Consider the following 144,179-nt stretch of genomic DNA (forward strand, 5'->3'; position numbering starts at 1 on the left):
AGGATGATGCACTTCGTCTTACATAGGATGTACATATGTAAATATATTAAAAAAATACCAAATTTGCCTATAAAACGGCTGTCAGTTGAAAATTAACCAAATAACAACAACAAAAATAAAATAAAACTACGCGAAATATAAAATAATTATGTATTTTAAATCTTGTAGGTATGTATATGCTATAAAGTTTTCGAAATTTCGGCCGAAAATACAAACGGCAACACTATACAACATAAGTGTTGCTACTTCAACACAAATGGCCCCACGGATTTTGACGTTAGTCATCGCCGCAAAAAAAGTAAAGAAATTCCTATTGCCCATGAATTTGTGGCTGACAATATTAATTATATTTTTCGGCTATTAATTGTGAAGTAGAAAGTGAAAAAGTATATAGAAAATTCAATACAGGAGCGGTGTAATCTGCAAGCGAAGGAATTGAAAGCAGTGATCGTCGGTGGTCGAGTCAACATTACCAACAGTGGAAATGGATAGCAAGGGACGCAATGTTATCGTATGCGATAATGGAACCGGTGTATGTATTAAGCTTTACTGGTCTGACCACACCTACACGGCGCCTTGATTTTGCCAAATGTATGCCTACAAATAAGAATTAAAAAAGATCTGCATTGCTGGAGCTAAACAAAGTGAAATTGATCTGTTGTGTTGGGTGTGTGTGCCCACCTGTGCTGACCCTGTGTGCTTGCAAACAAAGCATTTTGAAGATGATAGATCTGCAATATTTATTATTTGCAACCTATTCAATTTTACTAAATTAACTGGGAATAAAAAACATTGGTTGGGATTTAATTTTTAAATCACCAATGCAGTGCTTCAAATCATAGTTACAATATTTGTTGCATTAGTCATACGAAATACTTCTGTAAAGCAGCCTAAAAATGGTGTTTTCTTTATCTGCTTTTTATTATCTAACTCTTTCGCTTTGCTTACCATTAAAAGGTGCGCGTAACTAACTAGCCAACCTGCAGTGGTACTAGTACTTGAATTTTGAAAAATGAAGCCTCATAAGCTGAATGTGTTTAAGAGATATTTTACCCAATCTGAAGACAGTTTTGTACAACTGTGAACTTGAAGCACTTCATTGCTACTAATAATTCCCTCACAACAAAAATTAAATCATATTTGACAGCATTTTAATTTAAAAAAATCGGAATTGATCTAATAACGAAAACTTGTAAAGCCAAATATGCTGTTTTGGCAAAGGTGCATACATTTATACAAAATATGCGCATACACATATACATATGTATATGTTTTATTTATCACTTACATGTATTTGGATTAGCTACATGCAATGAAACTTTATTTATCTTTCAGTTCGTGAAATGTGGTTATGCTGGCAGTAATTTCCCTGCACACATATTCCCCTCCATGGTTGGCAGACCGATAATTCGTGCTGTTAATAAAATCGGTGACATAGAAGTGAAGGTGAGATTAAAATGGTTTACTAAATTTATATGCAATAGCTAAAGTTTTTATAAATTGTAGAAATGATATTTTTATCAACAATTTGTTAAGCACTTTAAAGCACATAAATATACGAGTATCTTAAACAAGCTGTTGATGAAAATTTAGTAACCAATTGAAGATATGTCTAGTTAAAGTGCTTTAGCTTGTTACTTTACATAAATGAAGAACTAAGTTAATAAAAGTTAAGAAACTATTACATTTTTATTAAAAGCATATTCTTACGTATTTTTCTGTTCTTTTCATTACCTTTTTAAAAATATTTTTGCAGGATTTACATGTCGATGTAAGTCTCTATTTTTAGACACCATTAACTTTAAAATGTGAACAAATTAGAATTCTTAGAATAATTTAGATATGCCTATAGAAAATGTAATTCCAGAATGCCTTGAAAAGCTACTAAAAAATAAGCAAAACCACATACCGTAAAAGAGCAAACGCTTCGCAAGCAGCTAAATATAATATACATAGATATGTATGTGTATATGTTTGACAAATTACAATATTATGCGCCTGAGGCACCATAGCGCGCATACCTACTAACTGACTTGAATACCTTGCATTTGAAACCTTTTTCGCTAAGCATCACTTTTTGTTTTCTGAATGTTAAACAATACATGCATAGTTATTATTTCAATTTGTATTCTCTTTTTTTTTTAATTTTATTTCACGTGTAATTTTAGAGATTCGATCTCTATTTGATGGTGTACAAAGAAGTTTGAGTTCTCTTACTAACAATTTTTTTCGAATACTAACAATATTTGCGCATGTTAATGTATCATTTCAATTGTTGTTGTTTGAATATGAAAAATATGTAAATTTGATACGTAGGTTGAAGGAGGAAGCTTTTCGTCCTCATGAGAATTGATCACTTTTTTCGGAAACTTTAAATATATTCACGAGCATCAAAACTGTTACGGCGTCTAAGTATCTACCCTTTTACTTTCCAGAGCTTTGAATACAATGGGCTTTTAGCCTAAGTGATTTAAGTGTTACCATTCTCTCGGTGCCTCTTGGCTAAAAACAAATGTCAATTGCCTTTGCAAATCTATTGTGTACGGCCAAGAATCAATTTGCATAGGAGATCAACGTATTAAAGGTGATGCAAAATTAATCATCCAATTTTGTTTTTGTATAACGTTTTTACTAAATAAAAAAAAATAGGTTTTGAGTGATGAAAATCTGTATTTTAACCTTTACGCGCTCCATTACTTGTATGTTTGTGCACTTCAGCTGTCTAGTTCAGAAGTGTCAAATATGACTAATGCACGACGCCACTTGCAAATATTAGTTAGATTAATATAGAAATAGAAGTTCGCTCTGAAAGAGAAAAAATATGAAAAAAAGTGCATGAACGCAGTAACAATTTGCAAGTTTTACAAGCAGCTGATTAAATTGTTGGCGGGATAAATCACAAAAATTAGAAAAAATTTCAGTTGAGCTGCTTCATATTAAATTAAAAACAAAAAAACAAATAGGCATAGCGGAGCTACGTTGACTAGGTCATGTCGTCCGAATGGATACAAACGCTCCGGCTCTGAAAGTATTCGTTGTGGTACCAGCTGGTGGTAACAGAAGAAGATGAAGGCCTCCTCTGCTTTGGAAAGATCAGGTGTAGAAGGACTTGGCATCACTTGGTGTGTCCAACTGGCACCGGTTAGCACAAGAAAGGAACGACTGGCGCACTATGTTAAACTCGGTCAAAATCGCGTTAGCGGTTATCGCGCCAATTAGTTGCCTTTCCAATATCAGGTTAAAGAAGTCACACGATAGCGAGTCACCCCGTCTGAAACCTCGTTTCGGGTCAAACGGCTCGGAGAGTTCTTTCCCATTTCTGATGGCGCTGCTGGTATTGAGCAACTTCATCTTGCATAGTCGTATTAGTTTTGCGGGGATACCAAATTCAGATTCATCGCGGCATAACTGCTTATCGTACTGTCGAATGCAGCTTTGAAGTCGACGAAAAGATGGTGTGTGTCGATTCTCCTTTCGTGAGTTTTTCCAAGATTTGTCCTATTAAGAATATCTGGTCGATGGTGGACTTTCCAGGTCTAAGCTTAGCATCACATGATTTCATTTTATCCACAATATTTTGTTCCATTTCATCATCGCTATCAAATGAAGAACATTCCCTTGGCGATTGTGTTGTTGTGGCAAACGCAGCTTTCTTCCAAATTAGATAATAACCAAGAAGTACAAGCATGAAACACAAAATAAACCTTCAATGCTTTCGATTTGTACTTAGAAAATTACAGCAACGCTGACTGGAGGCGGTGGTTCAGAAGGGCATATCTCTTTATCATTGGCCGATTCCTATTTAATATATGACTTCAAATAAACTTAATGAATTTTATCTAAAATATATTTATTTACATTTTCCTTTTTAATCACCATTTTTATTTAAGTTTAGAACTTTGACTGTTCGCAAATTTTAATTTGTTTGTTTTTTACTTTGCGATCAACTGTTTTCCCCACTTGCAAATTCTTACAAGTAAAAATGTACACAGTAAAAACTTGCAACTTCCCCTCAAAATGAAATGTCATTTTGCTCTCTCACTTTCCCCTACTTTGCAAGTCTTTTGGATATATGAACACCAAAATATGATAATAATTGTTACAAATTATTTGCTTCACGAACATACCTCTTATGAATCTTCCGATAGGGTGACTAATTTTGCGCCACTTTATTTATAAGACATATGGAAACAATTTTCGATTTGCTAAGTTTAGGTTTGAAGGTTTTGGTTTTCGTAGTTTTTGTAATTCTACAACGCTTTTCTTTTGCGTTATTATTTTACATTATTAAACATCTTTAATTTATTAAAAAAATGTTCCTAAACATCTCAGAAATGAGGTTCTACATATAGGGTGTTTTTTTTAGAGGTTAGGTTTTCAAGATGAAATAAAACGTATATAATTTAATGTTATGGCCAAGAATTTAGCTTTATTATAAAGATAAGGGTTTGCCATTATGTTTTAAAAATGATTTCGGGCAAGTGGCCGCCGCGGCTGGCTCGAATAAATTCCAGCCGAGAAGCCCAATTTTCGACCACTTTTTGCAGCAATTGGGGCCGTATGTCAGCAATAACGCGCCGAATATTCTCTTCCAAGACGTCAATCGTCTCAGGCTTATCTGCGTAGACAAGCGACTTCACATAGCCCCACAAGAAATAGTCCAGCGGTGTTATGTCGCACGATCTTGGAGACCACGCCACAGGTCCACGGCGCGAGATAATGCGCTCACCAAAAGTTTCCTTCAATAAATCTATTGTTGCGTTGGCTGTATGGCATGTAGCGCCGTCTTGTTGGAACCAAAGGTCGTCCACATCAACATCGCCCAATTCAGGCACGAAATAGTCATTAATCATGGCTCTATAGCGCTCTCCATTGACTGTAACATTATGGCCGGCTTCATTTTTAAAGAAATATGGACCAATGATTCCCTCTGCCCATAGAGCACACCAAACAGTGACTTTTTGAGGATGTAACGGCGCCTCAGCAATGGCTTGTGGATTATGTTTACTCCAAATGCGACAATTTTGCTTATTGACATACCCATTCAACCAAAAGTGAGCTTCATCGCTGAACAAAATTTTCTTGTGAAAATCGGGATCGGTGGCCATCTCGTTTTGGGCCCATTCACCGAACGTGCGACGCGCTTGTTCAGGTGTAAGTCTATTCATTATGAAATGGCAAACCAAACTGAGCATAAATCAAGTGACAGCTGTCAAAAAGACCATCTACGAAAAAAGTAGTGCCAACTTGAAAACCTAACCTCTAAAAAAAACACCCTTTATGCAAATTTATCCAATAGGTATGTGTACTATGTACATACATACATACAAAGTCATATGTGACGCTCTCATCCAATCGCTGCTAGTTGAAATTGGAAAATCTTTAAAAACTCTTATTGCTGTTGTTGCAATGGCATAAAACATGACTCATATATTTTTAAAGGGGGCTGCTGAAGTAAAAGTATTTGGCGGAGTATAAAGTCAGGTCGTTCCGGTAGCAGCGAAACGACATTCAGCGGAAGGCGAAACTTTTTTGAAACATATTGCTGTAGTATTAAATCCATTTGCTTCCAGCTGTCATATGGGAGCGGTAGAAAAATTCAACAACTCTTTGGCCGAGAGCCTCTCCCAAGTCATTTAACAAAAATCAATGGTCAGAGTCGACTTGGCTAACTGGGTTGTTGTTTTTGTAGTATCATAAATATTCCCCACACGGGGAATACTGCTGAAGTGATCCAACTGTCGTAGGGACGCTGCTAATTGGCTAAAACAGCTTTGTGTTCCGCATTTAAGCAATAAAAAATAGTTAACATATCACCCGCCGCCGCTTATCTGTTATTTATCTATTGCGAAGTGTACCCGAATGTTATTGTAGTTGCATATAGATGAAGCTAAAATTGCGCTTTATAATGGATTAGTAAAATTCTATTGACTGTACAGTGTTTCAGCATTTTCCTCTTGACTCTTGACTTGTTATGCCGTTAATAAATTGTAATTCGTATGGCATGCTTCGTTTACTAAATGCTTTTATCATTGGTGTCGCACAACAAAACTTTTACAGGATCTAATGGTGGGCGATGAAGCCTCACAACTACGCTCGCTCTTAGAGGTGTCCTATCCAATGGAGAATGGTGTGGTGCGCAATTGGGAGGACATGTGTCACGTGTGGGATTATACGTTTGGTCCGAAAAAAATGAATATTGATCCAAAGAATACAAAAATACTTTTGACAGAACCGCCCATGAATCCACTAAAGAATAGAGAAAAGATGATTGAGGTAAGTTGCAAAAATTCGTTAAAATATTATTATGCGGTCTATTTCTATTTTCTATTTTCACATGATTTTTGGTATATTCTAATGCTTTGAATTCTCCAATAACTACTTCACAGGTGATGTTCGAAAAGTATGGCTTCGATTCGGCGTATATTGCAATTCAGGCAGTGCTAACACTTTACGCGCAAGGCTTAATTTCGGGCGTGGTGATCGATTCGGGTGATGGTGTGACGCATATTTGCCCGGTGTACGAGGAATTTGCACTGCCACATTTAACCAGACGCCTGGATATTGCCGGCCGTGATATCACACGATATCTGATTAAGGTTAGTGACTCTGAAATCTGTGTCACTGCAAATGTTCATAATGAAATAATAAATATAAATGTATATTTTGCTTATAGTTACTGCTTTTGCGCGGTTACGCGTTCAATCATTCCGCTGATTTTGAGACTGTGCGCATGATGAAGGAGAAACTCTGTTATATCGGTTACGATATTGAGATGGAACAGCGATTGGCATTGGAAACTACTGTTCTTGTTGAGTCATATACAGTACGTAAATAACCGATGTAGTTCGTTAAATATTAGTTTTGGGCAAAAAGAAATCCATTATTTTCTCGGTAGATGGTTGTGGTGATCGATGGATCGTAAAGTATCGATCAAACAATTTAGAGTTTATGCTCGTTTTCAAGTTGACATTTCACACTAAAAAAACTCCGTTTGCTATTTTTTGTTTGTTCCATTCAGTTGTGAGTTACAGTGTGTTAACAGTGGAAATTAACAAAGAAAAATCTACGTTACCAAGGGTTGCCGCCCCAGTAAACTAGCATTTCCTAGTGCACCGTACCCTATCACTCGGTACATTTTACAGTGTTTCTTTGATAACGACGAAAATGCAAGCCAGATCGCTGAAGTTGTGAATGGTGTTTATGGTGCCGATGCTACAGGAAGGGCTATGTAAAATTTGCTTTTTGAATAGGTTATAAAAAAAACAACTAATCAATATTTTTTCAAATTTTTTTTTTTATTTTGAAGATTGTACATTGTCATTTATGAATAAAAAATAATATCGTTCAAATGACTGCCACGACTGGCTTTACAGTAGGCCATTCGATCAACCCAATTTTTAAGCACATTTTCGATTGTTTGGGCTCCAATTTCATGAATGGCAACTTCGATTTCGTGTTTTAAAGCATTAATCGGCTCTGGATGGTTCGCATAGCATTTGTGCTTAACGGCTCCCCACAAAAAATAGTCCAACGGGCTTAAATCACAGCTCCGAGGCGGCCAGTTGATATCGGAATTCAAAAACGGTAGCCAAAAGTTACAGTGTAACGCTCGCCATTTACTGTAACCGCGGCTCCTCGCTCATTTTCGAAAAAATGGCCCAATGATGCCGCCATACCAAAAACCGCACCAAACAGTGACTCGTTGTGGATGCACTTGCTTCTCTACAGTAACGTGTGGATTCTCTGAGCCCCAAATCCGACAATTTGGCTTATTGACGTAGCCACCGATGTGAAAATCAGAAAAGAAGAAGAAGACTCACCACTTTGGAAATAGGTTTTCAATATTTCCCAATTTTGTTCAAGCGTATAGCGTCCCATTTCGTAAATGTCAAACCTTTAAGTAAATTATGAACACATTTGGCATGCCATTTGTGTTAACATTCTCAAAAAAATAGGTGGTTCAAAAAGTAAACGCTATATGGCCCACCCTGTACAACAGCTAATTACGTGCAGTTTTGGTTTCGTCGATTCAGTTCAGGAATTTTTGAACTTAAAGAAAACATCAATAAAATAACAGAAATAATCGAAGTTGACCGGCATGTTAGTAGTCGTAGCATCGCTCAGGAGTTAAAGATTGACCATACAACAATTTTAATCCCTTGCCGTGCTTTAAAGAGCCAGGCTCGTGAATAGATCGTCTGACCAAACGTAAATATCACGAGCTGAGGTCGTATACAGATAGTCGGATCAAATATAAACATCAGGAGCCTGTGTCGTGATTGAATTTTAATTTTTATCTGTACGCCACTTGATAATCTGTTTAGCACGCGTTGACGCGTAGCACTTGGGCCCGAGTTTCGTCGAGCTAAATGGCACGGCAAGGGGTTAAACCAATTACGCAAAGATAATGGATCTCTTTTTCCCCATCCTAATACATATAAGTGTACATGTACATATATATATATATTTATTTGTTTCTCTTATTTTCTACAGTTACCCGATGGTCGTGTGATAAAGGTGGGCGGTGAACGTTTTGAAGCGCCAGAGGCGCTCTTCCAGCCCCATCTAATAAACGTTGAGGGCCAAGGCATAGCTGAGTTAGTGTTCAACACCATACAAGCGGCCGATATCGATATGCGCCCGGAATTGTACAAGCATATCGTTCTATCTGGTGGTTCAACCATGTATCCAGGTCTTCCTAGTCGTTTGGAACGCGAAATAAAGCAATTGTATTTGGAACGTGTGCTCAAGAATGATATCGATAAATTAGCGGTATGCGGTGCAAAGTGCAAAATAATGAACAAATATTTATGAAAAAAAAAAACACACATCACTCTTTGCAGAAATTCAAAATTCGTATTGAGGATCCACCACGGCGAAAAGATATGGTTTTCATTGGTGGCGCTGTTTTAGCTGAAGTAACAAAGGATCGCGATGGTTTTTGGATGTCGAAGCAAGAGTATCAGGAACAAGGACTTAAAGTATTACAGAAACTTACGAAGAGCACTCAGTAGTAGTAGCAAGGGCCAAAAAATACTAAAAATACTGTTAGCATTCAAGTTCTGCCTACAGCTATGTTTTGTATTGTGTTTTCATAATTAGCAATACAGCAGATTAGTATATGTAAATTTAAGTTAAAAAATGACAAGACAGTACTGTTATCTATATTAATTTTCCAAACAGTCTACATATATTAACTTGCTCTATTTATAAAATTAATTATTCCTTTCGCTTTTAACTTAAGAGTTTCGGATATTTCTTTTCTATTTCAAAACAAAAATGGACACAAACGACTTTGATGACTTGCTCACTCACCACTTTACCGTAAGATACAAATAGTTACATACATACGTACATATACGCTTTGTGTAGAAAATTAAATTATAGATATGCATTTAATTTTTATGTGCGTAAGCTATGAAAAGCCATTTTAAATGTTCTGTACACTGTAAAAATTTTATTACTCCTACTCCCCATTGTATGCAAATTCTACTTATGTAGCTCGATAATTTTCCACTGTTGCTATGATTTAAAGATGAAAAATGAAATATTTTTATTTAACCTAATATAAAATTCGTATTTCTCTTTCTTTGGTTAATGACGGGAAGACAATGTGTTCGAATTAAGTTTTTGTAAAGAAGGCGGTTAATTAAAAAATTAACCCTTAACGGCCGAGAGCTTTTTTTTTGTAGTACTCGCCCATAAGATGACGGAAAATTAGGTGAAATTCCGAAACGTTTATAAGGATGAAAACTTAAACTAAACATTTAAACTGATTTATTTAGATATTTGAATTCATATACGATATTTACTTGATTTATATTTTTATATGATCAATAAACCAGGGATATACGAAGTTGCAATATTTGTTAAAGAAAACTACAGCGATGATAAATAAATGAAATGAAAACTGAATTCTTTTCATGTCCCCGCATTGGGGATTCTCTTTTTGTATCGTTTAAGTACTGTGTCCCCCTACGTAGCGGGGCCTTTCGGCCGTTAAGAGTTAAAAAAAACCTATAACTGGAATTTATGTATATTGACCCTTATTTGCTATTTATTAGTCCCAAATATTCAATACCAAAAGTTACTTTATTTTTCGCGATTTTGACAAGTCTGACGCCAGCTCCCTTTCCAATACAAAACAAACTAAAGGACCAAAAATTTCATGTTCGTGCAAATTCAGTGAACGGCTTGGTAATACTTTGATTTGTGAAATTTAAACTACACAAACTAACGAAAACGAAGTGCCGTGTGTTAAATTGTGAAAGCACAAATAAATATAAAGCCTCGCCGACGAGATCCAGGACAAAACAAACAGAGACCTACTGGACCGGACAGTGTTTAGACAGGCATTAACCGACATTCGCCGGGAGACTGTTACCACCTTCATAAGCTCCCGTCCATTGAATGCCGTCATCGGAATCCAACCACCGCCCATTGCAGATGAAGAGCTCCAGCTTCCCCGTGGGACCCGCATAACACTGGCACAATTACGTTCTGGATATTGTAGCAGGTCAAACTCCTACTTATCCAGAATTGACTCCGACTTACCTAATTTTTGTCCGGCATGTTCAGGCACCCCGCACGACACTAACCACCTTTCCCCATGCCCCATCAAACCCACTCATCTAACACCCCTCTCGCTCTGGACCCAATCTGTCGAAACAGCATGTTTTCTGGGCCTACCTTTAGATGAGCCTGAGGAAGACGACCAATGATATACTCTACACTTACTGCTACAACAACAATAACATAAAGCCTCCAGGTGTAGTTTGTTTGCGTTTTTATGGGAAAGACGTCGAGGCAAGAAAGTGTGTGTGTGTGTGGGCGTATAATTTCTTGTGTTTAGTGGGGTATGGTAACCTAGGCAGGGCTAGTTTACTGAGGCGGCAGCCCTTGGTTAAGAAAAACCTGACTTATTCCGGTAACGTAGAAGCGGCTGCCATGAGAATGCGTGTGTTTAGTTGTTTCCATTGCTTCCGCCTACTCTCCTCTTCACAAACAAGTCATTTCGCTTCCTTTTGTTTGTTTATTCATAGCGAATTCGGAATATGCAGCCTTCTATTCTATCATTCTTGGGTGCCTCACCATAACCCCATATCCATAACCGTATGTATCTATTGAACTTTGTAAAATACCTTATATTTGTGAAAAAAAAATTGAATATTAGTAATGAACGACGAAAAATTAATTGACTTAGTGGAAATTTATCCGTGTTTTTATGACAAAATGCAAATGTTGTCATTAATTTTACTTCAATGTCAGCTGTTTATGGTGACGGCATGACTAATCGGCAAATGTTGTAATTTTGCGGCTGTGGCTTTATGGCTAAGGCACCACTAATTGCAGCTTTAAATACCATTTTTCCTATATACCTATATTTTTCTCAAATGCGTGTTGGCTCTTTTGAAAAAACTTGCATAATTGTTTTCTATGAGTGTGCGCATATGTGTGAGACATATTGTTGCTACAGAAATGCAATAGGTCTGTTCATGTAAAAATTATCCAATAACTTAATTTCCAAGAATTCTCTCCCAAAGGGAAAAATATCAACAAAAAAGTGTGTGTAGCATAGTATACATAACATAAGTGGAACTTTCAAGGAAGACAAAGAAAAAGGGGGAAACGCGAGAGAGAATGAGAGAGAGAGAGAGAAAGAATATATATATAAATACATTCACTACATTTGCAGAGAATCAGAGCCGTAGAGAGCATATCCGGGCCCCGGGGGAAAATTGCAAATGCGGTCCCTTTCCAATGATGCCTAAATCATATAAATACGTATAATCTCGAGTCCGGGCCCCTCTGAAAACTGCGGACCCGGGGGAAAAATTACCCGATCCCCCCCTCTCGTCGGGCCTGCAGAGAATACAAATAGACAAAATTTACAAAAAACGGAGAAGGATCGAGCGGTGTAGGTAAACGCCAGACACAAACCGTGGCACAACGCGCACTACTCCGAGCGCTTATAGCCTGCATAAACGCAGCGATTCCAGAACCGCAGCAACGGCAAAAATCATAGCAAGGCAGTACCAATAAATCCAAAAAAGCCAAAAAATTGGGACCAAAAAACGCCTCAAACAGTAGGCACCAAGGATATATAACGCCAAAAAGTACCAAAAATATGTTTCCTACAAGTTTGCATCAACAAACAAGCGCCAAAAAGTAGGCAGAAATTAGCAACTGCAAGGAACAACTCAGGAAAAATAGCCTAAAGTGTATCTCAGATATATATAAGGTATAGCTCTCTCTCTCCCTTTCCTCTACGTTATATCTGTTTTCTCTCTCGCGGAACGAAAATGCCCAAAATGTTGCATGGCCCTGAAATCTTACTCTCCATTCTTGCTCGTCCATCGACGCCTAAGAAGTTTCACTTCAAAAAAGTACATGAACGCATAACCAGTAACACCTTGCAACTTGCAAATTTACGAATAGCTGATTAAATTGTTGTCACAAAAATTGAAAAAATTTTCACTTGAGATACCTCGTATTGCAGTTAAAAAAAAATCAAACAAAAAAGGGAAGTAAAGCTTATAAGTAAAAATGTATCCAGTAAAAACTTTGTCATTTTGCTCTCTTACTTTCACCTACTTTGAAAGTTTTTTGACTACATGAACACCAAAATGTGATAATTTGTAACAATTATTACAAACTATTTGCTTCATGAACAGATCTAATGAATTCTCTATTCTCTTGCATTCTCTGCGCCCGGTAAACCAGCGATTTCCTACAAATGAGCTCCTCCTCCCTCGTACACAGAGAAAAAAATGTCTCTGCCAATAAATTTTTAGCGGAAAATTCTCCAAAATTGCTTCAAAAGCATTTTAGAAAATGGATTCTTTATTTCTTTAAAGGCAGTATACGAAATACGCAACTTTTAGCTGCAGGTGCTTGTTAGACTTTGAATAAGTACAAAAATTTAAATTTAACAAAATGCAATAAACGATCTGCTTAAACGTGTATACAAAAAAAAAGGAGAAAATGCAAATGTTTAGATATTTATATAATTCACCGTCGAAGTTTAACTTTTAATTACGGTCTTCAGAGGGTCCTCGTCCTTTTCAGAAATTATGATTTCACAATCGCCCTTTAGTATATCGTGAAGCTTGATCTGAAATTTCTGTAGAAATCCACGCTCGGAGTTGCTATGATTACACAGAATTACTGAAATATTTCGATGATTTGCGTCCAACACATCGTGATGCGGCATTTCTCCTGTTATAAAAAGATCTGCCTCGTAACCTTTCAGCACAGATGCACCAGAACCAGCGCAAACAGCCACTACGGTAATGGGCGTGTCCATGCTATGATTGACACCCATAGCTAAATGCACGTTGAGCCCGATATGTCTCTGAACGCTGGCTACGGCTTGGCCCAACGTGACAGATGTGGTAAAAGTACGTCCAGCACCACCAAACGCAGCACCCAAGGGGTTAGGCTGTAAAAAATTAAGAATTTCGGTTTTTATTTTTTTATACGCATTTCAGTTTCAAAGAACTAAATTTAAGTTTTTAAAACCAGTTGTGTATTTTGGTATGCAGACTGCATTTTTCCATACGTATACGTATGCATATCCAGAATACCGCAAATAAGACTAGTCGAAATATTATCCAATTACATGCCAGCTATTATACTCCCCCCCTCTAGCTATTTTCGAACAAAAACGCTCAAATAGTTTTCAAAATTAATTCTCTTTAAATATATTTAGGTAAATTAGACTTTATTGGAAATACATACATTCATATGTATACAATTAATAACCTCCACGACCCGGTGGTGGAGCACGCATCATACCGGGTGGTGGTCCACGTAGTGGCGGCCCACCGCGCCCCATACCACCAGGCATAGGTGGCATTACACCGGGCACCATACCCGGTAATGGTGCACCAATCATTGGATTTCGCGGCACACCTCTACCCATTGGTGTCATATGCTGCTGTGCTGGTCCACCTACACCTCTCACTGGACCCTGCAAACCAGCTGGAGCCGATGCAATATTCACCGGCACTCCCCGACCAGCAGCACGTCCCAAACCAGGACCCGCTACAGCTCCGGGCATCGGTACACGAGGTAGTCCCTCCTCTGGTGGTGGTGGTCCTTCAACAGTCAGCGAGACTATATTATCACCTCGCAACAAAACAAATCCTAAAACTCGCTTTTCTTCACGTTCTGGTACTTTGGAATTTTTCGATCGAATTTTGCGAAATTCTTCACAGTCGCCAAGTATTAAATTCATGTGTTTGTCGAATGCTTTAAAAGTGCCGATAAAAGTGCGGGAGTCTTGCAGCATGATCCGCACCCTATAGTTAAGGTGCTGGATCATTTTGTTGTTCTTTCCAATCGTCTGCAAGTTATAAGTGTTATTAGTTTTAGAAGCAGCACTAATTATTTATAATAAAACTTACCATGGCTGCTAAATTATTAAAATAACAGCAGCGAAAATTAAACGATTAATATATGACAATTTTTTCCCGTTTGGCGGAGCTGTTAAACACACCGCTTTTTAGAATCAGAGCTGCCACACTTAAGAATGCATTGTTTTCTTAAATCAATTTTCAGGGTTGCAATTACTGACGAGCTGCCAGAGATTTACATATGAACGTTTGGTTGGGCAGTATGCGCTTGATATTCGATAAGTGGCATTCAAATAATCGTTCGCTCGTGTTCGATGATTCGTTTAATTGCATTGTGCAAATTTACTTATGTTCATTTTATTAAAATACTTTTATTATTATTATATTTCACAATTAACGCGACGATTGAAGGTTCGAAATGTTACAAGTATTCGAATAATCAATGAAACTATTTGAATAGTAATATTCGTTTTAAAACCGATTCCCAATCAATCGTTTGAATAATTTTAAGAGCCTTATCGTAAAGGCTTGTAAAATCACTAAAAATAAGTTTTAAAATAAATTTTATGTTTTTATCCTAAAAGTACGTTCACATATGCCATAATTACCAATAAATCCACAAAATTAATCCATCCGTTCACATTTGGCAAATTATCTATAAAATCGACTATCAGTTGTCAATACTGTTGTGAAAGTTTTTTTTTTCATATAAATTATTTTGGTGGAATATTTCGGTGTATTTGGTTTCTTTAATTATTATTAATGATATGAAGAAAATACAAGGAGAAGGAATAGTTAAGGGGTTACATGGGTTTCGTTAGTTCAAAAAATCGATTTTTTTGGCTTATTAATTTCTACAGCATCTCAAGAATATTATCCTAAATTTTCAAGTCGATCCGAATAATAAATTCGGAGATACAGCCTTTGGAAGGCGTGCGCTCCAAGCCACTTTTATTGTTAATCAAAACTTTAAACGCGTTTTTCTCGGAACCGTGTTTTCAAAGTCGGCTGTCAAATGTGCTCGAAAACTACTGAACCGATCTAGATGAAATTTTACACAGGTGTTCGAAATAAAATTTACTCGTGCTTGAACGAAGGATTTTTTTTTTTCAATTACAACTATTTAAAAAAAAAAAAAAAAAATGTCAAGCAAATTTGGCCGAAATTTTCATTTTTTTGGAAAAATGTCTGCCGAAATTCCAATTTTTACTTTTTTTTTCTTTCCTTCTTGAAGCACGAGTTTATGGTCTTAACTAAACACTTATTTTTGTTTTTTTATTTTTGATGATCCTGTCAGGAATTATGCTGACAACGCGGACGCACCTTTTTTTCGAGGGGTCACCGGAAATGACGTCACAATGGAGGAGTTTTAATGTTTTTTTTTTTTTGAAAATTTCAGAAATTATTCTTTAAATATATATCTATAAGACAAGAAAAAGTTTGAATTAAATAAATAATTTTTTGCATAGAAAAATTATTGAAAATAGGCCTTTTTTTAACCGACGAAACCCATGTAACCCCTTAATTTAATTACGCATTTGGCTGCCATCAACTGTTGGAGGAAATCCGTAAACGACGTATACTAAGGTTTCAAAAAATTATGGCAGCCATACGCATTCGAAATTCGATATTACATTTTATAATAAGTAATAAGAGGAAAAAACGTTTATGACCACACGCTTTTTTCCGTTATATGAATGCATAATTAATAATATGTATTTAACAAAAATTTTATTAGAATTATGTTTAAAGACCTGTTTTCTTTGCCGGCGTCCAGTTTATTTAGTTTTTACTTTGACATTTTTCGTTACACGCGTAAAAATAACGATCTATTACACAGAAAACACAGGGTGTGTCAAAAAGTATGGTTATTAGTAGGATTATTATATAATCTCAGATTTTAGGAGAGAAATTTTGTGTGGGAAATCTCGCTTTTTAAGGTAAGCATGAAAAAGTAGATCATCTATTTATATGTGAACTTATTATTACATTAACATTTCATATACAATGACCCCACGGTACTCCGTTCATGAAGACGTAATTTTTAGGCGAGTACATTATTTAATCTATTGCAATTAACTAAATAATTCGGATAAAAATATATTTACTTACTTCTGCTTATGGTAACTCGATCGTTCTAATATATTTGAATATTTCTAAATTAATAGCTAATCTCAAGTGCGTCCATACAAGGTGATGCCAGTAGAACAACTTTTGTTTTTTCCTTGCGATGTGATAGTTTGAATGTCAAAGTGATCTGCTTTTTGAAGTGAAATTTCTTAGGCGTCGATGGACGAGCGAGAATGGAGAGTAAAATTTCAAGGCCATGCGATGTTTTGGGCATTTTCTTTCCGCGAGGGAGAAAAAAGATATAACGTAGAGGAAAAGGAGAGAGAGAGCTATATCTTATATATAGGGTTGGCCATATTAAACTGACCCATTGAGTAACCCTATAACTTTTTACTGTAATTTCAGATCAGCTAATGACATACCGCGTTGGAAGCGTCAGTCGAAGGAGATTTATACCATGAAACAGTACACCCCAATAGAACGCGCTGAAATTGTTCAGCTGTACATTCAAAATTCCTTCTCGATCGTAAAAACGCAACGTGCGTGGAGAAAAAAAAATAAAGTGAAAAGTGCGCCGTCAAAGAACGCAATCAAGCAAATGCACAAAAGATTTTTGTCTTCCGGCACTGTGGCTAATACCCGACGTCCAAATAAAAAGCGGCCAAGACGATCTAACGAAAATATCGCGGCCGTACGAGCCAGTATCGAGTCATCGCCGCGAACGTCAGGTAATCGTCGTTCTGCTCAGTTGGACATCCCTCGGACCACTCTACGACGTATCATTGGTTTGGATTTGGGGATATTCCCGTACAAAATACAACTAAATCAACAACTGTTGCCGGCCGACAAGCCTCGTCGCTTGGAATATGCCAATTTTGTCGTCCGAATGGCCCAAACTGATGAGGATTTTTGGCATCAAATCATTATGAGTGATGAGGCCCATTTCTCCTTGAACGGAACCGTAAATAAGCAAAATTGCCGTTTCTACGCCACTGAAAACCCTTAAATTATTGAAGAGGTACCTCTCCACGACCAAAAAGTTACAGTCTGGTGTGGCATTTGCGCTGATATGGTCATTGGGCCGTTCTTCTTTGAAAATGGTCAACACCAACCATTGACCGTCAATCAAGAGCGTTATCGGGCCATGATAACCGATTTTGTGATGCCGATTGTTCGTGAAAATGGTATGGAGCATTTCTGGTTTCAGCAAGATGGCGCACCACCACACACAGCACGAGCCACCGTCAACTTATTGAAGACTTTGTTCCCTGGCCGTTTGATATCAAAAAGCGGCGATTTTGACTGGCCGCCACGATCACCGGATTTGACGCCACCGGACTTTTTTCTTTGGGGCTATTTGAAATCTAAGGTTTACGTCAACAAGCCAAAGACACTAGGCGCACTTAAGGCCAATATCCGACGGGAAATAGCCGCCATATCGGCCGAGACGCTGGCCAAAACTATGGAAAATGCCGAAAAACGGGCACATTACGCTATACGAGCTAAGGGCGACCACTTGCGCGATATCATATTCAAAAAGTGATGTAAACGAATCTCCTTGAACTAAATTAAATGTTTTTCACAATGAAACACAAAAAAATGTTTCTTTTTCCATATTTTTTTAATAATCACATGGGTCAGTTTAATATGGCCAACCCTGTATATCTTAGATAAACTTAAGGCTATTTTTCCTGAGTTTTTCCTTGTGGTTGCTAATTTCTAGTGAGAAACAACACTGCCTACTTTTTGGCGCTTGTCTGTTGGTGCAAACTTGTAGGAAATATATTTTTGGTGCCTACTTTTTGGCGTTATATTTCCTTGGTGCCTACTCTTTGGGGCGTTTTTTAGTCCCAATTTTTTGGCGTTTTTTATTTTGGTATCTACATTTTCGCGCTTATTTCCGTTTCCTGGCTAGTGCTTGTGCGTACTATAAAGTGCTATCCATTCCGGCGTCGGATTTTTTGGATTGCCTTGCGGTAATTTGTGCCGTTGCTGCGGTCCTGGAATCGCTGCGTTTGTGCGGGTGATAAACGCTCGGAGTAGTGTGGGTTGTTGCCACGGTTTGTGTCCGGCATTTACCTACACCGGTCGACCCTTCTCCGTTTTCTGTAAATTTTGTCTATTTGTATTCTCTGCAAATGTTGTGATTTTATTTAGTTATATATTCTTTCTCTCTCTCTCATTCTCTCTCGGGTCTCTCCCTCTTTCTTTGTCTGCCTTGAAAGTTTCACTCCTGTTATGAGCACTACGCTACACGCACTTTTTTATTTATCTGTTTACATTTTGATTGAGATTTTAATATTCAGACCAGCAAATTGCAAAAGAAAATATGTTCATGTATACTTTGTTTTTGCCCCTTTGCTATCACCCTGTCTGGATTTGCTTTGGCTAAACTGTTACACTTTTTTAAAGCAGATTAGTGCGATAAATTCAAGAATGTAGATAATAAATGGTTGTGCAATCGCGTGATTCGTTTGATTTATTTAAAAAAATGTTGATTCGTTTCTAAAAATATTGTACTATAAAAAAACATTCAATATTTTTCAATGGCTTCTTATTTTGCTTGAATGAGTAAGCTTTCCTTAATTGTGGAATATACCGTAGCTTCATTCAAATGACTATTGCGGGTGGCTCTGTAGTAGCCCACCCTGTAAACGTAATTTTTCAAGATTTTCTTGAGCGTTTTTGGTTCTATCTCATGAATGATTAGGACGTTATTTGATTAGATTAGTTTAGATTATCCGCATAACACCATCCGTACACGAGAACAAAAACAAAAAAAAAATACTACTGGGGTCTAATCGCTATGACCTCCCTAAGGCGGCGATAGAACGATCACCGGCTATAGTGCCCAAAAGATTGATTGCTTGATGAGCTGTGTGGCACGGTGCATTGTTCTGCTAAAACTTGTCCAAAATCATTTTGTAAATTTTAGGTCATAAAAAGTCGGTAATTATGGCATCTTAACCGGAAGGGTGTTTGAAAAAATTAGGTATAAAAAAAAGAAAAACTAATAAAGTCACTATTCCAAATCGGCGTCAACCTGTTATAGCAAACTTACAGCACGCGAAATAAGGGATAAAACGCTAAGGCTATGGCAAGACCACTGGATTAACGAAACACGCGGCAGATGGACGGCTAGGCCTTTAAAAAACATCGCCATATGGAGCAGCGGAGTCAATTTTCGGCGAAGTCAATTTGTACACAACCATAAAGCATAATGGACACGGAGATCCACAGAAATATCCGTTCAAAATAGGGAAAAGCGAACAGCCCACGTGCGTATGCGGAGAGGCCACCGAAGAGGACGCTGAACACACATTCTTCCAATACTTGCGTTGGGAACAAGAACGCCGAACGCTGGAGAATGCAGTCGGTCACATAACCACTGAAAATGTAATCGACAAGATGCTAAGTAGCGAGGAAACGTGGGAGATCATCAGTGGTTTCGCGGAAAAAATTCTCCGTATAACAAAAACGGGACCTGGACGCAGGCACATATGTATAGACGTTTGTAATGAGGAAGATGAAACGCCACTCTGAAGTAATGCGAAATGGGCGATGGTTACAAACGAGGAAGAGTTTTTTAGTCCCCGAGCAAACCATTTAGGCGACAGCAGCTTTGATAGTAAACGTTTTTCCAAAACAGGTGTTATTTTAAATTGGATTGCGCTATCGATAGATGATTAACGATATTTTATGGCCGGAATTGGATGGTATTGATCTGGACAACGTTACTTTCAACAAGACGGCGCTGCGTGCCACACAAGCAACGAAACCATTGATCTTTTACGGGAAAAATTTCCGGACCGTGTTATCTCTCGAAGAGGCCACCGAGATCTTGTGATTTAACACCTTGTGACTTTTTTCTTTGGCGCCACGTGAAAGAGAAGGTCTACGCCAACACCCAGGGTCGATTCAAGACCTCAAAGATGGAAATCGTGAGGATATCGAGGACATAGGGCAGCCACTTTGCAATTCGGTTATGGAAAATTTTATGAAAAGGATATTGTTCTGTAAGCGTGGTCGTCGTGGTCATTTGCCTGATGTTATTTTCCACTATTAACGTCATACCTTCCTCTTTATAATGAAATAAACATCCGATTATTTATATTAAAAAATAGCATTTTTCTTTGAATATCAAAATAACACCTCTTATTGGAAAACCCTTTATATTAGGCATTTTAAACCCACTCATCCGCAAACAAACCTGTTGTAGCCTAGACAGATGGTGGTGTTAGCCGGGATCAACGACTTAACGGGGTCTTCTGGTCTCGAGGCCCTGAAATGAAGGGTTTTTTTGGGGATTGATTGTGACAAATCCTGTGAATATTTAAAAAAAAAATTTTTTTTATTTTAAAGGTACATGTCTTGGCTTTTAAAAAATGGTTTTGACTTTGAAAAAAATTAACACCCGCGACCTTGAAATGGCGCTGAAGACGTCCACCTCCAAACGAAACAGGTCTCCATTTTGGTCACGGTTTTTCCACCTGGGTAATCAGAAAGCAAAAATTAGATATGCGTTGTCTTCAGAGTTGCCCTGGTTAAGTTTTCCCGTGACAGATTTTTTTTTTTTAATTTTTTTCAAAAGTTATGCAACAATTTGCAAAAAAAATTTTTTTTGCTCATTTTTTGAACTTTAAAAGGTTATAAAAATGGAATGAAAAAAAATTTCAAAAATCGTACACGGGGAAACTTAGCGGTAAGTTTTCCGAACCTTTTAAGACCAAAACCATTGAAATCGGAGTATAACTACTATGAAAAGTGTGACCAAAATGCTTAAAAAACACGATTTTCGGGGAAACGCGTTTAAAGATAAAATTTATGATAAAACGGCCGGAGGAGGGTACACTTCGGTGCCCAGAAAAATGTGAAAAAATGCGATTTTCAAAAAATCCTTTCTGTGGCGTATTCTCGCATACACATACAACAAAATTATGCAAAAAAAAAAAAATCGATTTTTTTTTCGCTGGAGACCAGAAGACCCCCTTAATTCGGAATTATCTCAGGAAATTAAGTGCAACTAATTTGGATTAACATCTTGACTTAATTCTCATAATTTAAACGGATTAGGCGAAGTTTGGATAACAATATTGCCGAAAAATGATAGTTAATACCTTTTATAAATGGAAAATAATGAAACTTTTAAGGAGACGAACAGGAAAGGCTGGATGAAATGCTAGTTTACACTAAAATGTTACAATTACATTAATTGTTTTGACATTTTGCAGCAGAAATTGCAGTTTACAATTTTTTTAAGTAATAAAAATAATTATTTCTTAGTATAAAGGCACGCTTAGGAGCTGGACTGAGAGTAGGGGACCCGCTATAAATCCCGCAAAAACTGAAATAATTCTCTTCACCAGGAAACATAGGCTTTCTATAATCTCCCCGCTGGTTTTCAAGGGTGTGGAGATTCCTTTAGAGAATGTCAAGTGATTAGGATTCATATTAGATAGGAGCCTCACATGGAAACCTAATATTGAGAAAAGAGTAAAAAAGGCCAACGTTGCATTATATACTTGCAAAAGAGCGGTCGGTATTAAATGGGGGTTAACACCTCGCGGCACTCATTGGCTATATACCTCGGTAGTTAGACTAATTTTAATATATACTCTAAAGGCGAGTTACGCTAAAATCATGAGTAAGGTCCTAAGAACAGCTCTTTTATGCATCTCTGGTGCTTTAAGGACTACCCCAAACAAAGCGCTGGAAGTGCTTATCAATTTGTCTGCACTAAATCTCGTAGGGAAAAACGTGGCCACCGCCTCGGCGCTTAGACTCAAAAGTATGGCTCTATGGAAAGAACGACGGTTTAGCGACGCGTGTATTTTGCACACTCTGAACAGTCACAAACAAGAAATAGACTATTCGACTCCTAGACTTACCTTCGACAAGCTCTTCAAGACAAGTATACCGTCAAGAAGGGAGTGGCAGACACCAAGGCCATGGAGAAGGGGGGAATTAAATTTGTATACAGATGGTTCCAAGCTACACGATAAAGTTGGCTATGGAGTATTTTCGAAAGAATTAGGACTGGAATTATCCGTTCGACTACCAGACTACTGCAGCGTCTATCAGGCAGAGGTTCTAGCCATACAAGAAGTGGTTACATATCTAAATATGCATGCCGTAACAAAAACGACTATAAATATATTCTCGGATAGCCAAGCGGTCATTAAATCAATGAATTCGGCTATACTAAGATCAAAGGTTGCACAGGAATGCCGAGCAGCCCTAAATGATACTAGCGTCGTATTCAAGGTCAGCTTTATTTAGGTTCCGGGACACAGAGATATTGAGGAAAACTGTAGAGCTGATGAGCTAGCCAGAGAACGTACTGCTCTTCAACTGTTCCGTGATAAAAGTACCATTGGAATACCTTTAGCCACGAGTAAATTAATAATAAAAAACAGCATTACCCAAGAGGCCAATAGGTCATGGGAAGAAGAAGATATATGCGTAACAGCCAGGCTACTATGGCCGCAAATAAACAAGAAAAGGACAAAGGAATTGCTTAGCCTCCCAAGAGAAGATATCTCAAAGGTCGAGGCTTGTGTCACCGTCCACTGGCTATTTGGCAGGCATTCCTTGAGACTAGGAGTATTCTCCCATGAATATTGTAGAAGCTGTACAGATGAGGAGGAGGAAGAAGCAGTAGAGCACTTCCTTTGCAATTGTCCAGCCTTAGCTAAAATCAGAGCAGGTTGTCTAGGTAAACACTTTTTTAACTCTCTTACAGAACTGTCGGGCGTGGGGTTGGCATCAATACTACGCTTCATAAGAGCAACGAAATGGTTCCACGAAGGAAGATAAACGAGGTTCCCGTGTAGCACAGTGGTATCACAACGGACCTGTGAGGTCTAAGTGAGTTGGTCATACGGACCGATTACCACTATAACCTAACCTAACCGAGTATCAAGGCAACTAATACCCGTATTTGTTGTCTGCAATGTCTAATCACGATAAACGCCGACGTCTGTCTAGTTTATTGCTCTCCCATATGCACATATATTTCTCCTCTACATGCCCTATGATCAGAAAGTACCGGGAATGCTTAATTTAAACGAACCGCGCACGTGGGAACCGGTCCATATTTTTTATCTTATGTTGGTAGGACTGTAAAACACACATCTGACATTTTTTAGCGCCATCGGATCATTTGAGAGATGCTGTACGTCACAAACGGCCGGAAATGTGGATTTTGCATGACGATAGTGCGCCATCGCACCAAGCCCAAATTGTGTTGGATTATTTGAGCAAACACCAAGTAAATACCATCGTGCAAGCACCTTATTCAATCAAGATCAAAGAGAATGCGACGAAGAAACTGCAGGCCTTCGTCGGCCAACCAGGGGTGCATGGAGGACTGGGTTAAACGTGGGCACATGTGTGTTGCTTGAAGGAGATAAAACAAATTGGCCTGAAATTTAACTCTGTTTTGTTTTATTTAAACATTCCCGGTACTTTCTGATCATAGGGTATATGTATTGCTATCTTTAGCTGTTTGTCGTCGTCAAATACCACTTTTACTTTTTATTCTTAATGTAGGTCAAGATGTGTCAACATATGTCTCGCTAAAATTTACTTCCGAAAAAGTTTGGGCAACACCGCACTCGCTTTGGTAGTAAGTTTTCAAACGGTGTTCAGGTGTAAAGTAATCCATTTCGCAATTTGGAGGTATAACACTGAGCAAATGCTACTTTTTTAAACACGAAACACTTAGCTGTCAGTGTCAAAACGACATGTACTCCTTTAAGACACATTAATCTCCATCACAGCAGTGAGAATTCTCAAACATCGTTTCAAGGAGCAACGCAATACGAGCGTTTAAGCATTTCGAGTTGATGGCTCATGCCATATTTTTACTTCTACAAAATAAAGAGAGATTAACTTTTTATATCAACAATGAGTCAATACCTAAAAGTTGCACGTTTTGCAGGTACAAACTTCAATCGAAGAGGAAAAATTTCTACGAAAAATGACTGAAACGCATACAAATGCGCATTACTCTTTATCTAAGATATACTTCAAAACACAATATATCAATATGAGAAGCCATTCTAAAAATCACCAAGTAGATCTAAATATGTGGTAGACCTCGTAACATGAATAAAATTAATCACAGTAAACAGAAATCTGTACGCAGTCATTTAGACAATTTTTACTGAAAAAATACTGCAATAAATTATTTGAAAATTAATCTCTTAATTTATCGCACGTATGAGTTTTTATATTTCAATTGAAAATAAATAGTAAGTTTGTCATGGATTAATTTAATTTTCATTTTAAATACACATATAGATACCAGTGTATACAGTATGTACGCATGCATATCAGCACAGGGTGTTTCTTTACGAACACCAAAAGCACTGTAATTAATTTTATATCGGTCACTATTTCTGTTTAATCTTGGGCTGACACTAGATAATGCTCTGAAGGCAATTGAAAATACGTATTAGATTAAAAAAAGCGAACAATTGTTTGTGCAAGCTGAGGGTCCAGGTAATTATAAAGACAATTCACTTTTAAGTAACCATCGTATACATCGTTACACATTGAAAATCGGGTATAGCCTTCTACTCCTCAAATCTATGTTCGGTAAAAAATGGGGATGTACAACGCAGTAGTTTTGCCAATTTTAACGTATGGATGCATAGTTTGGTGGGAAGCTCTTCGGAAGCGCTATAATAACACTAAACTGGAAAGGATTGCATGCATTGGCATCACCGGAGCGTGTAAAACTTGCCCCAGTGCTGCCCTGAATGTCCTTTTGCCCTTACCTCCTATTGACTCTCCCTGTCATTTCTATTGCAGTTCAAAGTACAATTAGGTTAAAGGAGATTGGTCTCTGGAGGCAATGTCTCAAGGGACATGGTAGCATTTTCGGGCAGTTAACACCGTATTTCTCCGAACTTCGAACAGATATCTCTATCCGCAAACTAGAGTTTGAGGTTCGTGCTAGGGCAATCTTTCCAAACAGGCAGGATTGGATCGAGGGGGAAATCTGCACCGAAGCTTGCACCTCTGTCTTCCCTCGGTTCCAAGATGGAATCGGGAGTCGGAGCAGGGGCTTTCTCTAAATCAGCCAATTTATCTATCTTCTTTAAACTGCTGAACACTGCTAGTGTTTTTCAAGCAGAAGTCTTTGCGATCCTGCAGCCATGCAAAATTCTTAGGCAACATGGGAGCGCGGGAGATATTAACATTTTCTCCAATAGTCAAGCCGCGATTAAGGCTCTGACGACGCCATGGTGCAGAACGAAATTAGTAAACTCATGTAAGGAGGAGATCAAATCTCTTGGGTGTGCAGGTAACATTTCTCTGATCTCGGTTCCAGGACATAGGATCATAGAAATGAAATGAAATTGCTGATGAGCTTGCCAGGAAGGCGACCTCCTACCCGGTCATCGGCATCCCCCTGACAGTTGTTAAAGGGAAACTGCACAAATTATGTCTCAGGAAAAGCGCAGAAAAGATGGACCTCCATTTCTTCATGTGCTAATTCGAAAACCCTTTGGCCCCAATACGATATACGAAGGACTCAGAAAGTCCTTTGGACTCCTCCATTCAATTTCCAAACTCGTAGCTGTGTTTACCGGTCACTGAGCGATCGGCACACATGCGGAAAAGCTAGGGTTACATTTAACCCCGATTGCAGAAGCTGTGGGGACCTTTTAGAGAAAGAGACTGTAGACCACTTTCTCTGCAACTTTATATTTTATAAAAAAAATCTAAGACTTGAATATGTTTTTTAAAACAAAAAAATGTGATTATCCGGAGTATCTAACTCTGACAAGTTTCTTGCAAGCGTTCAACAAAAATCTCCCAATATACGAGTTCTCCTCTTACTCGGGTATGGTTTTCCATGCTGGAAATATCCTGATGGAACCTTTCTTCATGTCGTGAGCTTTGTTGGCATATTACAATAAAAGGCTTGTCTTCGAACGTATGTAGTTCTTCTAACAGATCTTTGTACTTACTCGCTTTGTGGTTGCCCATGGGTTTCCGATAACCATGCCACCTTGATCAAAAAGTTCTCAGAACAACCGCCAAGCGTTCAACTGATTTCAGTTCTGTTGTTTATCTGTGATTAACATTCCCACTAAAATTGTCTCGCCAATGCTCGACATTTGTAAAAGTTATGCCTTGTTTAGTAAATCTACCTCAGCACGTGTTTTCGATTTTAAAAATGGATTTTGCAACAACGAGTTCGTACTAAATTTATCGTTAAAAATGGATTCAATGGTGCGTAAACTTTGAAATGTTGGGAAACTGTTTCGGTAATGATTCTCTAAAGAAAATAGTCCTTTACAAGTGGCAGAAGAGATCGTGAGCCCATCGAGGATAACGAACGCAGTGACAACATGGAAAACTGATAAAATATCAGTAAAGTGAAAGAAAATTTTATCAATAACCCTAAATTAACCATCAGAAAGCTGGCAGAGGACTTAAACATTGCATTGGATCCGTTCAGGGCATTATGGTATTTGATTCGGGTTTGCGCCGTGTTACCGGAAAGTTGGTCCCAAAGAATTTGAATTTCTTGAAAAAAAGGCTCCGCATTGATATCGTCGAAGACATGATTTCCAAAGCTAAAAACGATCCAAAATTCAGCAAACGCATCATTACTGAAGACGAGACCTGGGTTTATGAGTACGACACCCAATCGCAAGCATGAAAACGTTCATTAATTTTTGACTAAGAACGAAACGAATACCATTCAACAATCATAGAATTCACCTGACGTGGCTCCCTGCGATTTTCTTCTGTTTGATCGAGTCAAAAAATCACTACGGGGAACGAATTTTAACAACTGAAAGGCAGTAATGGAAAAATCGAAGGCGCATTGCAGTTGATGGGACTACTTTGAAGACGATAATATCACTTTTGAGAGATTTTATTTTAGTATAGCTTTCAGTAGACACTTTATTTTTGCGACTGAAATCAATGGAACCAAGCAATGTATGATCGATCTTTGCTATATTTTCGAGCACAGAAATTATAAACATGAAAGAAATCGAAAGGTGAATTTAATTTCAATATAATTTCGGAAGCAATTAGATGACGCATTTAACATAATACAACAAAAAGTGACTTTTTCGATGAAATAATGTTAAATTAAGAGAATGACTACCATAAATATTACGGCTTTCTTCTACAGAAACTAGATTATATTTCTTTAAAAAAGACACCCTATATAATTAAGTCTTGCATGCTTGTGTCGATACATACCTACATACATACATTTGATGAAATTTACAGCTGTAGTACTTAGAGAAGTACAGGTGGATGCAATCAGTTGGTCAGAGCCTCAGACGTTTACCCACATGTCTGCACATAGACGTCCGCCAATGGGCGATAAGAATGTGGGAATGGGTTATGGAGTAATAGCAAGAATTGAAACAATTTGATTTTATACTCGGGCGTCCTATTCACTAGGGTGTTATCGCTCATTTTCAGGTAAATAAACGTACAAATCTGCAAAAACTTGATTTTATTCTATGATCATCTAAAAATTGACAGAATTAGATTGAACTTTCATTTTACGCAATATTTGAAACTAAGGCGAATCTATTAAAGGTGGTGTTGGTAAATCAGCTGATTTGTTTTTTTTTCTTTCGGTGTGTCCATGTGGCTGTCAGCACAGAATGAAACAAGGCGAATTCATTTTTTGTTTTCTACTTCGCCAATATTTTGCCGAGACAATCAAACGTACAAAACATTGTTGTTGGTCTAGTGCCACCACCTTGATTTGAAACAATCTGAAGATTATAAATATGATCCTGATATGAATATGACATTTCAGAATTTCCTGAATTGGATATAATTTTTGGGGAAAGTGCTTAAACAACAAAACAAACAAAGTAACAACAACAGCAGTAGCAGAAACCGCAACAATAATAATATTCTAGTAATAATAATAATATCCTCGGAAATCTATTCTTAAAATATGTTGAGGTCTGGATTTTCCTACGCTTTTATGCCGTTTCTGAATGGCAGATCTTTTTTAGAGGGATTTTTTCATTTCAAATATGCTCGTATGCTGCTATTGTCTACAAATAACATTTTGATTTTTTGTGTCCGGGGTATGGAGCAAAATTATAAGTGAGACACTCTTTTTCTTTTTTTTGACATTCACAAAACAATGAGTTTGACAGGCTCTTACGGGCGATGGCGTGAGTGCTTGGTCTATTTACTTGGTGGGGTTGCTATGCCAAATCATAATTTTTATAGTAACTTTAAAATCAATGGCATATCGACTAAAAAAAAATAAAATCTTTATAGTAAACAAATTGACAAATAACAAATAGTTTTAAAATATTAATAATGCTAAATTTTTACGACACTTTTCAGACTTTTTGAAACGATTTTCTATAAAATTTAATCATATTTTATGCAACCATGTTACAGAAAAGAGCGTTTTGGAATCAGGTGATTTCAGCTGTGGGCATTATTTGACGACCAGCTGAGATTGTTTTAACTTATGGATCTGTACAATGACCGCATGATGGGAAGAATAATGAGATGTCGCCTATCGTGGCACCGTTACTCCGTTGCTCTCAACAAATTTGACAATGAGTGACATCGCATTACCACCAGTATGGCCAGATTACCATTTTCGTAACTTGATTTAGAATTTTTTTTGTTATTTAGTCTCGAAGTTTTAGTTCTTTCTTCATGATATTTTTCTAGCCTGTCAAATCTCTCTCTCGCTACTGCAGTGTTGCCTAGCTTTGGATTAAAAACGCACTAAAATGCCCATTTAAAGAAAATAAAATACCAAATTTTTATTGAAATACTTAAAGAACTTTGTATGCGTGATAAATTGTCTTCAAAATGTGCGATTTTTTAAATAAATGTGTTATGGCTATGTATAATTTAATTTATGAGTTTTTTGTTAAGAGAACAACTTTTTCTATATTTGAGGTTATGTAACAAGATAGGTACTCTTTTTGTAAAAATGTCGTTATGATTTCTTTAGTATTTTCTGGTATTTTGTTGCTTATTTTTACTATGAATATATCTCTTGATGCCCTATGTCCCCGGATTGAGGACCGGAAGAAACGATTACACACCACTATAGTTTTAATTCGCATTCAGTAAATTTAAAATGTGTAAAAGGTTTCCAATGTTAAGAAGAGTTGAGAGAAGAACATTTAATATTCTAAAATAACCTTAAAAGAAACAAAAAAATAAATTTACACTTTCAAAATATCCAATTTTATAAGAACCAATAAATTTTCATTAACAAGAAAATCTTCTCAGAGTAACCTTTTTTAACATTCTTTTGTTTAATAATAATTTTTTTTTAACTTACAATTTTGGTAGCTTTAAATTAAAAAAAGAAACGAGCACCAAACTTAAAAATTTTTGCATTTCGGGTATAAAAAAGCACTAAAATTTTGGGAATAGCAAATGGTTGGCAACACTGCACAATTAAGCTAATGTGACGTCACGCACTCTCTGATGAGCGCAATCTTGTTACTATCATGCTCGCAATGACCGTGGGTTAATTGCATTATCCGCGAATTCCACAGCCATCGTGGGGTACTAATACCCGTAGAAACTCCCCTTGCCGAAACACATACGCCTATAGACATAAAGGAACATATAAGTATGTATGTACTATATGCAAGCATATTCATAAAAAAGTTCAATGGGATTTGATATTTCATAGACTGATAAGGGTAAACTACGATTCGTCTACGATGATTGAAATGAGAAGTCATTAATAAGTGAAAACAGCATGAATCAAGTCGCTACTGTAAACCGTCCGTGGAAGATATTTATTTTACTTCTTTGTTTGGCAAAATCGTTCGAAACAGTTCAAGGACAATATGGGCAAGTCGCTGGCGCATGGAATATTAGTTATGAAGGCGGTGCCACCGAACAACAGTTAACCATTTCAGATGAGATGCAGTATGTCAACATAACAATTTCCAATGTGGATTTGAGTGCGGGAATCGAATTTCACTTCGAAATCCATGCGGATAATCCAAAATTGGTGTTGGTGGAAAAACGTGTGGAATTGAATGAATTACAGGGTAGTCCGGCATCATGGCAGGGTGCAGTGCCCGTGCAGACACGCCGTTTTGGTTTCACATATCTCTATGTGACACTACACCCAAACACTACCGGTGCCATTGTGGAACGTTCACCAACGGATCTGACGCTTAGTGTTGCGCGCAAAGAGCGTTTGGATGAGAAAATTTTCAGTTATACGGCAGCGTCGCTGTTGCTGTTGATGTTCCTCAACTTGGGTGGCGTTCTTGATTTGCAACGTTTGAAGGAGATTTTCTTGCGACCAGTAGCCGTATTAATCGGTTTTTGCACCAGTTATCTTTTAATGCCTGCCCTCGCATTGGCTCTCGGTTTTTGTTTTCTGCCCACACAGCCAGATCTACACTTGGCACTTTTCTTCACAGCACTCTCGCCCAGCGGTGGTTTGGCCAATATTTGTTGCCTTTTTCTCAAAGGAAATGTGAATCTTTCCATTGCCACGACTACCATCAACAGTCTAATGTCATTGGTTATGTTCCCGTTATGGATACTTATTTTGACACAGTGCATATTCATAAACACTGAATTGGATGTGCCATTTGCGGATCTCGCTATCAGTGCTGCGGCGCTTATCTCCGCAATCGCATTGGGAATTGTACTGCGACTTTTATTACCGAAAACTACAAACTTGATTTTTCGATTTCTAAAACCATTCTGTGCATGCCTCAGTTTGGCTCTTATCGGTATGACAATTGGCATAAATGCGTTTGCATTCAAAGAGCTGACTATTTGGGTGAGTAATCCATCCTTTTCTTGTTTACTTGTAAGCTATTTTTTTAGTAAATAACTTGTTTTCATATTTTTATAGATTTTTTTGGCCGCAGTCTTCCTGCCTATCATTGGCTACTTGCTTGCGTTCGGAATATCAAAACTACTACGCTGTTCAGCAACGGACTCACTGACGATTTCTATTGAAACAAGTGTTTTGAATATGACAGTGCCAATCGTATTGTTGCAACACAGTTTCGACGAAGTGCGGTCTGACCTGACGCTTATAGTGCCAATCACGGCGGCGCTCCTCTCGCTGGTCATGATGCTAGCGATTTATGGAATTCGCCGCATTTTCGGTTTAAATAAGGCGGTGGAAGAGGATACTTTGAATTCCAAGGTAGAATTAATAGAATACTTGGAAGTTGAGGACAATAACGGTCGAGTAACAACTCTCAAATTCTGAAACTTCATGAAAGACTACCAAAATTTATGCTACAGATTTTATTAGAGCTGTGGATTTTGTTATAAAATAATTTTATAAGCCGACCAATAGATTACAGACCGAAAATCGATTTTTAGCTCGCTTGTATAAAAAGGGGGAAATACCAAAGATAATGTGAAAAGGATTTGGTTTGCGTTATTGTGCAGTTTTATAAATATGGAATCAATGCGCATTCATTAGAGATGGCGTCACTAGACCAACAACAATGTTCTGCACGTTTGATTGGCAAAGCAAAGTATTGCGAAACTAGAAAATAAATAATGAATTCGTCTTGTTCCATGCTGAACTGACAGCCACATGGACACGGCGAAAGATAAAAACAAATCAGCTGATTTACAAACACCACCTTTAACAGATTCGCTTTGTATGGAATATAAGAACTGATTTGTCAAATTGGTCACAGCTAAAATCACCTGAATTTCATAAATTTTACAGTCGCGCTGTCATAAATCTATCAAAATGAGGCGCGATAACAGTCAGAGAAAAGTTGAAGAGTGCAGAATTATTATAAATCGCTTTTAAAGCAATTGCTAAAAACCTGGAGATATTGGCGTAAAAAGCGAAAAATGGTTTAATATTAAAAAAAATTTTTTTTTAAGTCTGTGAGTTAAAATTTCGGTTTGGTCTTCAATTTATTGGATATTCCTATTAGATTAATCCATAGAATTATTTTATATGCCATGCAAATTAACTCCCTTTGATTTATGTCAGCCAGTAGTAAAAATATAAATCTTCTAAAATAGACTAGACTACTAAAATAGACAACTCAGACGTTTGTGACTGTTTGAAATGACCACAAAATATGGCAGATTTGACTCAGCTATATGGGGCTAGCGGCTTTCTAGGCTTATGCTATTTTTATTGTACAAGTACACAGGTACTGATACAGTTATTTTGACGGGTCTGGCGTATGTTAGTTCGTATGGCACTTTTCACTGTAAAATATATCGCCATAAAAATAGGCTGGGTTGTCTCAAAACGGGTTGATCGAAATTCTATTGTATATTTTAATAAGAATTCATTTGTAATATTTATAAAACTTTTATATGCATTTAAATAGTTGTAAGACGACACGACATAAAACGATTTTTAAAGTAATGACAGTCAACAAAAAGACTTCTATGTGCACTATTAAGAATGATGTACAAATGCTTAGAATAAAAAATCAAATAAAACTTATGCACTGTAACACATTTTTGGTTCCAACAAAAAACAGATAATTTATTAAATACAAAAGATTATACAAGTTTTGAAAAAAAAAAAAAATTTTAACAGGTGTAACAGGTGTCCAATCGAATTATGCTATTGGGCATTTATTTAATTCACTGAGTACACTGAAATTCTCAACCGAATAGTGAAATTATTACTTGAAAACGCATTCAATTCAACCCCCTGGCCCCCGAAAGCTTCAAGATTGCTAAAGTTTACATTTTAACCCTTTGCATTCGAGGCCTTTTCGGCGCGGATTAACCACCAACGTAAAACGTTTATATTTTAATATTTAAGGTATCGTTACGAAGATATTTTCTTAAACATTAGTCCTTGGAATTTTTATTTGTTTGATATTTCACATGCCGAGATGCATGCCCATTAGGCCGGGTCGATTTGTGGGGAGGCAAAAAAATCGCCCATTGCTCTGTTCAAATCATATTCTAGGGATCAAAATAAGAAACTTTGCCGAAGGAACCATACCTCTAAAACGAATTCTATTGTCCCCCCATTTGGGTCGAACTTTTTAGTTTCCTTTCTCATGTAAAAGCCAAAAATGGTGATATTTTGCAATGATTGTATGGGGAACGCCCCAGGGGAGTTCCAGGGGGTGTGCCACTGGCATGGGTGGATCGGCCATCCAAAGTTAGTGGGGGTCGGTCATACATTTGGACTCGATTGGAGCACTCTAAATGGGTCAAAGTGGGATTTTTCGTTCGACCCAAATTGGGGACATCAGAATTCGTTTTAGAGGTATGGTTCCTTCGGCAAAGTTTCTTATTTTGAACCCTAGAATACGATTTTCACAGAGCAATGAGCAATTTTTAAATCGACCCGCCCTAATGCCCATTGAATTTCCGCACCAAACAAAGTGGTGAATGAGAGTCACCTCTGTATTGCATTGGCATCACTGGAGCTTGTAGAACTGGCCCCTGTGCTGCCTTGACTCGACTTTTACGTTGTTGTTGTTGTAGCAGCAAAAACATTCCCCATACATGTACGGGTAATGCTGCTGGAGTGACAGTCCTCGGCCGGATATATAGTACATCCGGGTCGAATGTCGTGAGAACGAACTTTTTACGACTTCAGTCGCTGCTCAAAGTGCAATCACCTTAAAGGAGGCTGGCCTCTGAAGGCAATCCCTCAAGGGGCATGGTAGCATTTTTGGGCAGTTAATATCGTATTTGTCTGATCTTCGGACAGATTTTTCTATCCGCAAACTGGAGTTTGAGGTTCATACCAGGATAATCTTTCCAAGTAGACAGGATTGGAACGAGGGCAATATCTGCACCGAACCTAGTACGTCATTGACCGGTCCAAAATGAAATCGGGAATCGGAGCAGGGATTTTCTCTAAATCAGCCAATTTATCAATTTCCTTAAAACTGAAGGCAGAAGTCTTTGCGATCCTGCAGGCATGTAAAATGCTTAGGAAAGAGGGGAACATATTAACATTTTTTCCTATAGTCAAGTTGCGATCAAGGCTCTGATGACGGCCGGGTGCAGATCCAAACTAGTCAACTCCTACAAGGAGGAGATCAAATGCCTTGGGAGTGTATGAGACATCTTTCTGATCTGGGTTCCCCGACATATGAACATAGAGGGATGTGAAATTGCTGATGAGCTTGCCAGGAAGGGAACTGAATTGGTCTCAGAGACCTTCCTCCCGGTTATCGGCATCCCCCTGACTGTTGTTAAAGGGGAATCGCACGACTTATATCTCAGGAAAGCGCAGAAAAGACGGAGCTCCACTTCTTCATGTGCTATTTCGAAAGCCCGTTGGTGCCAAAACAATAGGCGTAGAACTCAGAAATTCCTGGGGTTCCAGGTCATTCCATTTCCAAACTCGTAGCTGTGGTTTACCATTTAACTTCTATTGTAAAAGCTGTGATGAGCTTTCAGAGAAGGATACTCTTGACCACGTTCTCTGTAAATGTCCGGGTTTCGCAGCTAGACGATTAAGGTCACTGGGTACTCCTTTTTTCGATAACTTGGGGCAGTGCGCCAACCTTAATCCCATCAATATTCTCCATTACATCAACAGTTTTGGCTGGCGAATATGGGTTGGTTTAATCAGCCTTCCAGGCGGAACCGGCAGCACCCCAGTCATCCATGTGAGATATATAATATTTTGAGTGCCGGCACTCAATAAATAAAACAAGCATTAATCTGGCAATCTTTTTATTAATTTTACAATTGGCCGTTTCAAAAATTGGCCCCCATTCCCCCAAAGCTAAACAAAATTAGAGCTACTTAATGGGAAGTGTTTAATAGTTTGCATTAATTAAGAGATAACAGCTAGTAATTGACGTACACTTGAGATATGGAGGAAATTGTACTTCTTCGCGGAGGCGAAGTGCGAAGAGCAATAATTCCGAGTGAGTAGGACGCAAGAACCATCAAAATATGAATGAGATTGTGCAAATAAGTACATATACAACGGCCTAAGGCTACACTAAAAACTATGGTGTATTCTTTTCTGACAATAATCTTGCATTTATTTTGCCCTGCGCCGGAGCTCTTAAGTTTTCATTTTTCATTCCTAAACTGTTGCACTCTGACTAGGCGAATGTGTGGCCTTCTCTACCCTCTATAAAAGTGAGGGTAATCGGTGTTTAGCCTGTCCATAAGTTTGTCAAAATGGTAGGTATCATATCAGGCAAATTATGAAAAATCAACACGAATTTTGAGCCACTTTAAACTGGCACTAGGTTAGGTTGATGTGGTTGGCTGAAAGCCATCACATAGACCTATTGGTCCTTAGTGATACCAGATGGAACTTGACCTTTATGTTTCCTTGTTATAGACTTCTTGTAATAATCCTGCGTCTTTTGCGAATCTACGTAAGCTCTGAAGCTCTAACCCCGAGAGACATTCTAACCTCTCATATTGTAGAGATCCTAAACATTTCATACGGGTTCTAGCTAATGCAGGGCAAGAACATAGGTGTTCAAGAGTTTCCCTCTCTTCTAGTTCATTGCAAAATCTGCAGCTATCACTGTTAGCAATTCCCATCTTGTATGCGTGTGCCGCTAACAAATTGTGCCCTGTTAGTATACCTCCGATAGTTCTGCTGTCGTTTCTAGACAGGGCTAGTACGAATCTGGCGTATTTGTCTGCACTCTGTGTACACATGATTTTCGCGGTTTTACAAGTGGCTAGACTATTCCATCTCCTGTCTATCCGTGTTTTCATGACCGCAGCGATGCCAATGAATACCTTATTTAAAGGTTTCAGTATGTCGTTTTCTTGATGAAATTGTACAATATGTAAACAGCGCTTTTGGCAATCTCATCTACAATTTCGTTTCCTGCAATGCCCTTATGTCCGGGTACCCAATAGATGTGTAACCGTCTGTCTGCGGCTAGTCTCTCTATGGCTTCCCTGGTCCTAAGGACGTTTTTATATGAAATTTCATATGAGTTTATTGCCTTTATTGCCGCTTGACTGTCAACGTACATATATATTTATGTTTGAGTGGTCCTTTATTATACCAAAATTCTATAGTTTAACTAAAAGATGTTTGCTCCTTCAGATCTTTCTAAGCTCTCGGCAATAGCATTTTTTGATTTGCTTCGTTTAAAAGAATTCCAAGCTTGAGTATTGAATTTGACAAATTTGACTTAGTAAGCCACTGGATAAATAAAATTGCTACATTTGGAATGAGGACAAACCGTTTTACTCTTGATACCCCATTGCATCCCAAAAAATGCATTCTAGAGTTAAGTTTGTAGGTTGGAGGCTGCAGGAGCCCATACTTTTTAAAATATGGAGCCAACGTTACCGTGAATAATAACAATAATCACAAAGCTTACCCTCCTCACGGCAAACCGATACGAGGGGCTTAGTCCGCGTTATGAATGGATCTTTTTTCTTGGCGTTGTGTTATAAAAGACAATGAGACAACTGGGCAATAATTTATTTGATGGAAAAGAATGGAGACATAATATACTTTGGCAATCGTCAATCATCTATTGAAAGATTATATTATGCTTCACCTTTTTCGGGGGAGCTTTTTCCAGAAATGCGCCTGGCAACGGCCGTCTCTCTCACATGCCCTAAACTTATTGCCTTTTGGACTACTTTTTGTTGGCGTAAGTCTACTGCTGTATTCCGGTAAGCGAGCTACGATTGACAATGCGGTTGAAGTCAAGGTATCCATATGATTGAAATTATTTATAATAGATGCGTGACTACTATTCGGAAGGGCATAGGTTCGAAGCCACGGGCACGAAACCCCAATTGATAGAAAACATTTTTTCTAATGGAGGTCGCTCCTCGGCAGTTAATGGCAAACCTCCGCTTGTATTTCTGCCATGAAAAAGCTCCGCATACTCGTAAAAACCATCTGCCGTTCGGTGAATGACTAAAACTGGAGGCCCCTCCAAACAATAAAGACTTATGCCACAACTATGAGGAGAAGCTCGACCAAACACCCAAAAAAAGGGTGAAAGTGAATGAAGGGCAATATTGGTCGTGTTATTGATGTTTTTAACTGTAAAACACAAACACCGTTTTCATGTGAGAAAACATGGAATAGCTCGATGGGATTTGTTACGCTATTTTTATGTAACGAAGCTAGGGTACAAGTATACTACAGTGAAACAAATAACATTTTTAATATAAAATAAGTTAATTTTGGAAATTTATAAACGAGGCCCGGACACAATGCAAGTTTGCTAAAATATAGTTGCATTGGCGCAAAGTGCATTTTCATGTGAAAATAATTGAGTACCCGCATGTTAACTATGAAAGATAAGTCGGCATTTGCTTAAAAATTACTGCTGCCCGAATCTCCAGCCTATCCCAAAAGTGTTCATATGGACAACTAGAAATGCCAATCTGAGCCGTAATTGTAGATACCGGGATTTCGGAAAACTGTAATGCAATCCCGAAGCGACGGTATTGAGAAGAATTTTAATGAAAGCAAAGTTTTTTATGAAGTTAGAAGGTTTTTTAGCATATTTATTGTAAATAATAAAAATGGGGTTCGAACATTATTTTGTTGAAAATGAATGATAAATAAATTTATTTAGTTCAAAACAACACAAACAAACAATTAAGCTAGAACTACACGTTTTTAGAAAAATGCAAATATATCAAATATTCCAAATTTATTTGAGAAAAACTCAAATTTATTTCAGAAAAACGCAAATATATTTGAAATTTCCAACTGTTTTTCAGAAAAATCCAAATTTACGAGGCGTGTTTTTAAATTACGCCGCAGCAGCGCTGCGGTCGCCGTTTAGCGCATGCGCGTCGCGTAGCTACATCTGTTGGGAAGCCACAGACGCCATTAGGGAACCCTCCGATCGAGTCTACATCTGTTTGCGTGATTTTAAAATGCCTCCACCTATTGAGAATCCCGCCGACTGTGAAGTGCGTGCTGTAATACGGGTAATGGTGAAAACATCAAGAGTGATGGAATGGTGCGGAAATGGGTTAGGATCTTTAAATATGGTTGTACAAACATTCATGATGAAGAACGAAGATGTTTTTGAAAAAAAAAATTTTTTTTCCTTGTTTACTACTCTTGGGAGCATAGGGCCTCGGCAAGACTTGTCTTGCGTTGGCTTCGTTTATCTGTTTGATTTCTGACAGGGTGTGTGATTAGCCTGCCGCTATCAGTCCTAACTAGTGGGGATGCCTACCTCTCGTTGCTTAGGAACAACGCTTTCTTACTGCTTGGAGCGCCATCTGTGTGTCACAATTTTCTGGCAGAAGGATCCCACAAGATGGTTGAGGACTTCGCGTGGTGTGTCTGCGCTATTACCGCGGCTGCCCGCTTCCTCTTGCTGGCGCCACTGATGCAATGTGTAACCGTGTGTTTTTCTTTGTTTTTTACTTGTTTAGCAGCCACAATACAAAAAATGTGCTGACTAAAGTGCGGGAGTAAGGGTGGAAAGGATTAGTTTTTGGGTTTGAGGAATGAGATTTTTTTTTTGTTTTGAAAATTTCGGCATCCCGAGATCCCGGGATACACACCCCTAATGCTCTGCTATTACTCGTATTAGTTGCAATAGTCGCGTGGATAATGTTTTGAATGAATATTTTAAAAGTGGGCGCGATAATGATCGTTTTACAACAAACCACACAACACAAAGTGTCATACAATTGTTCGATTGTTCGATTCAAAGTGTCATTTAATTGTTGCTAATGACAATGGCATAAATGTATTTCCTTGAATTTAGAGTATTCAAATGAGAATAACTAAAGGAAAGCAAACGAATTAAAATATTAAACTATTTTTCTGCGAAGCAATCAATTTTACATTTATACATACACACATATACAGGGTGGTCCATATTGTGGGTTTTTAATCCAGTGTTATTTCGACAGTGAAATCTTGGCAGAAAGTCAGTGTCATACCTCAGCGGAAGGAAATGTAGGTAAATATTTCAAATTTATTTCCAAAGACAAGGTTATTTGGAGCGGTGGCATTATTGGCACATTTTTTTTTCTAAATGCTGCTGCTGGAAGCCATTTCGGTAAACAGTGAGTACTACAGAGGTATAATAAGCAGTTTATTGTGGGCAGAAATGGAAAACGATCTTTGGCGCGCCACATAGTCGATGTACTATCGATCTTTTGTGCGCCAAGTACGCTTATCGTGTTATCAGCCGTTTAGGTGAAGTCAAGCCTTGTAATTTGATGCAGTTAGACTTTACCGATATTATGTGAAAAATACATTAACGATTCAGATTTTAAAGGTGAATATCGAACAAGCCATTTGTGAGATAAGGCCAGAAACGCTCACCAACCTCTTGGAAAACTTGCTTAATAGGATGCGCTACTGCGAAGTAAGTAGAGGCAGCCGCATGAATGAAGTCGGGTTTCATAAATAATGGGAATGTTTATTATTCCGAATGAAACTATAGAAAAGAAAAAAATTTGTTGTTATAATTTTTTTGAATTATTAAAAAGAAACTACTATACTGACCACCCTGTATACGTAAGCACAAAAAAGTCACTAGCGTTTGTTTACATCTCACAATTTATCGGGTATTAAAAGTTAGTAAAGCTTTTCAATATACTTTTATTTACATACATACGAGGGGAATGATTAAAGTTCGAATGCTCAATAGGAAAAATTGGAATTCCCAATTTCGAATTGCCCAACGGAATGTGCTTTATAAAAACTACCCAGCTTAAATTTAAGATCGATTTCTCAATGTGCAGATAAGTGCTATGCGAGACCAAGAAAGAATATAGAATGTTATGGGTCATTATTTTGATGAAATTGCCAAGTTGTCCTATTAAGGCCCAGTTTTTCGACACTTGGACTTAAATTTTCTTTAAGAATGTCGCGATAAGCATGTGTTTATCTATTGTCTCATCTATGAGTATGATCTTTCCGACACCAGATGTCGCGAAACACCCCCAAACCATCACATTTCCTAGACCGTGTTTAACTGTTTTGAGCAGGTTGTTCTCTTGAAGCTCTTCATTTGGCTTTCGCCAAATCTTTTGTGCTCCATCTGACCCAAATAAATTGAATTTTGATTCATCACTAAATATGGGGGTGTTCCAAAAAGCGTCGGGCCTATTATTTAAATGCTGTTTCGCTAATTCTAGCCTCTTTTTCTTATTTTCCTTCGAAATGAAGGGTTTGCGTCGAGGAACTCGGCCATGATACCCAGTCTTATATAGGGTATTCTGAACAGTTTGTGGATTGAAACGGATTTTAAATGAATTTTGCAGGGTCTCGCACGAATTGACAGGCGGCCAGATCTGCTCTCTGGAGCTATTTTGCCAGTATGCCATAAGCTAACATAAAAAATGTGCCAATACCTTTTTGATGTGAATTTGTGCCTTATTTTACCTTTCAACGTTGAGCTTGTAAACCTTTGTTCAAATACGCAATAAATAAATACATTTAGAAAATACCGTTTTCTATTTTTTATACTTCTATTAGAAGAAAAGCTATAGCACTGAGAACTTTCATTTCTTTGTCATTTCGTTTGTTTAAAGTATCCTTTAGAAGTTTAGTTTTCGTTTGTCGTCAAGTGATCTAGTTTTTTGCTATCTTTTTCTTAACATTCTCTTTTCGATCATTTTTTTCTTAATAGAAATGTCAGTTGCTGCTGTATTTGGTCTATTTGCTTGCTTTGGTGCCGAACTGGCCCCTGCTTTTAGGACTACGTCGTTGAAGTGGATAATGGCACGTTCCGTTGCTAACTAAAATTAACATTTTGTATTACAAATTTTTAGGATTTTTAAAGCAACTTTCATCAGTCTCCCTTTGGCATAGTAGTATTTTGCACAAACGCATTGATATTTAAATTTCAAATATTCCGAGAATAAACTGAATTTTAATTTAGCTATTCTACGCTGTACTGACAACACTTTTTTCTGCTTACTACATAAGTATAAGTACATACATACCAATAAAGTCGAACGAGCTTTTCATTCATTATCGTAGGTGCAGGCACTTTTTAGAAAAGAAAAAAATACTAATCGTTGCCTTGCTTATCTGGAGACCAACTATGTACAATTGTGTACACATAATTAAGTCACTTTATCTTTTTAAAATATTTTTCATGCTAAATTTGTTTCGTTAATTTTTTATAAAAATATATCTTACTGTACAACAAAAATCTTGGAAGTCAAATAGAAAATTCACAAAAATTTATGAAAGACTTCCGAGCCTGCCCTTTATATGGAAAAAAAGCTTAAGATAGTATGCAAAAAAAATTGTAAAGTGACTTCAAACTTTCATTTTACTATACAAGGTGGCGCAAAGTTAATCATCCAATTTGGAATAACTCTTTTACTAAAGTCAAAAATTATGAGTGTTTGAAATCTTTATTTTAACATTCAAATTTTTTTCTGTTAAGTGGAAAAGATGATATCCGTCAAGTGGCTGCCGCCAGTGCTGATACACAGTTGTGGACGTTTTATCGCATTTTCCACGACTTTGCACTAAAAATTCCGGTTCTGTTCGCATTCCAGTCGAATATTTTCCTTAAGCGCTGCGATTATCTGGGGCTTGTTGGCATAAGCCCGCGACTTCAAGCAGCTCCCAAGAAAGAAGTCTGGGATGATTAAATCGGGCTATTTTGCTGGCCATGTAAATCGCCAAACGGGAGATTACGCGACCTTTACAATCCATTGTGGCTCGTGCTGTGTATGCGCTTGCACCGTATTGTTGAAACCTCATGCTCACCAAGCCACTACCTTCAAAGTCATCCAATTCCGGCAGTAAGAAGTCGTTTATCATGGCCCTGTAGCGTTCACCAGTAACACCGATGACGTCTTCCAAAAAATACGGCCCAATTACTACTCCCGCGTGAAAGCATCAATCGCGGGTTTTCAGTCACCCAAAAATGAAGATTTTGCTTATTGACGTAGCGGCTTAAGCGGAAATGCGCTTCGTCGCTCATGATGATTTCCGACAAAAAATCATTGCTGAAATTCAGGATGGCTTGGCATTAACTGATGCACTGTTTGCGCTTTGTACGGAAGGTGTGTAAGCAGCTCAATAAAATTCGCTGTAGAGTTTATTTGGTATTGCCCAATTGCGTGGCTCGCAGTCTGGTTGATGTTTCTTCGTTCTTACCGACATCGACAGCCACAGACGTGATATTCTCAGTCCAATGACCAATACGGTGGCGGCCACGCCCTACAAGGTCTCGTGTGGTTCCAGCCTATTCGACTCGAGTACCTAAGCGCCGGAATGTTTGTTCGGTTGGCGTGAAACAATTAGGATATCTATGGTTAAAAGATTTTCAGAGGTGTGCTCTTGAACAGACCGTTCTTCGGCTCTGAGTGAATTTGACAGGATCAGCTGATGGGCAGACGCCAGTTGGAATGTTAAGATTGTGTTGGTGATATACGCAAAAAATCAATCAATGAAACGTCGTTGCCGTCTGAACAACGACTGATTGGCATGCATGTGAAATTATGGTGTAGAATTTGGCTGCTGAATCTCCCCAGTGACGTGGCAGCCGAAGTTCCCCTCATGATTTTCTTTTCACCATAGTTAAAGAGCAAAACTTTGTAAATCTACCATCCTTCGATTAGGAAATCGATGTCGATATTCGCGCTGCGCCAACACCCCCGGACGATTATTGGTCATAAAAATCTAATTCGTCAAAGGTGGTGTCACTAGACCAACAACAATGTTTTGTACGTTTGATTGTCAAAACAAAGTATTGGGAAAGTAGAAAACAAAGAATGAATTCGCCTTGCTTCATTCTGGGCTGACACGGCGAAAGGAAAAAAAATCAGCCGATTTACCGATACCACCTTTAATAGATTCGCTTTGCTCCTCGCTCTTGCGGATAATTTTTTTTAATTTGTAAAGCTTTGTGAATTTTGCCCAAAGCTTGTAACTTTGATGTATACGGTTTTTTTTATGCAATGAACTTTTTATGACAAAAATAATCTAGCATGAAAAATATTGCATTTAAGAGAGACAAAGTGTCTTAATTATGTGAGCACAAGGGTACATACATACATACATACGTATAGCATATAAACAAACATAACATTTAAAATAAATACAAAACTTTAGTGTTTATACCTAGGAAGCTTTCTATCAATTAAGCCAAGCTTTTCCTTGTCGCAGATTATAATAAAATACAAACAGGTTAATTTTCCAGTTGCAAAAGTGCATTGATAGCAGAGGTTGTCGGTGCATTACGGCGATGCAGAAATCCAGTCAAGATAAAAAAATGCAAATAAATTTGAGATTATAATCAGAGGCAAAAGCTTTGAGACACATTTGCGTAGATGCAGTTCAATTGACACCGAATTAATAATTAGTGAGTGAAAGAAATTTGTTCGATTATACCACAAATTTTTGCACTTAAATAAACAAATTTAAAAAAGTGAATACAATTAGAGTTTGATAAACAAATAAAATAAAAAAAATAAAAAGTACCCAGATTTGTCATCAGCTACTCATTAGTGAACATGGGTAGATTTACTTAAAACACTTGAGATATCAAAGCAATATATTACAGCATAACGAGGAAAGTGTCAATTGAAAGAGACACCGCTCTTGCGGTTGTGTTTTGAAAAAAAAAAATAAATAAAAAAAAATACAAATTAATAAAGCATTCGGCGACAGTGCGAGGCTAGTTTTTTTTATACCCAGCCGGCAGTATTTATCGAGAAATTTTCTTAACTTGAGGGTTGTTTGTAAGTCTATCGACTTAGTCATGCCATAAGTTGTGTGACAAATTTTACTATGCATACGGCGAAAACAAATTCGCAGAAGAAGGTTCCGTTATTTTTGCTTTTGTCCCCACGCATTGTCTACTCATAAATTATACTCAATTTCGTGGTAAATTTTGTTTGTTAACAGTGGAGTGGAAAGCTAAGGAAAATGGCATTGCAGTAATTCCATTACAAAGTGTGGTGAAAGTGCAAGTAAGATTTACTAATTGCTGAGAAAACTTAATATTTCGAGAAGGTTTGTTTACCGCACGATCAGCCGTTTTTCCCAAACGTCTGAAGTGTACGACAGAAAAAAAGTGGTCGTCCTCGTGTGGTTCGAACCAGTGCAGCCATAAAAGCCATTCGAGAAAGAATTCGCAAGAATCCCATTAGAAAGGAGAAAATCATATGATCTCCACATGAAAGCCTTCCATCACTCAACTGGTCATCTTTTGGTGTCGTGATTGAAGATAATTAGACTCGACAGATGCAAGCAACTTTTTCGGCGGCACGCGGTCAACGGCCATGAAAATATTCTTTTCACGGATGAGAAAATTTTCACTGTTGAAGAAGTTTTTAATAAGAAAAAGGACAAAATCGATGCTAAAACTTCTAAAGACGCAACAAATGTTATTCAATCCAGGGTTCATCGTGGCAACCATCCAGCCTCCGTAATGGTTTGGTGGAAAGCATCTGGTATCTCTTGGTGAAAAGTATCTTCATTTCTGCGAAAAAGGGGTTAAGACCGAAAAGTGTACCAGGAGGATGTCTTAAAAGGCGTGGTGAAGCAGTTGAGCAGTACTCTCTGCAATGGAGAGCGTTGGATCTTCCAGTGGCTAAAAAACAATAATACTGGGTGCATAGCCGTAGAAGATTGGCCGACTGGTAGTCTAGATCTGAGTCCGTTGCACTACAGTTTGTGGTCAGAATTGGAGAACATGGCCTGTCAGAGGTCTCACAGAAATTTGGAGAATCTCAACGATTCATGCGCATCTTTCATTGTTCGAAACAGTGCTAGAAACCAACTTCTCTTTCACAGCTTCAACAGGCTCAAATTTTGTCCTTCGGAAATAGAAGCCGCACAGTGCAAAATCCGGCGAATAAAGCGGATGATTTTGCTCAAGGCGAAACTATTCAAGGAAGTATTGTCCATCAGCTGCTTGGTGCCCGATTTTCAAAGTGAGAGCATTGGTATAATATTTTCTTTCCCTCTTCTTCCTAGAGCGAAGCATAGGAAGTGGTTGTATTTGTAGAATCGGTATCACCTTGCATAGATTCGCCTTGACTCTATTGTCCCATTGAACATAAAAACAAAACAAAAGAATTGAGGCGAACGAAGGCTACGGTTCGCGCTTGAGGGGATACAGAAGGTTACGCACTTCGCGGACTGTTACTCGGCTCTCAGGGAATTTGTGACAGAGTCAACCACCATGTGCAGAACGCAGAGGTGGGGCCAACATCAGACCGTTAACCGGCTCTCAGCAATTTTGAAGGAATCAGCTTACTTATTGACGTTGTGTTTACTGAGACTGTGTTGGTGATATACGAAAAAAAAAAAACAGTGCAACCTCTATCTACGTTACTTCGTTTCCATCTGAATAACGACTGATTGGATGAATTGTGAAAGCACGAATTATAAAAATACCTCCAAATGCAGTTTTTCTGCGGATGAGGACGTGGTAAGAAAGTGTGTGTTCGATTGTTGTTGTTGTAGCGGCATAAACATTTTTCATACATATATAGGGAATGCTGCTGAAGTGACAGTCCTTGACTGGCTAAAAAACTGGATCGTTCCGTTTACGTAGAACTGACTGTCGTGGGAACGTCTTGTGTTTGCTTGTTTCCATTGCTTTCTTCTACTTTTCGAAACTGTGACACCCACTGTCCCAGACTAATGTACGAAAAAAAATGCCCATACACTTAATGAATGAATATGAATTCTTAAAGGGCCATTTTTCCAAAGTTTAAATGCCCAATTTTCCAGGCTTTCACTCAGTTTAACAAATTGACCATAGTTGAACTAGCACTGAAAAACCCGCCGTAAGTGTATGTACATATTACCCTTGGCGAGCATAACCGAGGGGATGGGAGATAGTGTGGATTGGTTCAAGACTCGAAGCTTACTATGAACACGAGAAAACCAAATAAGAGTAAGTGTTTTCTGATAACTATTGCCCCATTGCAGGTAATCGTAAACTCCCAAGTGTATTTCTACCATGAAAAGGTTTTTCAAATAAATTTATTTGCCTTTCGAATGTAGGCCTTTCTAAAACAACATCCAGACGCAAACACCTTATAACACCACCTTGATCAAACATCACATCTGTGATTAACATTCCTTCCAAAATTTTATTGCCATTATTGCTTGACATTTGTAAAAGGTACGCAGTTTAAGTAAATTACCTGTGCACATCTTTCCGATTTTTTATATTTTTAAAATTGAATTCGCAACAATGGGTTAGTATTAAATTTGCGTTAAAATGGATTCATTAGTGCGAAAACCTTAGAAATATTGGGAAACTGTTTCGGTAGTAATATTCTAAAGAAAACAGCCAGCATGAACGCTTCAGAAGAGATCTTGTGCCCATCGAGGATGACGACCGTAGTGAGAGGCCATCGACATCGAAAACTGATGAAAACATTAGTAAAGTGTAGAGGACTTGAACATTGCATTGGATCCGTTCAAGGCATTGTAGTTATTGATTTGGGTTTGCGCCGTGGTGTGGCAAAGTTAGTCCCAAAGCGCCTGAATTTCATGCAAAAAAGGGGTCGCGTTGAGTTCCCAAATACATGATTTCCAAGACTGAAAACGACCCAACATTCACTAACCGCATTATTACTGGAGACGAGACCTGGGTTTATGAGTACGACACGCAATCCAGGCATCAGGCGAGTGAGTAAAGAGTTCCGAATTAACTATGACCAAAAAACCACGTCGTTTTCAGTACAACGGTATTGTACTCCACGAATTCTTAACAGAAGGCTAGACAGTTATTAAGGACTATTATTTGGACGTTATGAGTCGTTTACGTGAGGCAATTCGCCAAAAAAGAAATGGTTTGTGGGCGAACAACTCGTGGATTTTCTACCATGAGAACGTACCATCGCACAATACCATCATTATCCGAAATTTTTTGACTAAGAACGAAACGAATACCATCCAACAACCATCGAATTCACCTGACGTAGCTTTCTGCGATTTTTTTGTGTTTGATCGAGTCAAAAAACACTACGGGGAACGCGTTGTAACAGCCGAAAGGAAGTAAGGAAAAATCGAAGATGGCTCTGATTTCCGAATACCGAAAATAAGGTTCCAGAAATGTTTCGGAAGCTGGATCAAACGCTGGCATAAGTGGATTGCAGTTCACGGGAAGCACTTTGGAGGCGACAATACGACTTTTGAGGAATAAATTTGTATTTTGAATTTTCTGAATATATGAGAGAAGGCAGGCTAAGATGGTAGGGTCACGTAATGCGTAGAGACAAAGACCACAATGTCAAACTCGCCGTGAATATAACTGAGCTAACAAGAATTAGAGGAAGATCAAAATGGACCTGGCTAAATACGATACAAAAGGATATAAGAGACCAACACCTTGATGATGTGACGACGCAGGACAGAGGAACCTGGCGCATGAGGACAAGGAGGGCCAACCCCAAATAGGGACAAGGCAAAGAGAGAGAGAGAAAGAGTGATACCGGGAACTTTTTGATGAAGGGTTTTATGAGTAGTCTTTTTATGGCAGAAATACACTTGGAGGTTTGCCATTGCCTGCCGAGGGACGACCGCTATTAGAAAAATATATATTTTTATCATTATGATGTTTCATGCCCGGAGATTCGAGCCTACGCACTCCCGAACGGTAGTCACGCACCATCCCAAAAAGATCCTCATAAAACCATTTGCCGTACGGAGTCGGCTTAAAACTGTAGGCCCTTCTATTTGTCGAACTACATGAAGATGCACGCCACAAATAGGAGGAGGAGCTCGCCTAAACACCTGACATAAGTGTGCGCGACAACTACTTTTTTTTGCAACGTTGTTTTACGTATTACCAAAGAACATATAAAGACAATAAGGTGAATATCCTACCAGAGTTCTGGTTTCTAGCGGAACTTTGGTATTAGTTCAAATCACATATGTGCCCATAATTATAAAACTTAAAAAAAAAATGAGTTAGTCACTTATTTTACATCCACATTATCTTAAACTATATTTATTTAATGTAATTTTCACGATATCGATATAATTTCGTCGGTATACGGAATTCGTTTAGTGTTAATTAGGAAAGACGTCTAAGTCAAAAATTTGAAGAAATGCCATATTTACTGAAAGGAAAGATCCAAGCATGCAATAATGAGGAAGGGAAATTACATCTTAAAGAAAGTCATGATGTACATTTACAAAATGCCGAAAGAGCTTGGAACTGTCTTGCAGAGGATCCTCGTTTGGTTTACAAAAAGCACTTCCGTACCCTAAACTGTCTGTTTCGTTAGTCTATTATAAGTGAAATATGTATGTTTATAACTTGGACTTCCATAATTTCCATATGTATGTATGGGATGAAACTACAGCACTAAGAGGTGCACAGGAAGTAGCATCAAGCATTTTAGCGCATATGGAGAATATTATAACTACTCAAAAACACGTAGTAGCTTACAGTAATGCGTGTTCAGGCCAAAATCGTAACATTAAAGTAGCATTAACATGAAAATTGCTCAGCCTAATAATAATAATATTGAGACGACGACACTACACATTTTTTGGTATTGATTCATTCCTTTCTACCGAACGACCGTGATTTCGGTTTGATAGAAATGAAAATAAAAAAAGAAACTTACTTATACTCGTACAACCCTTAGCATTATTATGAATTGATAGAAAAGTGTAGGAGGAAAAAGCCATTTTCGGTAAAACGAATGTCGTAGCCGGATTTTATTTCGACGAAGTCACTAGAAAAATAACAAAAAGAGTAAAAAATACCGTGGGTGAATCTGTCTGTTAGCTGAAAATTCAATGGATTCGTTTTTCGAAAACTGAAACTTATAAAATGTTTCTAAAAAACTTCTTTAGATGATTCTAAATTCCACGTTTTGGATCTTTCACCTAAAAGAGGAATACCAAAAATATACGAAAATATTAAATTATTTCCACCATAAACCAGTAACGGAAGAAAATCATAAAGATATTATGTGTTAACTACCATATTAGTCCGGGAGCCAGGGGTCGATTTTGGACTGCGTTTTTATACCGTTAAATTCTTGACTATACTTGTGATTTAGCTTTCATGAATAACGAAACTGAAACGAAAAGTCAGCTGGTGCACCCGCGGTGGGTGTGATTGTGGGAGGGTACGAAACGTGTCGAAAAAAATTTTCTACCAACTCATTTTATACCGGCTGAAATTTTTTTCACGTATTGCTGACATTTAGTAAAATAAAAAAAATAAAAATTGTCAGCTGCGCGGTAGAGGGGGGAAAACACGTCAGTTGAACAGGTGAACTTGTAAAATAAATTACAAAGTAAAACTAGTTTATGCCGATTGAAATTTTCAAATGTTATAGTAGTATTAAGAAATGAAAATGGAAAAATAATCGTCAGCTGATTGCCGGTTGGCAAAAAAGACGTCAGTCGTAGCATTGAAAATTTCGCGCGCCGCCGAGATGTATGAACGCAATGATACATTCTTGCTTCGGCTGACGGTCTTCCCACCGCTATGAACGCAGCTGACCATCATTATTATATTTTCATATGTGTCTAAAATTATGTTAAAAAATTTCAATCGGCATAAAGTAGTTTTACGTTTTAATTTAATTTACAATTTCGCCGGTTCAGCTGATGTATTTTCCCCCCTCTACGGCGCAGCTGACTATTTTTTTTTTTTAGGTAGACAATTTTTTTTGACACGTTTCGCAGCAGCCCACGCACGTACCAACCGCTACTGGACCAGCTGACGGTTGGTTTCGTCATCCATTGGATAGCGTCTGCCTTCAGTATTAAAATCAGTCGGCATGAAATAATGAGGTCAAAATGACCCCTGGCTCTCGGACTATATATCCTTCCAGTTTATCATGGACGTTTTAAGGGGGTGGTAGGGTTTAGCGCTAAAAAAAAAACACTTTTTTTTGAATTTTTTACAGAAATATGGCTTAAGATACTTTAATAAAATCAGTTGCATGTTATTGTACATCTTTTCAATAAGTTTTTAAAAAATATTAATAATAAAATATTGACAAATAAGCCCATGACAGAGTTTTTTTGGAGATATGTTTTTCGAGAGGTGCTCTGCGGTGCCAATCGGCATTCGTCGTAGAATCATCTGAAACTAAAAAAGTCGAATTTTTCAGTTAAAGTATGACGTAATGCTCCACACCTCCACCTCCCCTCATTTTTGTAGTTTTGGTGGCAAAAAAACGTAAAACGAGCATTTTTGGCGAAAAATTTCGCCATATTTGTAAGTGAAAAACAACCTTAAAAAAAAAAATAATAAAAAAAAACAGGGGGGAGGGAGGTATTTTTGATTTAGAAAACGTGTGCCAAATTTGAAAAGAATCGGTTGAATAGTTTCGGAGTTGTGATTGGCACCGACTTTTAAGAAGTCGTTTCGGGAAAAACACGTTTGAAAAAATGACTCTGAAAAACTATCGATGCTCCGCATTCGAGGTAGAGTGCCTACAAAGGCTATAACTTAGAGAGTTCTGCTCCGAACCACTTAAAATTTTGACACAACATTCTTGAAATGATTTACTATAAGATGAGCGAAGAAAAAAAATTTCGATTTTGTGACCCTACCCCCCCCTTAATAATCTTAAAAACTAAAAAAAATGATAAAAATGGGTTACTTTTTAAAAATTAGTTAATATATGTTCATGGATTATTTCATTAAAGTTATTGTTTCAAATTAAACTCATAGTTCTTTATTGCACTAAGTCATTTATAGGACATTTAATTAATTTTGAAAATGGCCTAAGTCAATTAGGACTTTAAAAACAACATTTTCATATGAAATTTATACATAATTTCATATTGATAATAAATTTCCATTAATCCAGACTAAGAAAATTATAAATTAAAAAGTCGCATAATATTATATAAAAATATTTTTTAACTCGTTCAAACGCATTCATTTGATCTTTTCAGATTGTTTTTGCTAAATCATGATCGGCATATAATCGGCATGAATATCGGAAAGTAATTACGGAGTGTCATAAAATCCACAGAACACAGATATGCACTAGGTGTATATAAGTACATATCGCCTGAAAAGCCATATACCAACCAAATAATCAGCAAAACGGCAAAGTCAACAATGATTAAATAATTCACTTCAGTCCATATAGTTGGCGCTTGAGCGCTCGTAACTTACGGTACAGAGGTATTTACTAACCAATAATCAAATCATTACGTTTTCGATCTCCTGACGGTGAACACATTTGGTATTAGTGAATTGACATTTAGCGGCTAAATTGCATATTTTCGGAGCTATTACAGCGGAAACTGCGAAAAAAAAAATATATCGAAATGCAGTACTTCTTGCTGTGCGCAATATTCGGCGCAACATTCATAGCAATGGCTGTAAGCGGCGAAGTCGATAATGACCGTTTGAAAGCGCCCGTTTGGTCAGTGCAATTTGAATATGAACAATTAAATATGACAATGACACACTCACAAAAAGTGTCTTTTATTATCACGGGCATTGAACCGTCTTGGAACCGTGATTTCGAGTTACACGTGTGGCATGATAACGAAGCAGTCGCCTATGTAGATCGAGTTGAAACGGTATTCAGCAGCGGGGATGGAGAAACGGGGATGGTTAAAGGTAATTTTACTATCAAAGCCGTGCTTTTGGGATATACACAAGTTTATGTGGAGCTACAACGGACCGGCTATGAAGCGGAAAGATCACAGCAGTCCATGAAAGTGATTGTAACGAGATCAATGACACTGTTAGATATGATTTTCAACATCTCCGTGGGCTGCTTTGTAATGGTGATTTACGTCAATTTCGGTGCTGTGCTGGATTTGGAAGCTTTAAAACGTATTGTGCTATGTCCAGTCGGACCGGTTATTGGCTTGTTTTGTCAATTTATGGTGATGCCCATACTAAGTTTTCTAATTGGCTATTATCTTTTTCGCGAAATGATCGAGTTACGTTTGGGTTTATTTTTCTTGGGCGTCTCACCGGCGGGCGGATCATCTAATATATTTGCTGTGCTGCTCAACGGTAATCTAAATCTGTCTATCACGATGACGGCGATCAGCAATTTAGCGGCCTTTGGCATGATGCCATTATGGATATTCACATTGGGTGCACTGATATTTCGCGATGGCAACTTTGCGATTCCTTACAAATCGATTGCCTCCATCTCGTGCACCTTGGTTGTGCCAATTGCTGTGGGCATTATGCTGCAACAGTATGCGCCCGAGGTAACGAAGAGAATATCCAAGTTGCTCAAACCCATCTCGTTGCTGCTCATTTTATCGATAACATTTTTCGGCTGCATACTCAACTCTTACATGTTTAAGCTGCTCTCACTGGAGGTAGGCCAAAAACTAGAGTCCTAGGTAACAATATTTTATAAGTTTCATATTTGTTTATGTCATTCACAGGTTTTAATTGGCAGCTGTATACTGCCATGGTTGGGCTATATAATTGGCTGGCTTATAGCCACTGGCTTGCGACAACCGCCAAAAGATGCCATCACCATTGCTATTGAGACGGGCATTCAGAATATTGGAATTGCGATTTTCATGTTGAATTTCACATTGCCACAACCACAGGCCGATATGACGACTGCGGTACCAATAGCTAATTCATTGGCGACGCCACTGCCCTTGCTTCTAATCTACTTCATCAAATTGTGTTTCTGTCGCAAGGGTGAGAAAGCAGTGGAGGAGGAGTCACCTAACAAAGAAACTGAACTGGTCGCGATTATGGAGAAAGGCCAAGAGCAAGAAACTAAAAAGTTTCCACAATGAAATCAGTGCAGCGATTGTGATCACTATATTATTTAAGTAAAACATTAGTCATTGTAATATACAGCACCCATTTTTTATAGTACTAACAAAAGTAATTCCTAAGTAAAGTTTGAAAATAGTATATTACTACTAGCGGTCGCCCAGCGGCAGGCAATGGCAAACCTACGAGTGTGTTTCTGCCATGAAAAAGTTACTCATAAAAAACATTTACCGTTCGGAGTCGGCTTGAAACTGTAGGTCCCTCCATTTGTGCAACAACATCAAGACGCACGCCACAAATAGGAGGCGAAGCTCGGCCAAACACCTAACAGTAGTGTACGCGCCAATTAAATATTTATTTGTTTTTATAAATAATTTTTATTTATTTTTATAAATGAAAAACGCAAAAACAACAAAATGTAACGAAAGAATTTTTTATAGGAAATAAAAAAAAATGATATAAAAATGTTAATTTAATATTCTAACGCTTTTTGTCATTGACTAGTGAACATGCAAACTCATAAAACAGACAATGATTTAAAAACTCCCATTCTGTGAATTCGCTTTGAGTACCACGAATAAGAAAATTCGAAGCGAAAAATAATGAGAAAGCAACAATAGACCTTTTCTTTTTGCCAAGACTTAGTAAGTGGCGAATAGATGAAGTAAATGGTACAAAGGAACATATGCCGGCAACGCGGGAAGAGAACTGCCTACAGTTAGAATTTTCAAAAAATCGATTTTGTTTTTATTTTATTTTCTTAATGTACAAATATTTAAGAATACACACAGAAATTGTAATATCGTTCCAGTGAATATTTTCGAAGTTACACGCAAATTGGAAAAAGCGTTTCAGAGTGCTTGTATAGTGTTTTTCAAACTGTAAACGCGTATTTCTAAAAATAGTGTTTTCAAAGTCGGTGACCAACATTACTCGAAAACGGCTAAACCGGTTAGTGTGAAATTTTAACACAAAGTTCTTAAATACATATTTTAATTAGTAATTAATTGAAGATTTTTTCTCACCGATAAATATTTTTTTTTAAAAGGTCGAAATTTTGCTCAAAAATCAATTTTTTTGAGAAACCGCTATTTAAAAAAAAATAATTTTCCTTATTCCTTCGATTAATTACGATATTTAACACGTTGAGTGCCACCATACAACAAAAAAAATGGGGTTCGTCCGGCCACGATTTTTTTTTTACATAATACAATAGAATATTGTTCAACAAAATGTAGGCCATATGATGCCACATTGGTCTCATACCCATAGGCCAAGCAGCATAAACAATACAATGGCTCTAGTATGGCGTGAATACATTACTACTAATAGCCTCTATGAAGCAGCTGCATCAGCACAAACCGAAATCTCATACATTATACCGTGAGACCAAGTGTCACCACGAGGCCTGAAAGTCTCTTCGCACTGTGAGACCAACCTGGACTCACATGGCACTCAACGTGTTAACATTACTTTAACGAAATCTGTTTGGCTTTTTGATTTCAGGGGATCCAGTTCGGAGATATAGTGGTCACCGCAAAACGTCTTTTTTGAGAGTAGCTTTCAGAGATCAGCTGTAACTCCTTTCCAAATAAATATTTTTACTAATACTAAGTCTTAAAATACAGTTAAAAGATAATATAATATGTGTGCAAATTTTTAGATCAATAAATTTAAGTTTTCTCATAAAAAATTCTGGAAAATTCGCTTTTTTCGGCCTTATAACTGTATATATCCCCTTAAATTACATGTGCTAGTAAGGCAGTGCGGCCTAAATTCATACTCGCTAGCGGCGAATCTTACTCGATATCCTTGTTGTTGCTTTCGCATGCAAATTTTTCGTCGAGTTAATCGAGCTTAGAGATAGCGAGCGGGGATATGGCGAATAGAAGAGGCCCAATTACAAATTGCACAAATAATTTTGAGGATTTCTCATTGACATTTACAGTTAACGATTATTTTTATATTACTCTACTTTTCCTATATAGGAAAACTTGTAAACACGTATGTACGAATTGAAGTGATAAAGACAAGTACATAAGCGGCATACAATTTTGATAACAGCAGCAGATATTTGAATTGACTATAAATTTGCCAATAAGTGTTGTTGTTTTTTTACTTTTAATATATTATCGTTTGTCAATAAATTAACCAAGTACAGTGGCGATCAATAAAAATGCAACACTTTTAAATCGAAAATCGGTTCGTCTATGAACAGACGCAAACATTTCGCTGCGCACAATAGATTGCAGATAATTTCTAAACTAAATTCGTTGTTGTTGTAGCAGTACATCAAGCCCTGCCAGTATGGTGCAGTCACCGGTCGTCATCGCCGATCTCAACGATATTTCTAACGGTGGGCCGAGGAAATATGCTGTTCCGACGGATTTAGTCCGAACGGAGAGGGTTGTAAAGTGAGTGGGTTTAAGTGGACATATGAATAGGTGTTTAATGTCGTGCGAAGTAGTTTCCCATGCTCGACATATGTATGTACGTTGAGTTAGTCGTGACCAATTCTGCATAGGTTGGAGTTTAATCTACTTCCACGCAATTGTGCTAAGATAATGCGTTTGAACTCTACTGACGGCATTCGGGTGTGCGGAAGTTTAAGAAAGTGGTCAGAGATTCCCGCTGAAAGTCGTCCACTGCCTGTGTGGTCCAGTAGTTGTGTTCAGCCCTGGATTTCGTCAGTGCAGTTGAAGGGATGCCTGGGAGGGGGCTCAGCTGCTGAAAAATGTTGTTGTTGTGGTTGTAGCAGCAATACTAAACCTGCCAGTGTAGTGTAAATAACCGTTCATCTTCGTCTAACTCATCTAAAGGTAGGCCCAGGAAGCTTGCTGTTTCGACAAGTTGAGTCCAGAGGGAGAAGGGTGTTAGATTAGTGGGTTTGGTGGGGCATGTGAAAAGGTGGTTATTGTCGTGCGTGGTGCCTTCACATGCAGGACATGAGTTTAGTATGTTGGGGTCAATTATGGATAAGTAGGAGTTTATTTCGTTTATAAGTAGGAGTTTAGCCTGCTACATTATTCAGAACGTAATTGTGACAAGGTTACGCGGGTCTCACGGGGAAGCTGAAGCTCTTCATCTGTTGTAGGTAGTGGTTGGACTTCGATTACGACATTCGGTGGTCGGGAGCTTAAGAAGGTGATAAGGGTCTACCGATATCTGTCTAACGATTGTCTGTCTAAAAACTGTCTTATCTAGTACCTGTATGTTCGTTTTGTCCTGGATCTCGTCGGCGTAATTGAGGGAGTGCCTCCTGACGTGCCTGGAAGGCGGGTTTGGTTCAAGCAGGTTTCTAGAAAATATCAGGAGTGGTTCCTACGGTAAAAACCCAGCAGAAATTGATTGCTGAGCGTCCTGCTATGCTTCTTAACTGGAGGTGCACTAGCTTTATTGCGGAGATGTTGCACGTGAGACATCAGTAGGCAATCCGCGGCTGTCCTGATGACAGCAATCTGGCGGTTTGGAACTTACTCCACTAGTTTCCGGCGATCAGATGGGTGCTGCGTAATTCAGAACCAGCCTGACCAATTGCTTTAAATGTCGCCAGCAACATTTCTTTGTCTTTGCCCCCAAGTGCTACGGTTAGCGATTTGAGGACTTTGTTGTCGTTTTGGACCTTAGTGGTAATTGCATTTGTATGCGCCGAGTAGGAGAGCAAACTTTCGAAGGTGACACTCAAAATTTTGTGAGATTATTGGTGTATCAAAGACTTTCACCTTTAACTGTAGTTTGACCTCTATCGCCCAGGTGGTAAGTAAAGTCGTCGTGGATTTAGTTCGCGTTAGCTGGAAATTCCTCACAGTGACGAAGCGAGAAAGACTGGGTTGATAGTTGCTCCTTTTGGAACACAAGCCATCTATGTCATTGGTGGACGCCATTATTGAGCAATCGTCAGCCTAAGAAATCAGTGAAAGTCTGGTGGTTGAGGAAGCTTCGAGATGTAGAAGTTGAAGAGCAAGGGTGAAAGAACACCACACTGCAGTACTATTTGCTTTATCCCACTCAATTTTAGTCGGTTTTACGCAATGGCGCTGAACCTCACCATTAAACTAAATTCTTTTCAAGCTTTGTTTTTCGTTCGTTTGTTCTTTGTTTTTCGTTCGTTTTTTTTTTTTTTTTTTTTAATTTGTCATCTAAATGAATCGCACATTAATATGCAAATATATAATTGAAATAAGTAACATAATTGTTATGAACTTTTATTCGTGATTGTACTTTACCGAAACGCGCGATCTTTTATTTGAATAAACAACTTTCTCACCCGTAAGGAATGGTCGAATAATTAATGCACTCACAACAACAAAACAACTCTTTCAAGGTGTTGAAATATACCTCTAATTATTTTCTGCACTTAGAAATATAAAATAATTCCTAGCGTTCCTATGACTAATAAACCATTGGCGCTGGATTAATATACATTCATACGTATGTACAGTGGTCACACAATTTATTCGTACACCCGCCGTAGCTTTGCGCAAAATATTTGCTGTGAAAATATATTATTTTGGGTCACTGTAAGAATGTTACATTCCTGATGAATTGCCGCAAAAAAAACTCCCGTTATTTCAACTCACAATGAGGGATTCCCATGAAAGCAGGCAGATGTAGCAAAATGCTGCAAAACATTTATTCGTACACTTTCCGCTCATGATATTGTTGCTGCAAAAGTAATCTTAACCCTTAACTGGTCCGGCGTCGTCTGAGAGACTACGTCATATAAACAAATCCTGTTTATTTGCTACTGGAACCACCTACATACGGGTCGCTCCGCCTATTCCTTCCCCTATTGGTCATTAAAAAATAGTCACATTTCTGTCGATTTTGTTCAGTTATACTCTAAGTTAGGAATGATTATATTTGCGCGGTAGTCTGTCAGACTACGCCGGACCCTTTACGTTACTTTAGTGCGTGTTTCAAATATAGTGAGTTATGGCTGGGCCATCTAAACGGGTGCGTTTGGGCGATTGTGATTATGAAGAAACTCTCTCTAAGTGGAATAACGAAGACACTGATAGTGGTAGTGATATAGACGATGTGTCGGACGACTATAATATTGAGTCAGAGCATGACACTAACTCGGAATTATCTGAATATGAGGAGGACAATGACAGTGATGAAGTGGACTCAACGGAAAGTGAAAAGAAATATATATATGGCAAAAATCGGTATAGGTGGTGTACTTCAGAAGTTCATCCATCATCTAAAGTCCGAAAACATAACATTGTGATGAAAGTTCCCATACTGAAATCAAAGGCAAGGATGCTTGGTGAGTCTGCAGATCCGCTAGCTATTTGGGGCTTACTTTTTATTGACAATATATTTGAACATATTATGCAGTGCACTAACAAAAAGCTAAATTCGATGAGTGAAAAATATTCTGCGGTTTCAAAACACCACCTATTTGCAACAGATGGAACTGGAAGGGACATATTCAGAGCAGTTCTCAGTAAGAAAAGATTTGCTGTCCTTTTGGCTGCGATAAGATTTGATAATCGAGAAGATAGAGAAGAACGCAAAAAGGATGACCCTACTGCAGCTATATCTTTCGTGTTTAACAGTTTTATAGAGAATTGCCAAAGTTTATATGGATTAGGGCAATCTGCTACTGTAGACGAATTGCTGGTGAGTTTCCGTGGGAGATGCCGCTTTAAGATGTAGATGCCAAACAAGCCAGCAAAATATGGCCTTAAAATTCAGTGCTTAACAGACGCGAGAAACAGCTATCTTTATAATGCTTATATCTATTGCGGAAAGGACTCGGATGGTTTTGGTCTCAGTAACGAAGATAAGAAACTTTTAAAACCTACGCAAGCAGTATTACGCCTAGCAACGCCGCTCTTCAACAGCAATCGCAACATAACAGCTGATAACTGGTATTCTTCAATACAGTTAGTGGACGTCCTTCTAAGAAAAATTTAACGTATGTAGGCACCCTAAAAAAAATAAACCCGAAATACCACAGACCTTCCTACCCAATCGCAAAAGAGCTGCTGGATCAACATTCTATGGATTTAGGGAGGAATGCACAATAATTTCCCACGTTGGAAAAGGTGGAAAAGCCACAATTCTGATATCTTCCATGCACGACAGAGAATACACTGACCAATTAACTAATAAACCAGAAATAATCACCTTTTATAACGAAAATAAAGGAGGAGTTGATTCCATTGACGAAAAGTGTTCAAAAAGTACATCCAGTCGTCGTATTGACAATCTTTTTCCGTGTCTTGGATATTTCTGCGGTAAATTCTTATATTCTTCATCAGTGTTACAAAAACAATCCAATAATAAAAGAAAAAAATGTTTTTGGAAAACAGCTAGCTATGCAATGGGTGGAAGATCATATGAAACGGCGCATAACAATGATGAATATACCACGTGAAATACGAACCATGATTAGAAGGATACTTAGAGTTCCAGAAGAACAACCAACTAATGATGAAACAAATCTTATTCTCCAAAAACGTAAGATTTGCCATATATGTCCTAGCAACAAACGCAGGATGACCAAATACTTATGCGTTTATTGCAAGAATCCAGTCTGCTTAGGGTGCACAGATCCAATCTGCAAAAACTGTATCTCAAACTTGTGAACTTTGGGCCTTGCTGGATACAAAACCACCTTCAACTTTCCATATCTTTATGAGTTTTATGGTTATATAATGATTTACAAATCAATTCTTAAAAAAAAAAATAGTTAACTAGCTTGTTCTCACTTTTTTATGATTTTCGGAAAGAATAAGCATTTTTTTTTGTAGATGTGTGGTACATTATTCCTTCTTGTGTTTATAATTTGTTAGACTTTGCCCCAAATGCATGTATTTTTACTAAATATAGTTCATTTGTGTTCATAATATCGATGTTTATTAAAAAATAATAATAACTTTATGTTGTGTTTTATTATTGAGCTTCAAAACGTACTCGTCTCACAGACTACGCCGGACCAGTTATGTTACTCATGGAGTACCGGACCAGTTAAGGGTTAAAAATCGTTTGCGTTTTTACTAAAATTGCTGAAAACGAAATAAGATTGGTTTTTCTTAGTTTTTATCGCCGATTCAGTTTCAGTTGCGCGCAATATCTCGATTGAAGGTGACTAAATGGGACGAAGTGCGGGTTTAGCATTAGAAATGTTATTAAATTGTACTTGGAAAACAAGTCCCTGCGCGAAATCGGCAAATCGCATTCTGCGGTGCAAAGTCTTACTGCTACTTACGTTAATACTGGTAAATTGGAAGCTAATCACCACCAAGTCGGATGGCGAAAAATAATGACTCCACGTGAGGAACGCAACATAGTAGCATCGGTCACGCAAAATCCAAAAGTAATCTCCACGATATATATATAATTGGGACCTACAGTTTCAAGCCGAGTCCGAACGGCTAATGTTTTTATGAGGAGCTTTTTCATGGCAGAAATACACTCGGCGGTTTGCCATTGCCTGCCGAGGGGCGACCGCTATTAGAAAAATGTTTTTATAATATTAATTTTGCTTTCACCGAGATTCGAACCAACGTTCTCTCTGTGAATTCCGTATGGTAATCACGCACCAACCCATTCGGCTACGGCGGCCGCCACGATACTATGGCGAAATATTCAAGAGTCTCTGCATAAAAAAGTAAGCCCACAACAAGTTCGTAATTGCCTGCATAACGCTGGTTATCATATCAGAGAGGCACGCCGCAAGCCATACATTTCAGATATTAACAGGAAGAAAATATTGATATTCGCCAAACGCTATATAAATGAGCCAGATTTCTTTTGGGAAAATGTCATATTCAGTGATGAGTCGAAATTTAATGTTTCCGGATCAGATGGCCCTTTTTGAGGGCGTGGAGGAGGAAATGCGGTGGTTTGGGAGTGTATAGTTGCATCTGAGGTAGAAAAAATGGTCTCTATTGATGATAAAATGGACAAACATCTGTATTAAGAATAATTTGTATGATAGTGCTGTTAAATTTGGACTGGATGCTAAAGGATTCTTGTTTCAACAAGAAAATGACCCAAGACACTCATTTTATCTCATGCAAGAATGGCTTATCACTTACCACTATAAGCAGCTTAAAACTCCACCTCAATCACCGGATCTGAACCCAATTGAGCATGTCTGGGAGCTCTTAGAAAGGAGATTCAGAAAGCACATAATAACATCAAAGGCGTCATTAAAGACCAACATTAAGTGCCGACAGGAGGAAAATTCCAGCTAATGAAACCAAAATATTGGTGAAAAGTATGCACCGACGTTTGGAAGCAGTTATTAAAGCTAAAGGCGGCCCAACGAAGTACTGAATACTCGTTTTTTCCATTATTTTTTTAATAAAATATTCTTTGATTGGCTACGTGAGAATAATATTTTTGCATACAATTTTGCCTTACTTCGTTATTGCCTTAAGTTCTCTAATTCCAGAAATGAATTTGGAAGTTTTTATTCCTTAAATATTGTATAAATATGTTATTTTTTACGAATATATTAAAATTTTGTTCTTTTGTATAAATCGTTCTACGTATTAGGTGCATCTGTTCATAAACTGTAAGTGTACGAATAAATTGTGTGACCCCTGTATATCATATCAGAGAGTTCTGCCAAAGCAAACACAACTGAACCGCGGAAATTCTTCAATTCTCAAACCAAATTAAATTAATATCTGATTTTCAACTCTCGCCAAATTATCTTACCTCTATGGGCTGCATATCTACACACGGCAGTGCAGAGGACAGCCAGTCGTTCACTCCTCCAGGCACAGCATCCCAAGTTGTGTGTGGTGAATATAAAGCAATACCTTCTGATAGGCAAATAGAAACAATTCGTTCCTTCCAGTTTCTATAGAGGGAATACAATATTGGGCATCAGATAAATGCCAGATATGTTTTCGTATTTTCATGTATTATACATACACATGTACATATGCATCAACTTACTTTTGTGTAATACGTTTAAGTGGTGCAAATATTGGTGGATGATAAGAGACAATCAGGTCGGCGCACTGATCAACAGCTTCCTGCATAACACGCTCCGTCAAGTCGTTGGTTAGCAGAATATTGCGTACGGATCTTTAAAAGTAAAACAGTACATACATACATATATTTGTTTGTATGCATGTATGTACAACATATTATAATCACCGCTAAAAATAATTATTTTTATAGCTGGGTATTACCTCTCCCTATGAGGTTCGATCAGGAGGCCCACATTATCCCACTTTTCGGCTAAATTGAGTGGCGCAAACTTCTCCAGCTCGAATACAACATTTTGCAAAGTTCTTCCTCGAGGCATTATGGATAAAGTGCGTTTAAAAACTAACGGCGCAGTGATAGTAAGAAAATTGGTAATCATAAAAGGAACTCAATTTATGCTTAAAAATCACTCAAATGTATTTAAAAAAAAAACAAGGTAAATATAAATATGTACTCGACGATGATATCACTGCAAAAACCAAAAAACCGGTGAAGACAAATAAAAAACAGCTGTTCTCCGCCAGTGATGGGATGCGTAACATGCGCAACAGGCAATCGATTGCGATATGTGAGAAAAGCGGTATTTGAAAATTAAAAAAGAACGAAACAAAAACTGATAATACTAAATTACTACTTTTTATTAATTTGAGATTTACCGGTTTGTTCTCTCATAAAACTGTCTGCCTGAGCCCAGGAAACGTTTAAGCAAAGTGAATTTAAGTGAATCGTACGAAAAATCGATAGTTCCTCTAACGAAATGCCTCTTTTTGACCACAGCTGCGCTGCACAGCTTGTATTGATCAATAATATTGACGATGGCTAGACAAATTTTGTGGTGTGCTGTTATATTGATGGTAACTTGCTCATTTGATAAGTTCTATTTTGTATTTTAATTTTAGTTTTTCAATTTTAATTTCACTATTTAAATTTTCTTTATTAATTTTCCACAATTCTCAAAACAGTATTAACATGAAGCGTTTTACTAAGCGATTCAATATCGCTTTCAACAAAATCGTCTGTGTAAATTGTATTTAAATTTTCTAGAAGGCGATAAAATCCGGTGCCCCAAAGTAGGAAGGTGATTTATTGTCTATTCAATTTGGTGTACTTCTGCACATAGTACCAGAAGCGCCCAACAGTTCACGCTGACCTATTCATTTCCTGACTCATAGTCTTGAATCACTTAAAGAGTCTCCTCTTGTAAATGTACTTTAAGAGAATAATATTTTAAGATAACAGTATCATTAGTATTCCGTCGAATAAGTTCTGTGCCTACTTACATTAGGCTACTATTTTCAGGCCACACATTCGGTACAATCAGTAGACAAAAAAAAAAAAAAACAAAATGTTTACTCATTTTTTCTATTACATAAAAATAACATAACTTTTAAATTTTTATCCAAAGCTCATTTTAAATTACTTCACACTAAACTAGACTTGAAACTTCACTTCAATCCCGCGATCGGCGTAATTTTGCATTTTGGGATTTTTGGAGAAATTTTAGTCAAAATAAGTACAGAAATATAACGTAAAATTATTTAAAATAAGTACAAAAATTATATGGCAGTATCATTTTCTCACGGCTCTCAATTTACGTAAAACACAGGGTGCCGGTGGTAGAATTATGAAATAAAAACTAAATTAAAAAAGAATTATTAATGATAAATATTTATTTAAATAATTATTATAAAGAAGGCAAGTGCGAATTTCATTTTTTAAAAACTGTTACTACTGAATTTTAACCGCTACGCGTACACTCTTGGAATCTGCCTCCGTACGTCGTGCCACTCGTTGAGTGCTGAGATGGTTACTGGGTTTATTTCATAGATTTTACTTTTGAGATAGCCCCATGAAGCAATAATTAAAGGTGATGTAAGTAGCCAATTTTCACCCTGTGTTAGCCATCTTGAAGCTACTTAATAAATCCGTGTTGTCCTCTTGGAAAAGCTACTTCTTATTTCAGAGCAAATTCTAAAGAAAGAGTACTCAAAAGCGTAGAAATTAAAATTTTTGCTGAAAAAGTTAGCAGGCAATACTGTTTTGCCTATTCCATTTTGCTTAGACTTTCGCATCTTTCAATTCTATTGAAAGTTCTGTGAAAATTACATTACAATTGTGCTTTTCATTGCGATAAATAGCTACCATATAGCCACATTTAGGTAAGTCTTTTGTTGCAGATTATCAATCTGATTTTTTGTTAATAACTGCTTAAAATTTATATACACAGGTGTGATTAGAGCCCGTTGCTGCCACCAATACTTTGCGTTTAATAAAAAAAAGAACCCAGTTATTTAAAAACAGGAAAACAGGCATTTATCCACGTAAGCATGATTTCTGTGACAAAAAATAACACTGACACTTAGCATCATTTGACCACAGAAACATACGAGGGTTGCTATTAATATTTCTGGTCTACAAAGTTTTTAGCCGTTTGACATTTAAAAAAAAATGCTTTATCGGCTTAATATATTTAGTAATCATTTAAGTAAATTATAAGAAAAAAAATGCCAAAGAATAAGAAAATAAACGGAAAAAAAGATTTCTTGAAGTGCTTTATTTTTAATAGCTTAAGATTTTTCGTGAAATAACATTTTAAGTAAATTAATAAAATTGAGATTTTTAGAATACTTTGTTTACTATATTTAAAGTACAATAAAGGAAAACACTCAAAACACTACAGTTTTCTTAACAATTTTCGAGGAAGATTTTATCAAATTTAATTTTTGGATTGAATCTTTTGACAGACGAAATATGCCAAAACCAAGCTGTGTTTTGTGCCACAAAACTTGGTCAAAAGAAAAAGTTAAGTTTGTTCATGTTCCCAAAGACGAAGTGAAAAGAAAAAATTGGGTAAAATCATGCAGCACTTCGTTGAAGCCAGGCGAAAAAGTTTGCATGTATCACTTTTCGGCAAAGGATTTCGAGATCGGACCAGATCGGAAAAGGGCTAAATTGTATAGTGATGCTCTTCCGATGCCTATCGAAATTTTGAATTGTTGGAATGAGCCTGAGACAGCCCCTCATTTAGTTGACGCTTCTACGCAAACAGAGTAAATTCTTTTTTATTTGAAAAGTGTAGTTTTATTTAAACGAATTTTGATTTAGATCATTTACCGATTTTCGTGTGTCTCAACTGGAAAAGGGATTGGCCCATCTTAAGGAACGACTAGTGAAACTGGATGAATTCAAATCAAACGTCAGTGAAATACTTTCTGAGGGGCAAACTAAAAAGTTAGAAGACCCGACCAAAACCATTCATTGGGCTTGGGACGATATGGCACAAGCTATATCCTTGCATTCTGCTGGGCGAAAGGCGTATAATTATTTATACAACAAAGGATTACCGTTGCCTTGTGAGTCGACTGTCTCAAAATGGCTGCAAAAACTAAAATTTGAGGACGGTATTTTAAGTTTTTCATTGAGCATGATGCGCAGCGTAAACGATGCCCCGTTGGAAGATAGGCTGTGTATAATAAGCTTCGATGAAATGAGAGTGGAATCGGTATTTGAATACGCTTCTTTAACTGATACGGTGCGCAAACCATGTAAGAACGTGCAAGTAATGATTGTGCGAGGGTTAAGATCTTCATGGAAGCAGCCGATATTTTGCGATTATGATTGCAAAGTTTCTAAAAGCATTTTAGAAAAGGCAATCAGCAAATTATATGACGTTGGCTATACGGTTGTTGGAATTGTTTCGGATATGGGTTCCGCAAATCAAGCCCTATGGAAGGACCTAAACATTTCATTTGGTACGTGAAGATCGTTTAAAAACTAGAATTGATATTTTATAGATACTTATTTATATTTAGATCAAACATGGTTTGCCCACCCAGCGACAGACGGAAAGGTTTTCGTGTTCGCAGATGTTCCACATTTGCTGAAATTGTTAAGAAATCATTTCATCGACACCAGGTATTTATACAAAGGCACGCTCTTAACGGCAAGACCTATCGCTCAGATTCTTGCGTATACGTCATTGTCCGATGCTCGAATAACACACAAGCTAACGGAGCTGCATCTAACCGTGCATCATTCAGGCCGCCAGAAGGTGAAGTTAGCAGCACAGTTGTTTTCGCACACCACAGCAAGTGCAATTCGAAGGTGTTATGCGTTGGGGCTCGATATGTATCAGCCCATAGAAACAGCAGAGCTTATTGATACGGTGAATGATTGGTTCGATATTTTTAATACAAAGTTTTCGAACTTTCAAACTGCTGCTGCAAAAAAGCCCTATGGGATGGACTTGGGCCAGCAGGATGAAATTATAAGTAAGATGGACGCCTTGAACGATGAAACACGCGCTTATGGACGAATTTCAATGTTGCCTTTCCAAAGGGGCATACAACTAAGCAACAAGTCCCTCAGGGACTTATATCGTTATGTTCAGGAAAAGTACTGCTTTCAGTACATTCTGACTTATCCATTAAATCAGGATATACTGGAACATTTTTTCGGGGCGATGCGTGCCAAAGGCGGGTTGTATGACAATCCTAGTCCTATGGAATTTAAATATAGATTACGAAGATATTTATTAGGTGAATGAATGCATATATTACTCATTTCTGAATAACTTAACGCTTTCTATTAACAGCACGAAATACTTCAATATTAGTTGATCGTGGCAAAGTTGAGGCCGACGAAACTAACTGGCTCCGTCTCAATGATATATTACTTCTTTAGAAACTTTACAAAGTTTGTTAACAGAAGATGAGATAGTTTCAGACGACTCTCTCTTCGCCAACGATTCATTAAATGAGGACGCTGACTTTGATAGCTTACACGAAGATGCCCTTGAAGTTAAACCAAGCACCGAGTTCTTGGACAAATTTATAAAAGTTGGAATCAGCGTTTAACCAGTTCAACGGCAGAGAGCTTTACGGTGGGATATCATTTTTACAAAAATTGTTCACATTAAGTGAAAACGTGAGTTTACGCGATGATGTTAAACGATTTTTTTTTTAAATGCGGGATGCACTTTCTAATAAAGCATCTTAACCGGTGCAATAAACCGAAGAAGAGAACAATGAGCATTCGATAAGATAATTGTAAGTAAAGTATGCAATGCTTTGGGCGTCTACTTGTGTTTCTGCGTATATATAAATTTATCTTTTTTTAAGGGGGTCTTCTGGTCTCCAGCGAAAAAAAAATCGATTTTTTTTTTTTTGCATAATTTTGTTGTATGTGTATGCGAGAATACGCCACAGAAAGGATTTTTTGAAAATCGCATTTTTTCACATTTTTCTGGGCACCGAAGTGTACCCTCCTCCGGCCGTTTTATCATAAACTTTATCTTTAAACGCGTTTCCCCGAAAATCGGGTTTTTTAAGCATTTTGGTCACACTTTTCATAGTAGTTATACTCCGATTTCAATGGTTTTGGTCTTAAAAGGTTCGGAAAACTTACCGCTAAGTTTCCCCGTGTACGATTTTTGAAATTTTTTTTCATTCCATTTTTATAACCTTTTAAAGTTCAAAAAAATGAGCAAAAAAAAAATGTAAAAAAAAAATCTGTCACGGAAAAACTTAACCAGGGCAACTCTGAAGACAACGCATATCTAATTTTTGCTTTCTGATTACCCAGGTGGAAAAACCGTGACCAAAATGGAGACCTGTTTCGTTTGGAGGTGGACGTCTTCAGCGCCATTTCAAGGTCGCGGGTGTTAATTTTTTTCAAAGTCAAAACCAATTTTTAAAAGCCAAGACATGTACCTTTAAAATAAAAAAAATTTTATTTTTAAATATTCACAGGATTTGTCACAATCAATCCCCAAAAAAACCTTTCATTTCAGGGCCTCGAGACCAGAAGACCCCCTTAACACAGATTTTATACTTGTAACTTTGCAGGTAATCTCGTTAAAAAATCAAATGTATGATTAGCGGACGTGACGAAATAAAAGTGGTTTTTCCTCGTTAAGAGTTTCCACTATTTGTTTTATTTATTACTTCAGTGTAGGTTTACAAGTGGCACATTTAGATTCCAATCCGATGCATGGTCAAAATACATATACCTATATATGACACAAATCCATGGGAATAGTCAAGTTAAAAACATAAATAATTAAGTACCACTTATAAAATAACATAAAATTATTCTATGGCTTACAACGACCTTTTTCAATTTTTTACTACATTTTCAGAAAGGGGATAAACTTATGCCCTTTTTTCCCTTGCTTCCAAATTGCATCAATGGATTAAGTAGCATCCGAAATCAGTTGTCAAACTTTACTTAACCTTGTATAATTGAATCATGAGATAGCCCCACCGAAAAAAGTCCATAGGAATAAGATCGGGCAATCCTGTGCCCAAGATATGGTATGTAACCGAAACGGCTTATTAGTTTGTTGGTGAAAAAAATGAGACCGTATCGAAGGAAGGATGTTCTCCCATAAAATAAACGTTCAGACATCGTCCAATGCTTGCTCTCTTTCAAAAAAATATTATCCAATTATTTTGATTATGCTTGATAATGCACACCAAACCGTAATTTTGGGACTGTGGCTGTTGATAATTTAATTGTGGATTTTGTTCTTTAGGTGACCAATAACGACAATTTTGCTTATTTACACTTCCATTTAAATGAAAATAGGCTTCTTCACTTCTTCAGGGTAATGTTTACCGTAGGAAATTGCTCCAACATTGTCTTACAGGATTTTTTACACAAATTGTAGTCGTTAGACTTAAGCGCGTGCACGATTTGAGTTGTGAAGGGGTGAAGTCTAATATCCTTCCTCAATATTTTATGCACAATAGTTGTTGGAAGTCCCAGGCAGCCGCTCTCTTGCGTTGAGAAGAAAAACATATGAAAAGCTTGCGTGCTCTTATTTATTTGGTATCGAACTATATATACAGTGACTCACAGCTTATTTCATGCAGGAAATACTTTTTTAGAAACAAGAAAATGACTCGATGTTTATTAAATTTAATAAAAAAATGTATACGACTTGTAATGAGATATGTATTTACTGTTTACCACTGCAGAAAGAATAATAACAAAACAAAGCTTGTTGAAAAAATATAGAAACAAATAGTTTTCTCATAAAAATATGCTCACAGCTTAAATGATGCAGTGTATTTTATATTTTCTCTGAGAATGCAATAACCGTGACATTTATTTTTTTCTGTTTAACTTAGCGTCTTAATAAAGTCATTCTCAAAAAGATTTTGTAAAGAAAAGTTGAAAAAAATTTAAATTTTTGAAAATGGGAAAACGGACCACACTTGAAAAAAGGGAAGACGTTATTCGTCATTATATTGAGGGCAAAAGCCAAAGAAAAATTGCAGAAATTTTTGCTTTTAGTTCCTCAAGTGTCCAGCACATTATAGAAAGGTTTCGCCACGAAAACAGGTTAGAAGATAAGGGCAGATCTGCGGCAAATAAAATATTCAATGATGCATATAAGAGGTGGTTAAAGAAAAACCCGATTTACAGAGTTTGATTGAAAAGTAATGAGCCTTCCCGCGCGGAGCGTCTGCCAAGCGATTAACCGAATCGGCTCGTGGGGGAAAATGATCGTTGGACCTTCCCCTTCCACTAGAAACCGGTCCCAGTTAGCTGGCAACAGCGGTGCAGTCAACATCGCTCCGCGCGTGAAAGCTGTTTTAAAAGTGTGTTAGGATTTTGCAGTGGTGAAAATGCAGCGATCGTTGGAGCAACGTTACTCGATCAAATTTTGCGTAAAGCTAAACAAAAAGTTTGTACCTGCAAGAAGCACTGTAAACGCGGCATTTTACAAAGAAGTGCTCCTTCGGCTGAAAAACCGCGTCACCCGGGTTCGGCCCGACCTCGTCAACAATTCGACCCTTCATCACGACAATGCGCCGGCGCACACCGCCTTCCTCTGCACCTTTGCATTAGCCAAGATGTTTAAAAAGTGTTTCCTGCAGTGGAAGGACCGCTACCAGCGGTGTATTGACGCTCAAGGATCCTATTTGGAAGAATATTAGTTGTATAAACCAAAAGGTTTAATAAAACTGCTTAAAAAAAGGGCTCATTACTTTTCAATCAAACCCTGTAAGCGCTCCAAAACTAACAAACGAAATCGAAAAATACTTAGGCGAGATCTGTAACCCCGAAACTGTTCGTAGAGTTCTGCGCGAAGAAAATTTTCATTGAAAGACTGCCCGAAATAAGCCGTTGATTAATGCTCGTAATAGAAAGCAAATAATAGAGTTTTGCAGATAACATTTGAACAAAGACATTCCGTTCTGGAAGTCCGTTGTTTTGGCGGATGAAAGCAAATTTAACCTTTTCAGGTCTGATGGGAAGTCCTGCTTTTGGAGAAAACCAAACACCGCGCTTCAACCATGTAATTTGCGCTCTACAGTTAAACACGGCGGGGGCAGTGTGATGGTATTGGGTTGTACCATATGTCCTATTCAGGCGTCGGAAAATTAACATTTATCGAAGGAAACATGATTAAAGAGATGTATCTGGATCTGCTAAAAGATGATTTAGTATAAAGTGAGGATAAAATGGGCATTAGGGATTCGTTTAGGTACGACCAAGACAACGATCCCAAGCAAACGTCTGGTATTGTAAAAATTTGGCTTATTTGGAATTGCCCACATGTAGTACAGACACCTGCACAGGGTCCAGATCTCAACGTTATTGAGAATTTGTGGTCAGTGCTGGAAAATAAGGTAAGAAACCACAATATTTCTAATGCTGCTGATCTTAAATGGGCACTACAGGGAGAATGGGATAAAATTAGTTTCCGATTAAAAGCTGCTCTGAATCACTAAGTATTAGCCGTAATTATGAAATCGATATATTAATGTGCTTATGTTTTTTGAATAATTTTAATTTAGTGCATCATTTAAGCTGTGACCTCAAAACTGTAACTGAATTATTTTAATTTGTCATATCTTTCTTATGAAGAAATATTTTTTGTTATGAAATAAAACATGTTACATTAAAAAAATGGATAAGTTCGTGCGGTTTTACAACAGATGGCGTAACTTGATTATTATTCCATCGATCCACATTTCCAAACATTCATTGGAGAGCTACTGTCGTAAGGCACAAACGTCAGTATAAGTTTTTTATTTGAAGCGTAAACAACAATATTTTTACCACACTTGAAAATGTCGAGTTTCGTGCCAAATAATGTGTTTTTGCGGGGAATTCTTTAATATGAAGAAAAAAGCAGCCGAAAGTCATCATATCTTGGTGGAAGTTTATGGTGAGCATGCTCTAGCTGAGCGAACGTGCCAGAAGTGGTTTGCACGCTTTAAAAGTGGTGATTTTGGCCGCGCCGCCAAAGTTCATGGATACCGAATTGGAGGAATTGCTCGATCAAGATCCGGCTCAAACGCAAGAAGAGGTTGCAAAAACTTTGGGAGTTGATCAATCAACCATTTCCAAACGTTTAAAAGCCATGGGAATGATCCGAAATTCAAATTTCGAAAAAAAACCGCACGAACTTATTCATAGACCTATTATAAGATTTTTTTCTGTAATGGAAATACCATAAAATATATTTGCTATTTTAACAATTTTTTTTGGATGCACCAAATAACCTATGAGTCACTGTAAGTCGATTCGACAGCTTGAGTAAACATCTTTAAGCTCTTACGTAAATTAAGTTAAGTTTACTTCTGGAGTAATGGCATTATAAGTGTACAATAATAGAGATTTTAGCACGAAGGTGTTTTTGAGCAGGTATAGGATTATAAAGGGTTTTCCAATAACAGGTGTTATGAATGAAGGGAGAGATGATTAACAATTTTTTCTGGCCGGAATTGGATGGTATTAATCTGGACAACATTTATTTTCAACAAGACGGTGCTACGTGCCACACAAGCAACGAAACCATTGATTTTTTACGGGATAAGTTTCCGGACCGTGTTATCTCTCGAAGAGGTGATACCAATGGGCCATCGCGATCTTGTAATTTAGCACCTTGTGACTTTTTCCTTTGGGGCCACGTGAAAGAGAAGGTCTACGCCAAAAGCCCAGGGTCGATTGAAGACCTGAAAGATGGAATTCGAGAGGCTATCGAGCACATAGGGCAGCCACTTTGCAATTCGGTTATGGAAAATTTCATGAAAAGGATATTGTCCTGTAAGCGTGGTCGTGGTGGTCAATTGCCTGATATTATTTTCCACTATTAACTACATACCTTCCTTCCTCTTTATAATGAAATAAACATCCGATCATTTATAAAGGGTGGTTAAGTTTCAAGGGCCGGTGTTGATTTTGAATAAAATACAATTTTTGTAGAAAATTATTGTCATTTCTCTTTATTACGATAATATTGGTATAGCTCAATTACGTGTGGAAGAAAATATCGGCCAAATAGCTGCCGCGGCCTCCGCGGCACACCTTCATCCGATGGTCCAAATTTTCGATGACGCTGAGGCATATTTGAGGTTCTATGCCGTTAATGTGCCGAATTATCTCATCCTTTAGCTCTTGAATTGTTGCTGGCTTAACGACGTGCACCTTTTCTTTCAAATAACCCCAAAGAAAGAAGCCTACCGGTATGAAATCACATGATCTTGGCGGCCAATTGACATCGCCGCGATGTGAGATTATTCGGCCATCAAATTTTTCGCGCAAAAGAGCCATTGTTTCGTTAGCTGTGTGGCATCGTCCTTTTGAAACCACATATCGTCCACATCCATATCTTCCAATTCGGGCCATAAAAAGTTTGTTATCATCTCACGATAGCGAACACTTACACAGTAACTGCCTGACCGCCCTCATTTCGGAAAAAATACGCCCCAATGATGCCGCCGGCCCATAAACCGCACCAAACAGTCACTCTTTGTGGGTGCATTGGTTTTTCGGCAATCACTCTTGGATTATCATTCACCCGAATGCGGCAATTCTGCTTATTGACGAATCCACTGAGGTGAAAATGTGCCTCATCACTGAAGATGATTTTCTTCGAAAATTGGTGATTCACTGTTGACATTTCCTGCCACCATTCTGACCATTGACGACGCTTGAAACGGTCAAGAGGCTTTAGGTCTTGAGTCAATTGCACCTTGTAAGCGTGTAAATGCAAGTCTTTATGCATAATGTTCATCAACGACGAGCGTGAGAGGTGCAATTGTTGGGCACGACGACGAGTTGAGGTGGACGGCTCTTCAACCACACTAGCAGCAATATTTTCTGCAGTACGAGCACTGGTGTATTCACATCTCCTACAAACCCGGTTTGCTCAAACTTTTGTACAATTTTTCCGATTGTACGCACATTTGCACGATTAAATTGATCTAAAAAATCACGAGGTGAGCGATAGGCATTTTGATTTGAACGCCCGTTTTCATAATAAGTCTGAAGCGACTTCACGTTTCGGCGTGGTTCATTCAACATCGGCCCTTGAAATTTAACCACCCTTTATTAAAAAATAACATTTTTCTTTGAATATCAAAATAACAGCTCTGTTTGGAAAACTCTTTACGAAAGTTGTAAATCTTGCAACACAGCGAAGGCGGACTGTCGAGAAGAATGGAGGCGTATTGTAGAGGAGGCAATGGTCCACCTCGGACTGTAACGCCTAGATGATGATGATGTGTTAGGCCCAGAACTTTTCAGTCCATTTGTTAATATGGAAATTCACCCGAACGTATAGCTCAAAATGGAATAGAAATAACAAACAACTTATCTTCGATCTTTTTAATTTATTTAAATTCATAATTTATTAATTTTTTATTAAATACCTTACAATTTCAAGTATATCAATGTTTTCTTAAAGAATTCAATTATATTAATTTTAATCAAATGCTGAGCTATACTATCTCAGTTGTATGTATGTATAAGCACTAAATTCTAATTAGATTTTGACGAAAGAATACTTTGGTTATTGCTGTATAAAGTTTTGTTTTTTATTAGACTTTTTTTTATTAACTTGTAATTGAGTAATTTAAGGCCATATTTTAAGCTTCTCCTTGCTGCTGGTTTTCAATAAATACATTTATAAAAAATTACATTTTATACGCTCCAAAAACACAAATGAGCGGATAACACCAATAAAATTAGCATTAATAAGTACAAAGCGACAAATAAAACTTAAAAAAATTTGGTCGTAAGATAATTTTAAGTAAAATCCGCAGGTTAGGTTTGTAAACTACATTAGCTTAAGTACTTTAGGTTTGTAATTAATTTTCGTTTTTTTTTTCGCATTAAATATGTAAGTATCTTTTAAGCCACTTTGCGGTTTGAAGGCCTCACTCAAATATACATACAAAATTGTTCAATTAAGTGCTTGTGTCCTATGCTAAATTTCACTTCATTTCATATTCGTTTAAGTACATGTCAATTGTATTGAAGGAATTTTACAGTTACTCTTCGTTGCTTAAACATATTCACCTAAGTATTTATACTAAAACATTTATATATTTTAAGTCTTTTCTTTTGTCAAGCATAACCTCAAAATTAGGCAAAAGTCTATTAAAAAATTTGTATTATAAAAACATACAAATATCGATACGCTAAATAAATTACGTAAGTTAAGTATTTCAACTTTTGCTAACTGTGCAAAGGATGTCTATGCTGCTATTTTTATGATACTTTTATGAATAATATTTTACATTTTTATTTATTATGTAGAAAAGCTTTGGTATATATTTTGTGGGTGAATTTGATTACAATTGCACTTTTGTGCTTTATACGTAGGTAAGTAGTAACTAACTAAACTAAATTTACTAATAATAATCCGCAGGCAACACAGAAACTAAGGGTGCAGTGTAAGTTTGGCGGCGGCGCATTTGTTGCAAAAGGGCTGCTTATAATTGAAATGAGATGCTCTGAATTTCAGAGCAACGTTAAAAGGACTTACGTTTAGGTTTCGTTGAATAGTTTTGTATGCAATAAAAAAATAATTTATCAGTTAATTTTAAAGCGCGAGAAAACTTGGGCTCAATTGCATAAAATATGTGTGTATGTATGGGTGCAAGTGGCTGCAAAGATCGAATGCCAGTTGACAAGTGGGGGCTAAATTATTTGCTCTACACAAAAATACATGGAAAAGTGTGCTCTTCATATATATTTATATGCATGTAAGTATATTTAGCAACTTTATCCCCTAGCAGACGATCTTAGCGTAGGAGTTACTTATTTTTTTATAGTGAATTCATTTATCCTGCTTGGCGAAAATGTTACAAATTTCACATTTTGAATATCTACATTTCTTACTCTGCGTTTCTAAGTAGGTATTTATTAGATTATGTACGTATTATCATATATTTATAGGCATTAACTTTATTACTAAACTTGCATGACTTTGCTTTTCTACGATAAACGTTGGTTTTTTTTTGGCGCTAGCTGCCTAATGGCTTCAAGTTCTGAGCCGTTTATTTTTACATTTTTTAAGTGCTATTTGTGTGTCTTAATTGTATTGTTGTATATTTTGTTTCAGTTTTGACTAGATAAAGTCAATGCAGGCTTGAGCAGCAAAGTAAACTGCATTCTGCGTAGCTCATCACTCAGTTGACCTACAAAACTAGCAGCTCACTTCTCCACACCCAATAGTTTGGCCGCTTCATCGGCAGACGAGAGTAATTTGTTTAGTATACCTTGGTCGCTGATGCCCAGCAGATTACCAATTAAATCGTTATGCAATCCATTTGGCTGCTCCTCGGCAATATTCTCCTTCTGCTCACCACCCAAATTACTGCTACGCCACTCATTTGCTTTGCTCAGCAACTCCTGTATTTTCGGTGTACGCAGCGCAGTCACCGACGCAGACGCAGATGCGGACGCGATCGCATTGGCTGTTGTCGTTGCCGTCGTGACGGTATTGTTGAGCGTAGACGTGGGCGGTGTAGGCATTTGTTCATCGTCTGAGAAGTCGGATCCACTGTTGCCGGTGGTGGAAGCATCGCTACCAGTTACGCCATTTTGGCCACGATGAGTGTGTTTCTTCATGTGACGCAACATGCTGTGCTTGAGCGTAAATTTGCGCAAGCAGATCTCACACTGAAATGGTCGTTCACCCGAATGTGTACGCATGTGACGCCGCAAGTCTTCGGTAGACCAGAAGCGTCGCACACAGAAGGCGCAGATTACCTTGCGATTGGTGTAAGCTGGTAATTTGGGCAACAATGAAGTGAAACCATTCACTTCTTCGCCTATGCGTCGTTCCTCATCTTCGATCAGTTGTGTTTGGTTGGCTTCTGCTTCGCTGGCGATGGCGCCTTTGGATAGCAACAGCGTAAATTCCGGTGCATGTTGCTTTTTGATGTGCTCCAGGCAGTTGAAACGCTCGGCAAAGGAGCTTTCGCACAGGTGACACTTGTAGGGCAAATCGGCATTCAGTTGTGAAAGATTCTCTTTGGCGCGTGCATCAGCATCTGCGCTGCTGGTATTGGCTGCGCTCATTGAGACATTAAGTTGTTGTTGTAGCTGTGCTACAGCCAATTGTTTGAGCAGTTTGCTTTGTTGTTCTTGCTCGTGCTGTAAACGTTGGTCCTTCTCGCGCCGTTCGCGTTCCAACTGCGCCTCTTCGGCTTTGCGCTTCCGTTTTTCCTCTTCGCGCTGTCGCTGCTGCTGTTCGATCTCTTCGACCGACTTTGGCACCGGTATCGGCTCGTTCACATCTTCGGTTGGCACATACACAGACACCGCCGATTCCACATCGCCGTGCTTACGTAACAAATGGCGGTCACAATTGCTCTTCGTGGTGAAAAGTAGTGGACAATGCGAGCACTTGAATGGCTTTTGACCGGTGTGCGTAAGTATGTGTCGGCGCAAGGAACTAGACCAAGGGAACATGCGTTGGCAGTAGGGGCATGAGACGCGATTCGGAGCCAAGCTATAGGCAGATTTCTTTTTCGGTTCAACTGGCGTGGCTACATCTTCGGTACCGGAGTTATTGCTTTCACTGGCGCTGCCGGAAGCAACCAAGCCCTCCTCGTCGCTTTGCTCCATGTGATTGGCCACGTCACTGGGTCGGAAATAGTTGTTGAATGAAACGGCGTTGCTGGTAGCATTGTCGACCAGCTTGGACACTGGCACCAAGTCCTGAGACTCGTCTTTGAACGGTGAGCTGGCCACTTCTTTTAGGAATTTTCCGACAGATTCGGCTTGAGCGATCATGGCTTTCATTGTATTGGCCGGTGTGACAGGTGCAATGGGTGCGGCAGGACTTGCTGGCACAATGGGCTTAGCAGGTGCAGGCTTGGCTGCTAATGTTGCATTGGGTTTACTAGACGCTGAATTTAGTTTTTGCCCGGTTTTGATAGCCTGCTCCAGTATTGTTTCTGCCACTTTCTTCGCCGTCTCGTTAGTGCACTCACTGCCAGGTGGCGTATTCTTTAGTTCTTCAACAGCAGGCGGTTGTGGCTGAGCTTTACGCATATTTTCGACATTTTCGTTAGCGATCTGTAGCTCCTCCTCCTCTTCGTTGTCATCGAGTATTTCTTCGACATCATCGTCATCTTCATCCTCATCAATAATCAATTTCGGTTCGTCGTCTTCGATGGAGCCGTTAATGTTGGTTGGCTGACCCAATTGGTTGAATGGGAATTGCAGCCCGTTTGGTGGCGCAAGCGGTCCGAGTGCGGCGGTGGCATTCAACAACATATGGTGATTATTTCCTATGCTGCTTGAGCCGTGTGCCAAAGCTTGTTGCAGCAGGTCGGTGTCCTTGCGCGCCTTCAGCTGCTGCGCTAGTATGGCATACTTCACTTGTTCGGATATAGGCGAGGCGCCCAGTCCATTGCCCTGCCCTTGACCGGCTTGATTGTGCGCTTGAGCGAATGCCGCCTGCAAGTGGGTGATGCTATTCATCGCTGCCGCACCGCTGGCGCCGCGGCCACGCATAGCATGATGCCCACTGCGGTGGCGTTGTGCGTAGTATTGTGGATGTTGCTGCTTTACGTGCCGCTCCATATTTGAGCGTAGTGTGAAGCGCGCCGAGCAGTGCTCACAGGCGAATGGTCGCTCGGTGCGGTAACGACGTTGCTTTTGCTTTGGCATGAGCACGCCGTTCTTTATGACCATTTTCACAGGTCCACCTGGCAGTACAGTCGGTGGAATGTGCGAGTGACGTGGCATGTTCATATTAGTATTGGGAGCAGGAGGTGTCATTAAAGATTTGGGTAGCATCTGGTTCAATACATTTGGATCAGGTGCAGAATGTGGATGCGTATTTAGCTTATCAGCCATTAGTGAGCTCAAATGCGGTAGCATTGGAGCGCTCATGTTTGGTGGTGCGGGCATATTTGCTTTATTCATGTCAATACCGGGCTGTACAAATGGGTTGCCAGCAGCAGTGCCAGCGAACATTTGATTCATCAGTGGACGGAAGTCGGGCATGAAGGGGAATTGGGCCGACAAGCTCCAGAGTTCAAGCATTTTTGGCATATTCAGATTCTCCTTAACATACGAAAAAATATCGAGCTTTTTCTCAGCATCGATGCCGTTTTCCGCCATTGGCATTGGCGCGGCCACGACCTCTTTTTCAATCGGTTTAACTGCGGGCTTTTTGCTAAGATCCAAAACGTCCATGCTCAGATCGATTGGTGCGGCTTCCAAATGTTGCATGCTGGGTGGCGCAGGGCGTTCTTCATAAGACTCATTGTAGCTACCGACTAAACCGGTGGACTTATCAAGTAATTGCTCCAAACTTTTTACTTGTATCTTCATTGGCTTCGCTGACGGACTTTCGGCGGTTAACATTTCCTTAAGGTGCGATACGGGTGTTGAACGATCTTTGGGATGATGTTGCTGGTATTGCAACTCCATGTCATCATCAAAGTCGGGCGAAGAGAACATGTGCAGTTTTTTTGCGGGATCTTCGCAGGTTGAGTCTTCGGATGGATGGTAAATGATGGCACGCTTCACTTCCTCCCGTGTAGTCTTCGCATGTCTATTGCGCAGATGGCGTTCGCAATTGGCTTTTGTGGTGAAGGCATAATTGCACTCTGCACATTCGTAGGGACGATCGCCATTGTGCGTGCGCATGTGACGCACAAGCGCAGCCTTATCGCATATCGTGTAAGGGCACATGTTGCAGCGAAACGGTCCCGCCGGACCTACAGCACCCAAGTGCACGCGATTGTGGCCCTTTAGCGCGCGCAAATTCGGAAAAACTGCAGTGCAAAGTTTGCACGGAAACTCACCACGCAATTTCATTTTACGAAACTCAGATGTAAAGGCATCTTGTGCCTCCTCCTCGTCTTTATCCAAACTGTAATTGCTGGAAGGTGTGTTCACCGATTGCTCAAAGTTCTTCAGAAAATTCGAAGTGGACGATGACGAAGTCATATTGAGTATGGATTGGATATCGGCCAAATCTTTCGAGTCGTGCGATTGTTGTGAGAGCAAGTTACTCGACAATTGATCTGTCGGTTCAGTATCTGCTTCTTGTTTGATATCGGTGCTGCTTACATTACCCGCATCTCCCTCCTCGTTAGCCGAGTGCAGAGGCGAGGGCAGTGAGATCATACTCTGTGCGCAGAAAGGTTTTTGACTTTGCAAATAGAGCTGACGAAAAAAGTTGTTGCGTGCCAGACTCGTTTTCTCCTCGATTTCGGTTTCCGACAGAGGCGGCACCGTGTAGCTATCGCTAAGGCTGCGACTACGCCGCTTATGTCGCACCACGGCAGAGTCGCATTCACGTGTGTGCAACTCTAAATCCTTGCTATTGGGAAAGCTGCGGCTACACTTCACGCACTCCTTCAGCGGCAGTTGAACGTTACCGGGCATACTCTGTGGACAGAAATGCATGCTCAGTTGACTGTGTTTGCGGAATACCACCGCGCAGAGGCGACACTTCGCTGGTATATCAGCATGTGCAGTCTCCAGATGGTGATCCAAAGCGTTCATATTCGCAAATTCATCAGCATTGCAGACAGGACAAACCGGGTACTGGAAGTGTGGCTTATGCTCAGCGTCCTCGTCATCTGACGCCGCCGATGCAGAGGAGGATGTATGCATTTTTTTGGTTACGACTGCGTCGCCTTCAGTTTTATGGTCGACAGGAGCACCAACTGCATGCACATCCTCGCCGATGACGTTGTTGTTTATGGTGGTCTTCATGCGTCGCTTCAACGCTAACATCATTGTCGTGTCGTCAGCCTCAACGTCGGCTTCATCGTGTAGATCACTGAATTTACGCTTAAAACTATCTAAACTATTTCGATTTGCGTTAATATTTTTATTGTTATTGTTGGCGGCATTATTGTTAATGTTGTCGCTGTTATTATTTTTGTTGTTATGATTGTGATTTGAGCTAATGCTAATGGCACTTGATGAGGTGTCTGTAGAGCAACCACCGTCGCTTTCGCAACTTTCTACGCCGCTGCTATGTAAGCGTTTACCATTAACACCTGCACCGCCAGCGCTACCTATCAAAGTGGCAGCCGCAGCGGCCGTACCAGCATCTGCTGTCATTGCTTCCATGGCTTCCGCTGATGCTGCTGCTGTTGATGATTTGACAACTTCACTAATCAAGCCATGGCTTAATTGCGTATAAGTGGTGTTGGTGGCGGTGTTAGTGGAGGCGTTGGTTGCGGCGCCGCTACTCACAGCCGCGCCAGTCGCATTGCTAGACTGTGCTGTGTTGTTGCTGTTGTTGTTATGACTATTGCTGGCATGTTTTGTTCCATTCGAGTTGCGGCGATGATGATGATTGTGCTGATGCTGTTTGTGCGTACGCATGTGCCGATGCATGTTGCCGTTGGTGGTAAAGGTGAGGTGGCAATACTTGCAATTGAATGGTCGTTCGCCAGTGTGCACCAACACATGTCGATCCAGTGATGAGGCGGAGGAGAGCACCTAAAGGCGGTGAGAAGAGGGCGTTTGAAAGGGGAGAAAGAGAAAAATAGAAAAGGAGAAATTCAACTAATTATTTACATATTCAGTTGTTAAATTTGTGTATTTGTAAATGAAATTTGATGTCACCCAAATTATACCTTAATGTATGTAATTGTAAATGCATGGGTAAGACCCTATGGTATCTGTGGGTCTGCGGAAAAGTTCAAGTCTAACTCGTTCAAGCCTGGAAAACATGGCGATATCGACTATTACATAACTCAGTTACTCAACGGATACCGCTGTTTCTTGCAATACCTACACTAGGCCGGGTCGATGTGGGGAGGCAAAAAAATCGCCCATTGCTCTCTGAAAATAATATTCTAGGGATCAAAATAAGAAACTTTGCCGAAGGAAACATACCTCTAAAACGAATTCTGATGTCCCCCAATTTGCGTCGAACTTTTTAGTTTCTTTTCTATAACTAACTTAAATTAATTTTTCATTTACATATGTTCTGACTAAATAAATTTCTTAAGAGAAAAAATAGATATTATTATAAATAAATAAAAATAAAGAAAAAACATAGCCATTTAGCTGATTTTTTCATGTAAAGGCCAAAAATGGTGATATTTTTAAATTGGGGGACATCAGAATTCGTTTTAGAGGTATAGTTCCTTCGGCAAAGTTTCTTATTTTGATCCCTAGAATACGATTTTTACAGAGCAATGAGCGATTTTTAAATCGACCCGCCCTAACCTACATTGTTTCCAGCTAACTAACAGCCCTTTTTGCCCCAGTTGCTCGAATACAGTTGAGAGTGCAGAAACTGCGACCTTTCGCTGAAAACGTTTTAGTAAATGTCAAGCAAATCTGGAGAAGTCATTTGACTCACAGAAGATTTGTCTGAGATATGTATGTGCTCGTCCATCGCTAAATGGGACCCCGTCAAAACGTTCGCGGCCAGAAACGACAGCAGTAGTTGCAACTTCAGCTGCAACAGCAATAGAGTGAAGATGAACTGTGTTAGACAGGCCAACGACAGATACGGATGCTTGAGTCAATCACTCACTAGAGTATCAAACAGAAGTCAAGACAATAGTTTGTAAGTATCGGACTATAGCACATTTTCCGATTTTTCATTTTCTACTCCACAATCGCTAATGAACGCAGTGGGAGGAGTGGATACTATCGATGACGTAAAGTCTCTATATGCAGATAGGTGGGGAACCTGTACGTAGGAACCTGTTGTGTCAATAGACATAGACGCGGCTCCACCTGGAAGAAATGCTAATCCGGTTGCAGGATGGAAATCAGCTGAAGAGGAGGAATCACTATAACATTAGTGGGATTACACCTTTTATAATGTTTCTGACATTTTTATTATTTCCACCTCCTTAGAGAAAAAATCCTAATTCAAGAGGTTTCTAAAAGGTTTTTGCTACAAGCCAAATAACTAAATAATTTCCTGGGGTTAACTTTATGTAAAGGTCATAAAGATATTCATTCAGCTGCATTCTTGATATCCGAACTTTCATTCTGACTCAATTTCTACATTTAATGGCTTAAATCAAGTTTGGTTAATTTTCTTAATCGCAGAAAAACTTCAATCAAATTCTTGGACTATTCAAGATTTTAATGCTGAAGGCAAGTTTTACAATGGAGACAAAAAAGAAAAGAAATTGGCGGGAGGAAAATCATAATAAAATTGTGGAAAGAAGGTCCAAATGATCGAAAAATAGGAGAAATAACTAGCAGGATATGAACATTAGCTCGGACAATAACTCAAACGTACGAAAATATCGGAATTATAACTCCAAACCCAAGCGCAGGGCGGCCTTGTAAATTAACAGAATAAAGAAAATTAACAGAAAGGGAAAAGCGCAGTATTATAGAGTTTGTGCGGAAAGATGCACAGAAAGCTGCGCCAGAAGTGAAAATGAAATAAGGAATAAGTACAAAACATAGATTAGTCTTCAACCGCCAGCAGAGTCTTAAGAAAAGTCGGCTTTCATGGAAGTTGCTGGGAAGAAAGCCATTTCCCTCCCTAATAAATAGGCAAAAACGCGTTTCTTTCGCAAATGAGCCTCCAGAGTTTTGAAAAAACTTAAATTTTTTGGAAGAAAGTTTTACATTTTTGGTTTTAAAGCAAGAAAAATTGCGTGAACGAGATCTGGTACAGCGCTAAATAAAGAAAATTAATTATCAACAGTGAAACTTGGTGGTGGTGGTGGTGGGGTGGTGCGGTTGAACGTATAAGACAGCTGGTAGCGAGTGTCCAACTTTGGCGCACAATAAACAGTAGATCCTCTGCTGATTCTCAATGCAAAGTTTAACAGAGATTCCTAGAAAATGACTCATCAGGTTTCAAGATAGCAGTGGATTGTGACGACAAAAAGTGCATCAAAATAAACGTCTCAAATGCTAATTTATTTAGTCTTGGCCCAGAAGCGCAGGCGACACTACCGCCAACCAGGTAAACTCTCAAATCAAGGACACTTCTCGACTACTGTACTAAGTAACAGGGTCTGAAACTGAACATCATTCTTAAGTGTCTGCCTAAATTTAAAAGATATATTTGCATTTTTTTTTTAATTTTTATACGGCACAACAATTTTGCCTTCCCATTCTTAAAAAAAATTGTATTCGCTTTCACTTACCTTGGAACAGATAGCGCATGTGTAGTTCTCCGTATCACCAGAGGCGTAGTTGTGGCAACGTATGTGATTCGTGAACTCGTGTCGCGTCGCCGACACCACATCGCAAATGGTGCACACAAACTTCATGTCCTCGCGTTCTCTATCACCGATACCTGATTCTGGGCTGGACACCGAGGCGGATGATGCAGCCAAGCCGGTGCCACAGCCACGCGGTGACGAAGCAGCCGACGATGAGCTGTGTGAACCGTTCGCCGAGGCAGAAGCTGAGGTCGATGCCGACATTGAATTATGAGGTGGCGTCGAGTTAATACCCATAAGCGATGCGGATGCAGCAGATGTTGTTGCCGTCGCTGCGGCCGCCGCCACCAAGGATACTGCCGATGCATTCAGGTAATGACTACTACAGCTGGCGTCCACGAAACCAGACTCATTATTATTTGTCATTTGTTCGGTGGCGGATGCACTACGATTGAAGCGAAACTTCTTACGCAGTGAATTGGGATCATCCGCATTGAATTCCAATTGCACGCTAGTGCGTTTATCTAGACGCGGCGCTGTGCAGCGACGCTTGTGATGTCGCTGTGATCGCGAGCTGAGCGCATTCTGTTTGTTGCGCTGCTCATCTGGCGACTCCTCTTCATCATCATCATAATCATTAGCCTCGTCGGAGTCGTGCGGACGACGTTTGTGAGACAGCAATGTTTTGGTGCCGCTAGCGCTAGTGCGATCCGATGGTGAGGATGATGTGATGATCGCACTCGTGGCATCTGCTGTTGTATTTGGTTCATTGCTGTTGGCTTTGTTTGTGTTGTTGTTGCCAATGGTGGCCGTATGTGGTGTGGATGTGGCTGATGAGTGTGAGCTTAGCTTCTTTGGTGTACGTCCCAAATCCAAATGTTCCAAGGATGATTCCGACGTCGATGAGTCACGTCGTTCCATCTTTGTGACGTTCGATTGGATGGCTTCCAATGATGATTGTGTACCAGTGGCTGCTGCGGCGAGCATTTCGTTGTTGCTATTCGATATTTTTGCTGCTGTTATTCACACTGTAAGTGCGTATGTATGTGTTTGCGTGTGCCCGCAGTCGCGTGTCGTTTGGACGCTGCCGTGGAATTGGTTCGTTTATTCAAATATTTTTAGTAGCAAAACTGAGATGTACATTTGTATGTACATATTTGAATAGAATCTGAAATGAGAGCAAAAATTAAACGGTAATGTGATTAATTCTTCGATCTGTGTGAGTTGAGATGAAAATATGTAGGGGGACGATTGCGGACAAACAAGGTGGCAAAAGTGTACAGTGATTTTTTTGAAAGTAAAATTTTGTAATATTTCTTGTATTAAATTATATTTTAGGGTTGTTATTTGCTTTGGTAAAAGATTTTATTTATTTTTTATTTTTTATTATTGTATTAGATTTGGCTTATTTGCAAAAAACAAAAAAGTTTACAACAATTCCAAATTTATCCATAAATAGCAATGAACTAAAAATAAGTTCGGGAGATTTTTCGTCCTATTTGTTATATTTTAGAATTTTCATTTGTAAGAATTTTCTCAAAAATTTAATAAGAAATGAGCCAAATAATTTTCGGTTTACTTTGCTCTGATATTCTTAAACGCTCAGAGGTGCACGAAGTAAATTTCAAGGGCCGATGTTGAATGTAAACCACACCTAAACGTCAACGACACCGTTGGACTTCTTTCTTTGGGATTATTTGAAAGAAAAGGTGTACGTCGAAAAGCCAGCAACAATTCAAGAGCTAAGGGATGAGATAATTCGTCACATTAACGGCATAGAACATCAATTATGCCTCAGCGTCATCGAAAATTTGGACCATCGGATGAAGGTGTGTCGCCAAGGCCGTGGCGGCCATTTGGCCGATATTTTGTTTTATACGTAATTAAGCCATACCAATATTATCATAATAAAGAGAAATGACAATAATTTCCTAAAAAATTGTATTTTATTCAAAATCAACACCGGCCTTTGAAACTTAACCACCTTTACTAGACGTACAGCCATGGACATATAAATAGCACACTTGGCCTTTGTATACAAAAAGTTAATTTATTTCTTAAAATAAATACTTATCGAGAAAAAAGGGTCAGCTTTGAATTAAAAATGAGAAAAGAATATTAAGAAAAAAGTTATAAAAATATGAACTCAATTTTGCTTTTAATAGGGGACACGTCGGAGCAAAGGAAAAATGTGGCTAAAATTGAAAAGGTTTGGCTTTGTGGGCTTTTGAAAACATAAGACGAGATTTAATCTGTCATTCTGGATTTAATCTGTCTGATTGGCAAGAGCTTTTTGTTTTTCTGCTAATACCAACAAAGTGCTGAGCTTCGCTAAGTCGCTTCCTGGAAATGTTCAGAGCATATTCCTCATTTATTTCGAGCTTTATTTGCCTTGCTGACTATTCGCTTTGCTTTGCTTTTGCCAGTCAACACCAAGGATGATATAATACAAGGTTTTGTTCATAAAGTAACTGTTTTGGGAAGACGCCACCTCAGTATTAAAATCGCTTTGAGTCAACTCTAATACAATTCGTTTTTTTTGGCCTTAGCTTTCTTCCAATTTTTTTATTTAAGAAACACGGGCTTTCAATAACAAAATTAAGAGTTTTATGTACTTCTTTTAGAGAACAAAGCCCTACTTTCGATGTTTCGGTACGGATTATACCCTTATCGCTCATAAGGCACAATAAAGTTTTCCGGTGTGAAGTGTTTGCAAGATCCCAGTTTGGCAAAATATCAATCACTTTAGAATGATTTAGAATAATGGAGCCAAAATACAAAAAAAAAACCGCGAGAATACAAGTCAAGCTGAAAAACGCGCTGAAGAATCGAAGAATTAAAAATGTGCTATTTATGATTCCATTCTCAATCATTATTAGACACAATTAAATTGGGAGGTAAAGAATTCAATTAAAAGAAACGGTGTTCATTACTAGAACAAATACACACATTAAAAATGTCTCAATTTAAACTAAGTTTAACGTGTGACAGAAAAAATTCAAGTTGGTATTAGTAGTTTAAAATTTGCGCTATTTACATACATATGTGTCCATAGCTGTATCTAAAAATAATATTTTTACTAATTATATACCTTTACTATATATTTACATTAGTTTTTATATATGCATAAAAGCATAATCAACACCGTTATTTACTCGTATGTAAGAGATATACGAACTGCATTCGTAATTACATATCCACATGAAAAACCTACATACATACACATCCATACATATGTAAGAATGTATGTTTATAAATCTGTCACCATATGCCCCTCTAACAATTGTCATAAGCAAGTATATGTATGTATGCACGTGTGCACGATTACATATAAACGAACATTCGATTCGTCGCGATTGTAGCCATAGCCATTGGCCATCGAAAGCAGACATCGGGTTGTCTTCTGTGTCTTCTTCGTTTTATATTTCTGCATGTGTACGGATGTGTGTACATATGTTCGTACACATGTATGTTGTGATTAGACAGGAGGAGAGAGCTGGCTGCCTATGAATGTTATCTTGTTGGCTACTTTTCGTGTTATACACACACTTGCACACATACATAAGTATGCAGAAATAAGCAATACCATACAAAAAAAATATTAAACCGAAACCGAAATATTATATGTAATATAAAATGGAATTGAAAATGAAATGAAATGAAACGAAATAAAATAAAATTCATATGTAATACAAAAATATAGAACTAAAAAAATAAAATAAAATTGTATAAAGTAATATATAAGAAAATGCATACATATGTGGAAGAAAAAAAAAAAAAAAATAAATAAAATGTTGTAATGAAAAAAAAAATGTAAAAAAGAAAATGTTTGTCAAAATCTCTTTCTGCTCTATTACTATTTACTATATTCATTGGCTTACTAAATAAAAAAATAAAAAAAATGCGCTACGTGCTACACAAGCAACGAAACCATTGATCTTTTACGGGAAAAGTTTCCGGACCGTGTTATCTCTCGAAGAGGCCACCGAGATCTTGTGATTTAACACCTTGAGACTTTTTCTTTGGGGCCACGTGAAAGAGAAGGTCTACGCCAACAGCCCAGGGTCGATTCAAGACCTCAAAGATGGAATTCGTGAGACTATCGAGGACTTAGGGCAGCCACTTTGCAATTCGGTAATGGAAAATTTCGTGAAAAGGATATTGTCCTGTAAGCGTGGTCGTGGTGGTCATTTGCCTGATGTTATTTTCCACTAAAAACGGCATACCTTCCTCTTTATAATGAAATAAACATCCGATTATTTATATTAAAAAATAGCATTTTTCTTTGAATATCAAAATAACACCTCTGTTTGGAAAACCCTATATAAATCGTTGTAAAAAAATAATTAAATAAAATAACGAATTTCCTTCCCGCCTGCAAGTATGCAGCAAGTTGCGTTCTTGTTTATCATTTCATTCGCCGAAGTGATTGCTGCATCATTCAAAGGGCTTATCAAATGGGCGTAAATTGAGTCATGCAATGCAGGCACTAGAAGCATCAACAACAGCGACGCTTTCCCGCCATCCGAAAAAGGCTCAATAGATATAGAAAAATGTGTTTAGCTGTATCAGACTGATGTGCGCTAACAAACCTATGGAACTATGAAGCTCAAATAAATAAACGAGCTCATCCAAAAGCTCAGATAACATTCACTTAACCCTCGGTTCGCCCCTGCTCTCTCTCTCTCTCTAAGTTAAACAAATCCATTGAATTATCATTGATTCGTACTCCAAGAACTGAACTCTGTTTTGATTTGGTGGAACGCCATCGAATATCGAATGCTATGCCAAACGATTGATCAATCGCTTCAGCTCTTATTTTCATTTTCGAATTTTCTCAAATACACACACACATGTATGTAAAGGGTTTTCAAATAACAGTTTTTTTATATTGCAGGTGTTATTTATCGCCATCGAGAGATGATTAACGATTTTTTATGGCCGGAAACCCTTTATAATGAAAGTAACAATAATACGTGATTTGTCCATCACATGACCTCCTGTATGTGCACGAAATCTCACCCTAAGGTTAGAGTTTAGCCATTAATGCGAATGCACAAAAGTGACCTTTAATTTTTTTACCACTTTGTGCTTATTTTTTAAAGTACTTTTAAGCATTTAAATCGATTTTTTTTGATATTTTGAAAGTATAGGCTTTTAAGAATATACAGTCACATTTTTGGACGAATATTCCTAGTATTTTCGATTCTACAGCCGTTTGAGCAGGTGGAGTCAGATTCGTCACGCGGCCACTCTCAAAACTTTAAACTCAATTATCTCAAAACTACTTTTTTCGGCCTGGCGCTGTCAAAAAAACTATTCAACCGAATAAGGGCCGAATTTTAAGGGCTATCGCCCTAGAATCATATTATTATTTCAATTATTTCGTATATTTTTGATTAAAAAACTGGAAAAAACACATTTTCTATTTAGTAGTTTATTGTAAAAAAAATTCCTGAAAGTACTCTAAATTTTCGAGTTCTAGACTACCCGGACCCCTTAAGAGTTGGAGCGTATGTGAAAATAGCTTTTCGATTACTGAAAGATACATTTGTAGCCTAAAAAGTTGAAATTGCCCCTTAAAATGCGGTGAAATATGGCGTAAGAAAAAAAAATAAAAAAAATTAAATTAAAAAATTAAAAAATAAATATTAAAAAAAAATAATAAAAAAAAAGTTAAAATAAAATTAAAAAATTTTTTTTTTTATGGTAATTAAAAAAAAAAATAAAAAAAAAACTATACTGAGCTTTATTCTGCTGAAATATGAATGCATCTGTTACAGATGCAGGTAACTTGAAAAATCGTAAGCAATTTGTGCACCCAATTATTCTAATAACTCAAATTGCTAAATCTAATTTGCCGACGGGAAATCCGAGATCTATTTTTTGGCCTAAAAGCATACAAAATTAGAAGATTTTCTTACATTTCTTAGTAATCTGAGCTGATTTCATTTAAAGCGAACTGCTGATGATTCAGGAAGGACTGTTATGCAACTGATACATGCACATACACACATACATGTATGTATGTGGAAGGTTTGCGGCTACTCCCCAAAATGTTGATCTGCATATGGCTGTATGTATGTTCGTATGTATGTATGTATGTATGTATTATGTATGTATGTGCGTATGTGTGCACTTAAGCACATCAACACGTATATTATATCTTCTCCGATCACCAATTCTGATAAGCATTTTATCGATTTTCATGTATGTGGTGGTCTATCTGCGTTATTACCTGTGTACATATGTATGCACTTAAGTATGTTCATACGTAAATTTTTGCGCTTTCATTCAAATTCGATCGTAATGGTGAGTCATGGACAAGGCTAAATAAATTAGATTAGAATCGAGTACCTACGCTTTTGTTTTATTTTTGGCAAGTTTATATAAGTAAGTATAGATAACTTGAACGACAAATTTGAGTTTCTTTTTTTTCAACTTAAACACATTTTTTTAATGGAAACTCACTCTGATAATGATAAATGCCTCAAAGGCTTTACGTTAACAGATGTCGTTGCTGACTTTGGTGAAATTTTCTGTGAAATGTTGGTACAATTGCTACTCCCTCCATCTTGCGACAATTTCGCGCCGAATGTTAGTTTTCAGACTTTCAATCTTTCAATGGTTTATTCACATAAAGTCCATATTTCAGATCGTTCAAATAATAGTTTGCGGAAGAAGAAATCCATTATTTTTTCGGTAAATGGCTGAAGTGATCGATGGCTCATAAAGTATCACTCAAACAATTTAAAATTTATTCCTATAGTCGCATTTCACACTAAAAAAAATCGTTTGCTGTTTTTGGTTTCTTCGATTCAGTTTTAAGTTACAGGGTGTTAACAATGGAAGTCAACAAAGAAAAATCTACATTACCAAGAGCGCGCGTGTGCCCAGATGGATTCGATTACAATAAATACTGTTGTATGTATGTATGTATGTATGCATTTTGATAAGCGTGGATTGTTGATAGTTTAATTATTAAAGGGAAATTCCGTGCTGAAGTAGTTTATACGAAGAGGAGGTGGTGGCCTGTAGTTATTTGGGAAATTTCTTCAAAGATATGCGTCTTGTCGAATTGAAAGAAATGCATCTAAATTGCTGTGTGTTTTATTGCTGCTAAAAATGTTCCATGTTTAGTGTTACCCAATGGTTTACGTAATTTTAAATTAAAGTAATTTCCGATTTAACGAATATTCGATTCTACAAAAATTGCATATAAGGAATTATCCCATTTTTTTACTGAGTAGCTTTTAAAACGAATGCGGGGAATGAAGCTGTACTCAGTTTAACGAATAACTTATAAAATATTTGTTTAAAAAAAAAAAAATTATAATAATAATTAAAAAAAAAAATGAAAAAAAACAATAATAATAATAACAAAAAAGATAATAATAATAACAAAAAAAAATAAAGAAATAAATAAAAGAAAAAAATGAATAATAAAAAAAAAGTATAGCAAAAAAAAAAAAATAATAAAAAACAAATAAAAATAATAAAAGAAAAAAGAGTAATATTCATAAAAAATTAAATTAAAAAAAATTATAAAAATAATATAATAAAAGGAAAAACGTAATAATCATAAAAAAACATTACAAAAAAATAATATAATAAAAATAATAAAAGAAAAAAAGTAATAATCATACAAAAAATTAAAAAAAAAAATAAATAAAAAACAAATATATTTTATATATTAAGAAAAAAAGTAATAATAATTAAAAAAAATAAATTGTACCAAATGATTCAAGCAAAAATCATTTAAATGTAGCATTGCTTTGGTTCCTTTCGATTTTTGACCTCTGTGGTGTTATTAGTTTTTGTTTTTTTGGTTTGTTTTGGAAAAAACATGTTTAAGAATTTCTGAAATTTTTCTGTTTTATTCGATTCAATTCAAAAAGAGTTATTTAGGATATTACTCTACTTAAAGAAAAAATGAATTTAACGAATTATCCTGACAGAAATGGCCGTACAGTTCGTTAAATCGGAAAACTACTGCATTACATACTTTTTGACATTTTTTTAATTTTTTTAATAAAATTTTCACGTAAATTATGTTTTTAAATCAATAAATTTTTTTTAATTGAAATTAAAAAAAAATTATAAATTTTTTTAAATTAATTTCAATTTTTTTAAGTTTCATTTAAAAAAATTAATTAAAAAAACTAAAATTCAAAATTTAATAAAAAAAAAATTTTTTTGTTATAAATGTTTTTAATATCTAAAAATTTTCTATTTTATTCGATTCAATTCCAAATTATAGAGCCATTTAAGATATTACTCGACTTAAAGAAGAAATCGATTGACCTGACAGTTATTGTGCTCGTTAAATCAGAAAAGGACTGTATTTATATACTTTGAAAATATTGTTTTTCTTAATAAAATGTTCAATTAAATTACTATTTTTAATTGAAATTAAAATAAAAAAATTATAAATTTTTTAAATTGAAATTAAAAAAAAAATTATTTATAAATTTCAATTTTCTTAAGTTTCAATTAAAAAAAAAATTAAAAATTTAATACAAAATTTTTTTTTTCTTCAAATGTAATTACAGTAAGTTTTCTGATTTATTTAGTTTCCAACCATAATTTTTAATTACATGTACGATTTCAGAACTTTCTAGTTAACAAACAAATTTTTTGTTGTTGTAATAATTTTTTTAATTTCAGTGCAATGAATTTCTATGAAAAGTTTCTAAGTGAAAGTAGATTTTTTTAACTTAAATGTGAAGTTCTTAAAAAGATATCAAAATCCGGGCAATGCATTTTCATTGCTTTCATAAATAATAATAGATAAATATTGGCCTAGTGTTTTACTCCACGAAGTACTATATACTTAAAAATGTTACTAAATGAACTGTTTAACAAAATTCTAATTATTTTCTACTATTCTTTTTTAAATCTGAAATCTAAATATTCTCTACTATTCTTTTTTCTTCTTCCTTTCTTTTGCAACCTAAAAGAAATGTTAAATTTTCTTCATTAATATGAAATAAGTAAATTGAGTTTAATTTATGGAATGACTATTGATTGACTTATGTAGCATCAAATTGTTTTTTATAGCCTGTAAGAAATAATGCATTTTTTCGATAAATATTTTTTAAATAATTAAATATTGTAAATAAATAATTATGTGGAAAATATCGGTAGCAAAAGCTATTGAATAAAAATCTGGGACATTTTTTGATCTCACTGCTGGGATACATATCTAGTTTTTAGTGCCTAGTGGTACACTATTCTAAAGTGATAACTCTCTAATTTATTTTCTTGGCATTTAAACTCAAGGAGAATCTGCTCAAAATTAAATTTAAACTACTTAAATGATTTTCGCTCTATTAAATCAACTTTCAGATTTAAAATTAAAATTAATTTATTTAAAAGTTTACTGTCATGCCCGCTTTCAATCAAACTTTGTACATCCATTTTTTAAATGACGCCCATTTTAAATCTGCTACTAAATAAATACTTTTGAGATGTTCAGGTAATTAAGAAAAATTAAAACCAATTTCGACTTTTTCTTTCCTTAATGTACTGTAAAACAATCTGCTTAAAAAACCAACTACCGTTCAAAGGCGGTGTAAAACAGTAGAAAACATCAAGACGCACACCTCAAATAGGAGGAGGAGCTCGACTAAATACCCAAAAGCGGTGTAAGCGCCCATTATTAGGGACCATCAGATTGGATCTACTTTTTCCTGAAGAAGAGCAAAGGAGTTGAAGAGCAATGAGCTGAAGAGTGAGAACAGTCATTACATCCATTGAAAACAACCGTTCGATGCGGCCTATGGGCTGGAGGAATCATCGGCTCATATTTCTTCAAAAACGAGGCTACCACTTTGTGATGTCAGATCCGGAAATTGAAGTGCGTGATCTCTACAACATTTAGTTCCAAAAAGACGGCGCTAATTCCCATACAGAACGTGAAACAATGGATTTACTGCGCAATTTATCTCTCGTTCTCGTCTCGGACCAGTGGATTGGCCACCAAGCTCGTGTGATATCACATCTCTGGGCTTTTATTTATTGGGGTATGTAAAGAAGTCTAAATGCTTTGAGGATAAACCAGCTTCGTTTGAGGCATTGGAAGCCAAAATTACTAAAGTTATTCACGAGATACCGACCGAAGTCCTCCAGCGAGTCATTCAAAATTGGCGCAGTTGCGGCCAACATTTGAAAGAGATTTTATTTAAAAAAATAAATGTCATGAATGATTCTATACACAAAAATTAAAAGATTGCCGAATAATCTTAAACTTTCGCTGTTTTAAATCAATTTAAAATCTGGTAGCGCTTAATCACCCTTTATATATATATATATATACAAAAATAATAAAGATTGTCCAACCAATTTGGATATTCATTAATTTATTTCGATTTAAAATCCGGTAGCTCTAAATTGATCACCCTTTATATATATACACAATGCGCTGGAAACTTGTTTTAATTAAAAAATATTGAATTTAATTTACTTTTGGACCCACATACATAGACATGCACATATATGGCCTAATCACATTTTTTTCTTTCGAAATCCAAAACTAAGCTTTATCAAATCACATTTTTAAGCTCTTATATACAATATTTTTAAAGAGCATTTGCAATTAACTTGATTTTTAGTGTGTAAGTATTTTGCTCAAGTAAATATTGCACCTTGTATAATATTTGAAATTCCTAAAGCAATTAAAAAAATTTCAAAAAAAAAAATCAACAAAAATTTCCAAAAAACGAGATATTCTCTAAGCCACCATTTTTCAAAGTTAGCCTTTTACGTCCTAAATATGTATGTGTAAAATGCCTTTTAAATTATAAATTTCCCAAATTTGCTATTAGTGGCTTGGTGTTGTTGCGCAAATCGATGTACTTTTACAGTTTTGTGCCGTCAACGAACGGCAAAACTAATCAAATTTTATCGTGGCTAGGTGCCCTTTATCCGATTTACATTTAGAATTACAGAACATACCTATACATAAAATTTAATTTTGAAACTTGTTCCACCAACCCCAATTTTTTTTCGTTTTTTTTTAATTTATCCATTTGCTAACTGTTTTTTATAAATCTAAATATTTTTTTTCTATTTACCTTTTTATTAGTCGCTATGCGCAAAGTTTTTTCTTAGCCAATTTTATTCCAGAATTGTTGGTTGGTCTTGAGCAGAAATGTCACGCCAGCAAATGTTTTTATTTTGCTTTAAACACTTTGATCACAGTAACAATTTTTTTATTATATTTCATAACCTTAAATACTTCTTATATATTTAAAGCATATTTTTTTAGTTATTGTATTAGCTCGTATTTGGGTGCTTAGCTATCCTTTGGTAAGCTTATAGAAATTCACTTAATTTTTATATTCGTCACTAGTTAAAATTTTTTTTTTTAATTTTCGAAGGCTGTAACTTTTTTGTTTGTTAAATTATTTTCCTTTTTAGAGAGCACTGCTATGTTTGGTAAAATGTAATATATGTACATGCATATATATGTAGTTAGTTGTTGAATTAAATTTGAAGCACTTCACTTTCGAAATTTTTCAAAAAGTCTTATTTTCAAGTCGTTTTTTGTTATTGTTGTGAGCATCCAGAGCACTTAATCGATTTTACTTTATTAGCTTAAGTTAGTAACTCCACTTTATTTCCACAATTTCAGCAACCCGTTGTTCCAGCATTGGATGTAAACATGTTCACGGGCGCACACGGAATGATACATTCGCGTCACGATGAGTTTGATTGAAGTACCGCAGCTTAGCTCAATTCTGTTCACTTCAGTTCAGAGTATAGCAGCGCAGCGCAGTGCGACGCGTACGCAATACGACGACGTCTGCAAGACGATAAAAATTTACACACAAAAAAACAACAACAATTATTCACGAACACAAGAGATGAGTGGCGGTGAAGAAAGCCGGGGTCGGTGTTAAAGGTAGCAATGTGTCTTCTTATCTTTTTTTCCAATTTAATTCTATGCTTTGAGGGTAAAACAGTATTACAAATGGCTAAATTTGTATATCACTTTGGTTCACTTCACTGTTGCTACTTTAATTTGGGGGATGTATTCGTCGTATATATGTTTTTATGTAGATGCATCCGTTGGTATATTACAGTGCGCACATAACGAACGTATCCTTTAACACTAGCCAGATGAAAGACGACTGTGGCGAGAGCCCATCCACGGAGTAGTATTTAAAGAAAATTCTCAAAAGAGTCAAAACCGTCAGCATGCTGCTGCTGAGCGAATGTAAAGTGGATGAACAGTAGCAGCTGCAGCAACTGCAGAACAACGAAACGAAAGAAACAGCTCTTCTCAGCTCTTCCAGCAGCAGCACACGAACAAATCTAATTATTACCAACTGAGAGTAAAAGCTACGAAACCAACATCAACGCCACCAACACTTTCAATCAATCGAACCAGTCGGCTAAACCCTGACTGAATATCGCACACACAGGCACCGGAGAGCACCATATATATGAATGCGGAGAGAGCGCAACCGAAAAACGAAAACAAAACAAAACAAAACAGAATTATCTGCGTTGGCCAGCAAACCCGCATGTACACATGCACATCCTCATAGAAATAAATCTCGTATGTATGTGTTTGTCGGTTCGGTTGTTGTCTCTGCACGGAGAAGACAGTAGATAAGCGGTTCTCTCCGCCAGAAGAACTTGATACATAGCTCTCGCAAGCTGGCGTAGCAGCGCAATGGCACGATGCGAGTTTAGCACGGAAGGGGAAATGCGAGAATATATGTGAGCGTGCGGATGTGTACGGCGTTGAAAACTGCTATGACCCAAAGCCAGCCAGCCAGCCACCAGAAGCAGCCATCATAGGAGCTAATGCTTGGTTGAGAGAGCGTTGTTATCGTTGAGCACAATACGCAAAAGAAAATAGGATTAAGTTTTGCGATGTCATTCGGTGAAGTGTGCGCTTCTTGGATTGGGTAGCTGGGAGGAGCAGAATACCAGATGCGAGCAGAGCAGGCCTATTGTGTGCGCACACATTTAGTTTGAAGATTCGTACAATTCGTATACGTGTATGTATGCATGTACAATCACATTCTTGTTATTCATTTTGTTAGTGCTATTTGCCACTGCAAAGAGATGGTGCAAGATGGAAAATTTCAATTTGCTCAGTGATTATAGGTATTGTAGTATGTAGTGCAGGACCGGCATAGCTGCTAGAATGCTGTGCCTCTGCTCTTGCTCAATGAGGCGAAGAGAGATAGCAGCAATGACGTTGACGAGACCGCAGGAAATGGAGGATGGAAATGCCTTTCCACCGCAGGTAATCGGGAGAAGTTTCTCATGATTTCGTTAATCGATTGCCAGCATTAGGTGGAGTCAATTATCGATTTTTCAGAGTTTTTTCGTGGCCATGGCAATGCTTAAATTTAGAAAAATCTTTCACTTCCAATAAATTAGACAAATTTCTCTGTATGTATACATTTGCTTGTATGGGGCGTTCAATAGGGTCATGGCAACATAACAACTTTTGCAGAGCCTAATTGAAGAAGTTTCGACGCTTCCAATGGTCAAGAGACTGAGTAGGCTGGATTCTAGGATAGCATATTTTAAAAGCAGCTACTTTGGAGCCGAATACTTTTTAAGTCTTGCAGAAATTAAAACAAGCATAATTTAAGCTGTAGATTTTAATAACATCGTAATAATTTACTTTTTCACACGGATCCCCAAACAATTACGGCTTGTCGGAAACTAGTATCCTCAGTTTAAAAAGTAGAAGTGAGATTCACTTATCAAATACTGTTAGGGAACAGTTTATTATCTTCATGAGTCATAAAACCTTAAAACAGAAACAAATAGGATATGAGATAGAATGCAGTTCGACATAATCTGTACCTACACTTCTAACGCAGAATCGTCAAATCATATAAATACTAAGGAAATGATAAAAATCTAAAGACCTCGAAGAGAAAATACACTTCAGCGCACGCTCGAGTCACCACTTATTCGCCATTGCTGTGCACTTTGACTTTTTTTTCGTAACTTATACGCAACCAGATCAAAGTGCCAAGGTCAACGTGAAATGCTTACAAAATAGGGGTTGAAGTTGAGTGTCCAGTGACCAGATGATCAAAGTAGCAGCTAAATTGACATAAAAAACGGGTTATAAAATGTTAGAAGATAAACAAAAGCTAAATAAAAGTCAGAAATTTGTATACAAAGTTCATTTTGTAGCCTTATGCAATAATTAAAGATTGTGGACAGTTAGACAACTGATTTCGGATGCTACTTCCATCCATTGATGCCATTTGGAAGAAAGAGGAAAAGGCGCATAAGTTTATCTCATTTCTGAAAAGGTGGTAAAAAATTGAAAATAGGTTGTTGTAAAACATAGAATCATTTTATGTTTTTTTATGAATGGTTGGTGCTTAATTATTCATATTTTTAACTTAATCATTCTCGTGAATTTTTCACATACAGCCGAACTTTCATAACTCGCACTATAACTCTATAACTCATAGTAAATCGATAGGAAATAGCATTTCGAAATCATCGTATATTTGTCATGGCTTCAAAGCATGTTTTACAGTGTTTGCCTACTGAAGAAAAATGTAAGCCAAGAAAAGAAATCGAAAGTTTAAAAAATAATAAGGAAGTGACTGAAAAATATTTGGTTCATCGTGAAGCACCTTGTTGAACCGCAATACAGAAATTGGTAAACAAATTCGAGCTGTTGGGACAAGTTAGTGATGTGAAGAATAAAACCCGTGCACGTCGCTCAAGAACAGCCGAAAATATTGCTGTTGTAGCCGAAACTGTTGAAGAAAACCCAGGTTTGTCCATTACTCGTCGTTCTTTGGAATTAGGCATTCCTCAAACGTCATTACACCGTATTTTGCATAAAGGTTTGGGTCTTAAGGCTTATAAAGTCCAGTTAACATAAGAACATATGTCGATCGATCATCTACAACGTCGTGTCTTTGCTGATCGGGTCGTTGAAATGCATGAAAATGATCTGGAATTCCATCGAATCTTGAGTGATGAGGCCCATGTCCACCTAGGTGGCTTCGTCAACTAGCAAAATTGTCGGATCTGGGGATCTCAGAAAATTCAAGAGTTATTGTTAAAAAGCCTCTCTATCCTCAACGTGTGACTATTTGGTGCGGTTTATGATTCGGCGGAGTCATTGGACCTTACTTTTTCGAAAAGGAAGCTGGAGAAACAGTTACAGTGAATGGATTGCGCTATCGAGAGACGATTAACGATTTTTTATGGCCGGAATTCGATGGTATTGATCTGGACAACGTTTATTTTCAACAAGACGGCGCTACGTGCCACACAAGCAACGAAACCATGCTTTGAATATCAAAATAATACCTCTTATTGGAAAACCCTTTATATTTACAGTAGGTGTCAGAAGAAAAGGATTGTGTCGTTCGAAACTGTTTAAATGCGTCTTTCTCCTTCAAGATATAAAAGCGGAGTAAGTAAAACGTTTATTCAATATTGTGCATATATAGGTAAATAAGAAAAGCTTAACAAAAAGGAATTTATAATAACTAGAATACACGTTGACTATTTAAGAGTTGCCATCTCAACACTCCTCCTCAACGTGGATACTGTTTTACAAAAATTATTCAAAATTCATTAATTTCATGAAATTATAATGTTTGTTCCTGGCTAAATTCTTCGTTAAAATATCAGCCAGCATTTCGTCTGTAGGACAATATCTCAGCTCAACTTCCTTCCTCTGTACGGCTTCGCGAATGCGATGGAATTTGATGTCAATATGTTTGCTACGTTTATGATAAACAGGATTTTGCGCCAATTTCATAGCGCCTTGGTTATCGATATACAGCTCTAAAGGCTCGTTTTGACCAATTCCAAGTTCAACCAACAATCGCCTCATATATATAGCCTCTTTTGTTGCATCTGATGCAGCCATATATTCTGCCTCTGTGCTGCTGAGTGCAACCGTATGTTGCTTTCTCGACTCCCAAGATATTGGACAATCGCCGTAGAAAAACATGAACCCAGTATACGACTTCCGGTCCAACACGTCACCTCCCCAGTCAGCATCCACAAACCCTTTTATGGACTGCTCGCCTGCACGGAATTTCATTCTCATTTCTACAGTGCCAGCCAAATACTTAAGAATATGCTTCAGTTTGCAAAAATGCTCTACATGAGGGTTACAATTACGCTGCGCCATTTTTGACACTGAATGCAGTATATCAGGACGCGTTGTAATGGCCAGATACATAAGAGCACCAATAAGGGACTGATAATCCGTTTGATTTGCCTTCTCGCAATCATCTGCACAATCGACTTGATATCCCTTCTCTAATGGAACCGATACAGCTTTACAAGTTTTCATACCATACTGTGACAACATTTCACGTATGTACTGTGCTTGACAAATAGTCATCTCGCCTGTTTCTCCATCGCGACTAAACTCAATTCCCAAAAAGTGTTGTAACATACCTTTATCGCTTACCTCGAATAGTTCTGCCAGTTGTAGTTTTATTTTAATCACCACTGCCTTGTCTCTGCACCCTATGATCAGGTCATCAACATACACCAGCACCAGCGTAAGCTGCTCGTTGAAATTTGCCTTGTATAAGCAGGGCTCATTTTCGCATGCAGTAAAACCAATGCGCGTTAACACACCATCAAGCTTGCTATTCCACTCTTTGCCACTTTGCTTTAACCCATATATGGCCTTATGGAGTTTCAAAACTTTCTGCGATGACTCGCCCTCGACGAAATGTTGCGGTTGCTGCATGTAGATCGTGTCTTGAAGCTCACTGTTTAAATATGCTGAATTCACATCTATTTGATGAAGATGCATTTCATGTTGCACTGCTAATGCCAACATAAGTCGAATAGTAGAATATCTTGCAACCGGTGAGAATACTTCTTTGTAATCAATTCCATAACGTTGATTACAACCTTTCGCCACAAGACGTGCTTTGTAGCGCACAATGTTGCCGTGTTCGTCTTTCTTTAATGCAAACACCCATTTACATGGAATGGCTGTGCCATCAGCTGGCAAATCTGTCACTGACCAGGTATTGTTTTTCTTAAGCGCGAAATATTCGTCCCGTAAACGTAACCAAACAAAAATGAGTGGAGGAGTACGCTAAGCAGTATTTTTATGCACGCATTCGAAAGGGCCGAAATTATCTTACGCTGCGGCTGCAAAAGTAATTAAAAAATCAAAAAAGTTTGTTGTGATGTGGAATCAGCGGTATAAAATGTACAAAAATGTTGATGACTTTTCCGAGCGCGGATTGAAGCGAGTGACGACAGGATAAAGTGATCCTCCAACTTTTTAAGCGGGACCCTTCTTTGTGATTACGCCAAGCACACACAATTTTTGCTAAAAAGGGAATAGATGTGAGTATCAACACCAACGTACGTCGGCTGAAGGAGGCGAACGTATCCTACAGTCCCACATCATCAACACCCCTGCTCTCAGAAAAATAAAACAAGAAAAAGGCGTCACAGTATTGGACTGGCCTTCCAAGTCCCCAGACGCCAACCCCATTGAAAATGTGTGGTGAACTATGAAAACACATCTTGCCGGAAGGCATAATTTAAAGCAAATCGTGCGTCAAGCTCGCAATATTTAGTCCTGTTTGTCGACGAGCTACGCAGAAAAGCTGGTTCAAAGCATGAAGAAGATGCCAGGCTATACTCGACAACGATGAAGAATACACGGCTTATTGAGTAATTGCGTCTCGTAGTTTTGTACATAAAAAAAAAATAAATAATTGGCGCGTACACTTCTGTTAGGTGTTTGGCCGAGCTCCTGCTCCTATTTGTGGTGTGCGTCTTGGTGTTGTTCCACAAATGGAGGGACCTACAGTTTCAAGCCGACTGCGAACGGCAGATATTTTTATGTGGAACTTTTACATGGCAGAAATACACTCGGAGGTTTGCCATTGCCTGCCGAGGGGCGACCGCTATTAGAAAAATGTTTTTTTTTTTTTTTTTTTTTTTTTTTTTTTTTTTTTTTTTTTTTTTTTTTTTTTTTTTTATTAATTTTGGTGTTTCACCGAGATTCGAATTAAAAAAAATTTTAATATATATCTTTTATAGGTACTTCATGAATAATCGCAGTTCCTTTTTTCTGACACAGACTGTTTATGAATATTTGAACACAGAATTCCTCGATTTATTGTGTTTAATAGTATAGCTTTCTACTGATCTCAACTCTACTGACCCCGGAAATCTTTCATTTCTTCTTAATGACATCTTGCCGCCAGACTGGCGGGATCGACTTTTACGACGACTGGCGAATGTCTCCACTCTGGCGGCATCAACTGCAAAGGATTGAAGGACAAAGCAATGGAGAAGCGATTTGGCGATAAAAACTTCAAGGCAAGCACAGGTTGTCTTGATAAATGGAAGCAAAGGTACTAAGTAAGAGATGTAACTGATGAATTATTTATTTAAAGTGGATTATAGGCATTGCGTGAAGCCTCCAATTTGCAACCACTTGATCAAGGCGTCATTCAGGATTGTAAAAGAAGCCCTAAGGCGTTTAGAGGAACACGAAACACAGGATGTTACACTTAGTGATTGTCTCAATCAGATATCAAAAGTTTGGAATATTGACGTTGGTAGACAAATGACCGTCAACTGCTTCAAAAAAGCAGCTTTGTTCAGTGTTTTGCTTGGGACGAAAAGGGCGAAATGCCTTTAAGTTTCTTTAAAGTCGAAAGACTCTGCTGCTAGCGCTGCGTTTACTTCAGTTTACCTAATAATCTATTATCATGTAAGCTTAAAAAAAATATATACAATATAAAAAAAAATGTCTTTAATGAATTTGCTGAAGATAAGGAAATGATGAATGCTGATTGTGAAACATGGCTAAGGGTTAATAAAATAATTCCTTATGCTACTCTTCACCACTACTTTCAGGTGGATAATGAAGTTTGTGTATCAGGCTTTCCCACAGATGACCACAGTATGGAGCACTGCTGCATTAACTCAAACGCTCCAATTCAAGCGGAATGGAAGGTGATGATGAAGTGCAAGAAACCGTTCAAATTTCCACTGACGAGATGTCAGAGATTGCTTCTTCAGAACTTTGAATTTACATTTGGAAATGAACGAAACTGCCACTGATGATCACTATAAGGCTTTAAACAAGACAGAACCTCTTTTTACGCCAAACTGTGAAAACTCCAAAAGAAAAGTAGGTTCTCAGTCGCTCATTTTATTTTATTCCGATTATTTTAATTTATACTGATTTTTTTTTAATTTATTTATTCTGATTATTATTTTTAATTAGTTTTTACTGAAAAAAAATTCTATATAACACGAAATCTCCATAAGTCGAATATTTTCATTGGATAATGCTAATTCGAGTTGTTGAATTTTAACAATTTCTGCAATTTTCGGCACGTTACACAAAAGCTTCGGTAACCTATGTATATTTTATAGTCTATAAGCTATCCACAAACAAGATATTTTTACCATTCTCAGAAGATTTATGTTAATCCATATCGTCCCATATCCATAAGCCCAATGAATTTTTTTGGTTTGCTCCTCAGAAAGTGATTGACTGACGTGGGATTTGAATTTATCCCGTTTCGCAAGTCGTTCTTTACGATGGGCCAATTCTTTTCCAGGTGAAACACACGCATATGATCTAAATCAAAATTTGTTTAAATGAAATCACACTTTTTAAATAAAAAGTGATTTATTTTGTATGCGTAGAAGTGCCAACCGAAACTGCAAACTTTCTCGCCTAGTTTCAATGATGAGACGCACGATTTAACCCAATATTTTCTTTTCATTTTGTCTTTTGGGGTATGAACAAACTTAGCGCCCTCTTTTGCTAACGTTTTGTGGCCAAAACAAAAAAAAAACAACAGCAGCATTGCCTGCAAACTTTTTTAGCAAAAGTTTTCATTTCTATGCTTTTGAGACTTTTTTTTAGAATTTGGTCCGAAATAAAAAATAGTGCAAATTAGACATCTCACATCACCACTAATTAATGCTTCATGATTTTTTATTTTTTTTTTTTATTTTTATTTAAGTCGATTTTTGTGCATAGGAATTAAATAATAATATAAAAAGTATCTGAAAACTCTTTCTGCATCAGCAATACACCCAAAACGAAGTATACTTCGACAATTGAGAAAAACGCGTCAATGGATTTTTGTTTTTATTTATTACGTACAACAAGACAATTACTATACTTAATAGCTACAGTATGTGTGGGATGAAATAGTACGAGTTTGGAGAAAAGAAAACTTTGGAGGTCAGCTCGGAAGGCGAAACTTCCGAATTTGCTGCAACAAATATGTATTCTAGTAAGATAATATTGTTGAAAAATATTTTTATGGGCTGTTGTATGCGACGAACGCTGCCTTGAAGCCGGGACGGAGTTCGAAAATTTCATACGAATTAATTTGATACGGAGGATCTCTCCTTGATCAGTAAGCTATAGTTTTTTCTTTAACGCAGCCAGAGTTTGTTGTTCTTTTGTGGCATTCATAAAAACTGGGTCTACTATAAAAGCCACAGGAAAAGATAGTTCGGTTTTTGTTGCTGGAATAGCATAAAATATTCATTAGGCAATTTTGCCGAAAGTAGCTGAAATGGTTCAGTATATCGCAGGTGCGCTCAAGGACGTTCGGGAGTGTTCACAAATACCATAGCGTTGAAGCAAAGTTGTATGTAATTTTACATCAGCAGACGTGTTGAAGAGGCTTATTGTCTTATGTTTGTGTTACAAGATAACCAAATAGATTTTTTACGACGAGCAGGTGGTCAACCTCAAAGTTTTTAAAGGGCTATTGAAATATCCTAAGTTCTAAGTCCTAAAATGTTAATGAAAACACATACATATGCATAGAAATACGAACATTTTTTTCGCTGTACATTTGAGCACCTGCGTATCATTGCACTAGAGCAACAACAGTATTTACATGAATTTTGTTTGTGCAATTTGGTGTTTTGAATGCGCAAATTTCTCTGAGAATGTAAGGAAATAAGGCAACAACAAAGAAGCACTTTGCCATTCAAAACACAAAACTGCCAATCGCCATTTGCTCTAGTGCCACAACCTTGAATAAATTCGCCATGAATGCTGCTAACATAATTAGTCCTAATTCAAGTGAGAGTAAGGGCTTGCTATATAAAAAATCTTCAAATTTCGTATACAATTTGACCTCTCACAAAAATAATATTGAATTTCTCCTTCTGCGATTTTAACACCGTCTTTTATTGTTGGCTTTTCTGCTCTGCTTAGATTACTGCTGCTCTTACTCGGAATGATGCTGTTACTGTTGCTGGCATTGCTATTAAATCACGTCCATTTGCAGCGCTCACCAATATGTGCTCGCACAAAAACAATAGCTCAAACAAGATTGTTTGTATTGAATTTTTAGTTAATTGTACGCCTCCGATGTGTTTAACAGCGCGTTCTATTGTTGGTTCAGTGCCTGCTATTCGCACTCTGAAAGATGCTGTTAATGCTACATACATATAAATCGCGACTACCTGTGGATGATGGACATAATTGTATTAAGTATTCAAAGTAAGAGATCTAAGTCTAAGAATATATGTATCTACATATGTAGTTGTTGCACGAAATGCTTTCACTGAGCTTGATGCTGTTTTACAAAAGAAGAGACTGCAAATTTCATCGTCCAAGCCTTCCGTTACTACAAAAAATGTTATCTCCTCTGTACATTTGTTCACAAACACTTTGGCTTAGGAACATAAAAGAACATAGAAGAAGTTACTCTTAATGATTTACTGTTAACCCTGAACTTGGTGTGAATTTGATTATGCATCTACGTATTATTGTTTAAACGTAGCTAAATAATAAAGCTCCATAATCATGGTCAAGTTAAATAAGTTAGATCATACTTTATTTTAAAGTGTGCATTATCTTTGTCGAAGGCTTTTTCGCTTAGATCCAGCTCTAAAGTTAGGCTTGCGAAAAGCTGTCACTAAAGCTGCTACTAAGCCTGGCAAATTAAAGGAAACTTCAATTTTTCATGCGTTTAAGGAGCCTTGAAGTTGTAATTTTTGATTGAAAAAAGAGTGAATGTGTAATATGTATTTTGAAGAAATTGAAAGATATTTTGATATTGTAATTATCAGTATAATTGAGAATGCCAAAAATATACATAAAAAGAACGTGTTATCCATTCGTTTTAGAGGAAGAATACTATTGTAACCCTTATAGACTAAACACTTATCTTATTTTGAGCCTAAAAACTAATTCAGTTATATCATTTTGGTTTAATTCTTTCTTTTGAATTTGGAACAAAGGAGGTTCAACCTTCAAGAAATTTCAGACCGCGGTTGCTCTTCAGCACACTTTCGCATTCGCACTTCACGTGCAATTTGTGCCCTTACCTGCTCTACCTTCAGCAAATGTAGCACATTTGCTAGCCCAAGCGGAACAGGTACATACTATACATACATACGTAAACATGTAGGTAATTTCAAGTAAGCACTGAGTGGGACAAACGCAAAAATGCGTTTCTGTTTGACAGTATTGAGCAATAGACGTTTTGTTTGTGTAATGGAAGTTCGCGCAAAGGTCTTGGTAGAGTAAGGCAGTAAATTGAATTTGATAAAATTAAAATTAAAGTCGACTATATATCTTACAGTGTTACTTAACTAAAATGTGCTCTAATGCAGGGCTATATGTATGTATGTACTCGTATGTGATATGTGCCAATATCTCTGAATTATGATTGAAGTTGATTTAGATATTTCTGTCCTCCGTGTTCCTGTCCTGATAATTCGAGTAGAAGTGAATATATTTCAGTGAAATTTGACACATATGCACACATGCACACATACTACACATGTCTAATGAACTCTCTGTTAGTGAGAATGACAGAATTGGTGAATAATCGCGTTCAACTACTAACGTTAATATCCAAAAGAGAAAAAACGTTACAAATTAAGCAAAAATACTTAAATTTGGAAAAAATGATAGCCTCAAAAGGAGAAATACGAGGAAAGGAAAATTTTGAAAATGGGTGGTGTCAAAACCATGCGAGTATCTCGATAGCGACTTAAAAGAACTCGCCCTAACTTAGTACAGTAGGTTCTGTTTTTATGCGGCTTTTTTTATGCGGTTTTGAAATAGTGCGGTTTTTTTTTAAATTACAAAATGCATGTCGCCCTATCGGGAATTGTACATATAAACAAGATTCTAAACCAGCTAAGCAAAAACTCATCACAGATTACATCAGAAATGCTAACCCTACAAGTATGGAACCGCCTGCATCACCATCCAGATCAGACGTGTACATTTCCTAAAGTGACGAAAGTGATTTTACGCCAAATCCTAAACGAACGCGCAACATGTGGGTATTGTCTGATTCTATTTCTGACTTAAATTTATTTTTCGATTCTGACGTTTCTTAAATAAAGATATAATTTTCAAAAATACAATATTTTGTTTATGCGATTTTATATAATTATTTCAGATTCATGCGGTTTTAGCATTTGAAACGTATCTATAGTTTTACTATAGAACTAGTAGCTTTTTTTATGCTGTTTTTTTATGCTGTTTCTTGCGGAACGTATCTAGCGCATAAAAACAGAACCTACTGTATATTTATTGCTCTCCACCTAATTTAGATCCGACATAAATATTATTGAGGTCGAACAAAAATCAAGTCCACTTCTTATACTTCTGCTCAAATATGAACGAGACGGTATCAATAAAACATTTTGCCATATGTTTGTGAGTTCAGGGCGAACTTTTGCTACCGTTTCAATTCGCTTCCACGTCACTCGGTCATCAGCTTTTCGTTTGATACCAGATATAACCATAGCTCCAAAGTCGCTTTCGAAGTCATCGGTCCATCGTTTTCTCGACCGGGCTCTTCTTCAGTCGCCTTATGGATTTGTTTCGAAGATCTCTAGAATCTAGATCTACATAGATACAGTTCTATTGTTACTCATTCGTAAAATGTGACCGTACCATTGAATCCTTTGTGCTTTGATGTACTTGAATACATTGGCACCTGTGATAAATCTGTTACCGAATGCGGTCAATACCGTCTTCTAGTCGTACAGGTCCATATATTTTTCTTAGAATCTTTCTATCAAAACAATTTAACTGATCGATTTCATTGGATTTCAGAACTCATGCTCCGCACCCGTATGTGAGTGTAGGTTTTATGACAGTTTTGTAATTCATAGTTTCTGGTTTCTAGAAAGTAGTTTCGACTTCATCAACTTTGCATGCGCGCAGTAAGACTTATTTGCAACTTGTAAGCTGTTTTGTATGGCGCTCAGCATACTCCAAGATACTTAAATTCATTGACCATTTCAAAGCTATAGCTGCCGATTTGTATGTTATGCGTTGCCTTGCGCGCTGCACATTCCATATATTAGGTTTTTTCTTCATTGATTATAAGTCCTACCATCCTAGCAAATGATTCTATACGCATAAATGTTTCTTGCAGAGCCCTTTTGTTTCTGGCTATAATTACGATGTCATCCGCATAGGCGCTGGGATCTATGTAAAGGGTGTTTTTTTTAGAGGTTAGGTTTTCAAGTTGGCACTACTTTTTTCGTAGATGGTCTTTTTGACAGCTGTCACTTGATTTATGCTCAGTTTGGTTTGCCATTTCATAATGAATAGACTTACACCTGAACAACGTTTGCAAATCGTGCAAATTTATTACGAAAATAATGGTTCGGTTCGCGCGACGCATCGAAGAAAATTTTGTTCAGCGATGAAGCTCACTTTTGGTTGAATGGGTATGTCAATAAGCAAAATTGTCGCATTTGGAGTGAACATAATCCATAAGCCATTGCTGAGACGCCGTTACATCCTCAAAAAGTCACTGTTTGGTGTGCTCTATGGGCAGAGGGAATCATTGGTCCATATTTCTTTAAAAATGAAGCCGGCCATAATGTTACAGTCAATGGAGAGCGCTATAGAGCCATGATTAATGACTTTTTCGTGCCTGAATTGGACGATGTTGATGTGGACGACCTTTGGTTCCAACAAGACGGCGCTACATGCCATACAGCCAACGCAACAATCGATTTATTGAAGGAAACTTTTGGTGAGCGCATTATCTCGCGCCGTGGACCTTTGGCGTGGCCTCCAAGATCGTGCGATATAACACCGCTGGACTATTTTTTGTGGGGCTATGTGAAGTTGCTTGTCTACGCAGATAAGCCAGAGAGGATTGACGTCTTGGAAGAGAATATTCGACGCGTTATTGCTGACATACGGCCCCAATTGCTGCAAAAAGTGGTCGAAAATTGGGCCTCTCGGCTGGAATTTATTCGAGCCAGCCGCGGCGGCCACTTGCCCGAAATCATTTTTAAAACATAATGGCAAACCCTTATCTTTATAATAAAGCTAAATTCTTGGCCATAACATTAAATTATATACGTTTTATTTCATCTTGAAAACCTAACCTCTAAAAAAACACGGAACGAGAGATGAAAGCACATCTTTCTGTCTTACACCTGAAATTACTTTTTTTAAAATAAAACTAAATTTCGCACCGTTCATCTTATATTACAAGCTATTTATAACTCTCATTGTCTATGAGTTTTTTTGATTCCTAATTAAATTTTATTAAAATGAGTTCGGGTATATAAAGCTTGGCCCGGACCGAAGATGGCACTTCTATATATGTATATAATAAATGCTCCTCTTCGTATTTGTTGTGTGCGTCTTGATATTTTTGCACAAATGGAGGGACCTACAGTTTTACGCCGCCTCCGGACGCTAGATGGTTTTCTATGAGGAGTGGTCTCGTGGCAGAATTACACTCGGAAGTTTGTCATTGCCTGCCGAGGAACGACCGCTATTAGAAAACACTTTTTCTATTATTTGTTGTTTCATGCCCGGATTCATATCTCCGGGTACTACCGCGTTGTAGTCGCGCACCAATCTATTCGGCTACGCCGGCAGATTAATCTGGATAAAAAATTTAAATACTTCTGTTTTGAGTTTTAGTGCAGCCCTTCTCCCTTCATTTTTGAAGTCGGCCAAGACGTATAAATTTTGCCAGATTCGCTTAAATTTTTACTGTTTACTACGTTGTTGAATTAGTTTTGTGGTTCGATAAGAAAATCACAATTTTACGGATTTGAAGTACACTTTATTATTCAGTATAGTCTCCCTGAGCATCCAAGCACTTGTTCGAACGAGAGTCCAATTTATGAATTCCATCCCTGAAGTGAGAATCTGGAAGGGCTCCAAAATACGCTGCCACAGCTGTTACATTCTCATCATTTGATGAGAAACGCTTTCCACGCTTGAATTTTTTAGGTATGGAAGCAGATGGAAGCCGCTAGGTGCCACATCTGGTGAATATAATGGATGTTTCCACAATTCGAACTTTAATTCATGGATTTTAGCCATTGTCAAAATTTTTTTGTCCTCGGTGCATTGACCTGATGATAAATAATTTTTTTTTCGTTTGCAAACTGGGTCTTTTTTCACGATTTTTTTCCTTCAGCTGGTCTAAAACGTTACAATAGTATTTAGAATTTATTGTTTTATCAGTATGCAAGTAGTACACAAATAGAATTCCTTTCGGATCCCAAAAAACTGATGCTAACACCTTCCTTGCCGATTAGTGGACACGAGCTCGTTTCCGAGCCGAAGATCCAGGTTAACACCACTCGTTAGCCTCTTGTTTTGATTTAGGATCACCCAAGTCACATCTAGTGATGAATCGATGCCCTAAAATCCACTTTATCCTTTCAAAAACGCCCGAAATGTTGCTGAGAAAATCGCATTCTAATGTGTTTTTGTTCCAATGTGAGCGAATGCGGAATGCGGCACCCATTGTGCACACAGCTTTCTGAAACCCTAAAGTTCTGTCAAAATATTGCCTGGGTAGTGTAGTTCAATGAAATGCTTCTACTAAATCTCTTTCAGTCACTCGACGATTTTCCAATACGATTTCCTGTAATTTTTCTACGATTTCTGGTGCTGTTGCTGTTTTTAGACGTCCTTGCCGTGGATCGTTTTCAAGGCTTGTACGAGCACGTTCAAATTCAGCAACCCATCTTTCTACTGCACTAATGGATGGCGAAAAGCTCTTATACATTTTCAACATTCGGTCATAATTTTCTTTGCTTTTAAACCTTCCAAAAATAAAAATCCAATCACCGCACGATACTTGATTTTTTCCATTGTAGAAAATCCTGTGAGACGTCGGTGGCTTGTAAACAAAGATTGAATTGGCAGATTGAAATGAAACTTGACATACTTTGAAATGAAGAGTGTGCCAGCATACTCAAGTACAAGAGGCTCACTTCTTCTCGATTGGTGCGATAACCGCTTAAGCGATTTTGGACGAGTTTAACAAAGCACGCCAGTGGTTTCTTTCTTATGCTAACCGGCGCCAGTTGGACACATCAAGTGAAGCCAAGTCCTTCTTTATCTGATATTTTCAATGCAGAGAATTCCTTCTTCTTCCTCTGCTATCAACGCATCGAATACTTTCAGAGCCGGAGCACCGGCTCTGTATTTGTATCCATTCGGACGACGTGACCCAGCCAACGTAGCCCTTGGTTCATTATTTGCTGCGCTATATCTATGCCAGCGTAAAGCTCATGCAGCTCATCGTTCCATCGCCTGCGATATTCGCTGTCGCCAACGTGCAAAGGTTCAAAAATCCTCCGCAGAATCTTCCTCCATCCATCAAACACTTCAAGGGACTCCTCATCGGATGTTGTCATGGCCCGATATTCGTTCAGTGCTCCTTACAAGAATTTTATTTCCTCGCAAACTCTTCCACTTTTAATTCTCCTACTAAATCCCACACTAAATTATTGGTAAACGGAATGTTAGATGGCTTGGAGTTATAAAATAATCCTTTATGTAGTCTGTAAGAAATGTTATGCTTCTCCACTAATACATAAAAAATGCATAATGATAAATAAAAAAAATAGAATCAAGTTTCTTAAGAAAGGAAATGCAATTGAAAAATTGGCTCTCCTAAATAAATACTAATTCCCATCCTCAACTGTTTGTCTTTGCAATTTTTTGTTGTGTTTTTGTTTGTGCTTTTTAAGTATGTAAATTCCTACCGATCAAATTAACAGTTGTAATATTTAATTCAAGACGAAACAAGAAGTGGATACCGAGTCATAAATACAATGGGCACTGCTGAGTTCAATACTCCCAGCGGCAGTCGCAGCGAAGGTGATTTATAGCACGGCTCCTATAACACTTACTAAAGGCATGTTTGGCTAAATCGGAGGCAAGTCGCTAGTTGAAGGGTGGGAAAGCGGTGGGTCGGGAAGGAAAAGTTACATGCGTGTTCATTTTCCATTAAAAAATTGCAATTATAGCACAAATTTACGGTAGAAAAAAAAACAACAACAACACATAAACGCTTTCGATTTCATTCTGCTCGACGATGCGCTTTGCATTTGCTGAAGACGGGTGAGCGTTCGGTCGGTCGGTCGGTGGCTGGTTGTTTGTGGCTGTGACGGAAGTTGTTGGCTATGTTTTTGTGCTACTACCGATTTGTGTGTAAATATCCACATACAAAAATGTGCAAATATATATACGAATATTTAAATAATATTAAACTGTGGCCGAAGTGTCAGTGTTTTCACTGTTACTTTTTCGTTTGTTGTTGTTATTGTTTGCCTCGTTACTGGCCGCGTAATAGACGCAAAGTTCAAGTGCTCGACAATTTGCCGCATTTATTGCGTTTTTCGTTTTTGTTTCTTTCTGTTTTCTTTGGCATTTTTTATTTGTGATTGCACTCACTGGCATTTCTACGCGAATTCCATGCCATTCCAACGGCGGCGGTAATTACGACCCGTTTAGTCATTTAGCAGCATTTAGCAGCGGTGTAATCGTCACTTAAGTCGGTAATTATGATTTTCGTGAGAAGAAATTCACTTTCATTCATTCAAACTCGTATTCATCTACGCGTTTTCATCGCGCTTTGGCCTTTCTTCGTTTGCTGTTTGCTTTCATATGTGCGCACTGACGCACAGTGTAATGTGGGAGGTTAAAAATAAATGTAAAAAAAAAAACAAAAAAAAAACGTATTTAACTGCTTATGTTTTACATATTCAGACTTTTCAATAATTTTTTTAAGGAGAAAAAGTGCCTGATATGCTGTTTCATCAGTTTCGTTTTGTAGCCAAAAACTTTGTAAGTTATCGAATGAGGCTCTTGTTACCTTAACTGACACCTCTGCCAAAGGTTCTGATGTATCGTCTTCATCTTCATCGTTGCTCTTTTGATTCGTAACTGTCGCAGATAAAATTTCGCCATGGGTTAGTGATCCTGAGACAGCAACATCTTCATCCACTTGAACATAGTTAGAAAAACTCACTCCGCTGATATCAACTACTGGTACCATTGATGATTCTTCATCATCCATAATTAATTGATTATTACTATGTTTTCCCCATGACACTTTTGTGCCTATGTTTTATGCGTAACACGTAATTTAATTTTATATGTAACCACGCACAGTAAAGGTATTTTCAGTGGAGTCCCAAAATTCAAAGTTCTTACCAACACACCAAGAAACTTTGCAAATTGGAATTGTCGAGTGTTTGACCATATGAGTTCAAATTACCGCCTCGTAGCAATGATTTTTTCGAGCGAATTACCGAGTGCATAAAAATGGATGGATATAATTCGAAATAGAGATTTTGTAGGGTATGCGTGACAACTTTGAAGTAATGAGAGGTTCGAAATATCGCAGGTTTGAATTAAGGAGAGTCGACTGTATTCGGTATATCTGGCAGATCTGAATAGATCTCCCATAGACCACAAGGGTCCGTAGTGTTACCAGTGTATTAAGCATAGTTCGTGCAAACATGTCTTGGCGAGTTATAGTAAACAGTTTAAACTTTTGTCAGAAGAATCTTTTGTTAGAGATGAAAAGTATACCGATTCCATGCAGTTGTAATGAGTTCTGCTTAGAGCAGGGCAGTGGCGAAGGAGGTGTTCTAACATACGCCTTTCTTCTTCACATAAGTTACACTTGTCGTTCTGGATCAGTCCCGTCAGTACTCCAAACAATATTTTACATTCCTTCCTTAGGAGTGATAGAATAAACTTGGTTGTTTTCGTGCTGCAAGTTCGTAGCATTATTGTGGCAATCTTGTGCGAGGTCGGGGTTTCCCTTATAGACTGTGCTCTCAGAGTTAGTTCGTCGTCTGTCTTCGAAACTAAGAGTGAGGGATATATGATCAACGTTCTCATCCTCGGCAAGCGGGTGCCTGCACGTAAACTCTCTCATTTTCCTCTATTTCCCTGTTTCGTAGTGCCATGTAAATTGTGACTTGCGCGCAAAGCCTAGCAACGTCAAAGAAAAAAAAAGAAAAAGTTGTCAAAAACCAACTATTCCCAAATCACTTGAAATTTACACTCTGCACTCTTGCACTAAAACTCAATAGCATATAAACCTGCATGCCCAAAAAAATTCTGGTTAAAAAGTTGAACTTTTTTACGAAATTTTTAAAAATTTTGTTTGAGACTTTGCATTATAAGACTTTTGCTGGTTGTATAAACTATATTTTTATAAGAAAGCAGTGGTGTGGCAAGTATAAATAGCATAAGCAGAATGAGAAAAATAAACAATAAACTAACAAATAGCAAAAAAAATCCGAGTTTCTTGGAATCTCTAATGTGAGCGCTCGACAGTTGTTCATGAACACAAAACCTTAAACTCGAGCTTATCGTGCAATACGAAATTCAAATTATTTATGCCCACTTTATTTATCTAATTTAATGCAAAATTATATTAGGTGCGCAACTAAGTTCTCTTTTTTGATGAAAATAAAACTTTATTCTGAAAAAATGGTTACAAGTGAATCATTGAAAGTATTGCCCATCGCTGCCTACTACTTTTTCCCATCTTTCTGGTAGATCTCGTATAGCGTCGCGGTAAAACTGTTCATCTTTTGAGGCTATCCACGGATCAAGCCATTTTTTGATGTCTTCATAAGAATGGAACTGCTGGTCAGCTAGGCCATGTGCCATCGATCGGAACAGGTGATAGTCGGACTGCGCAATATCTGGAGAATATGGCAGGTGGGGTAGGATTTCCCATTTCAGTGTTTCCAGGTAGGTTTGAACGGGTTTGGCAACGTGAGGCCGAGCGTTGCCATGCTGTAGAATCACTTTGTCATGCCTTTTCGAGTATTGCGGCCGCTTCTCGCGCAGTGCTCGGCTCAATCGCATCAATTGAAGTCTCCAGTGATGGTTTCGCTGGGTTTTAACAGTTCATAATAAATAACACCAACTTGGTGCCACCAAATACATAGCATAACCTTCGCAGCGTGAATATTCGGCCGAGGCGACGACGTAGACGCATGACCGGGCAGTCCCCATGACTGTCTTTTCTTTGGATTGCTGTAATGAATCCATTTTTCATCACCCGTCACGATGCGATGAAGAAACCCCTTCCTTTTTTGCCGCTGGAGCAGTTGTTCACAGGCGAAAAAACGACGTTCAACATCCCTTGGTTTTAACTCATAAGGAACCCAAGTCCCCTGCTTCTGAATCATACCCAATGAATGCAAGCGTGGATTGGCGGGTAACTTCTAATACTGAAGCAAACTCTTCTTGCGCTTGACACGGATCCTCATTGAACAATGCCCCCAATTCAGCGTCTTCCAAGGTTTTGGGCCTTCCTTCACGCGGACGGTCGTCAACATTAAAATCACCGTCTTTGAAGCGACGGAACCAATCTCGGCACGTTGTTTCACTTAAAGCAGCACCTCCATAAACTTTTTGTAGCTCTCGATGCGCTTCAGCCGCCATTTTTTTCGAATGAAAGAGAAAAATCAACACTTCAAACAAATGACGATTATTTGGCACAAAATCAGATATTTTCACAGAATCAAAAGTATATGATACCAAAACAAATCACTAATGTGTCGAAGCAGTTTGTTTACCATATGTCTAAGCTTGGTTTATGACGTTTAGACGTGACACACTGCTGGCGACATCTATTGACAAACAGCGGGAACTTAGTTGCGCAATTTCTAATTACATTTAATATTTTGAGCCAATAACGGAACAGACGAATACAGTTTTACGATATAAATAAAGTGGAATATCCTAGCGTTTTGTGCCATTTAAAAAAATAGTTCCAAAAAAAAAAGTATTTTGATCAGAACTTCTATGGATACCTTACACGGTGCGCTGTCGCCGCCCCAGCTACTTTTTCTTTCAACAAAGTTGTTTTTGTATTTCCAACTCACCACACCACTACTCCTCCCATGCAGTCGCAATAGTATTGGTATTGTTATTGTTGTTGTTCGAGTATGTAGCTGTGTTAATTAATCTAATATCTGCAATTTAGCAAGTACCCAGCCAACGAGCTCCACCACCCGTGTCTACGTTGCGCCTGCGCGTAGTTAATTTGCTATGCAGCGCTGCCGAGCGTCGCAACGTAACTTGAAACTCGTAAGCAGCTTCTCGTGTAGCGCATAAATCTATTGTATTTTAGGTAGCGCCACCATGAGCCGCCGTTCCCTCAATTAATTTCCATTATTCCCCAACCTCTGCATAAACGTAGCATTGGCTGGTAGGCATTAGCATAGCGCAAAGCACTACAGAGAGGCAACAAGTGCGCGGTAGGTAAAGGAGCGGCGCCGTAGCTTTGGGGGATCTAATGTCGTTGCTTAGGTAGACGATAAAAAAGCGTTAAATTTCTGCTGCATTTTTTCGTCACATTTCTCAGTGTTTTTTCACTCAACGTCAATGATAAATATGTGTATGTATGTGTGTGTGCGTGTACTTGTATGTTTGTGTACAAATAGTTGTTTGCTCTGGCTTTTGACTTATTTTTTTATACACAGTTTGTGTGGATTTTTTTCAATTTAAAGTTCAAGTTAAACTTTGTACTTTTGATTCGAAAATTTAATCAAAAAAGCGAATCGCGATTAGTCTATGGCTGTGTCTGTGCGTGTTTGTGTGCGCGTACTTTAACTGCTGGCATTTGCGAGCGTGTTTTGTGCCATTGATGAACAAAATTGAGCGTGTGAATCAGTATTGTTTTAAGATGACGTTGGCATTGTTGTTATTGTTGGGGCTTTTGTTTTTGTTGTTACACAATTTGATAAGTTACACGGTGTATGGCAATGTTTTTAACTTTTTTTATAATATAGCAGATAAGAAGCAGCTGTCAATGGTGGGGGCTTTGCGCCATTTAATTTTGCGTTAAGAAGTTTCGCAGGTAACAAAGAATACACAAGAAGTGCGCCAAATAGTAAAGAAATAGATTATTAAAATTAAATTTTGTGATTTTTTTTAATTTTTATAGAGAGTGCGAAAGCAGTATGAAAAGTAAAAACAAAAAAGAAAAATTTAAATAAAAGCTTGGTAGGAAAATGAAGCTGGTTTGCATTAGTACTTCCTGCATTAACTTGACATTAAATCATTTTGAGCAATTAATCTTATTGCCAATCTTAAAAAGCTGTCACTTAATAATATTTAATACTTAATAATTTGTAAATTTTAAAATTAATTTTTTCTGATTATATTTAAATTTTCTTAATTTGTTTTACAAAACTCCGTCAAGATAGGAAAGGACCTCTCCGCACGTTTGGATACCGTTCGAGGTTTCAGACAAGGTGACCCATTGTCATGCGATCTCTTCAACTTTGTTGTGGAGAGTGTGGTTTGCAGTGTGGGGTGGAAGGAAACGGAACTTTTTTCTATAAAAATGTCCAGCTCCTTGCATTTGCTGATGACAACGACATCATCGGTCATACCAAGCGGGATGACGCTGCCGCTTTTACGGCTACTGAAACAACGTCCGCACGATTGGGTCTGGTGGTAAACGAAGTCAAAACCAAGTATATGCTGGCGTCCTGCAGGGAGTCACGGCATCTGGAACCACATATCGAAGTTAAGAACTATAAATTGGATTTGGAAAATGGAATGAAGTCCTTGACTCATATGTATATCACAAAGGACGAACCAAACTATTTCGTCCAAGTGGGCCCTACTCTCTGGGCAACCATTACAACCTAACCTAACCTAACCTTGACTCATATATCTTGGTCTCGCTATTACAACAACAATGATGTCAGTCTTCAAATCAAACGAAGGTTAACTCTTACGAACGGGTGCTACTTTGGGCTAAGTGCGCAATTGTGTAGTACTGCCCTCTCTCGACGAACGAAAACAACACTCTATAAGACGCTCATCATCCCGGTGCTTATTTATGGCGCTGAAGCCTAGACAGTCAAGCAATCAAATGCAGCCGCTCTTGGAGCTTTGGAGCGGAAAGTACTTCGTGAGATCTTTGGCCCTGCTCGCATAGATGACGATTAACGCATTCCAACGGTTCAGCTGTGGAAGCTTTACGGAGATATTGACATAGTCCAACGTGTCATCCTGCAGCGACTAAAGCGACTGGGTCATGTCGTCCGTATCGAAGCAACTGCTCCGACGAAGAAGGTTTTTGAGACGGTAATTGGCGTTCGACGGCGAAGAGAACGTCCTTGTGTCCGGTGGAAGGACCAAATTGAAATTAAACTGGCTTCTCTTCTTATAGCCACCATTGACGCCATATGGCCAGATTTATTGGAAAAGGTAGTCAAAAATTGAACTGATCGAATGTACCATGCAACTCGTAGCCTCGACGGACATATGCCGGATATCATATTCAAACAAAAAAGGCCGTGAAATTATCTACCAGACCATCAAAGCGCCGCTTTAGCGCTACTTGTGGTACTTCAACTATTTCATCTATCTACCAGATTATAATAAAAAAAATTCTTTCCAACAATATTTCTGTTTTGTATTATCATTTTAAGTTCTCAAGCTCTTAAAAAAACACCCAATATTTACAAGTAATATGCATTTGTACGTTCGCAATAAATATAAGTTAAAATCAGAATTTCAAAATAAAATCCTGCTTTAAAAAAAATTCTAAAGGTGTTACGCTATCGTAAAGGGGTTACATCTTGACTGTTGCCAAAAATCAGTTTTGTAAGCCAAAAGAGCAGAAGTGGAACCACCCGCTTTAGGTGGCGCAAAATTAATCACTCTATGGCTGACTATTGATTTTACACTTGTGAAATAGACAGCTGCAACATACAAACAGACAAGCAATGGAGCGCCTAAATGTCACTATTAAAAAAATGACATTATTAAAAAAAAGGATGATTAATTTTTCGCCACCTTATAGCATGCTCACAACCAAAATTACTATTAATTTATTGTCTTTCCGGTGTTTAAAGTACTCTGCGTGAGATCTGCGAAGCGTTGCTGTATCCAATGTATCCAATTCCAATATGGCATGGGTACTAAGGGTCAGTTTTTCAATGTTAGTTTGACTGTGGTGAATTTTTGAACCATCTCTTCACAAATACTCCTAAACGAACTCATAAAACACCTTCTTGCCTTTCGTTTCACCTCAGTGAAGCATCATATTTCCTGGGTCTACTTTTCCGATGAACTCAACCAACAATTAAAAAGCTTAATAATGAAAGTAGTGCAGTGTAATTAGGTTTAGCAGTTTATCAAGAGCGGCAGGTTCAGGCATAACAGATGTACAAAGATCATGACCGTCTGATGCAGTACGTGTTGTTCTCAACCCTATAACACTTATTCACCTCCACTACGAAAGATACTCGATAAGTATTTTTAGGGGACGTTTTTTGAACTTATTTTTGCGTATTATTTTCCGGGGCCGTTTTTGCCTTTTGCTTTCTTTCTGCAGTGCAAGCAGCGCGTGTGTAAATCGTAAGCAATTCCTGAATCTTTGATCCTGAATCCAAATTAATCACCCAAAGGTACTAAAGTAGAAATTTAACAAAAAACATGGTAATGAATGAAATGGCTAAATACAAAGATACTTTAAACTTCTCACTACGAAAGAAGCGTTCGGAAAATTAATTGGGTATGGAAATAAGTCCTTTCTGAGCGTAAATTACAAATTATTTAAACAATTAAATTATACATGATATTATGTGAAGTATGTGCCTTTGGAAGCTACAACTTTACTCCATCTTTCAGGCAGCACACGGATTCCTATGACGAAAAATTCGACTTCTTTTGACTTGATCCATTCATTGAGCCAGTTTGCAATGCTCGCGAGAAAAGTGAATCGCTCCCCAATAAGGGCTGACTGCATTGATCGGAACAGATGGTAATCCGAAGGTGCAATGGCTGAGGAATACGGCGGGTGGGGCAAGATTCCCTACTTCAGTTTCTCTAAATATTTCTGACCGATTTAGCAACGTGTGGCCTGGCGTTGTCATGCAACAAAATCAGTTTGTCGTGTCTACCGTTCTATTCCGGCTGGTTGTCTTTGAGAGCTCGACTCAAACGCATTAACTGCAGTCGGTAACGAACGCCAGTAATGGTTTCAGATGGTTTAAGGAGTTGATAATAGATGACACCCTTCATAATATTTGAAGCATGAATATTTTTTGTCGCTGTCGATGGACCTGGTTCACCTGGCAGGCTCTAACATTTTCGACGTTTAGGGTTATCATAATAGATCCATTTTTCATCGCCAGTGACGATGCGATCCAGAAAATCTTTTCTTTTCTGCCGTTCAAGAAGCATCTCACACATCATTAAACGTCTTTCCATATACCTCTCCTTCAATTTTTGTGGTACCCAGTTACCTGCTTTCTGGACCATTCCCATCATGTGCAAACGTTTATCGACGGTTGATCTGTCAACATCCAACTCTTTAGACATATCATCAAGGGTTCGACATGCGTCTTCATCCAATAATTCTGGAAGTTGAGTAGTTTCTAATTTTTTCGGTGCCGATTCGCGATCTTTATCACTCACATCGAAATTGCCACTTTGAAAGCGTCGAAACCACTCTTTACTAGTTGTATTTGATGGAGCGTGATTACCGTAAATATTGATCAATATACGACACGTTTCAACTGCACTTTTCTTTAAAAGGTAATAATGAAGCCTGACTTCCCGAAATGCTGTTTTTTCGGGACGAAGGACATCTTTGACGTGAGATAAAAAAGGTTCTTTACGCTTCAGACGAATGTCAACTATTGCGATCGAAACCTCACAAATACATCTTCAAATCACCAGTATATTACTAAAGCGAACACAAATAATTATTCCTATACCCAATAGCACAAATCTTGGAAATGTTGAATAAATTAGTTGCGTCGTATCACTTCAACTTTGACAAAGATTGCAACCTCTTCTCTATTAAGTGATCGAAAAAGAAGCCATTTACCTCTTTACTAGCGGATCCGAAATTGGCGCGGCAAATGGATGGGAGGAACTTTGTAACGCCCCGTAATTTTCCTACAACATTTTTTAAGCGAAAGTGTAAGGAATTTGTTGATAAGATTTTAAGGTACATAATTACCGAGAAAAGTAGAACACCTGTTTGCTCTGACAGTTTGGAGGCGTTTTTCGCAACTTCTTAAAATAAATCTTAGCAACTTAGGTAGAGAAAAAAAACATTATTGAGTCCGCGTAATAATTAAAGTTGAACTCTCTAGTTTGGGTTTCCAGCCATTAAAACATAAACGGTTATTAAAAGGCGGACAAATTGGTTAAGCTTACGGTCACGTTTGCCTTTTTAGAATAATCCAGATATCTTTAAGCGGGCTATGCAAATACATATATTCGATACTTTTATTCCTTTATGAAACGTAGGGCCTGCAAAGATAGTCAAATAAAGTAGCAACACTTAATTGCCTACATTTGTTGACTACCGACTTATTCACTAATATTGCGCGAAAAAAATGTTTTTCTATAAAATTCACTAAACTTCAATTGGCGTGAAGGATCACCAACTCAGAATGAATACGTAAAACAATAACCAGTGATAATGGCATTATTTTTGCCAGAAGAGGCCTACATAAACAAAGCCTGAAATGTTTGCTACCTTACCATCTTTTGGTACATTAGCCAAAGGATAACAAAGGTCGGTGGCGCGGTTATGCCAGGTAGACGTGTCAATTAGCAAATAGTGAAGATGCAATTGCCCGTCTGCCTGCGTTATGAGTGTACGAAATATCATCTCTGAAGCATCACATCGTCTGCGTATTTTCAATTATCAAAGGTGGGACGACAAGTGAATGGCCAAGGTGACCGGACGTCGGACACGACGCTGTGCAAGTACATACAGGTTGCAAACGCATACATACAAACATACATATGTGAATGTAAAGGCATTCTGAGCGTTGCCATTTGGTACTAGAAGAATAATTGTGACTGAGTCGCCAGCGGTAGCCAGCCAGTACGGACGAGGAGCGACTGTTAAGCTCGCGATCCTTTGGAAAATGTATCCTTAAATATCCGTGATATCTTCTGAGTCCAAGCAAGAGTCTATGCAGTAGATAAAACTGGAAGGAGGCTGCCAAAGAAATTCAGAGTGGAAAGGATGGCGTCGAAGATTGTGGTTACAATTTTCTAGGAAAGCGAGAGAATTTTATTAATTTCATACACTGTACTTCAATTTCAAGGTTAAGGTAGAGGGATGTGCAATTTTCTTTTAAAATGACGAGCACCGAGCATCAGCCTTTCGATAAATTCTCTATTATCAAATGCGAGGAGTTTGATGAAAATAACGATAACGGTTGTCTAAAGAAAGAGGTCTTGACAAAAAGAAATCGGCCTTGAAGCGAAAAGATATCAACAATACTGTACACACACATATGTATATATAAAATAATAAAAACTAAAGCGTATGCCTTATTCTTTTATGAATTTTATAATATTAATCGCATCAAGATTTTGTGATGACTCATCTTCGACAGACTCCTCAAGACGAGTCAAGGAGAGAGTGGCATACACTAAGCTATGGAGTCTTTCCGAAGGAATTGGGACTTAAACTACCTGTTCGACTACCAAACTACTGGAGTGTTGATCAGACAGAAGTTCTAGCTATAAAAGAAGTGGCTGCGTATCTACAAGTAGACAGTAGACAGTTATAATAAGATCAAAGGTTGCACAGGAAAGCCTGACAGCACTAAATGATATTAGTGTCAGCCTTATTTGGGTTCCGGTTCGCATTGAGGAGACATTGAGGGAAATTGCTCATCAGCTTGAGCTAGCCAGGAAAAGTACTATTCTTCAACTTCTTAGTGATAGAAATACCATTGGGATACCTATGGCCACGAGCAAACCAATAATCAAAAACTATATTATCCACAGTGGTAGCACAACAGATCTGTAAGGTCTAAGTGAGTTGGTCATACAGACGGACTACCGCCATAACCTAACCCAACCAAAGTTTTTGTGAGAAAAGTACAATAATGAAATTTTCCAAGAAATATATTTGTGAATCCTTTTAACTCTTTAGCACCTTTTTTGCCGGACATTGTAGGTACTTGTTAAATGAAGGTTCAAAAAGAATGCTCCTGAAATTTTGTTTTCTATGCTCCAAATTTTATTTCTTATTTCTAATTTCTAATTTATTGAAACAGCAAGAGTATGAGATTTAATTTTACCACCTCGAAGGGTACCGGACTACGGTCACGGTAAAATTCTGGCTGGCATTTTAGAGCTTCCCGGACAGGTGTACTATGCACTCGCGCCTACTGTTGCCATTACAACGTTCACGATGTTCCTACCCTCAAGGGAAGAGTGGGAACGGGACGATGTCAGATAGGGCGAGTCCATCCATGTATACATAGATGGCCCTACGCTCGCGGGCAGAGTGAGCGGAGGTGTGTATTCCGAGCATCTGGCAAACTTCCTGAGTTTTCGGCTCCCCGATTACTGCAGTCTCTTTCAGGTTGGCAGTAATGAAAGCCGCATATCTCCGGACGAGATGGCTGAGTCATTTCACCTAAACGGTTACATGGGTTCCAGGTCACAATGGGTAACTGCAGAGCCGAGGGTACTGCAGAGCTGATGAACTAGCGAAACTCGGAACAAATTCACCGATTAGTACATAGGCAATGACATAGGCATACCCTTACAAACATACCCTTGCTTATCTTTGAAGAAACTGTAAGGGCAGTAAACGAAAGATGGCGTAATGAAACCACCTGCAGAATCGCCTGACAATTGTGGCCGACTTTCAATGCTAAATGCACAGAATCTTTACTAAGCCAAAATAAGCACCGTCTTAGCACACTGATTACAGCTATAACGGGGAACTGCCTAATAGGTAAGCACGCCCAGAGGATGGGTGTGCAAGCACATGACTTCCGCAGAAGTTGTTCAGATGAGGAAGAGACGCTCTCGCAACTTCTGTGCCATTGACCTGCTCTATCCAGTCGTAGGTTTACTTTTCTGGGTAGACAATTTTTTAATGAATTGAAAGATCTCAGTTCTGCAGAAATCAGGGATATTTTAAAACATCTGAGAAGAACACACTGGTTTTAGGAGAAATAGAGACAAGTTCCTTACGATGCATCACAATGGGCTATGAGCCGCTTCAACCTAACCTAACCTAAGGGTAGAATTATTTGAGAGTTTTGATACACTCTCCCGAAGGATAAGGCACGTGAGGTAGTTGTAAGGGAAAAACGTCACAAGTTGGTGGGTGGAGTGCTATTTCTGAGTCCGTTCACGTTACTCGGGGTGCGAGGGATGCCTGAAAATATAGCGAATTAAAGGAAAAAGAACACCCACCCATCTAGACGCATTGGAAGCGGATTTGTTTTTTTGGTTTTTTTTTATTTAAAAAAGATCTTACTAGGACGAAGATTTTCGGACGATAGTGCGATAAAGGCGGTTGTAGAAACCCGTTTTGAAGAGAAATCTCAAGAATATCTTTTCAGAGGCTTAAAACCATTATTTTGACGATGTGAATTTTTTGGCCAGGGAACGAATTAGCGGCGCATAAGTGAAAGGGGCTGCGACCTCGCCATTAATAGGACCCGAGCACTTCCATACTATGGGGCAACACACCAACGAGGTGAAGCTTAGGAGTGAAGAGCTAAGGGTAAGGGAGGTTGCTGGCACCAAACTGTGGGACCAAATCCCTACTAGGAGGGTACAACCAAAAGAGGTTCCACCTTCCGTTGGGCACCCAGGTCTATCCAGACTGACTTTCTCGACTTTGGATGTGAATTCAAAATATTTCTATTAACGACTTGGGCTTCCAGGCAGCTTCCTAGAGTGAATTTTCTATCAATTTATGGGTATAATATTTTAAAAAGTATCCTTGAACAGGACGAAAAAAGCCAGTCATCGAATTTGAAAAAAAGTTCAAAATTGAACTGGACGACAAGTTAAACTGGAGTAACCTGCATTTGAAAGAAAACTTCTGGACCCGCATGGTACATAGATGGCTCGAAGACACCAGAAGGTATAGGTGCCTAACCGAAGGTTTTAAAACAGGTGCCCAGCGGAGAGTTGAGCACCTTAGGCTGCAAACCTATCTGCCGCCACTTGTCTGTGTAGCCTTCACATAAATGATCAAACAAAGAGGCGTGACTTATGTACGAGCGCAACGGCGTCTGTCACACACGTGGTAATCATTTGGTTTGTTTGCAGGTGTGTGTGTGCGCGTGTGTGTTCTTATGTTATGCTTCAACAGCATTTAGGCTACTGGCTACTTAAATATTTGTAAATATTTATCGCATAGCTGGCACATTTCGGCTGAGAGCAATACCAACTTGATCGATTTATGAGTAGCTGCTATTCCAAATTGGGTAATGGTTTTGGCTAATTTACGAGTGATTACAGAGGAGCCACACGCACTTTCGAATGTACGAGATATCCCAAGAAGATTCCCAATACTTAGATACTGGCGTGGCGCATGCGCTGCAATTAGGATGCCACACTAGACCGGATATGCAAAAGAAAGGACAACAGAAGCTGATCGTCTGATCGTCCGGTCAATAATGTGCGCCACTAATTGACTCATGCCCTTGTCGAAATGCCATATACTATGTGCGTATGTATGCATGTTGTACTACCTATACTGATTGTGAGCAAAAAAAAAACAAAAACGAAAAAATTAAATAATAGAGACCAAATGGGCACTAACAATTTTATTATGTTTGTTTTTGCGGTTGGCTATGTTTACGACATTTGTATAATATTTTACTTTCCGCTGATAAGATACTTTTCGACTTTTTTCAAACGTTCATTCTCGTACTTATATTTGGCATTTATTTATTTTTATTTATTTTGTACGTATGTATGTATTGGTTTTTAGTTTTTTACTCTTGCTGTGGCTTTGGTGCCCGTGAGCGTGTGTTTGCAATGAATGCCGCCAGAATGAATATCTATCGATGGGCTATAGGCATGACATTGTGGAATTAGGTAAGTATGCATCACTAATGATTGCTTTGCCATAAAACGCGCAGATATTTCGAAAGCATGAATCAGAGGCGGGCATTTTTGCTGAACGTCGGCAAGGCTTGATGCCATCGGAAGATATTCATACACACGCGCATACACATGCACTTGTATGCATTAGAAATTAATTTTTGTTTTATGTCTGACGTAAGGGTAGCTGTAGATACAAGGTATTTGACAAATGTCTTACTAAAGACAGAAATGTCTTACTTATGGGGTTAGGGGTAGTCAGAATTTTCAAAAAACTGGATTTGGTTTTTTTTGTATTTTCTTAAAGTATAATATCTTAAAAATATTGTGTGAAAATTTGAAGTGAATCCGACGAATACTTTTCGAGTTATTCAACAATCAACAAAGGGCGCTTAGGCGCTCCATAAATCGATAGTAAAACTTTAAGTGCGTTTTTTCTCAAAACTATGTTTTTTGAACTGGTGAAACTGTAACTTAAAAACCGCTTGCTAGATTTCAATAAAATTTATACCGCTTTTGAAAAACATAGAAAACTCTTACCTGATCGAAGAATTTTTTTTTCAAAAATTTCGATTTTTTTTAACAATTAATTGCCGGTTTTTTTCTAAAAATCTGAAAAATATTTCCTGAGGCCGCCATATTGTTAATTTCGAAAAAAAGCTTCAATCAGGCACAATATTATCTATTAATAAAACTAATTTCTCTTGCCCGATTGATTTTAGATGAATCTCCAAGGACTGGTGATGATCACCGCAAGGGACTTCTGGGGAAACGGGCTCCACACAAACAGCGATAACTCTTACAATTATTAATTTTTTAAAATTATAATTTTTTCGGGTCTCTGATTCCCCCTAACCCCTTATATAGATCATTTCATTCAAATGCGCTTAAGATTGATTGGAAGAAAACTGAAAGTAACTCGGGGGCAGAATTTCGTGTAAGATGCTCAGATAATAATGCCCGTCAGCATTCTCAGTTTATCCTTGGGGAGGGTTATGAGTTTTTTCAACCTCTGTTGTACACCTTTTTTAAAACACTCGGTTCGGCAACCGGGTCTTTTCTTTTTTTCGTCCTGTTTGAGGATCTTTTTTAAAAAATTATATCTATAAATCGATAGAAAATTAAGCTTTAGGAAGCTATATGGAAGCTCAAGTCGTTAGCTGCAATAGAAATTTGCTAAATTCACGTCCAAAGTCAAAAAACCCAGACCTGGGAGCTCAATGACGGCTTACACCTCTTTTGGTTATACACTCCCAGTAAGGATTTCGCCTGGTTTGGTCCCACAGTTTGGTGCCAGCTAACCTCTCTTAGCCTTAGCTCTTCACTCCTAAGGTTCTCCTTGTTGGTGTGTTGTCCCATAGCAAGGAAGGGCTCGGGTCCTGTTAATCACGAGGCCGCAGCCTCTTTCGCCAATGCGTCCGCTACTTCGTTCACAGTTATACCCCTGTGTCCTGGCATCCAGATTAGTCGGATGTGATTGTGCGTTTCTAGTATACTCAGTTTCTCGATACACTCAGGAACAAGTCAAGACTTAATCTCACAGGATGATAGAGCCTTGAGTGCCGGCTGACTGTCGCTTAGGCAATGGCAATTCGCTTATTCCGGAAATTCCTGTCTAAGTTTATATCTGCACATAGACAGATGGCATACATCTCCACTTGGGAGATGGTTGGAAAGCTATCCATCGGCACAGATGCTTGGTTCTGAGGCTACATATTCCAGCGCCTGTGCCTTCTGGTGTTTTGAGCCATCTGTATATCACTGCAGGATACACTCTTGGAGTTTTATTTCACATGCAGGTTTACTCCAGTTTAACTTGCCGTCCAGCTCAATTTTGAACTTCTTTTCGAATTTGATGAGTGCGAACCGCAGCCTCAGCAGTCCCATGTTTTTAAATGACAACACTTTTCCTCTACCGAAACCTCCCCTGGTAATATTCGTTTGCACTAACGATTGTGCTATTCACAAACTTATGTTAACTAACACTAAGCAGTTGTCTTCTTCTATTTAAATCATTCTATTCTTCTAAAAGAAACCGCACCACAGCTGAGGAACTCAATCAAATATTTCTTTTGCACCTTGTCGCTCCGCTTGGGTCGTAGGAAACCTCACCTTTGTGCAAAACATGGGCGGCTGGCTTATAGATATTCCCCATTGCTCACCTACGGATCGTTGATAACAAAAACCAAATACAGCAGAATCTTCTAGAAGATATAAAATTTATATGTTCTTCAGTCGAATTCGCTGTTATTCAGGAACCTCTAAGTTGATTGTCAAGATGAGAAATTAGCACTCAGCCAAATCTAGAGTTAACTGGATGTCGATGACCGGGTAGAAGGTCTCTGAGACCAATTCAGTCTCCTTCCTTTCAAGCTCATCAGCTTCTTCATTTCCCTCTGTGTTCCAATGTCTTGGAACCCAAATCAGATAAAGGTTACCTGCACACCCAAGATATTTGTTCTCCTCCTTGACAGGAGTAGTTTGGATCTGCACCGTGCCGTCGTCAGAGCCTTGATCGCGGCTTGACTATCGAAAAATGCTAATATCTCCCTCGCTCCCACGTTCCCTAAGCATTAATGCCCATTTATGCCTATATCTCATCTCCCAAATCTCATTTCACGCACAGCATCGACATTTTCTGTCACAACAACTGATTTTGGACGAGCTTTCCAGGATTGGTAAGTGAGCCAACAGCGACTACGAAAAAATTCATTGTAACTCATGGATGCATTTTTTGTTGTAAATACACGGCAAAAATAGTGGAAAAATGTGCACGAAAATGTTCACGATTTAATTCCACTTTTCTGCAAAGATGACTTTTTAAAGCCACCGAAAGCGATACTAATACTCGTATGGCAACATTGAAACGTTCTGCGTTCATGTATGGTAAAATATGTAAAACTTTCCATTGGAAACGTCAGATGGCGCCTGGCAGCACTAAAAATACCCAAGGCCAGAAATATACAATAAATAACAACCTTCGTATTTTCGAAATTACCGAAAACTGAACAAAAAAGCATAAAATATTCATTCTTCATTAAAATTTATTTTTATCACTTTCAAAGTTAGCGCCTTCTGAACTGGCAGGCACACTTGTGTCAACGATTATTATTATAATATAATATTAATATAAATGGCTATTTGTGCACTGCGACCTGAAAAGATATGTAAAGCATATTGTGCAGCCATGTAGCCTACGCAAACATTTTTAGGCTATTAATGAATCCCAAAACTGCTGTAGACTTAATTTTTACCAGGAGTTTTGGATCTACATATAACCCTGCTTCCGAGGTAATTTAGTCTGCGTCGTGCCACCGCTAGGCAGTCGCACACAACGTGTTCTGCTGTTTCTTGTACCTCTTTACAGAGTCTCCAAGAATCATTTTCCATCACACCAATTTTTTTCATGTGGTAATTAAGTTTACAATGTCCTGTTAATAGTTCAGTGCAAAGTCTTATGCCATTTCTGCTGAGGTTTAAAATTGCCTATACCTTCATTCGTTCTGCATCAATGAGTCATTTTGATTTGCGTATGCTCGTTTGGGCTCTCTACTCGATTAGACCTCGTTATTCTCCCGCAGAAAGGTTTAGGACCTAGGAAGGCAGTGTTTACACCCTTTTTCGTCAAAGTGTCCGCAATTTCATTCCATTCGTGTCCCTCATATCCCTGTACCATCATTCATTGGAGTAACAAAGTTTTTTGATGCTAGAGGATCGAGAATTTTAAAACCTGCCCAGACCAACCTTAATTGGAATGAGAAACTATCTAGCGAGTTTAGAGCTGCTTGACTGTGCCAACCATTAACAGAGTGCGACAAATTTGGGGTCTAGGCGGAACGATAGCTTCGGGTGAGTAAATCGCTAAAGAGGTGAACATTTTTGGGATCGTCAAATTAAATTGATTGCTTCAAAAATTTATTAATTACGTATAAATTATCTGCGCTAAATGTTAAGTTGGAGCTCATGAAATTCAACTTGAGATCAATTTTTTCGCCAAACCGTTTTACCCATTATTCTCTCTCATACTGAATTTTTTGACACTTCATTTGACAAGTGCCTTAAATATACTATTTAAAAAGGGGTCAGAGGGTTAAGAGGTTCTTAAAATATTATATATTCCCTGAAAATTTTTTTACTTACAAAAAATTCATACAATCAATAAAACAATTGGAAAATTCCTATACTATGATAGCTTTTATTTATCCTTTAACTTCTCTTTTGACAGAATAAGTTAGGTGTATAGTAAAATGGTGCTGCATAGTGTAATCAACGCAATGTAAAGTCGACTTCACTATTAGTCGCGACTTCTCTTTGATGCCTGTCTTCTATCCTCTGAAAACGGGTGCTGCGAAGTAGGGATTTAAATTTTGGAGCGAAGAAATTAGTCAGCCAGAGCTATATGAGGTGAATATTGGGTTTGCTCGATGATATTTGTTGAGTGGTTGGCAAGAAATTCACCGCAAGAAACACCGCGGGACGCCAGATCAGAGATGATAGATTTACAAGGTTTGCTCTTTAACTATGCTGAAAAAGAAAATTGTGAGGGGAACACGTCACAAGGGAATTCGGAACGATCGTTTCACATGTACTCACACACTGGTCCAAGCAGACGTTGTTAAGATGGCAACGAAGGAACATTGTTGTTGATTTTTTACAATATACAATATATAACCAATGCTATCCCAGGTTTTTTGTAAGCACATCCCAAGTGACGTCAGTCCATCAGCTGATTCTGTCACATTCACTCAGAGCCGAATAACGGACTGTTCAAGAGCACACCTCTAAAAATCTTTTCACCATGACGATAATATTCTTCAATTATACTCGTATACCGGCTCACCTTTCTTTGCAAATTTGGCAATCCCTTTAAACGTGCGCAAATATCTCTGACAACTCCCTTGAAAATAAGAATATAACCCGAAAAGGAACACATCTTGGTCCTTTGAAGCGTCGAAACTTCTCTGTTAGCTTCCAACATTTCTTTTGCCTAGACTTGAATTTAGAACTTGAGGATGCGATTTCTGCAAAAATGAATAATACTTGCGTGTTTCTCAAACCATTCTTAGATTCATTTTGATATTAAAATGATTTTCGCTTTACAAATATGTTTTTATCATCTCCAAATAATAAAATAGAAATAATCGTTGGTGTGTTTTCCCCTTTCCAGATTCTTTAAAATTATTGCATCCGCATAGTTCATTGCTGTTAGGGTTTAATGACAATAAAGTACGTATTTGTTTGCCCTAGCAGACACCCTGTAGGAAAAATTACAGCTTGCGAAAGAAGGAAATTCAGATTCACTTTTATTAGTTCACTAAATGGAAATGTAAGTAGCGAAACAAGTTATAAACAAGAAATCGAATTCCTTCCCTAACCCTTCTCAAGACTAGCATCCCATTAAGAAGAGTGTGGCAAACTCAAAGATCATGGAGAAGTGGGGAAATACATTTTTACACGGATTAACCCAAGCTAGAAAATAAAGTAGGCTATGGCGGCCACCGTAGCTGAATGGTTGGTGAAAGACCAAAATGAAGAAAAAGTTTTTTCTAGTAACAGTCCTCCTCGGCAGGCAATGACAAACCTGCGAATCTGGCGTTCGGAGTCGGCTTGAAACTGTAGGTCCCTTTATTTGTGGAGGGCGCACGCCACAAATAGAAGGAGGAGCTCGGCCAAACACCCAAAAATGGTGGACGCGCGCTACTACTGTAGCGTTTACCAGACGAAAGTCTTAGCCATAAAGAAGGTAACAGTGTACGTTGACACCCACGCCGTAAAAAAAATTCTATAAATAACTTCTCGGATAGCCAAGCGGGCATCAAATCAATGGAGGCAGTTTTACTAAGATCATAGGTTGCTCAGGAATGTCGGGCAGCTCTAAATGATATTAGCACCGTCTTCAAGGTCAGTCTTATATGGCTGTCGAGACATAGAGATATTGAAGAAAATTGCAAGCTACCCAGAAGGGGTACTAATCTTCCTCTGCTTGAAAACAGAGGGATTATTGGAATTCCCATAGCAAGGATAAAAAAAATATTCTCCAGAAGGCAAATAGATCAGGAGAATCGCTCAATCACGCAAAGGAAACCTCAAAGATTGTTCAAGAATGTAAGAAGAAACTTAATTGTGATCCAAGGCACCGGTTTTCAAGGAAGTGAAATTGCCGATGAATTGGATCAACGGCTACTCCGCAGGGAATAGTCAGTAATCGGAATCAGTTCTGAAGGAATCATTAATTGGATCAGCGATTATGTGAGTAATTTATATAAAGAGCAATGGTCCAGTCTAGAACGCTGCAGAACGGCAACTGTTTTGTGACAAGGCCGAACAGAAAACTGTCGAATTTTCTTCTAAAACTTTGTAGAAAAGATGTTCGGTTGATGATTGGTATTATTACAGGATACGACCCATGGGGTCAGCATATGTTCCCCATTGGAATCAATTAATACCCAATTTGCCTGTCTTACTTAGAGGAGGCAATAAGCACTGATAATTTTCTCTGTGAGTGTTCAGTCTTTGCTAGAGCAAGGCAACGAATTTTTGGTTCCGATATCATGAGAATGATTAAAATTCGTCTCTCAAACTTGAGATTATTTCCAGTTTTGCCAAAGAATCTGGAATGATAATCTAGCTATCTGTGCCCCTGTCTCTATTCTATCTTTATCTCTGTAACTTATATACTTTCCCTTTGACTATCTACACTTTTACTCTCCAGAGTTTTAAATTCAATGGGCTTTTTAGCTTGAGTGTTTTAGGAGTTACCATTCTCTCGATGCTTCTTAGCTCATCTTTTTCAAATTTCAATTTCAATGGTTTTGTGCGTGATTACTCGGGCTCGAAAACTACTGAGGGCATGAAGAACTAAATGATGAAAACAAGTATTTTCTATTAGTGGTCGCTCTTCGGCAAATAATGACAAACTTTGGGGGTATTTCTTCGAAGAAAATAAAGCACTTTTCAGGAAGCATTCGGTTGTTTTGCAGGAGTTAGTACTGTAACAAGGGTTCTTATGAAGGCTATGCTTAGCCTTAAAATTGGCTCCGGTCTAGAAAGAAAAGCAACCAAAAAATTTAAGAACCACAGTACGCCTTGGCATGTATCTAAGTACCTTCGGGCGCGCAAATATCGGCATGTGAAATTCATTAGTTGTGTTTATTGCAAGATCTTATTTCAACAGAATCGCATTAGCCAGTACGACCTCGATGGATTTCCTGCAAGGCATACTTGGCGCCGCTAATGCAAAATCTATATTATTTGTGCAAAAGTTATTATCATTTGAGCAAACAATTAAGACGTTGCACACCTTTAGAATCTAACGGCGGAAGATATGAACTCTCGATGTCGGCTGCTCTCTGATGTTTTTATCCGTCTGTCTGTATCTGTGTCAATATGCAAATAAAAAAGCTGTTCCCATTTTTTAAATATTTGAGGTCTTTTCAAAGGAAATATTTCACTCAACATCGCACTATCAGTATCTGTAAACATTTGATACAATCATCTATTTGAATTTAGCGGTTTTTTGATGCGGATCAGGCAATCTGACTGGGGAGTTTTTAATTTGTACAAATACATATGCATGTGCACATTAGGGCGGGTTAATTTGTAGGGAACGGTTTTTTTTTGACTTTAAACAGTTTTTCTTTGTTGTTGTTTTTTTTTAGTGTGAAAGGTCATCTCGGCAATAATCATATGTTTGATCGATACTTTACTATATATCGATCTCTTCAGCCATTTACCGAGAAAATAATGGATTTCATTTTCCCCAAACTAATCTTTTGGGTTCAACGGACTCTACTTAAATATACGAAGAATTACTCTAGAATGAAAGTCCTCTCTATAGTTTTTAGCTTTATTTTGCGCAGGTCTCATAGGTTTCGAATGCCCACTATAAAGTTGAGACTGCAGCTTTTACCAGGACAGTCCATTGCCGAATTTCTAATTTATGACAAATAATTTTCTGCTTGAAAAGGGAAAAGACTGAACCAAAGAGTAAGGCTAAAGATTAATGAAATCTCTAGGACAGGTTTGCTTGTACCGAGTGCTTTTTAGCTGCATGAGACCTGCCGATATACGAGTAACTACCGATAACTATGATTTGACAGCTGATAATGGTAAAATATATTGACATTTCTATTCAGTAAGGTTTGGCAAGTCATCATGAATCGTTTAATGCCAGAACAACGCTTCCAAATTGTGGAAATTTACTTTGAAAAAATCGAATATTTGCGAAGTTCATAGAGCAATCGCGGCATCATCGGTCCTTTCTCCTTTTAAAATGCCTTTCGGGTGAATGGTGAGCGCTATCGAGCCCTACTGACTGAATTTTTGACGTGCTGATGTACCAATCAAGAGTTAATATTTTTGGGAAAGTAGGTAAAGGTTGTATAAGTATTTCAGCCTTTTCTCACAAAGCCTGCATTTAATAATATTAGTATCTTGGATTTTGGAAGAAAACTGAGCAAAACTTTCACTAATTTTTCGAATTTACAAAGGCGGTGATGTGTCTTTTGATTGCAATCAGTGATGTGACTTTAAGTAATGGCAGGGTTATTTTACTCACAAGCAGAGTTACCGGCCGCTGTAGCCGAATGGGTTGGTGCGTGACTACCATTCGGAATTCACAGAGAGAACGTAGGTTCGATTCTCGGTGAAACACCAAAATTTAGAAAACCATTTTTCTAATAGCGGTCGCCCCTCGGCAGGCAATGGCAAACCTCCGAGTGTATTTCTGCCACGGAAAAGCTCCTCATAAAAATATCTGCCGTTCGGAATCGCCATAAAAATGTAGGTTCGTTCAATTGTGGAACAACATCAAGACGCACACCACAAACACCCAAAAAGGGTGTACGCGCCAATTATATATACCTATGTATGTATATATAGAGTTGCCATTGTGGTAAATTTTGCGGAGTTTGTGTAGCAGCAAAATTTATATGTTATATAAAAAATAAATCAATCAATGATCGATGAATCAAAATTCGAGCAAATAACACAAATCTTATAAAACGATTTTCCCACCTTTCCTCCAGATATTTGGAAAGCCTGGAGTGACGTTCGTGAGGCCACGGATTGGCGAGGAATACCATCCAGACTGCGAGATATCCACTGTTAAGCAAGGGGGAGGCAGCTTTATGATCTCCGGCTGTATGGCTGCTGATGGTGCCGCCGAAATGTTCATTTGCGAGGGTCGCATGGACAATCAAAAGTGTTGGGTTGGCAACTAAGTAATTGCGGAATTCACTCATAGAAGGCTTCAGTTGAATTTTTAGGCAAACGTAATACAAATGTAAAGCATATTTTGTAATTTGATAGTTGGCAATTCAGCTGTCAATCAGTAAAAACTGTTTTTAGATCAGTTGCGTAGTTTTCGTTTGGCGATCGTTGAAAAATGGAAAATCAAAAAGAACATTTTCGTCACATTTTGCTTTTTTATTTCCGCAAAGGGAAACCACATCGCAAGCTCATAAAAAGTTATGTGCTGTTTATAGTGACGAAGCCTTAAAAGAACGGCAGTGTCATAATTGGTTTGCCAAATTTCGTTCTGGTGATTTTTCACTCAAAGATGAGAAACGCTCTGGTCGTCCAGTTGAAGTTGATGACGCCCTTATCAAAGCAATAATCGATTCGGATCGTTACAGTACAACACGTGAGGTTGCAGAGAAGCTTCGTGTATAACATAACATTCATGCATTGAAAATCACTTAAAACAACTTGGCTATGTTCAAAAGCTCGATACATGGGATCCTCACGAACTAAGCTGCGATTTGCTAAAAAACCTTATTAAAAATTACCCACTTTTAAAACCGCTGATAGCTGGCGATGAAAAATGGGTTGTTTACAACAATATCGAGTGGAAAAGATCGTGGAGCAGGTCAGCTGAACCAACCCAAACAACGTCAAAAGTTGGTATTCATCAAAAGAAGTTTTTGTTATCAGTTTGGTGCGATTGCGAAGGAATTGTTTACTTTGAACTCTTACCACCCAACCAAACGATCAATTCTGATGTCTACATTGAAGAAACTAACGAAATTAAACAATGCAGTTGAAGAAAAGCGGTCCGAATTGATAAATCGAAAAGGTATTGTATTCCATCATGACAATGCAAGGCCACACATATCTTTGGCCCATCGGCAAAAATTATTGGAGCTCGGTTGGAATGTTTTGCCACACTCACCATATATTCCTGATCTTGCACCATCTGATTACTCTTGATGCTTTCCATTTCAATTTAACCGGGCTATTCGGGTCAAGTTCTTCGATTTCGATGTAACTTACATATGTTGCTCTCTGGTCAAAATAACGAGACACGTTTTTTTTTGTTCGCCCGAAAAAAATTTTTTTCAAGAGTTGTCGGCAATTTTGTTTTTCGGCTCAAAATCCATTTTTTTTAATTATAATCGATTTTTTTTTTTAAATGCTTATAACTTAGTCAAAAAAGAACCGATTTTAATAATTCTGGGTTCAAAATGATCGTCATTACTTACACAAGCAACTTCATGTAGAAACAATTGCAAAAAAGTTAGTTGAAAATTTTTTATTTAGTAAAAAAGAAAAATGAAATGAAATTTTTTCGAAATTCAATATTTCAAAAAGTGTATTTTTGTTTTTTTAATAACTTTTTTCAAATCAAGAGGACACCTCAAACTTCAATTGAGTAGCTAAAATGAGTTGTTTTTGAGTAATGAATTTTTGAGTAAAAAACCTGTTTCGCACTTTTTGTTTTTTGGAAAATAAAAAATGTTCAACTAGTTTTTTGCAATTGTTTCTACATGAAGTTGCTTGTGTAAGTAATGACGATAATTTCGAACCCAGAAGCATTAAAATCGGTTCATTTTCGACTAAGTTATGGGCATTTAAAAAAAAAAATTTCTTATATAATGAAAAAAAAAATCGATTTTGAGCCGAAGAACAAAATTGCCGATAAATCTTGAAAAAAAATTTTTTCGGGCGAACAAAAAAATACGTATCTCATTATTTTGACTAGATAGCAACATATTTGAGTTACATCGAAATCGAAGAACATGTCCCGAATAGCCCGGTTGAATTGAAATGGAAAGCATCTCTTTGTTTCGATCTTTACAAAACTCCTTGAATGGTAAAAATTTCAATAATGATGATGATGTTAAATCGTACCTGATTCAGTTTTTTGCTAATAAAAACCAGAAGTTTTATGAACGTGGGATTATGATGCTGCCTGAGAGATAGCGAAAGATCATTGATCATGATGGGCAATACATTACAGAATAAAGTTATTTAGTTCGATGAACGAATTGTCTCTAATTTTCTAAAAAAATTCCGCAATTACTTAGTTGCCAACCCAATACATAAATGTATTAGAAACTGTAGTTTTATAATACCTTCGCATTTTCGGCGACACAAATTTAGATAGAGTTCAATTCCAGCAAGACAATGAATGCTCCTTGTCACAAATCAGCTCTATGAAGCGTTGGCTTAGGGACAATAACATTGTTTTGTTAGATTGGCCAGCACAGTCTGATCACAACCCTATAAAGCACTTACGGGCTATTTTAAAATCTAAGTTAAAGATAGTAAAGATAAAGATGATAAAGATCTAAGCACAGCATAGCATCCCAAACAGCCCTGAAAAATGCTTTAATTCACGAGTGGAGCGTCCTAAGACAGCCGAATGTGAAAAGCTTGCACTCAGAATACCCCTGAGAATTGCTGCTGTTATCAGAGCAAAGGGTGGGCCTACTAAGTATTAATGTTTTTATCACTAATTCCTTTTATTTGTACTGTTTTATTAATGAAAGATCATTATTTCAGTTTTTAAAACGAAAAATTCAGAAGTAAATGGGGGGCCTAATAGTTTTGGTCAAGGCTGTATGTATGGAGACATGTTTTGTAAATCGTTCGATTTGAAACCGGTGTGATTTGTAAAATATTGTTGAGTATTTGTAATGAAAATAATAAATGAAATAAATTTGAAATGGAAGCTGCTAGAATAACATTATTTAAGTCATATCGAACGATTTCGTAGTATTTTTTATATTTTTTATTACGAATTCTCCGAAATAGGTCTTATAAATGCCTGGTAAACAAGGTAGCTTACTTCATCGAACCTGGCGTTAAGATAAATGCGAAATATTAACGGTAAAGTATTCTGGAGGTTGCTTTAAAGCCGAGGGAAGACAAACATTTCGATGGCAGACCCTGGACGTTTCAACAGGACTGGGCACCGCCTCACAAAGTTCGAGCGAGCCAAGAATGGCTAAAAAACAACGTTCCGAACTTCAAAACGTGCACACAAAGGAAGCTTACTCGCTTAATTTTATCGCAGTTAGACTTTACAGCGGCGCTAGCTTACTAAAGAGTGGTTAAATTTCAAGGGCCGACGTTGAATGTGAACCACACCTAAACGTCAACGACACCGTTGGACTTCTTTCTTTGGGGTTATTTGAAAGAAAAGGTGTACGTCTATAAGCCAGCAACAATTCAAGAGCTAAAGGAAGAGATAATTCGGCACATTAACGGCATAGAACCTCAATTATGCCTCAGCGTCATCGAAAATTTGGACCATCGGATGGAGATGTGCCGCCGAGACCGCTGCAACCATTTGGCAGATAATTTTTCTATATGTAATTGAGCCATACCAATATTATCATAATAAAAAGAAATGACAATAATTTCCTAAAAAAAGTGTATTTTATTCAGAATCAACACGAGCCCCTCATAAAATCGGTAGGACATGCGACGCAGCCTTATAATGCCAAAAAGCTTGAATTAATATATAGAACAAAAACTATTATTTATAAACAAGACTGAATTTGCTGTTTTTTAACAAACAAAGTGCTCGACTGTTTTGTGTTCGCTGTTTTCTTTCATACAAACATACATAAGTACACAGAGACATATATGTATATTATTTAGTGAATAATTTGCGTTGAATAATTTATCGCTTTTGAATGAATGATTAATTCATTTTGCTTTGTGCTAAAAAATATCCAAACGGTTACCAAAGCAGCAATAAAAAAAGTCTGTTTCTGAGTCGATATTTTTTTAATTTTACTTTTAGTACATCATTTTTGTATAAAAATAATTTAGAAAATTTTATTTATGAAAATTCTAAACTTTTATCAATATTTAATGACATCAAATGGTACAAATGGAGTGCACCCAAATGGCTTTTGCAGCAACTGATTGCTTTCCTGGGGTCTACAGAAAATCATTACGAGCAAGCAGCCAACTCATCAAAGAAGAGTTTAATTTAAAGCGTCAAAGTAGCCAGTTATGATCTGAGGTTAATTTGCTTTGTCTTAAAGGTTTCGACTTTTATCAATTCGTCCTTCTTGCTTTTGGGCCCAAATTTAGACCCCCATTTTTCATTGACTGAAGCCGACCAAGTAATTTATTATTAAACCTGCAAAAATTATACATTGACTTTAATTTTCGACCCGCTGGGAATCTTAATTCTTGTGGACCTCTTCTTCGCTTGAAAAGTTAGTGCCAACTAGAGAAAGTGAAGGCACGTTGCTTTCCCTCTATATAAGACAGATAATGGGGATCTATTTCGCTATTGTAATATTACATTTTTGAAAAAATCGCAACTGTCGAAAGTCTGATTCGAGCGAAGGCGGGGCAGACGCACAGAAAGTGGTCCGCCGTCTCATCCTCCTCTCCACATGCTGGGTGGAGTGAACTGTCTGAGATGCCCACCTTTTCCATGTGCTTTGCCCATAGAAAGTGGCCCGTCATCAGTCGAACCAGTTGTCTGCAGTCCATTTAGCTTAATGACCGAAGGATTTGCGACAGTCGGTCGGTCATGACAGGAAATATCAGTTTAGTCCATCTGCAGCCTCTCTCAGCCTGCCAAGCTCGCTTGTGGGTTGCAGTAACCCATTTGCTAAGTGTGGCTTTGATGGCTGCAGAAGAGGTGGCAGAACAGGCACTGGACCAAAAAAGTTGGCCTCATGGCCATGTTAGCATTAGGCCATTATGTCTACCGACATAGTTCAGCCTGGATTTACAGGACTCGACTACCCCTGATGTGGATGGAGGGCTGTCTAAGGCCATTAGCGCAGCTTGGCTGTCGCTGCAGACACATATAGATCTGCCTCTCCATCAGTTTTCCACAACAAAGTTCATTGCTTCTTGCACAGCATACACCTCCGCTTGAAACACAGATGCATGCATTCCAAGAGCAAAGCCCAGTTTTATCCCGCGGGATTCTATGTTGACCGCAGAGCCGGAGCCGTGCTCGGTCCTGGAGCCATCCGTGAAAATGCGAAAGCAGAGTTTGTCGGGCTCATTTTCTGAGTTTGACCACAGTTGACCCTCTGGCAGCACCACACTGTATCTCTTGACAAGCACGACTCTGGATGGCATGGAGTCAAGGGGCATGGCAAGGACCGTTAGATGGAAGTCCATGCCTACTCTGTTGTCCAGTGCCGTACATTATTATTGACACATTTGGGCAAATATTTCTAATTTTGTATAGTAAAATTTAAAACAGTGTTTGCACAAAAGTAAATTACATTTTTCCCAAATGATTTTTGTTCTTTTTGGAACTTTCACTGGCGCACAAAGAGTACATCGCCCTGATTTTGTGCCATCTGCGTGAAAATGTAATGCAAAACCACAGAATTCAGCTGTTAAGCTTTCACTTTCACAAGATTTTCGCAAAATTCAGGGTTACCATGGCGTATAATTTTATATCATTTGAAGTTTTTTAAAGCTTTCTGGGTAATTAATATGGCGCTGGTTCATAAGTGTGCAGCTGCGAACGAAAGGGGTCAATTTGATTAAAAAGCAGGTATATTTTTATAATCTATTTGACTTTTCTGGCTAAAGCAGTAAAGAAGAATGGGTTCATTTCAACTTGAGAAATAAAAATTTCCGAAGTGTCGCGGAATTCAAGTAGACCTTCCCATTCATCTTTTTTCAAATTTTTAAAACGCGCCTAGACTCTGAAGCCCGGTACTCTCTGCAAGTCAAGACAATAGCGCTTTCTTAAAACCTGTCACCAATAACAGATCTGTTTTTAGACATATAGAACGAACTTTTGAAGGGGATAGATGTCAAGTCAGACGTTTTTCAATATACTCTTCACATTATCAATTAACACCCGCAAAATATCTACTTAGAATTGAAATCCACAAGAAAAATTTCCTTTGTGTACATCGAACTATGAAAACTATCAAAACGGCGCTTTAGAGCTACTTGAGCAGTGCCAGATTGTGCGACTCATTGCTGGCTTTATGAGAACGTGAGATTTTAGTTACTTGTCGTATTTAAAGTAGAAAAATCCACAAAAGTTTCTCAAGATCTCACTATACCACATAAAAGTCAGCCGGTGTTATTATTGGTTCAGAATTTTTCAAAACAGGATTTGGAACGTTTTCATAAACGGCGAGAACTGCACATACATTTTTCGGAATTTTTTGGTTACCCACGTAATACCAATCGATTAAATGCTATAGGGTTTCAGAAAGACCATTTCGCTTGCCATACAGCGTGTGAAATCATTACTTTATTGAGACAAATGCTAGATGACCGGTTTAAGTCCAGAAATGTGTGAGACAATTTGCCGCTTAGGTTTGCTTTGGATTACTTTTCGTGGGTTACGTCAAGTTACTGGACGTGAAAGCTAACATTCGGCGCGATATTGTCAAGATAAGTCAGGTTAAGATGAGAAGAATGGTGGAAAATTGTGACTCCCGAATGGACACAAGAAACCTAGTAAAGTTTGGTACTTTTTAACATAAATTTACATATAACGTTTTGAGTGAGTTGAAAAATCCATCTCGCCCAAAAGATGCGATAATTTATTATGATTTTCGTCGTGCATTATCGGGACAGGAGTACATTGAACAAGTCATTTCGACTTTTGGCGTTGGAGCACCACACTTAGCCACTGTGAAACGCTGGTACAACGAGTTCCAACGTGGCCACTTATCCTTGAAGGATGAATTTCGTGGAGGACCTCTTAAAAGGCCCTCTGGCATCTATTGCCAGAAACAATAGATGCTGCGCGTAAATTGATAACGCAAGATCGCACGATCTCATGTGACATTTCGCGAGATAAATGTATCCTTGGTGTCAGTGGGACCAGCATGCATTCAATATTGCATGAAGAGTTGTTCCTGTTGGATTCTTAAAAATTTGACAGTTGCTAAAAAAAAAGGAGTCGTGCCGATAGGTATAAAGAAATGTCGAAGAAATTTACCCACGCTGATTCGAAGCACGTCTATGACCTCATAACAGCTCATCAATCTGGGATATATGCATATGAGCTGGAAGCAAAACAGCAGTCGACAGTATCGGTGTTCCAAGGCGAACTTAATCTAACGAAAGGTGCACTTTTTGCCTGTTTTCGGAAAATCTTGTCATGTCTCACGTATCGCGTAGTTTTGTAATCGATTGAATTTTAGTAAAGTCCAGTTTACTTTATTAGAGGCAATAATTTTATGGAAGAAAATGATTATTGAAGCAACCGTACTTGATCTGGTAACACAAGGGTCTCTAATAATTCAAGTAAAGACTGTACTTTGCTCGAAAGTGAACGGTATTTCGCAGCAGTAAAACTACCGCAGCTGTAAAACTGTGCTTGATTTATTGGTTCACTTGAATAGAGGCACTCAGTTTGCCTAAATTAATTGCGTATCCAGCTGTGAAAAGAGGTCGTTTTTTAAGCATCCATTGGTTTTGGTCGAATACTTTTTAATTGTAATAAAATGGGAATGCAGAAAGGTTTAATAGATTGCGAAAAAAGATGACCAAATTGCCAACAAGATTGGTCTAAGTCCAAACGTTTTGGATTTTTACGTGAAACAAGGTGCCTCTTTCGGTAACAACAATAAAGGTAGAACTGCGATGGCTTTGACACCGCACCGAAGAAAACCCGCAAAGTCTTCAGGACTGCATCTAATTCCGCCCTTCCAATAGCACAAATGAAAGAAATGGCAAATGTAGCAGCCAGCAAATTCACTGCCCGAAGGGCTATTTTAAAAGCGCCACATCTGAAGCATAACAAATTACAAAAAAACACCTTTGAATAAATTTCACAAAGAGCGCCACCTCGAATTTGCAAAGGACCTTGGAGTTCTGTTACAAATAACGATCCAATAAGAGATGTCATTCCCGTAAAATATCAATGGTTTCGTTGCTTGTGTGACACGTTGTCCAGATCAATAACATCAAATTCCGGCCATAAAAAATCGTTAATCATCTCTCGATAGCGCAATCCATTCACCGTAACTGTTTCTCGAGTTTCATTTTCGAAAAAGTAAGGTCCAATGACTTCGCCGGACCATAAACCGCACCAAACAGTCACACCTTGAAGATAGACACGCTTTTCAACAATAACTCTTGGATTTTCTGAGCCCCAGATCCGACAATTTTGCTTGTTGACGAAGTCACCTAGGTGGAAATGGGTCTCATCACTCAAGATTCGATGGAATTCCAGATCATTTTCATACATTTCAACGACCCAATCAGCAAACACATGACGTTGTTGATGATCGGCCGGCTTGAGTTCTTGTGTTAACTGGACTTTATAAGCCTTTAGACCCACATTTTTATGCAAAATACGGTGCAATGATGTTTGTGGAATCCTAATTCCAAAAAACGACGAGGAATGGACAAACCTGGGGTTTCGTCTACAACAGCAATATTTCCTTGCTGTTCTTGAGCGACGTGCACGGGTTTTATTTTTCACATAACTAACTTGTCCCAACAGCTTGCATTTTTTCACCAATTTCTGTATTGATTCCCGATGACCCAAAAATTTTCGAGTTTTACGAACCGTCTCTGCCAAATTTTCACCATTTTTATACTGAATTTTATTAATTTTTAATTTTTTTATAGTGAATTTTAATAATTTAACGCTTATCGTTCCATTTTTATTAATGGCGTAGTTTCTACTTATCAAATATCAAAAAATCACAGCTTCAAAAGTGACATCTACCGAAATAGCGGGCTATTCAAAATAACACCTGTTATTGGAAAACAGAAAGAAAAGATCTCAATCTGAATGGGGGGCCGGATGGATGCAATTACTATTTTCATGACTTAAGGAAGGAGGAAAGGTACTTGAGTCGACATCACAGCTGTAAAGGTGGCGTTATGGCATGGGGAGTTATATCGTACTATGGCGCGGGCGAATTGAAAATTGCAGACTACAAAATGACGGGAAACAACTACAAAGCTCTGTTGGAATCACCTTTTCCCGTGATTCGTGAAACATGTGGACCTATTAATGGAATCTTTCAACAGGATAATGCACCTGCACACACTGCAGTTGTGGTCAAAACTTGGATTGCGTCCCAAATCGCTGAAACTATAGCATGGTCGCCGTATTTCCCAGATCTGAATATTATTGTTTATTTTGTAGTCACGTTAAACTTACACTTTGTTAAGCTAAAATTCAATGGGTAACAAAACTACATAACCATATACATAAAGGTTAAAAAGTTGAAATTTTTTAAGAAAATTTTAAAAATTTTTGTGCAAAAGTGGAAATTTTGCTTTGTAGGAATTTTTGTTGTAGTGTGAATTCTACAAGTAGAAATAGTAGGGGTGCAAATTACTAGTAGTTACGGCAGATACATTCAAAGGGACTAGTTTTATCACAATTCGCCATCTTTTACACTTAGTAAGTAGATTGGGACTACATATTTCAGTGATCAGTGATCGA

The 144,179-nt window shown here is 37.8% G+C and overlaps 6 protein-coding genes across 7 annotated transcripts; 3 read left to right on the top strand and 3 right to left on the bottom strand.

Annotated features, from left to right (window-relative positions):
• The first annotated feature begins 269 nt into the window (after positions 1-269).
• LOC129238517 (actin-related protein 2) lies at positions 270-9,664 on the top strand. Of its 2 annotated transcripts, XM_054873566.1 has the most exons (8): positions 270-532; positions 1,336-1,446; positions 1,757-1,771; positions 6,061-6,276; positions 6,390-6,599; positions 6,677-6,826; positions 8,497-8,775; positions 8,847-9,664. In XM_054873566.1, the coding sequence occupies exons 1-8, from the start codon at positions 485-487 to the stop codon at positions 9,015-9,017; spliced, it is 1,200 nt and encodes a 399-aa protein (XP_054729541.1). In that variant the 5' UTR covers positions 270-484; the 3' UTR covers positions 9,018-9,664. The 2 variants fall into 2 exon arrangements, with proteins under 2 accessions (XP_054729541.1, XP_054729542.1); XM_054873567.1 differs by lacking the exon at positions 1,757-1,771.
• Positions 9,665-12,786: 3,122 nt separating this feature from the next.
• On the bottom strand, positions 12,787-62,480 carry LOC129237689 (NIF3-like protein 1). The gene is made up of 4 exons (XM_054872577.1): positions 62,203-62,480; positions 61,964-62,095; positions 61,721-61,865; positions 12,787-13,444 (listed from the first exon to the last, which is right to left on the bottom strand). Exons 1-4 carry the CDS (start codon positions 62,376-62,378, stop codon positions 13,028-13,030), a joined length of 870 nt encoding a protein of 289 aa, XP_054728552.1. The 5' UTR covers positions 62,379-62,480; the 3' UTR covers positions 12,787-13,027.
• Positions 13,679-14,544, bottom strand: LOC129237691 (small nuclear ribonucleoprotein-associated protein B). Its single transcript, XM_054872578.1, has 2 exons — positions 14,412-14,544; positions 13,679-14,350 (listed from the first exon to the last, which is right to left on the bottom strand). The coding sequence occupies exons 1-2, from the start codon at positions 14,412-14,414 to the stop codon at positions 13,760-13,762; spliced, it is 594 nt and encodes a 197-aa protein (XP_054728553.1). The 5' UTR covers positions 14,415-14,544; the 3' UTR covers positions 13,679-13,759.
• Positions 30,181-32,819, top strand: LOC129236859 (sodium-dependent organic anion transporter). The gene is made up of 2 exons (XM_054871131.1): positions 30,181-31,227; positions 31,303-32,819. The coding sequence occupies exons 1-2, from the start codon at positions 30,181-30,183 to the stop codon at positions 31,666-31,668; spliced, it is 1,413 nt and encodes a 470-aa protein (XP_054727106.1). The 3' UTR covers positions 31,669-32,819.
• On the top strand, positions 46,184-53,439 carry LOC129237688 (hepatic sodium/bile acid cotransporter-like). The gene is made up of 3 exons (XM_054872576.1): positions 46,184-46,228; positions 51,220-52,620; positions 52,690-53,439. Exons 2-3 carry the CDS (start codon positions 51,601-51,603, stop codon positions 53,056-53,058), a joined length of 1,389 nt encoding a protein of 462 aa, XP_054728551.1. The 5' UTR covers positions 46,184-46,228; positions 51,220-51,600; the 3' UTR covers positions 53,059-53,439.
• An 11,199-nt stretch (positions 62,481-73,679) lies between the features above and the next one.
• On the bottom strand, positions 73,680-95,502 carry LOC129237161 (uncharacterized). Its single transcript, XM_054871661.1, has 3 exons — positions 94,461-95,502; positions 83,368-84,553; positions 73,680-80,731 (listed from the first exon to the last, which is right to left on the bottom strand). Exons 2-3 carry the CDS (start codon positions 84,370-84,372, stop codon positions 75,461-75,463), a joined length of 6,276 nt encoding a protein of 2,091 aa, XP_054727636.1. The 5' UTR covers positions 84,373-84,553; positions 94,461-95,502; the 3' UTR covers positions 73,680-75,460.
• Between the last annotated feature and the right edge of the window lie 48,677 nt (positions 95,503-144,179).

Source organism: Anastrepha obliqua, chromosome 2 (assembly GCF_027943255.1).
Source record: "Anastrepha obliqua isolate idAnaObli1 chromosome 2, idAnaObli1_1.0, whole genome shotgun sequence".
Lineage (NCBI taxonomy): Eukaryota > Metazoa > Arthropoda > Insecta > Diptera > Tephritidae > Anastrepha > Anastrepha obliqua.

Excerpts from the sequence above, each read along its gene's own strand:
- LOC129238517 (XM_054873566.1), top strand. The coding sequence starts at position 485 with ATGGATAGCAAGGGACGCAATGTTATCGTATGCGATAATGGAACCGGT. Across the intron at positions 6,277-6,389 it reads ATAGAGAAAAGATGATTGAG|GTGATGTTCGAAAAGTATGG; the intron begins GTAAGTTGCAAA and ends ACTACTTCACAG. Across the intron at positions 6,600-6,676 it reads TCACACGATATCTGATTAAG|TTACTGCTTTTGCGCGGTTA; the intron begins GTTAGTGACTCT and ends TTTTGCTTATAG.
- LOC129236859 (XM_054871131.1), top strand. The coding sequence starts at position 30,181 with ATGAATCAAGTCGCTACTGTAAACCGTCCGTGGAAGATATTTATTTTA. Across the intron at positions 31,228-31,302 it reads TCAAAGAGCTGACTATTTGG|ATTTTTTTGGCCGCAGTCTT; the intron begins GTGAGTAATCCA and ends ATATTTTTATAG.
- LOC129237688 (XM_054872576.1), top strand. The coding sequence starts at position 51,601 with ATGCAGTACTTCTTGCTGTGCGCAATATTCGGCGCAACATTCATAGCA. Across the intron at positions 52,621-52,689 it reads TTAAGCTGCTCTCACTGGAG|GTTTTAATTGGCAGCTGTAT; the intron begins GTAGGCCAAAAA and ends TGTCATTCACAG.
- LOC129237689 (XM_054872577.1), bottom strand. The coding sequence starts at position 62,378 with ATGATTACCAATTTTCTTACTATCACTGCGCCGTTAGTTTTTAAACGC. Across the intron at positions 61,866-61,963 it reads CTTAAACGTATTACACAAAA|AAACTGGAAGGAACGAATTG; the intron begins GTAAGTTGATGC and ends TTCCCTCTATAG. Across the intron at positions 13,445-61,720 it reads TAGATATGCAGCCCATAGAG|CCTAACCCCTTGGGTGCTGC; the intron begins GTAAGATAATTT and ends AATTTTTTACAG.
- LOC129237161 (XM_054871661.1), bottom strand. The coding sequence starts at position 84,372 with ATGCTCGCCGCAGCAGCCACTGGTACACAATCATCATTGGAAGCCATC. Across the intron at positions 80,732-83,367 it reads CATGCGCTATCTGTTCCAAG|GTGCTCTCCTCCGCCTCATC; the intron begins GTAAGTGAAAGC and ends CACCGCCTTTAG.